Consider the following 134,168-nt stretch of genomic DNA (forward strand, 5'->3'; position numbering starts at 1 on the left):
AGGCCCATGGAATGGGTGCATCCCATCATGGTACACTTTTCCTTTTGTTATGAATGTGTGTGGGAGAAAAAAGGTCTGTGGTGGAGCTCAGCCTGGTCCATTACCTCTAGGAACCCAGCCCAGAAACAGATGTGACAGATGTGCCCTTAGCCACTAGACAGCTGCCAAAGGCAATCAAGTCTATTTAATCATCTATGAAATGCAAATCCGCTCTCCAGAGGCACACTGAAGACCTGGTGTTGGTCTTACCAGAATGTAATACAAGGAAATTTTAAAAAGCTTCAAATTCATTTGATACAGTAGTTTATTTGACTGCTTGAGTGAAATTGGGCTTTTTGGGGGTGGGGTGGGATGTATTTTATAAAGCCAAGTTTTAATCATAGTTTTCCATTTTGTTCTTTCTTCCACGTTTGTTTTTCCTCTTCACAGTGAAAAATGATTCTGAACTTAGGACTTAGGAAAAAAAGCAAAAACAGAACAAAACAAAATGATATACAGTAGTCAGTGACAATCCAGAGTAACATGGAATCTTTAAGGGTGAACATCCAGATTTTGGATCACCATCCACAACAAAGCGCAAGGACTTATCTCAAACACTACCATCCTCAAATCTATCTGTAGGACATCTTTGGATTTGAGAGGACAGCAATTCTATAGAGAAGGCAGTGCCAGAATAAGAAGCAAAACTAAGAAGATTGGGTTGAAGTAAGTATATGAATTTAACCTACTTTACTATATTGGCACATCCCTTTTTTTTTTTTTTACAGTTTTTCAATCTGATAAAAACCTCCATGCCTGGTTTTACTTCAGTGATCTCTAACATATGGTGTGTTTAGCTCAAACTTCTAAGATTTCTGCTTTTTAACATGATTTCTGTGAGAACTCAATTTTTAACGGAAATTTCTCTATTGTCATTTTAAAACCAAACTTTCCTAATGTAAGCTTTTAAAAACATGTAGCCATTTTGTTTGCAACAAGGTGCCTTAAGGAAGATCAAAAATTAGGCTGCTCTGCTTGTGGTGCTCAAAATGACACACACATCATTTGATACCACAGTTCATACAGTGGGCATGCAGTGAATAAGACTGATGTGTTCATGATTCAACTGGGAATGAGGCCAGAAAAGAGTGATGGTCATCTCAAGAAGATGATCAAAGACAGATTGTATCAAATGTGGACATTCTAAGAAATCAGGCAGCCACATCAAGGGGCAAGGTAGGACAGCAGCTGGAGGCTATGTGCCAAGCGTGAAAAGCTGTGACCGTTGAAGAGCATGCCCTATTCAAGTCTTGTTTTCTAGGGCCTGATATGGTCTCCCACTGAGAACAGGGCTAGAGAGAGGACAGAAAAAGGCCAAATGAAGGAATCCCTTAAGGAAAAGGAATGAGGAATATTTAATGTTGGCAGAAGCTTACAAAGTTAGAAATCGGGTAGGGAATATTGTTTTCCCTCCTTCTCATGAGAGTAGAATCCACTGAAATTGAGAATGGATTTAGAACAGAGAAAAGAAGGAATTTCTTCCTTCTAAAGCTGAATTGCCATCACAAGATGTGATGACAGTCACAAGGTAAGATTGGTATAAAGTGGGGAATCAGCAACTTCAGGTGAAACTTTCCTCAGATGAATGAATAAATACTACTTCCTGGTCAGAATACCACAAATTAGCCTCAAGGGGTGGTGGTGGTGGTGGTGGTGGTGGTGTCTGTAGGAGAGGGCAGCTGCAACTGCGTGATTGAAGCCTTATTCCTTTTATACATGTATTGCATGCATGAAGCACATACCAAAAGGGAAAGGCTTCAGTTGGGTAGTCGCAGTTGTTGTCCTGAGGTTTTTTGCCTCCCCCGTGCACACCCTTACCCTCACCCTGACTTTTGATTACTGCTCTCTCCACACCAGTCCTCCTCAGGGTATCTCTAAACGCGGGCTGTGGACAGATAGTCCCACTGTGGCCTGCATTCACCAGACACCTCACGTTATGGTCTCCTCCCCACTCCCCAGGTGATAAGATCTTACTTGGCATCATATAACTATTAGTCAGCAGTGCCACAGGGCACGTTAGCATAGCCCTCTCTTGCAAGGTTAGAAATAAGCATCTTCCACCATGGTTCAGAGGCAGATGTAGGAGCAGGTAATTTAGTTTCCATGGCAATGCAGTTCTGGAGCATAAGTGCAGTAGGTGGAGTTGGGGGGGGGTTGGTATATGAACAGTCGTTCTGCTGAAATCAAAATAAGATTGCCCAATTTGCAAAGCTGGGGTTATAACCTTTTAATAGAGATTTTTGTATTCAAATAGATATCCTATCAGACTTTAGATGCTAGGACAAATTTATATCCTGTAGGGTTAAAATCCACTGTAATGGTAATTTTTCTTCAGTCCCTTCTGAGTAGCAATTCATTTTGCAAACCCGGTGGACCTCTTTATCACTTCCTTTATGCATCTCCCCTTCCTATCAGTAAAGTCATGACTCACTTCTGTCCCGGGGGTTGAACCACCTATGCGTGGTTCCCAAATATGTAAATGCTTGTGAACTGATAATGTACTGCAAGGTACTGATAATGGAATTCAAATTCCAATCAAATATGGTTATGGAAAAGCTCGTTTGTTCTGTCTCTGACTTCTCCCATCAGTAAGATCAAATGTGATGGGATGTATCCAACTCTGTGAGACAATGAGAAGCCGCAGCAGTGCTACTTTTCCAGGCCTTCTGCTCACACTGAACTTGAGCCCATGCTTCCCAACCTTGGTTCATTCCAGAAATGTAGATTTCAGCTCCCAGAATTCTCAGCAACGGCCATGCTGGCTGGGAAATAATTCCAACTGAAACCCGTACGTCTGGAAGTGGATTCCCAAGGTTAGGCTATGCTGCACCACGTAGTCCGAATCTTTCATTTGTCATCTCAGTGCCTGCCTGATTATTACTTGATTATAGGTGAGCATTACATAAAAACACAACTAGTCAATGGCTGGTAGAAACTCCCTCTGGTGGTTGTGATGGAGCTCATAGGCCATCCCTGCTCATGACGGACAGGATGTAATATCTCTCGCTGCTGACTGGTATCCATAGGCCTGGTTCCAAAATTGAAAAATTATGAGAAGGAAACAGAAATCCAAGGAATTAGTGGACACTAACTGTGGATGCGTTTTCATAAAATAAAAATTTAAAAATGGCGTGTTCAACAAAATAGCTGTGAGTAAAACTACACATGAGGCAGGTTGTAACTTGAGCCCTAAAAAAAAAGAGTTTAAAAAAGAGTCTAAAAAAGCGTTTGTAACCCTTTGTGTGCTCCTACTCCTTTTGGTGAATGCTAGCTAACAAAAGAGTTTGGGCAGATTCTGCCCAAGCTCTGAATGCCACAGTTCTTTTCTTGTCCTCAGCTGGACATTTTATGACAAAGAAAAGCTTCCCCTGTAACCTCATTAGGGCCTTAAACTGATTCTAGACCACTTGACCACATGTAGTTACCAATTAATCTGAATCCAACTGATTTGCCCCAAAACTGAATCCTGAGTTCAATCTGATACAGGTCTCTGGTAAACAGTATTGAGCTTCCCACACTGGAACTGCTGACAGGTGAGACCAACAGCAGCTACCATATGAGATGATGGGGGTTTCTGTCACCTAAGCCTTCTAATTTCCCATTTACAATGATGTAGAGCCTGAAGTTAAAGTTACCAAGAATCTATGGGCACCTCTGTCACACCTGAAGAACCAGCATTTGCTCTTCCGGCCAACAGGCAAGTAAAGATATTTTGATCTATCAGAATCAGCTATTGGCTGATTTTTAACTGAAATTAAAGAAAAATTCAGCACTTGCAATTGCCGGATCCCTGCTTGAGTATACTTTCAGCAACAGCATCAATGATCTGGGTCCTTCTCTGCCGTGGCACCCGCCCTTTGGAACAATCTACCCCCGGGGGTAAGACAGGCCCCCACTCTCCCAGCCTTTCGGAAGGGAGTAAAAACTTGGTTATGCCACCTGGCCTGGGATGGGAGGGGGGACAGTTATTCATGGGGGTGGTTGGCCCCGTGAGGGTGCCAAGGTTAACATCTTCCCATCTGGAATTTTATATTGTATATTGTATTTAGGTATTTATATTGAACGATTTTAGTGATTTGCTATTTTTATCATTTGTAAGCTGCCCAGAGTCGTGGTATGTTAGATGGGCGGCAAAGAAATTTAATAAATAAATACATTGGATGAAGAACTTATCACACAGATTGGAATCCCTTTATGAAAGAGACAGTAGTAGAAGGTTGACATCACATAAATTCAATCCCTTGAGTGAATAGGCATGGGCAAAAATAGGAACATGGCCTGTATATAGAAATTGGCCCTTTAATAGACAGCACATGTGATACATTATGGTTTCTTCTTTTTTTTGAGCTTTCAGATGATTTACAGAGTGGTCTGCCTAGATTTTCTCTGTTTTTTGGCATTTTTAAAATCTTGAACAGCATATTGATTAAATTTAGTAAGGTCAACCAAAATAAATGTCTAAAGATGGACTATGCTTCCATTTGAGAGGAGAGGACCACAGTGACTTTTGAATGGCAGGCTGGGAAAATGCCATTGAAAAAAATGGGTGGAGGCAGGGGAAAAAAATAAGGTAATTTAAAGAGGTGTTGGTTCGCCCTGTCCTCAAGAAACCATCACTGGACCCTACCATTCTGGACAATTTTCGTCCAGTCTCCCACCTTCCCTTTATGGGGAAGGTGATTGAGAAAGTGGTGGCGTTGCAGCTCCAGAAGGTCCTGGATGAAACGGATTATGTGGAGCCTTTTCAGTCAGGATTCAGGCCTGGACATGGGATGGAAACAGCATCGGTTGCACTTATGGATGACCTCTGGTGGGAGCGGGATGGAGGGAGTGCATCCATCCTGGCTCTTTTTGACCTCTCAGCTGCTTTTGATACCATCGACCATGGTATCCATTTGGGTTGGCTCAGGGGAGTTGGGGGTGGGTGGCATGGTTTTACGCTGGTTTACCTCCTTCTTCCAGGGCAGGTCCCAATCAGTGTTGATAGGGGGCGAAAGATCTGGCCCACAATGGAGGCATTGTGGGGTGCCGCAGGGTTCAGTGCTCTCTCCATTCCTTTTTAACATCTACATGAAATCACTGGCTGAGACCATCTGTCACCATGGGATGAGGTGTCATCAGTACGCTGATGATACTCAACTATACATCTCCATCCTGACATAAGTGAGGCTGTGGCCACCCTCCCTCGGTACCTGGAGGCTGTGGGGGTCTGGATGGGGAAGAACAGGCTTCAGCTGAACCCTGGCAAGATGGAGTGGCTGTGGGTCAGGGGCTCCCAAGTATCCAGGATACATACCATCTTTGGTTCTGGATGGGGTTGCACTGCCCCAGACAGACCCAGTGCAGAACCTGGGGGTTCTCCTCGACTCACGGCTCCTGCTTGAAGAGCAGGTGGCAGCCATGGCCAGGAGGGCCTTTCTGCAACTTTGTGTTGTGTGCCAGTTACGCCCCTTCCTGGATCGGGAGTCCCTTCGAATGTCACTCATGCCCTGGTCACCTCCTCCATAGACTACTGCAATGCACTGTACATGGGGCTACCCTTGAAGAGTATCCAGAAGCTGCAGCTGGTCCAGAATGTGGCCACGCAGGCAGTCTTGGGAGCCCCAAGGAGGGCACATATAACACTGTTGCTGTGCGAGCTGCATTGGGTACCAGTTTGTTTCTGGGTCCAATTCAAGGTGTTGATTATCACCTTAAAGCCCTACATGGCATAGGTCCAGGCTACCTGAGGGACTGTCTCATCCCCATCACATCGACCCATCCCACCCAGTCAGGCAGAGAGGGCATATTATGGATGAGGGATTGCCAATTGACAGGGCCCAGGAAGAGGGCCTTCTCTGCCATGGCATCAGCCCTGTGGAACAACTTACCCCTGGAGGTAAGACAGGCCCCCACTCTCCTGGACTTCCAGAAGGGAGTGAAAACATGGCTATGCCACCATGCTTGGGATGGGAGGGGGATAGCCATTCTTGGGGGTGGCTGGTACAGTGAATGTGCCAAGTACAAAATTCGATTCCCATCTTGAGTTTCACATTTTATATCTGATATTTTTATATTTTTATTGCTATTTAAGTATATTTATACAGTATTGATTTTATATGATATTATTTTTTACTGACTACTATTTTATTTGTAAACTGCCCAGAGTCGTGTATGAGATGGGCAGCAGAGAAATTTGATAAATAAATTTAATGAGGATTGCTCCTTGTATTTATAATGTATACATTATTTACCTACAATTAATCTATAATTTATCCATTCTGTCATATCAAAAATTACATTTGACTGTCAACTTTCAGAAGGGACTCTAAAGGCCAAATCCCAAGACTTTGAAATGGCCCATAGACTGCAGGTTACATATCTGTGAGATGTGATCTTAGAAAAGATGAGGGAGAACCAGTGGAAGCAAGTGGCATAAAGGAGTTTCTGTTGCTTGGGAAGTCAGCTAATCTGGATCTTGCTGTAAAATAAACACTATCTGAAGAGTCAGGTGAACATCCTGGAGCTATAGACCACCTGGGTGGTCTACCTTAAGAAGTCTGCCTGGGCACGATGACCAGGGAGACTTCCTATCAACTGCAGGGAGCTGCAGCTCACGAAAGCTGATGCCTTTCAATTAAACTGGTTAGTCGGAAAAGGGGCTGCCAGAGTCCTGATGTTTTTGGTCAGCTTGGCCCTAGTTAGAGCAGAGAGATGCGCTAAATGCTTCCAAATTAGATGGTTTGTGGTGCTACCATAACCCATACTCTGGGTTGCCCCTAGATAGGAAAGAAGTATAGAACACTATTTCTTGGCTGTAATGTATTGGTCGGCCCCTTTTTGCAACCCAAATATGCCAGCCCTAATTATCGTCAGTTATTTGATGTAGGGCTGCCTCTAAAAATTATCAGGACGTTTCAGTTAGCACAAAATGTACTGGTCAGTAGGTTGCCACTGGAGGTCAGAAATGCCAAAGATACTTCAGCAATTTTGTACTAACTTCACTGCCTCTGTCTGCAGACCTGAGTCTTGTTCAAAGTACATTTAGCATTTAAGACTGTGAGCAGATTATTTAAAGGATGATATTAGCCAGTCATTCCCCCTGGGAACAGTTCATAAGGAAAGCCCTGTTCCTTTTCTCTGTGATTCAGCCATTGAAGTAAGCATGAAGGCTCTCTTTTTACCCTTAACTAATTTGCAAATCATTTGTATGCAAATAAGCCACAGTCTTATTTGGAGTGCTTTTCCTCCAGCATTGCCTCTATATTGCTGTCTTCATTTTGCTAGTGTATTTCATTTTCCTCTAACAATCTTGAATGTAGTATCTCACTCACCAGAAAGTCCCACTCAGGTTAACAGAACTTTGATCCAGGTAACCAAAGCTGAGAATTGCAACTATATCAGGCCTAACCAAAATTGTTCCATAAGAAGTTGGACTAAATAGTAGAATGACAGACAGCTAGCAAAAGGTTTTTGGAATATTAATATTTTTCTGCAAAAATAAAAAGAAGATGTTACCTATTTTCATTTTTGTCACAGGAATTTTGATACATCCATTTTCTCTAGAACAAGAGGAGGAAGCAATATAATTGATGGTGGGTAAAGTCATTTTATGATATTTCTCCTTTTGACAGAATGATTAGAATAAAATCACATTCTGTTGACAACATTCTTGGTGAGTTATGGAGTAAGAAATTTGACAAAATGCATTTTGATGATGGGATGAAATAAAGGCTTAAATGCATCTCACCCATCTGTTGCATATATTCAGAATGATGAGTGGCATGTCACAAAATTGTAAGTGAATAGCTTTTATTGAAATTGCCTAGACCTATAGGATTAAGGACATTGAAATAAAATATCTACAGTGTAGTATACTATTTTATGTAAGAATAGCCTTTTCTGACCACTGCCTTTCAGATGATCCACAGGGCCCATCATCTGTGACTGCAATTGAGTTTGGCAACGCTGGCCAGTACAATGCTGTATTTTGTATATTTATGATTGTTAACTTTATCAGTTTTACATTTTGTTCATGGCTCAGAAAACTGGTGTTATAGAATGGCCTACAAGCTGACTGAGTTTTGTCTTTCCACTTGTTAAAATAGATGGTTTGTAAAATTTAGAAGTCATAGCACTGATAATCATAAAAACAGGCAGTGACTACAGATGGATACCAGATTTGGGTGAAGCTTGTATCCCAAGATAAAGAAGGATAATTCAGAATAAATTTTCATTTATCTAGATCCATGGAAGGGTTCTAGCCTTCACAAATCTCTGGTGCAGATTTACTTCTTCAGTGTTCTGGCATTTTTCAAAAGGTACAGAGATAAATCAGAAGATAACCATTAAAAAAAATCAAACCAGTGTTGTTAACACAATATGCCATGGTGAGAAGAGACAGAGAGAAAGTATTGGAATTCTGATCAGACTAACACTGGTTGTTCCTTTCATGGAGATGAGTAAGATATTTTTTATTTTGCTATCTACTTTCTACTTTCATTGTTACGCAGTCTTATATCCTAAGTGGTTATTCAACAATTGTTCCATGAACTGCATTAGTTAGTTCACCTGGAAGGAACCTGATTTCTTTTATGGAGAAGACCAGTGTGTAATCTTCTATAATTCCACTTAACCTCTTGAAAATAAACTCAACCTCTTGTAGAAAGAGTCATACTGAGCACTCTTTCCCTTTCCACAAATATATCCAGCTCAAACTTGGAATAGGTTATCTACAGTCTAGAGCAGTGTTTCTCAACCTTGGCAGCTTTAAGATGGGTGGACTTCAACTCCCCGAATCCCCCAGTCAGCATGGCTGGCTGGGGAATTTTGAGAGCTGAAGTCTACGCATCTTAAAGTTGCCAAGGTTGAGAAACACTGCTGTAGGGGCTAATAATATCTCTAAATTTCAGCATATTCCTCACAACAAAATCATAAGTAACAAACATATTTTAAATCTGTGGAGCTCAAAATTCTTACATATGAGTATATTTCTAGTTCCTTTGAATGATATTCATTTAAGTACTATTTTGTATATTCCTTTTTGATTATATTTGCATGGTATATTTTTGGTTGTACTTCATCATATCTTCTAGTTGTTATATTTTACCAATAAATATTTAAATGTAAAAAAACCGCTGAGCTGCTGAGCTTGCTGATCAAAAGGTCGGCTGTTCGAATCCACGTGACGGGGTGAGCTCCCGTTGCTAGTCCCAGCTCCTGCCAACCTAGCAGTTTGAAAACATGCAAATGTGAGTAGATTAATAGGTACCGCTTCGGCGGGCAGGTAACGGCATTCCATGTAGTCATGCCAGCCACATGACCACGGAAGTGCCTATGGACAAACGCCGGCTCTTCGGCTTTGAAATGGAGATGAGCACCGCCCCCTAGAGTCGGACACAAACTGGACTTAATGTCAAGGGAAACCTTTACCTTTATATTTTTGGTTGTACTTCATCATGTCTTCTAGTTGTTTTATTTTACCAATAAATATTTAAATGTAAAAAAAAAACAATTATTGCAGATTACTATGAAAACTGTATCCCCTTACATTTATCCTATGTTGCCAGCAATTTGTATTTTCTCCCTGTAGACCATGAGAAAACAAGAGTTTGGTTTTTCTGAAGCTCATTATGAACCAGAGCAGGATATTTCTGGAGCTCTGGACAAGGCCCAAACTGAGCTGGAAGTCTAGTAAAACTCTGATATAATCAATGTTTTATAGTAATAGCCATGTTATGCTATTTGTTTACCTTTTATTAGTTCCCCCTCAATTAACTTGTTCAGTAATGCTGTCCATTTGTTCATCCCAGAAAATACAATACAGTGTTGTTCATTTTTAAAATTGAGATTTACTGAAATTCAGATTGGCTTATAATGCTTGCCAATAATGTAAATTCTGTAAGTTATCCTAATTGCTGATAGCTGATAGGTGGGCCTTCTACATCTATTGGGTAAGATTTAAAAGTGTTAAATTTGTTGCTAGTGACCAACTCAGCTGGAAACAAATGGTGCAAAGTGATCAGACTTTTTTTTTTAAGGTTGCTGGATACTGTATATATTTATATTTTCTGTACAGAAACTTTAAAAAGTTGTCGGGAAATTAGAAATAAGTCCTGAATTTTGTCCAGGTAGCAAGCCAGCTAACTGTATCCTCCAGAACTTCTAAAGCACTTTTTTCATTAAGACTATGCACTACTTGGGAAATTATTCAAAAAAGATTTTTTGGAGTTCCCTAAAACAGAAACTCAGTGCCTCTCTGCAACTCTTTAAAGCATCTACCTCTTTTCTCAGAATCACGTGCCAGCTGAGGGAAAAGACAGGCTGCTATGAACATTACAGAAAAATATGACTTTGGGTGAGGCAAAGCACCTTTTTTGGAACTGAATGCCAAGCTTGGCACAGCCCAAATTTCCACCCCTCATCTTTCCCTGTTACTATTCAATATGCCAAGAAATATGCCATTTCTTTCCACCCAAAGAAAGCAATATTGGGCTTCAAGTGTTTTTAAAGGGATGTTTAGTGCAGCTATTTTTTCCAGGTCATTAAACAGGGTTGATCAATCTCCCACTGGAGATCAGATTGGCCACATTATTTTATTTTCATTTATATATTTATTCTTTTTTTCATGATGCAATTTAGAGGCTTTTTTTTGATTATTGGCTTTCTGTATATGATTGGCTTTCTGTAAGCTTTTAGAAACTGGATTGTTCTGGACAGCCCCTGAAAGCTGAGAGAGCTCAGCTTTTGTTTTATTTTATTTTACGGTTTTTACTTTTACTTTTGTAATGCGGGTGTTTTGTTATTGTGCTGGTGCTTGTCATACAGCTGTTGTCCACTTTTGAGGGTTTATAGAGTGGCAAGCATGAATCAAATAAAGAAGGTGCTTTCTTAAACTTCTGCAAGCTGTTAGGGCACCCATTTTGCTTCTCTTTTTCTTTTTTATGCCTTCAAATTGGAGTCTTGGCTCCTGAGGGCTGCCCAGAGAATTCCCTGCAGTTTTCTTGGCAAGATATTCAGAAGTGGTCTGCCGGGGCCTTTTTCCTAGGACAGGGAAAACGTGGCTGGCTTGTCGTGCAGCCAGTTTCCATGCCTAAGGCAGTGTTAGAAACAGGGCTCCCAGCCACTGTTTTAACTAGTGGACCAAACTGGCTGTCATTTTGCCTCCTAACCCCCCAAGTGAAAAAGAAAATACAAAAGAGGCCCCGAGCCTTCCCCCACCCTCTTGCAGGCATCAGGCTGTACACTTTGCACCCTAGTCTGTGTTCAAAACCAGGGTTTAAAAGGCCAAAAAAGGCACCTTTCCCTTTGTCCCAAAGAAATCTACTGCAGATTTGTCTTCTTTTCAAGTTGTGGCTTCTTTTTACAATCATCATCATCATCATCAACAACAACATTACTCAATTATTATTTCCCCAGTTTTTCTCAGGAAGGAATACAACTCATTCTCACTTTGCTATATTTCAAATACTTGACATATGTGCTCCTTAACGCAATTGTTTCATCGATGTCTTATTTCTGATTGCTGCAGAAAATAATTTTCTGGTGTGGCTGCTGAAAATGACTGACTTTCGGACCATTTATTAAAAGAACAGCAGCAGTACAAAGGCAAAAACCTTTGTCTGCAATCAGCTTTAAAAACTGCATTCTAAACGTTAACTACCTTAAAATTCACCATGGCTTTCACACACAGTTCCATAGAACTGTCATCCACTTGAAGGAGAGAAGTTACAGGCAAAAAGAATTCTTGATCCCAGCCTGGGATCGACAATAATCCCAATATCCTTTTAATATCCATTACAATCAAGCTAGATATCCTCCATCATATAATTGTGCATTTGATTTTTTTTTAAAGAACTTTCCATTTGCCTCTTTTTTAGTCTTTGTCCAAACACCTTCACCCAATTCTTGAGAGGTGCAACCCATTTCATGCCAGCTGACCCATGCAAACCATGGATCCTGAAAGCAAATCTCTCTCATGAACACCATTTCCTTAGCCAGTCATTCACCTGCAGTGTTTTCCTTCCCCTTTCTGTTCCCATTCCATGGACCAGAAGGATAATCAAAGCTTGACCTGCCAGGTTCTTCAGGGTCATGATAGCTATTCTTTGTGTAGCTTCTGCCCCTTGTGAATGAGAAGAAGGGATACTGTGAGGGGTTTGGGCAGTCGTTCTGTCACATCCCTAATTTGTGCTCCTAGGAGACAACAGACTTCACAAATCAATGGATTCAGCTGGCATACAATTGCCTCTTGTAGTAAGGCGGTTACCAATTACTACACCGTTTCAGGGCAATCTTCTGAACAATATCTTCAGCACAATATCTTGCGCTTCTGCTGGAGACTCTCCCTCTATTTCTTCTGTGAGGGCCTGAAAGTGGTTTCCAGTTTTGAGATATGGAATCTTCAGTCCTGACTGTCACTTTTAGCCATTGAATTTGCTCTTCTGTGTTCTTCCCTTCCCTGCAGAGGGTTGCCTTCTTTCTTAGCTGCTGTTGCAGCCTCTCCTTTCTTTGGTCCAAAAACTTTCCATCCTCACTGAAGAGCTGAAATGTGGCCACTCCAATTGTCTTGCTTTTACCTGAAGAACTGAAAAAAAGAACAAACCCAAACAATGCAATTCCTAAAAGACTGTGGTAAGAATACAAACTGGCCACAAGCATTGCAGGTCACAACTCCATCCATTGTTTTTTCTGTTCTCTGCCTTGTCCACTTATACAGAACATTTGTTATGGACCTATTCTTTTAACCCCCTTGAACTCCTCTACCAAACTCATTAGTTCACTTGAGTTCACTTGCTAAATGAGCAGTGTGATTTGATGGCTATTGTCTTTGAATTGAAGCTAGAAAAAATCATGGAGGATTGATGTAATCTATGGGTATTCGTTAGGACAGACAAATTAAACCTTCAGCTCCAGAGAGATCATACACCTGAATACATGTTCCTACGAAGCCTGGTCCAAAATATCTGGCTACCTAAGGCTAAGTAGCTTATAGAATGCAGATCTCCTTGATGTAATGGCACATCTTACCCAAAGCCAACCAAGATTATTGTGACATCTCAGACAAAATATTCAATAATCTTCCCCGTCCTGGCACTAAAATGACAAAGAGATGTGTGATTGTAAAGATCTGATGCCTCACTCTTCCAAATAATAGGAATAACTTCACCAGGAAGCAACAACAGACAAACTCTTCTGATTTGATGGTCATTGGTCTGCCACTAAGAGAAACATGAGGCTTGATTAGGTGCATAATTGTCCTGACCCAAGAAGGCTGAATCAGCTGGGTTTTATTTCAGATATTTAAAATAAGCAACTGTCTAGATTTTTATTCAGTCTGAATTTTATATGGTCTGAACCTCCGTCTGAATTCCTGACTTAACAGAGTTACAGTATTTACTGCTGTAAATACTATGTCGGATGTATTTTAAAAAAGCATTTATCTTTTGCATTGTCCTAATCCCATTAGGAAACAAATCAGTGACATAAATGGAAGAGGTGAGTATTATATAATTAGAAAGATATTTGGTTCTAATTTAGCATCAAACCAAGCACAAAGTGTGCTGTTCTTGAAATAATCCCACATTTGCCTTGCATTAATTGTGATTGTTTGCTTGATTTCTCCTAAACCCTAAGACATCAATTAATACAAGTCTCACTAAAAATGTTATACAAGCTCTATAATTCCAAATAAAGAAAAAAAATGGAATGGTTGAAGGTTTAGATGGTTTCTGAGTCATATAATTATAAATGTGATTAGATCCCACATTTTCTTTGCTTATACCACTCCAACAGGCCTGTCCCAGCAGATATCTAAGTTGTACATATGGGATGTAAAAATAAAACACATACAGCTGAAAAAGGCAATAACATTCCTCATACAACTCAGGAATTAAACACACACAACGCTGTGTCATAAATCACAAGTTATAAACCACAATAGCTGGGTTTGCACAATATATTAAACCCAAACCAAGCAAGCTATGTAATGCATTCACACAACTCTGGGCAGGCAAGGTTGCACCTACAATATTGCCTCCACAATTAACAATGACTGGAGCATGTCCAGAGGTGAGCAACCAATATGATACTGGAAGGGATGTGGAGGGAAAAAAATAGATGGGGTGTTGTGTCTGTTTAGCCCAGGGAAGACAAGACTGTGGGGAGACATATCTTGAAGCTGCCTTGAAATATCTAAAGGGTTGTTATGCAGAAGGTGGGGCAAAATTGTTCACAGTTGTTCCAGAAGAACACAAGAAATAATGGATTTGAATGACAAGGAAGTAGATCTGGTTGGACATTAGAAAAAACATGTTTAACAATGAGCAGACTGCCTCAGGAGGTGGTGTACCCTCCTTGGCTGGAGGGGCTCAAACAGGCTTGATGTCCAACTATGGGGGATGATGTCATTGTAGGCTTGGGTGCTGGACTATGATCTCCAGTCTTTATATTCTGTGATAATTTGTGAATCTAGTTGGCATGCTGGTTTAGGACTGGCAGACAGCAGTTTTCAACAAACTTTCCCAATCTGGCACCTTTCAGATACGTTGGATTACAACTTCCAGAATTCCCAGCCAACATGCTTCAAGAGCTGGCTATGATAGGAGGTCAAGAGGTTCTGCAGGGGAAAACTTCTGGAACCGAGATCCCTCTGGTCAAACTTACTTGGTAGCCTGGGATGTGGTCCTGGGAATGAAGAGCCTCTGAGAGGGGTACATTCATGTAGACGTGCTTGCTCTTGAACTGACTTTGGAATAGAAAGGACTTGCGAGGAAATACTTGTACCAAAAGATAAACTTTCCTGCTAGGCTCATGAGGCTAGCACAGTGATCCTGATGGTTCTGCGAGTGAAGGAGGCCACCAGTTGGGGACATATAGTATATTTGCTTTAGTTTGCATGTTGATGGAATTTCCTTTTGCCATATCTTCACATCAGTCATCATTTTGTTGAAATTCTCTTTGTGATCCCTCAAGTCTCACAGTTCATCAGTCAAAGAGTTAAATAGGGAAGGAAACTTAAGCATCACCCTTGGATTTCTGCAGGTCATCAGATACCACTTTAACATTTGACTAAAAAGATTCAGAGCAAACCAGAACAAAACCCAAAGCAAAGCAAAGCACGTTGAGAATGCCACGTGCCTTCTTACTTATTGCAGAATTTGATTCATTGCTGACTTTATCCAGAAGCAATAAAATTACTGTAAGCCTCGATTTAATAGCTAAGAATGATGCAATCTGACATAAATAGATTTCTTCAATTCAGTATGTCTGCTCCCAGTTTGCTCTGTAATGCATTGAAACGTGAATACGCAGAAGAATGTGATAAAACACAGAGAGTTGTTGAAAAAGAGTAAAGAAAGCTTTGGCAACATTTATGTTTTTGCAGACATCAGCAGCAGTCAAGATCAACCGATGGTCATAACAATGAACACAGAAGTTGTGCTACCTCTTTCGGGAACAGTGCTAGCACACTAGTTACTGTGAGCCATCTAGAGTCCTAGGAGGTGGCAGAGTAAAACTTAATAAATCAACTATAGTGCTGTACTCATAACACTAATTTGTGCTATGCAGATTTTTATATCTATGCAACCACAGGCCAAGGCATTCTTTATATAAGTTCTTAATGAAGCAGCGTCCAGCAAATGACACAGATTAAAACCAAAAAACTTATTCATATATAGCAATAATAGCAGATCACTGAAATCTGTTTTCTGGATATGTGTCCGTTTCATCAACAATTAATGCAAAAAAGCTCACAGCTTTTTGACCTCTTGGGAAATTGACTGTACAGGTAGTCCTCACTCAACAACCATTCGTTTAGTGACAGTTTGGACTTACAACAGTGCTGGAAAAACTGACTTACGACTAGTACTCACACAACTGTTGCAGCATCTCTGTGGTCACGTGATCACAATTTGGGTGCTTGGCAACCGGTTCGCATTTATGACTGTCGCAGCATCCTGTGGTCATGTGATCACCATTTTCGAACTTCCCGGCTGGCTCCTGGCAAGCAAAATCAATGGGGAACCGCATGATTCGCTTAAATAACCATGTGGTTCCCTTAATGACTGCAGTGATTTGCTTAACGGCTGCCACAAAAAAGGTAATAAAATTGGGTTGGACTTGCTTAATGACCACTTCACTTAGCAAGTGGAATTCTGGTCCCAGTTGTGGTTGTTAAGCAAGGACTACCTGTATGTGTCTCTTTGTTTCATCAACAATTAATGCAAAAAACCCACAGCTTTTTGACCTCTTGAGAAATTGACTGTAGAACCATTTTGCTCATGGTACTTAACACTTCACCTTGAACTGAATGATGTGGATACTTTGTATTGCAAGATAAAATATTTCTTTTAAACTGAATTTGGGTATCAGGTTTTGCAACCAGCTGCAAGAGTGCAAGAAAATGTCCCTTGTTGTCACTCACATCACTTTCCCAGGGTCCAGGCTGAGCCATTTTATTTATTTATTTATTTATTTATTTATTTATTTATTTATTTATTTATTTATTTATATGTATTTATTTCCTATCCCGCCTTTATTATTTTTATAAATAACTCAAGGTGGGGAACATCCCTATTACTCCTTCCTCCTCCTATTTTCCCCACAACAACAACCCTGTGAGGTGGGTTGGGCTGAGAGGGAGGGACTGGCCCAAGGTCACCCAGCCGGCTTGCAGGCCTAAGGCAGGACTAGAACTCTCCTACTATGTCTGATCGGCTCTTGGACTGAGAGAGAGTGACTGGCCTGAGGTCCCCCAGCTGGCTTCCATGCCTAAGGTGGGACTAGAACTCTCAGTCACCTGGTTTCCTGCCCAGAACCTTAACCACTACGTCAAATAAAGAGATCTCTGCCAGAGCAGAGATTTCTAAGTTCTTCCTCTGCATTCCTTCCCTGGGCTGAGGGAAGCGAGCTTCTTGTTTGCTCCTGCCCCTGGGTTGGAGAGAATGCGGGAGTTGGCAGGATTTTCACCAGAAGGAACCGTGGCTCGCGTTGCATCCTTCCTGGGAAAATATCCAAGTTGGTGGCAGACGAGGACTGCACGTGCCCCCCATGGTTTACAAGAGGGGGTCAGGGGTTTTATGGGGAGGGGCTGTTGCCTTTTTAACTTTCACAAAAGCTGGGGGGCTTCTAGGGGTGCAGGATCCTTGTGGCTTCTAATTCTAGCCTTTCTCAAACTGACCAGGCGACCTGCAGCTTGAGGTCAGAAGAGCAGCACATCAAATCTTCTTTCAGCAACACAGCTAGAGGTGCTTAGAGGTGCCCCAGGCTTCTTGGGTGCATGTAGTGCACGGGAAAGAGACCCTCCCCCACTAAATACCCCGTATGGTTTATCAAATACATACAACTCTTGTCCATCCCTGGAACCAACTTGTCAGATTTTCGACTGGATTGGAAATTGGTCCCACAGGAAATCTGTTCCCCAAAGCATCCTGTAGCACAAATGGGATTCAGAAAGCTAGCCAGGAGCGAGTGGAGTGGTTAAGAGAAACAAACACCTAATTGAATAGAAGATGAAATGCGAATGCCGTATAGCTCCTGCTCTCCCAAAGGGATGCCGCCTCTCCAGACTGTCCAACCATCCTCTTGATTTGCTTTTTGAACACAATAGGCTTACCTAGCCTTTCTGAAAAGATGGGATTTCTACTGTGACCCTATGAGGGATGAGGAAGGGGCTGGGGTTGGGGCAGCTGTTTGGGAGATAGTCTGGTTTATGGCTAGCAGGTTTATGAAAAAGAACAGGAACAAGCAGAAAGTCTGCAAGGGTGGTCAAAAAAGTCAAGATGGCTGCCGAAACCCACAACTGAAGCCTTGCCCCTTTCTATATAATTGAGCAATGCATGTAAAAATGGGCAGGGCTTCGATCTGTGGTTGTGGCCACTATCTTGACTTTTTTGACCACCCCTGCAAGTACCCCTAGGAAGAAGTATAGGTTATGCCATCTTCTCAAGGCCTAAGTTAATTGCTTTACTGCAGATGATATTTCTGATTACTTTGTTTTTATGTGGATCATTGGTAAAGCAAAACTTTATTGCCTTTTTCAACTACAGGCTAGCTTTTAGGTTATATAGTTGTTGACAAATCAGATCAATGGAATCATTCACGATTCCACTTTGCTTTCATGTAAAACGTATTTCTGATCCAGAGGGGTAGAACGAGCAAGTTGCCAGGAATCTCTTTGCATTAAAAATATTTGGATAATACTAGAGATGGCAATTGGCAACCAGAACAACAGATGTCAAATGATAATAAAGGATTCATCCATAATATGTAAGTGAATGAGGCATAGCAACACCATAGCAAACAACTTGTTTATTATTTAAGCAGACAATGATTTAAATGTCTCCCTCCTTCCGAGTACTACAATGGGAATGTAAGAGATTAATAAAAAAAAAAGTACAGCAGATAATGATGAATCGGTTTCGTCCCTGTCCCATGCTTTTGATTATGTAGCTTGTCTTATAGTTCTGGTTTAATATTTCAGATTGAGTTCTGAAACAGTGCCTGTTCTGCCTCCTGTTTTTTCACCACCTGTTGACACAGTACAGTTCATATTGCCTGGGTATGAAGTCCAGCTGATATACACAGAAGGTGGACGTTTTTAGATTCCCCCTAAATTGTGGATTCAGGGGAGGGAAAGGGAGTTATTCAAAAAGACCCAAGAAGAGTTAGTGCCTCTTAGTGTAATGATTGCCTATCCTAAAACACCATCAGACTCATGAACATATCTGATTTATTAAAGAATAGTATGCAGGATCACAAAGAAAGCTGAGAATGGGAAAAAGCACGCCAAATGCAAACTAAAAAACCCTCAGTACAAATGAGATCCCTCCCCCCGTAGAATCTTCCCAGGCTCACAATCCCAGGTGCTCCTAACGGCTCCTGATGGTCCGCGGGAAAAGTCCTTGAGCCGAGCACATAACCCAAACACATTCCATTGAAACAACCACAGATACAGAGCTTGGCACAATGTTTCACAGCAGCTCCCTCCCACCATAAACGCATGTCAGCACCATGGCATGTGAAAGGTTACGATGTACAGTGCACACTGAAACAGTGAACATGACATACCGCCCCCCCCAAAAGAAAGAAAAGTCTAAGCGGCAGGCTTCAAAGGGTAAGCTAAGTGGAAACAGTTAACTAAATCAGGAGCATTAACGTGGCAAGCAGGCACCCATTCAGGATGGGGAAAGTGTTTCCAGCGAATCAGGTACTGGAGGGAGCCTCGAAGCTTGCGAGAATCAACGACCTCCTTGACTTCAAAGTGTTGTTGCCCATCAATCATGATCGGAGCAGGAGGAGGAGGTTGAGGATGCCAGTGGGAAGAGTGGTGGACAGGCTTGAGCAAGCTGCAATGGAAAACATGGTGCAATCATTTCAAATTGTGAGGCAAGTCCAACTTAACAGTAAACGGACTGACAATGCCAACAATAGGGAAAGGACCAATGAATTTGGGAGCAAGTTTCTTCGATGGTTGTGGGGACTTCATAAACTTGGTAGAGAGATAAACCTAATCCCCAATATTGAAATCATGTTGCATAGAACGGCGTTTATCAGCCTGGAATTTTTAAGCAGACTGGGCATCAGCCAAAGCCTGCTGAATTACCGGCCAGGAATCAGCCATTTGAGCAGCCCAGTCAGAGGCAGAACAGGACTGGGGAGGTGTTTGTGGCAGCTCAGGGATGGGAACAAAGTCACGACCAGAAACCACATGAAAAGGGGTATGCCCAGTGCTCTGATGGACAGCATTGTTGTAAGCCACCTCAGCAAAGGGCAACAAGTCCATCTAGTTGTCTTGATGGTAATTTATATATGCCCTTAGGAATTGTTCAAGGGTAGAGTTCAAAACCTCTGTAGATCCATCAGTCTCAGGATGCGACGATGTGGACAATGCCTGTTTGGTGCCAATCAATTTTAAAAACGATCTCCAAAACTGGGAAGTGAACTGTGTCCCGCGGTCGCTCACCAACTGGGAGGGGCTACCGTGGAGAAGCTAGATGTGGATGAGAAATAGGCGGGCCAATTGTGGGGCTGACGGGGTGGAGGCACACAGAATGAAATGGGCTTGTTTGGAGAAAAAATCCTTTACAACCCAAATGACAGTTTTTTTCTGACTGGGAGGCAGGTCCACAATAAAGTCCATAGAAATCTCCTCCCAGGGACGGGATGGGCTGGCTACTGGCTGCAGGAGCCCCTGTGGTTTCCCCCCTTTCCGCTTTGACATGGCACAAACAGGACAGGAAGCAACATAGTCTTTCACATCACGCCTTAAAGTTGGCCACCAAAATTGACGGCGAACCAATGCAAGGTTTTGACAAAACCAAAGTGTCCAGCAAGTTTATCATCATGGGAATGCTGCAAAACATCAGCTCTTAAAGTTTCAGGCACATAAAGGCGGTGTTCCACCCACGCCAGACCGTTTTCAAAAGAAACATCGTCTCTACTAGCTAGCAACCAAGTGTCAGATTTCAGCGCCTGGAGAAAGTCTTTCTGTAACTGACAAGGAACTTGCATTTTCCGTTTCCCAGATGGAGGTGGGGGTGGGGTTGTCTGCGCACGGGTCTGGCTCCGGGTGACAGCAACCAAGCCCAGTTGTGGTTCAGTGAGAACAGTCCCAACCACATCTGCCATGTGGTCAAGGTCCTGAGGTAACCATGACAAAGCATTGGCCAGAAAGTTTTTCTTTCCTGGAATAAATTTTAACTGGAAGTCAAAGCGACTGAAAAATTGAGCCCAGCGAATTTGTTTAGGACTGAGGCACCAGGGGGTGCGGAGGGCTTCTAAATTCCTGTGATCAGTCCAAACCTCGAAAGGGCATTTAGCACCTTCCAGGAGGTGACGCCAGGCTTCCAAAGCGGCTTTTACAGCAAACGCCTTTTTCCCAAACATGCCACCGGCATTCCGTTTCAGAAAATTTTCTGGACAGATAAGTGCAGGGCTTTAAGTGATTTTCAGAATCTTTCTGTAACAATATAGCCCCAATTGAGAAGTCAGAAGCATCAACCTGGACCAAAAAGGGGCAGTCAGGATCAGGGTGCTATAAAATAGGCTCAGCAGTGAAAAGGGTTTTTAACTTTTCGAATGCTGCCTGACATTCAGGTGTCCAATTCAGCACTGCCCCAGGATTTTTCACCTTGCGTGTCTCTCCCAGACCCTTGGTACGTAGTAAGTCAGTAAGGGGCAAAGCAATCTCAGCAAATCCCTGGATAAACTGTCGATAGTAATTACTGATCCCTAAAAAACTTTGTAATTGCCTCCGGGTGCGGGGGTGTTCCCAACTTAAAATCGCCTGAATTTTTTCAGGGTCCATCTCAATGCCTTTGTCAGATATCCTATAGCCTAGATAGTCAAGTTGGGTTTTGTGAAACTCACATTTGGAAAGCTTGGCATAGAGTTTGGCATCTCTAAGCTTACTTAACACCTGTTTGAGGAGGCGTTCGTGTTCCTCCTCGGTTTCAGTGTAAATGAGAACATCGTCTAAATAAACCAGGACCCCTTGACAGGTTTTTGTCAATAAAGTCCCGCAATGCCTCAAGCTCTTTCTGAGTCATTGGATAAATTTTCGGCTTGGGCAATTGAGTCAGTTTTTCGATGGGGGGGGTAGCTGATCCACTTCCATTTCCCCAAAGATGTCTGCAAAGCCTTGGTATCGATCTGGCAAGCCTTCTAAATGTGTCAAGCTAGGGCGTGGCATGGCAATTGCAGCCCTTCCAAACCCCACACGTGAAGCTCTGTTTGCTGTAGGGGCTTGGTAAAACCCATCCTTAAAAGTCAGAGTTCTGTGTTCCCAGTTTATATATGGGTTTCTATAGGTCAACCAGGGAATCCCTAGAATTACCAAGGGGTTGCCAACAGGGGCCACTACAAATTTTAAGGATTCACGGTGGCTGCCTATTTGCATCGCAACAGTTCCAGTGAAATGGGTTGCCGCCGCCCCCCCCCCCCGCCATTGAACCATCCAACTGTGTAAAGATCAAAGGCTGCTGGAGGGGAAAGCTAGGCAGGTCCAGAGCAGCAACCAGATCAGGGTGAATCAGACACCTGGAACACCCGGAGTCAACTAAAGCCCAGACCTCTGTAGTCTTTGTGCAGGAGCCCAATTTCACTTTTACTGCTAGAGTTGGACAGTCAGCACTCACCATGGCATTTTCACACCCATCCTCCTCCACCTGCCTGCAGGCGCTTTTCAAGGCAGGTGGCTGGCATTTCCCACCGGTTCCTTAGAGTCATCTTCAACCTCTCCCGAGAAGTAGGGTACTTCTTCGGTGTCGAAGAACATGACACTTAGCCTTTGAGCTAAGACAATTCTCTTGGCAATCAGCAATAGGGACAAACCTTACCAATGCCCGGGCATCTTTCTCCCACAGCACCCACTACCATGAGCCTGTTGTAATCACAAACAATAGGAGATGCGGGATCCCCACTCACAGACAACAGCTGCACTCTAGGATTAGCTTTGCACATGGCCTTCTTTGCAAGCAGAATGCCCAGCACCATTTCAGTACCCAGCTCTGAATAATTTATTTATCAATGTTGAATCTATTTCGATGACGTATGTGCTGTTTCAGAACCAGGGACATCAACACCGAGCAACAAACAATTGCAAAGAGTGGCCTTTAGTGCACAACTTGCTGGCAGGAAGTATTGTCAAAGGAAAAGACAGCTTTAACTTTGGACAGGTTGGTTTAAGAATGCAGATACACCAATTACAGTACAGTGTTCCGATTCTTGTCCGAGAGGGAATATTAAAGTAATGAAAATGACTAACTTTGCTTCTGTGGGCAATTCTTAGCAAGTTTCCTTAGAACCAAGACCCATCAGGGCGTGTTTCTCAACCTTGGCAACTTTAAAATATATGGAATATACCTATTTACCTACCTACTTACCTATTCCCACTCCCTTTTCACACTGAAGATGTTGCCCAGTCTGGCAATGAAACGTCTGCAAGAAAACAACAAGGCTCAGAGAGCACCAAGGACTCCACAATACATTAAAGCATCCGTAAACAATGCAACATTGCAGTCTTCCAAAGCCTGTTGCTCTCTTCCATGACCCCAAATGACCTGCTGAAGAGGATGGTTTCATTTGCTTCCAGAGGGATTCAAAGGAGAGGCAACTGTACAATGATCTCAGGGGGTGGCTGTTGAAAAGGAGGTGTCAGCCCCTGAGAATCCCATTCTCTGGTTTCTGCCCCTTTGGCCCATCCAGGAGTGGGCACCTGGAGGACCCATTCCCAGCCAGACTGTGCAGGGCAGGCTGATTCTTCATGGAGACAGGGGCAGCCACAGGGACTGTCAAAACAGCCAAGATGTTTGCCATGTCTGCATGATTGAAGACCCACCCCTTTTTAACATGCATCATAGATGTGGCGCGAGTTAAAAAGAGGTGCAATGGCTTCCATACATACTATGTTTGCAAGGCAAATATACATATTTAGGGTATGATTTTTAAGGGGAAAAAGAACTGACTAAAGAATTGAAATCAGAAACACACAAAAGATATACATGTCTATAAATATTGTACATTAGTTGGAGTACAACGAAGGGGAAGTTAGAAACTATTATCTATCTATAATGATTTCAGTAGTAATTCTTCATCTTCCTCTTTTTCTTCTTTGTAGTCTTAAACAACAAATAGTAGAGATTTTGGCACTTAGCTCATCAAATCCTTACTTGCCTTGTTAAAATAATTTAATGTACTTCAGTTTTTTGTGGTTAATTTGTCATCAAGCAATACACTGAGCACGAACTGTACAATCTTGATAATTCCTTTGTCCACTTACAGATTTCATTCATTCATTCATTCAATTCTTATCCCTTTATTATTTTTATAAATAACTCAAGGTGGTGAACATACTTAATACCTCCTATTTTCCCCACAACGGCTGTTATATTTCTATATCAGCTACCTTTTTACCTTTTTCTCCTTTTGCTTGCTTGTTCACTTTCTTCTCTCTCTTCTTTTTTTAATGATTAATAAATACACGTTTTAAAAAAGGAGGGAGGCTTTTATATTTAATTATTTTCTTAATTGTCATTTGAACCCCATATTTTATTCATCTAAGCTGCTTAAGAGCAATTATATAAACCAATCAGAATCCATATAGGTTTGAAGCAAAGTATTGGGGAAACGGGCCAAAGAAAGAAAAAACAATTACAACCTTTTTTCCACAACAATGAAGAATTCTTTATGCGTGTGGGTTTGAAAACTACATCTAGAAGATTTAAAATTCAGACTTTAAATGAATACAGCATATTTCAATAAGAACGAGAGGAAGGTATGTTATCCCTGATTCTTTCCCCAATGCACAGCCAATATACAGTACCATAATCTGTAAGACAATCTCTCATCGTGGGCAGCTGGCTGGTTGCCTATTAACAGAGTCTGCAGTGAGTCTGGCTAATTTCAGCCCGTGATTACTAATCGCTGAGCATCATTGTCAGCTGCTTCCCTTGACAGGATTATGCCATCTGGACCACATGGCCAATGTAGAAGAGCCTGTAAAAGGTCAAGATCGGGGGCAAAGAACTCATAGTGGGAGGTAAATGTATGTTGGAAACATGAACGCTGATTGTCATTGGAGTCTGTGTACCCACAGCTGAAGGTTCTCTCCAGAGAAAGAAGTTGGCTTGACTGTATGACTTAACCCAACATTGTTCACTCTGTGTTCCTTCTCAAGGATGCAGGTCAAAGATTATCAGGGCCCTGATCCATACAGCTCAAACACACCATGTTTTTTAAGTTGATTTGGGATATAGGCTTACATGGGATGTAAGGTCCAGTGCAACTTCTCCTCCACAGTTGAAGAAAAGATCAAAACTCCCCACAAGTTAGATGCCGCCCCCCCCCCATATGAAAGGAGGGAGAGCCACGCCAGCCTGCAGAGTTATATTAGTTTAACATTTTTACGACATAACAGTGATGAGGAACGACAGGGAGTAGTTGTGTCTTCTACAGAAGGGTGCAAGTTAAACATACATTGTTCAAAGCAATGGAACTTCTTTCTTGTGAGACTGTAGGTGCAATTAAGTTCTTACTGCGCATTGCCAATGGGAGCACATTGACTGACAGTTGCTGTGAGTGAGGACTGTCCCAGTGACTGTAATTCCAACTGCCTCAGAGGGCCCTGCAGCTATGGGAACGTGGGTCCAATCACGTCAGTGGGGCTGAAACAGCCCCAGAATGATGGCACTTTCTTTCAATTAATTTTATGGTGGAGGTACAGGCACATCAGCTGGAGGTGCTGGTAGCCAATTCTCATTTCAGCTCACATGTATCTTTCACAAGCTTTCCTCGCTTTCATCAAATCACATCATGAGCATGTTCCAGAAATCTTTTTTGCCTACCGTGTCCTTATACTGTGTCCTCATGGATCCCAGCTCCTACCTGAGGCAGCTTTAAGTCATCTTTGGCTGTACCTGGGGGAAAGTAAAGGTAAAGGTAAAGGTTTCCCTTGACGTAAAGTCCAGTCGAGTCCGACTCTAGGGGGCGGTGCTCATCTCCGTTTCAAAGCCTTGGAGCCGGCGTTGTCATAGACACTTCCGGGTCATGTGGCCAGTATGACTCACGGAACGCCGTTACCTTCCCGCCGAAGCGGTACCAATTAATCTACTCACATTTGCATGTTTTCGAACTGCTTGGTGTGCAGAAGCTGGGACGAGCAACGGGAGCTCACCCCGCCGCGCGGTTTCGAACCGCCGACCTTCCGATCGACAGCTCAGCGGTTTAACCCGCAGCGCCACCGCGTCCCTCCATCCTGGGGGAAAAGGTACAGGAAAATAAGGATTTTCCCCTTATTTCACCACAGGTTTGCCATGGATGCTATCTGAAGGGTTTCACCAGTCAAGTGATTCTGGAGATGGCAGATGCGTAGCAAAGCAGTGGGCGGCCCTGTCTTTCTCTGCCTCCTCACCGCACATCCCATCCCTATAGCCAGTCATCTCTTCTTTGGAGTGCTTCCAAAAACCATTTGAGCGTCTTCAGGAATTGTGCCCAACCAGACTATCAGCAGATAGTCAGGCATCCTTTGAACCAACCCACACAAAACACTTGCCCAAGACCAGAATGAGTTTTGACAGATGGCTAAACCTGCTAGACTAGTTATTTCTCAAAGCTTACATGCTTCCCAGTCTCAGCTTGCATTAAGGAGAGTGGCTGAGAGCTGTTTTCCCACCTGCTGGTGATATCTGTGGGAAGGAGAAAACAACCCTTGTCCTTAATGGGCCCTTTGCTAGCATCGTATCTATCACAGGATAGGGATCACCGGTGGGGTGCAACAGATCTTATTCTGGCCAGTTTTCTGTCAGCTCAAGGCCGCACGGACAGCACTTTAGCTTGGCCACAAGGAAGAACCCTGGGATGGGTAGTTCTTATAGAAAGGTCTTCTCACATCCCAGCCTCCCATAGTCCAAAGGTGAGATCTACAACCAGCACCAGCCACAGTCAGTGTGCCTCCATCCGTTCTTTTCTGCATTCTGATACATTTGGCAGCTGCTATGCAACAACATCAATGGGGAAAACAAGGATAGAGAGCTTCTCTTTTTGGGGCACCCCTTGCACAGCCTCCTGAGGTGGTCATGAAATACACTGCAGAATGTGCAACCACAACAGCAGGTAAGGCTATGCAAACTAAGGGGAGTGCCAGGGTGGCACAACAATTTGAGTGACGGGTTATGAGGGAGGATACCTTGGTCTAAAATCAAAGCTTATCTGCTTTGACCAGTTACTATCTCTAAGCCTATTTATCTCTGATGTTTGCCAGGAGAACAAATCATGCAACCTTGAGATGTCTGTAGAAAGGCCAACCTTGCTGCTGTCTAGCTTGTATGTTGTTATTTTCTATATTATTTGATTTTATTGGATATGTTTTAAATCAAATTCTATTATTTCTTTTTCACTGTGTTTATTGTAAACCACCCCAAGTTTACAAAATGTCTTTGACCACCTTCGCTAGCATGAAAACCTTTCAAAATGAACTCATCTACCCAAATATGAAAGGTCTCAGGATTCAGTTGCTCCAGTTCAAAAGCACCCTCAGCCAACCTGGCCAGTGCTGGATTGGCGCAACATTTAGTCAACAACATTTTAGGGCCACCGGTGACCCACCTCTGCTTTAGGGACACACAGTACAGCTGAAAGGGTTGCGCTTTGTTGGGGCAAATTTTATTTATTGGATTTTATCCCAAAATAAAGGGGACCAAGTCTGCTGTGTGGAACTGATAGAGAGGAATATTGGGCCAGAACAAATATGAAGCCAATTCTTTAAAAAATCCTCTATTTTATTTCAATATTATTAGACACAAGATTACCTAATATAAATGTAACATTAATATTATGTTCCCTATTTCCATCTAGTGTTACAGGATAGATTTAATACTGAAAGCAATATTGGGGTTCTCTAAAGCACAGAACTAACAGCATCACAAAAATGGGTTTTCAGAGTTAGGAAATCAGTGCTTTTAAAGCAGCCAGGAGATCACCTTATCCTTAATTACTATACTCATCAATATGTACTTGTGCATAGATTTAAATTCAGCTATTCAGGAGAAATTTATCAGGGCAAATTACAGAGGTATATACTGACATAGTACTAGACAACATTTCAACAAGAAAAAAATATATAATTTATGTTAAGGTTTCCCTACTAACAGATTAAGCTACTTTTATACCTAATCATTTGGCTGGGTGAAAAGGTTGCAAGTGATTGTCTCCTCTCACGTGCTTCATGCAAAATAGCCTGGGGGGAGGACCTGCCCGGACTTGTCTTCTCACTTCTTTTTTTTCTCTCTGCTGGAAATGTAGCTCAGCAAGGCTTGCTCCATACGGAGCTAAGTACTTTAAATGTTTTGCTTTTGTTTTTGTTTTCTGTAAATAAATTAGTTTTATAGAAATGCTTGGTGTGTGACTTTTTTGACCTCTCCTGGGCTAAAGGCTTTCCCAGCATTCTGCAACAATTTATACTTGTTCCTACTCTTGAAAGATGAAGCTGCCAAGGACTTTTGCAGATAGGAATCCGAAGCCTTATCAAGCTTGAAAAGTATTGTTTTATAGCTCCTTCCTTGCCCCAGTTTTGCCTTGATTTTGATTAATTACATGCCATCAGGTTAGTGTTGTCAGTTAGCAACATAGATACGTTTTCTCCATGACGATCTGCCCCAACCTGGTCCTTCAGGCCTTCCAACAGTGCCCCCATCGCCATTGTAACTTGGTCTATCCACATTGCTGCTGGTTGTCCTCTTGTCCTCTTTCCTTCTACCATTCTAAGGTGGGTTCAGTGATTTCCAGAAGTAAATTCGCTCAATTGGAAGTACTTTATGGTGTTGGAAGGTACATTTCTCCTGGAAGACAGATCTTCCACAAAACTCCACCTTAATTAACTTACTACAGTATAACTAAGACTAGGAATTTACTTTCAAGATTCTGTATTTATCCCAGATTAGCATTAAAGAGAAAGTTGTGTTAGTCCTTCTTCTTTGGGCTTGCCATAGGCAGGTATTAACAGCTGCACAGAGTCTTGGATACCAGAGTCCAACAGACACGAACCAAAGCGCAAAGGGCTTCTTTTACACCTCTGAGCTGCAGAAAAGGTGATGCTCCTTCAATAGCCCTGGGATGCGAGTTCTGTCTGGGGACTGAGGCTTGCAATCACTGCAAGCAAAACAGAAGCATTGGAAGTTCAGCCCAGTTTGACCTGGATCAAAACGCCAGCTGACTGCATCTCAGCTTATTCTGGCCACTGAGCTTATTGAAGCTTCCGATGTCAACACTGATCGCAGATGCCTTCCATGAGAGGAGGAAGAGGTTTTTTCTGGCAGAAATAGTCAAATAGGCGAGATCCCAGTGAAGTGCGTGGAGAGAAAAACAACTACAAATAAGCAGGGCAGAGGGTGTGCAAAAGACAATGTTAGTGCCCTCCTCCATTTCTGCGTTGCAGTTTTAAGTCACTGTCCCACCAATTTTTACACACACTCACACAGCCATCCAATTCTGCACATACTGCAGATCTACACCACTGTATCTAATTTTGGCCCAAAGATGCAGACCTGTTTGCAAAGACAGGTGGGGCAGGTAAGAAAATGTTGCAGGGTGGAGTGTTCCTGCTTTGGAGTTCCAGCCACCAAGTTGTTTAGCTCCTTATTTTCAGGCTGTTCTTGCAACAAGTCTGCAACAAGTTGCTCAAATGGTATTAGCTTATTACAGACAATTGTGCATTTAGGGTTCGTCACCATAAACGTGTTCCAGAGAGCTTTTCCCACCCCACTGCAGTAATGTTTCAAAAGTCAACGGTTGATGGGGAAAAGACCACTGCACAGGTTCTTCTGGTGCCACAGGAAAGGCCAACCTGGGTCAGCAGGCTGCAAGCACTTTTAAAAGCACACCAGATGCTTGCCTATTCCCCAAATGGCTGCCACAGTGCAGGTGACCAATCCAAAGCCTCTACTTACTGTACATCAAAGCACCATGCCTAGCAGCTTTCCACATCCCACTCTTTTTGTGAGCAGTTTGTCTCTCTTCCAAACAAAATGGTAAGTTACAAATGTTGTTAAGAAAAAAAAAAGGGGGGGGGGTCAGAGCTGTACTTAAGGAGGAAGATAGTAGAGGCTGATGCTTTGTTTCCCATTTATTTTAAATTAAATAAATTTAATTTCCCGTCTATTTAAATTAATTAATTTTAAAGTGTCAGGAGGGTGGTTGCTGAGAGATGTGGCCCCACTGCCTCCCCTGCCATGCAGGGATCACCTGAAATTTCTTGTCATTCAACTTTCCTTGCATTGACTATTGTGGGGAAAGCAAAAGACAGCGACCATTGTGCTCCTCTTCATTTCTTGAGATGGTAAATGGTCACGTACTCCTTTCTATTACTCAGCATGGGAGAAAATGATCCATAGAAGAATGCTGATTCTGCTCACCTCTTTTTACTTAAATTTCCAGCATCCTTTGGGGAAAGACTTTTTCAAAAATCTTTTGACAAACTCCACTAAATGTTTCCTATTATAGACTTCTTAAACATTCTCAAATAACTTCTGGACAATACTGAGATAGGAGGATTTATTTTGGCACAAATCATGTTGATTCTTATTCACCGTAGCTATTGTTTATGTGTGTCAACATTTTACATTCACTTACGTTTTCTACTTTTAAAATCAAAATGAATGTAATTTTCCCAATCTTTTTTAAAACATGGATCTTAAGTTAGTTGCTTTTAAGGCCTCAGATAATCAAAACAAAATAATCTTCTCAGATTATCAGCAATGTTACTGTTGAGTTAAATCTGACATCGTTTCTTCTACGTGATCAATTTCCCTAAATCAATGTACACAATGTTTGAACCATGATCTTCAGAGATAACTGTCCAATAATGGCAGAAAATCATAGTTTTTGATCTTGATCTCCCTAGACCACAATTGGCTAAGCACAGTTTTGCAACCAATGTGCCGCTGGGGGTGCTACAAGGCAATGAGTGTTTGACAAAATGTTTCACCAAAGTGCTTTGTCCATGGCTGTGATTTTAGCTTGATTCAGATTCAGCCTGCAACGGGCTAGATCAATTTCAATTTGCTTTATCCAGGTACCTTGCACTGAACTTTCCATCCATGAGGTCATCTTCTCCAGAATACCTGTACTGGTAGCAAATTAGATCCATTCTGCAAAGTGCCACTGTTTTTGTATTTCATTGGCTACTTTTGGCTGGCTGCAACACTCCTGATGGATGGTTTCATTTCTTAGGTGGTACATCAATGTGATGCTAAGAATCCTATTGCAGACAAAGCATTTGGAAAGTTTCAATTTTTAGAGTGCTGGCTGCAGGAGTGTCCATGGCTCAGCCCCATGTAGTAACACTGGGTAGTATCAGTGGCTGAAACCTTCCCATTTAGGTGTATATAGGGATGTTAGGCTTTCGCCATAAGCAACAGATGAGTGAACCAAATGCTGCAGTGGTGGCACCTATGTTCACTTCAGATGTTGAAGCAACCTTCTTTTCATTAGTTCATTGGGGTGCCTAAGTTCTGCAAAGGTTCTGCAAAGGGTTATCAGGTTCTTGGTGGTTATATAGTTGGTGCAAATATTTCCATTGGTTCAAACATTCAGCGCTGGAATGTACTATGGGTCCTGCAAATGTTACCATTGGTGCTATTTGTGACCTTCAGGATGGCACAATGCAGTATAGAGAGTCTGGTATTCTCATCAGGGTACAGCATCCTGCAATTCTGCAGCAATATTTCCCCAGTACTAACTGTCTTTGTTCCAAGTTCAGATCATGATGCATGACATGGTGAAATTCTTCATCTTAGGATGCATCAACTGTAGTACATCTCTTTCTTTGGTCAATCATGCCCAAGCATTCATCTAACCTAGTTTTCTATGCTGACACTCCTGACCGCCAGTCAATAAGATAGTGGGTTCTAGTCCCACCTTAGGCACAAAGCCAGCAGGGTGACCTTGGGCCAGTCACTCACTCTTAGCCCTTGGAAGTAGGCAGGGTAAGCCACGTCCAAAATCTTGCCAAGAAAACTGCAGGGACTTGTCCAGGCAGTCACCAGGAGTAAAAAAAAAAACTGACTTGAAGGCACACATCTCTCTTTCTCTTGTAATACCACTATCTTAGGATAGCAACTGTCACATGCAGTCACAGCAGCCTTACTTCTTGGCAAGTCTCTTTGATCTACAGAGTTCTGCTGTCTGTTGTTGAATCTTTATCACACACCTCTGTTTTGGACTCGGTTGGACTTCAGAGTCTGACAGGCCATCAGTGGGTGCAGGCAAGTCACTATGATGGCTTGCCAAACTGCCCCAACCAGAGTGGAGTCATTGGCTCACCATTGTCCCCAGATGCCCCTGGCTGTACTTCTTTCCCATCCTCCTCATGAAGGACATGTCCAGCAGGGCCGTAATACCCAGGTTAATTTACAGGACAAAGAGACTTGACACATTTGCTTTCAGTTTTAGCAAAATGGTATGAAGCCTCAATATTTCTGGTTCTGCAAGCATTGCAAAGCAGTTGGAATTGTTGCTTGAAGACAGGGTTGGCCAGTTGAGACCATTCTCTTTTTTCCAGTTTCAAAATGTTTATTTCCAATCTATCTGTAGAGGTCTAACCCCTGGCCTTGAACAGGTTTGAAGGACACAAACCCAACTGCAGGAAAGTGAAGGGCACAGCCAAAGGTCTTGCTAAGGGCAGAAGCCTCTGAACTGTCAATGACATCTGTGCTCTGTGGCCTCACAGATGACCCTGCTGTCCCCACTGTCATGAGCCCTTGATTCAATGACCACCAGGGTTCCTGGGCATCTGTCATCCTGGCAACACTTGCCCACTTCATTGATTTTGTGGCCATTGCTTTGTTCTCAATAGAGCTCAGCAAGGAGTGTTCTCCCTTCTCCTTTGGTTCTGCCTGTCTCTGCACCTCTTTCCCATCAGAGTCAATCACACTTCACAGCATATGAAGGGGTAGTATTGGGCTCTACTTCATTTATCTGGAGACTGAGTTGTTGGAATACAAGTGTAATGCAGTTTGATTACTTGTGCACACATGAGATGAGACATACTTGGCACTGAAGTTTTCAGTCATGATCCAGGAAGCTGGTCCACCTGCTTTTCAGCCAGCCTCAGGTGACAATGGGAATGCCTTACCACCAGCAGTGTGATGTGTCCATGGGGAGCATCATTGTGGTCTTCCTCCATTTTGTTTATACATAGTCCACAGCCTTGCCATTCTCATCCTCAGCAATGCAAGAGAATGGAGTTCATGATAGAACTAATATTTCATCTGATAATATAGAAGTAGTATTCCAATATTTCATCCCTGGCAAGCAAAGGAGGTGCATTCTTACATGTTCATCAGGTCTCCGGACCACACACTTGGTAGCTACAATCATCAAGGTATGTCAATCTCGAAAAAGGTCATGAGTAGTTGGGAAAAAAAAGATGTCTGTCTCCAGGTGAAACCATTCTCTATGGTGTGAGAGTAGAGCTGCAGAGTCACACATGCCAGATAATGAGTAAGCAGGATTATACATTTAACGCATGTAACCAGTGAAGCCTTTTCTGAATTTTTTATGCAATGTTTAACTTCAGACAATAATCATATGAATTTTGAGTATTTTTTTTCTGATGGATCAATGAAAAAAAGCAAAATCTATGAAGTGTTTAGCCTAGATTCTGCTTGCAGATGGAGAGCACAAGGGAATAAATGAGACACCAGGGGTGGAGCTGGACTGAGAACACATCGTTTCATGGACAAAGACACCGCAGCTGAGCTGACCATTTCCAAAACCTGAGAGGCAGATGCTAACATATGATTTACACATTTTTAGAGCGCTTCCTCCAGGTGGTCTATAAAGCATCATAAATTACAATTACAACAGCGCAAAATCAGACTCCTTCAAAGATCATTCAGCCAAGAAAAGCCGGGATGAAGAGAATGACCGGACTGCCGCTGGCGAGCTGGTCTGGCGTCCCGGTCCCAAGCCTTGGGCCACCCACGTTCCAACGGCAACCCTGGGCCGTGCTCAGCTAACGGGCAGCCAGCCGAAGGGGCCACGGCCAGGGGACCCACCCGGCAACTTGGCCGCCGCGTTCCGGCCAGCTGTCCTTTCCAGGCCACGCGCAAGGGTGCTGGGCCAGGGAGAGGTCAGGCTGGCGAGGCCACCCGGGCGCGCCCGAGGCAGCCACGGCTCTCCTGGCAGCCGGGAGACCAGCCGAAGCTGCCAGGCCGTCTCCGGGGGCCCCGGGGACGGCGGGGGGTCGGGGAGGCCCCGGGGCGCCCTGCCTGTTTTCCTGGGGGCCCAAACAGGGAGCCCCCACCCAGGGCGGGGCCACACGGGGCTTTGCAGCAGCCCGCACCGGGCCCAGGGGCGGGGCAGGCCCCCCCAGCCTCTCCGGGGAGGCCAAGCGACGCCCCCCGGCAGGACGCGCCCGTCCCGCGGCTGCTTCGCGGCTCCGGCGCCGCCTCTGGGCGGGGCGGGGCTCCGAGGTGTCGCCGCGTGACGACAGTTCCGGGGTTCTTAAGCGGGCGGCCGGCGCCGGCGCCGCCGACTCGGGCGCTCACAGGGCAGCGAGAGAGGCCGGGCGGGCGCCGCAGCCGCGCCTTGCAGGTCCTTCGCCGGTCCGGGCGCGCGCGGCGGATGTAGGGCGGCGGCGGGGGTCGGGCTGCGGCGCCCCTCGCCTCTCCGCCGCGGGAAAGCAGCGCGGGCGGTTGCGCGCGGCCCACTCGCCCGCCCGCCCTTGCGCCGCCGGGCCATGAGCCGCCAACCGCCGGGGCCCGGGGGCTGAGCGGCAGCGAGCGGCGTCGCCTTCGCCGGAGCGGCCTTTGTGCCCGAGCCGAGCCGAGCCGAGCCTAGCGCCGGCCGGCCGGCCGGACAGCCTCCCTCCTCTCACCGAGCCCGGAGACCGCCGAGCGCCCCGCCCGAGGCCCCCCGCCGCCGCCGCCGGGCTGGCTGAGCGAGGCCGGCGCGGCGCGGTGTGAGCGGTTCGGGCGGACCCCCATGCGGGGCGCGCCGCCTCCGCGCCGCCCCGCCCGCTGACGCGGCCCGTCCCCATGGAGTCCCCCCCCAACGGCGGCGGCCACTTGCTGGGCGGGACGGGCAGCCTCCTACCCGGCGGCGGGCGCGACCCCGGCTTCGGCGGCCTGCCCAGCCCCGACCTGCCCGGTTCGCACCACGGAGGCGGCCCGGCGGCGGCGCCCTCCCCCCCGCCGCCGCTGCCAGGCTTCGGCGCGGCGTGGTCGGTGCAGGCGGCCTCCCCCCCGCCGGCCGCCGCCGCCCTGGCCCCGCCGCCCAGCCCGGAGGCCTCGGACGGCGGCGGGGGCGGCTTCTACGCGCCCGGCGGCGGCGGCCTCCCGTCCTCGCTGGGCCCCGCGTTCCTGCAGAGCTTCTCGGCCGCCGCGGCCGCCGCGCCCCCCACCGCCGGGCCCTTCGGCGGCCCCTTCTCGCCCGCCCCGCCGATGCCCCTCCCGCCGCCGCCGCCCCCGGCCAGCCGCCGCTCCCCGGCCAGCCCGCAGCAGCACCAGGCGGCGGTGGCGGCCGCGGCCGCGGCTTTCCTGCAGCAGAGGAACTCCTACAACCATCACCAGGTGGGTCCGGGCGGGGACGCCCTCTGGGGGCGCAGGGTCGGGGCCGGGCGGCGAAGGGGTCCCAGCCGCCGCGGGCGGAATGCGGGCCGGAGAGCTTTGCTCCCGCGAACGGGCGAGACTCGGGCCTGCCCCGCCTTTGCCCCGCAGGTTGGGCGGAAGGAGGGAGAGGCGCCCTTGTCGCTCCCCGGTCTGGGGTGAGCCCGCTTCGGAGGAAGAGGCGTCCCGCCCAGGGGCTTCCTTTGTTTGACAGGCTGGATGCGCCAGTTCGCTGCTGGCACTGGGCGCCTTGGCGGGTGGGGTGCCCTGCCCCGCTTGCCCCCTCCAGCCCGGTGCCCGGGCAGCGGCATCGCTGTGGCTTTTCCAACAGAGTCGTAGCCTCTCTTGATGGGTGGAGCGGGAGTTTGAAATAATCCTTCAAATTCCAACATGGCATTCACAGCACTTTTAAATATTTATTTGCGGTACATTATCCAGCAAAAAGGAGAGTTTTTCTCTCTTCATTGGCAGTTAGGTGCAGACAGCCCTCCTTAAGAGGTTTGCCTAGTAACTGCGCTGCAGATATTTTCTGGACCAGGTCAAATTATTTTTTTCTGTTTTACTGTCATGGTTGTACTGGGATAGAATTAGCTGGGCATCACCCCAGAAGATCTTATGAAGAAAACACGATACAGAATTAAACAAACAAATAAATAAAGGTCATTCTGAATTTCTTTGCATTGATTGTGGGTATTAGTAACTTCTTCCTGGCATGTGTGCATGGTGTAAAAACAACACACAAGATGTGTGTGTATCACAGATGGCTCTCAATGTTATATATGTGGTGCTTAATGCTGAAAGGGTTTTCCTTGGAATTTATTAATGTGCAAAGTGGTCCTACAGAATTAGATTATTACAATATATTGCTGGTTTTCGTTCACACCCAGGTGTTAATTCATAGTAGGAACAGGTGTTGAAAATGTCTTGAGCATCTGATTTGCTCTCTTCTCAAATTTGTTGATCTGGATATTTTTGCTGTATTTTGCTCTGTTAAGATACAGCCTCTTATAGAGTCATCTGACTATTGGTGTGCTTACACAGCAGTAGCATAGATAGGTTTTATTTGGATTTTGGCAATGGCTGAGTGGCTTGGAAGATGCTGGCCATCATGGGATCATGTACTAATATTGCAACGTAGGATGGCAGTTTGAGCTGGGGATCCACCAAAGGTTATCCAGTACATTGTTAAATGAAAGAACTTGCTTGGTGATGGTGGTGATGGCTACCAATTTAGATGGTTTTAAGGCAGCCTCGTGTGGCGCAGAGTGGTAGGTGGCAGTATTGCAACCGAAAAAACTCCCCACGACCCAAGTTCGATCCCAGCAGAGGCTCAGGTCGACTCAGCCTTCCATCCTTCCGAGGTCGGTAAAAGGAGCACCCAGCTTGCTGGGGAAGGTGATGACTGGGGAAGGCAATAGCAAACCGCCCCGCTCTATAGTCTGCCAAGAGAACGTCGCGAAAGTGGTGTCCCTCCAAAGGGTCAGACATGACTCGGTGCTTGCACAGGGGACCTTTCACCTTTCAAGGCAGCTGGACAGATTCATGAAGGACCGCTGTCTGCGGCTGCTGGTCTTAAAATGTCTGCTGCTACATCTGGAAGGACAAGTTGCATTATTTGAACAGAGCTGGAATAGCTGGGGGAAAAGGCCCCTGCTTTTCTCCCACAAGCATTCTGTTGGCCAGAAGGCTGGCTCAGATGGCCATTGGCCTGATCCAGCAGGGCCCTTCTTGGGCTTCAGTTACTTCCCTGGGTAAGTGCTGAGCGTTGCCACACTGGAAGTTTCATTTGCTATCCTTTCAGTTGTATTCAGTTGTAGATTGCGAGGTCAGTGGTGCCAGGAACTGCATCCTGCACTAAAATTTAGCAGTTTTTGACCCTTGTTTTGTCAAGAGCTTGGAACCAGGAAATTTGAATTGACATCAGGGGTAGAACAAAATTTGACAGGCTGACTGCCATCGCAGTTCATCTCTGAATGCACCCCTTAAAAGAAGCTTATATTTTATTTCTATTTTCCAATGCTGGATTGCCTGCTTAAGGAATCATGGATGTCACAAGAGGCTTTGAGTTGTCTCATCATGCTGCAGGTGGGACTTCATAGTTGACTAGAAGGGAGCCATTTAAGAATTGTTTTGCTACATCCTGGCAGTTAAATAAGCCCAAAGCTTTTATTTATTCTTCTGCAACAGATTAGTTTTATTTTCAGTGGTCCAAGAAACAATCTGCTGTGTTCCACGTGTCTTCAAATATTATTTATTCCTTTATGCTTGTATTCTGGTGTGAATGTTTTTCCCTTTAGTCTTATGACTGATCTCTTAACAAAGTTCCTTTATGTGAAGTTTTCCTGCTGAGCTAGTTTTTCCTTGAAATGAGAGGCCCGAGAGACCTCAGCTGACCCTGTTTTTCTAAGGACCCAAAGGTCCATGGAACGAAAGCTAGACTGGACACAGATGTGTCACCCTGTTGATAATGTGGGGTCTAATGATGATTTGTGTGCAGAGTCAGCTGAGAAGCATTGCGAACACAAAACTCACCTGGCCTAACAATAATCTGGGTTACTTGAGAGGATTACAGAAGCAATTTCCCTTTCTAATAGAAGTAATTTTACTTTTTGGGGTTTTTTGGCCACAAAGTGAAAGAGGCCTTTTGTCTTCTAAGTTTTTGTAATATGTAAATGACAATGCCCAGAGTTGTCTGGAGTTGGGCGTTTTTTAAAATCTATATTAATAAAATAGATAAATAGTTGGCTGAAGTATCAGTCTGATAAAGCAGCGAATATTAAAAACTTAAAATAGTTGTTAAAGTAGTGTGGAAGTTCTATCAAAGTGGTTGAATTTTAAACAAAATTCCTTGTATTATGTGCTATTTTAACATGCATAATACCTATTCTTTGAAAATATCCTATACTTGAATTAAAGACCATTCTTGAGAGTTATTTAATTCACATAAATACTAGAATTGCTTAAAGGAATATCTTAGGATTTGTTCTGAAAGCCATATATTAATTGATCATATTGTGGACGCATTTTACTTCAGTCTTTTTTTTTAATAAGAATTTTATTAAGTTTGAAACGAAGATAACTACAAAAAAGCAAAAAATTACCAAAAAAAAGAAAAAAACCTAAAAGAGTGTAAAACAGAAGAAAAAAGAATTTTGAAGATTACATAAAGAGGTGACTTCAACTTTCAACAACAAGAATATACAGCAATCATTTTAGTCTGAAATAAAATATTGCACCATCATTCAGTGTGTGTGTGTGTACTTCCATTTTATCTTTTGCCCCTTTTCTCCTACTGTGTCAGTCGAAAAGTACTTTAGCACTAAAATGCTTTCATAGTTTTTTATCTTCCATTATTTATGTACCTCTTTTTGTTTTATGAAAATCTTAAATATGTCTAACAAGCTTGTGAGGAAAACTACTCATTTGATTGGCCTGGATTTCTTCCAAGTAACTGCAGTAAAGAGAAAAACATTTGACAAAGTGGAATACTTGGATATTTTTCTTTTTAGATATTTGGTATGTTGTGGTATTTGGGCTAAGAAATATTAGCCTCCAGCAATGGCACTACTTAGGAGTAAGTCCCATGGAAACTCTTGTCTTGTGCCACCTAGTTATCTAGCTAGTTTTGGTTAGTATCAAAGTAAAGGATAATGCATATCTTGGAAAATTAATATTTTCCCCTCACAAACCTGATGCATTTGTTTTATCTCAGTCCATTCATACTGGGTTAAGCATTCTGCTTAATAAAATGTTAAAAGGAACTCATTTATCGCCTGTTTGACCAGCCAAATGCTTGTGTTGGTATAATGGCCATGAAATGTTGCCCTTGATTCTGAAGAATTAAGGGTTGGTATAGAAAAGCAAAACTCTTACGTTTTACTCTGTAACATGCTGCCTAGTACTTCCTTTGCTGTTATATTGTGGCTAGAGATGGACTGGCTGCTTTTTTCCAGGCACGTCAGAATTTTAAGTAATGCTATTTTTTCCCTCCCCATCAGCCTCTTCTGAAGCCATCACCTTGGAGCAATCTTCAGAGTGGTGGGTGGAGCCCAGGGAATATATCCTGGGGAGGCATACACGGCCGAGACCATCGTAGAAATGGAAATATGGGAATACCGGGGACGGCGAACCAGGTCTCTCCCTTGAAGAAGCCATTTTCTGGTAATGTCATCGCGCCCCCTAAGTTTTCTCGTTCTGCTTCATCCTTGACTCCAAAACCATGGACTGGGGATAATGTTTTCAGAACAGACAACAACAGTAACCCGCTTTTGCCCTTACAGGTAAGCATGGTATTGACCTACAGCTTTGAATCCTGTTTAATTTTAACACAGGATGGCTTAGCGCTATTTTGATTGAGCAAAATAGCTGATTATTTTTTCTCATTGAAGTTACTTTGCATAAGGTAACTTCATTGGTTATCTTACTTTGTATGGGTTTAGATTTAAATTAAATTTAAGAAAGTATTTCCTCGGTCACTAAAGTTAAAGACTTTAAAAAGTCTGCTGCCTGCTTATTATGTGTTGCTTTCCAGGTCCCCTTGTGCCAGTGCTGTAGTTGCTAGAACTGGGGTGAAAGCAGGCTGAGAAGGAAAGGAAGTACATCTATGGATGAATGAATATGCACAGATGTAACTTCATTTCACCCTCTCTGTGTCTGAGAGATTTTGATGCATTATTTTAATCAAATGAGAATTCACATCACCCTGCAGGCAAATTCTGCACGTGGATGGTATTCAATGGAGTCAAAGCATTGCATCACCCTGTTCTTCACTCATATTGCTATTGTTGACGTGGAATTCAAAAATACCTTTTTCCAGCATACCTTTATCCTATTATTTATTTCATTAGAAATACGCTCTATTTTTCCTCTTCCATTTCCCCTCTTCCACTTTACAGTGCTGAAATGAGGATCAGCTTGAGAGATATCAAAACATCCTTTGAACTTAGAGCTGGTGGATTAACAATCAATTCCAAGACCGAAAATGTTCCTTATTTCTATAAATGGAGCAATACAAACGTATTGAATGCACTTAGGGTTGTATATATTGCAGCCAAGACTGGAGTTAAAGTGCAGTGAAGGGCTTTTCAAAACAGTCCTTCAGGCAAAAGTATTTTCATGCATTTTACATGAAGACGTCAAATAGAAATTGTAACGGAGCCCCCAGGAAGCAGAACCAATGGTCAGGTGTGTAGTCCAGTCTGAAAAAAGTCTTTCTGTGACTTCACACTCTATAAATTAAGCAGATTATGTTGAAGTAAAGAGGGATTTCATGGTATCTTTGGATCAAAGATAGAAGAAAGGAAGTTCTATGTGACTTCAGTTCTGCCATGAGCATATTGTTGTGCTCTGTATTAATTGGCAACATTCATGCACAGCAGTAATTGCACAAAAAATGCAAACAAAAGGGCAGACATGCTATAGAAAATAACGCCGTTAATCTGTTTTGTTACTGCCTCAGATTGTGGAGCTCATGGTTAGGTATACTTTTTAAAAATAAAAATGGTTAAAATCATACAGAGTTCCCCCAATTTTGCTGGATTTAAGATGGAAATGTCAAATGTCACATGATAGCTTTTGGGGATGAAATGGCTGAAATCTTAAGAAAATCAGCATCACTGATATATTAGCCATTTTTAAAGTTACAGTGCACTAGCATCTCATCCTCAGCACTGGGCCTCTTGCAAACTATGTGGATTTTAGGAATGCTTAAAATATTATTGTTGCTTACCTTTCTTTTTTAATGAGTATGGAAATTTGATTGGCACAGAAATGTTATATGTACAGCTGAGAGAGAGGACTGTGTCCCTGTGCAAAATTTGGGGGCTTTTAAGAATGTTGGTAGTGTTTCCATTTCACGGTTTGTATTTACTGCTTTCTGACTACAAGCTGAAATACAATCTCTACATTTGGAAAATATTTTTAAACAGATTTTTGGTCAGTGGGACTATATTGTGTGTGTTGTGGAACTTCATCAGAAATTGGACAACTGATTAGATTAATATTGCTGTTGAAAGCAAATGCATTTCTGGGCACTGAAAAGACAACATTTTACTGCTATGAAAACTTTGATTTTGCTTCTTTGGCTACATAGTTTTATGGTGTATAAAGTGTAGCTTTATGGAATGTATTAATGCAAGATATCTTCCCACCTCATATTCATAGTATTTTATACAGATTTTGAAATTTATTTAATAGAAATTTAAAGGAACAATATTATCACAGCTGCAACTGTGCTATTAACCATAGCACATATGATAAAGTATTACTGTGAGTAATGCTTGAAAATATTAGCCAGAAATTAAAGTATCCTAATCTCAAATATATGCCTTTTCTAGAGATACAGTACATTTATATAATTCTATATTCATTTATTTTGCTTGTATGCCCTCAATTACCAGAGGCTCTGGGTGTCAACATGAAATAAAAATAGAATTATCCCCAAATCCCAAGCATATACAAAGATGACAAAAGGCAAAAAACCAGAAAATGCAGGTGTCATATACAGGTGACCCCCACCTTCAATTACAACACACCCTCCTCCTGGGCAAGACAGAACAGGTAAGTCTTCATCGTTTTCCAGAAGCCCAAGAGGGGTGAAGCTGACTGACTCTCTGCTGGGAGAGGTTCCAAAGGCAAGGGGTGCAGCTACTAAAAACTCCCACTTCCAAGGCCCTGTTAGGTGGCGGTCTTGCAGGGGCAAGATATGGAGGGAGTTGATCCTCTTTGATCTGGTTGGCTAGGCAGATGAATATGGGAGATGGTGGTCCAAGATATGTGGACTTCGACTCTCAGAATTCCCTAGTCAACCACGCTGGCTGGGAAATGCTGGGAGTTGAAGTCCACACATCTTAAGGTTGCTGAGGTTGAGAAACACTGCCTTAGATTATCTTAGATGCCTTAGATGACCAGGTCCAGAGCCGTATAGGGCCTTAAAGGGTCACCAACACTTTGAATCACATCTAGAAGCCAACTGGCAACCAAAGATTTTTTTTTGCTACGGTAAGGCTTCTGAAACTTTCCTAAAAAAGGAAGATTGGAGATGGGTCTGAAACAGTCCAAAGCAGTTGGATCAAGCAAAAGAGTAGGGAGTAGAGTAGGGAGCATACCACATCCTCTTTCCGAGGGGAGGAAATACCCCACATTGATAACTGCTCATATCCAACCTGCTGCTGTCTCATGGCATGGGGACTTAACCAGGCATGAGAAGTAGGGATCCAACTATGCAGGGGTGGAACTAACGCTTAAGCGGGGCCCTATCCACTTCCTTGAGACTCGCAGACCCCAAATGATGCCAGATCACTGACAAGGGCTCACTGTCCTCCTTTGACGCTGTCTAGCTAGAGTCCAGCTCTCTTGATCTTGGACAGTTTTGTCTGCCAAAGTTGCAAGAATTCTTCAAATACACATTGAATAAACCTACAATTTATGTAATGCTAATGTATAGCACTCTTTGCAATAGGTCATATGCCTTATTAATGTCCTTTTATGAAACATACTCCGTTTTACTGTTCTTAAGGTCAAATTACACATGAAGCAGGGAGTCTGGCTGGATTTCCTGAATTTCTTAAAAGCCTATTTTTGCTAAAAACAGCAGAGGAATTGATTTGGGCAAAGGGACCAGTTAAGCTGCTATACCTATTCCCCAGTGCAAATCATAAAGATGGGCAGCTGCTGCTTCCTTGGAGGAGAAAACAGAGAAGCATCAGTTATGCTTAAATGTTCCTTCTGGTTAAGAGTAGTTTCAGATATGTGAGCCTAAACTTGGCCCCAGCCTTTCATATTTGATACAGAAGTCTTCTAATAAAAGAATCTTAGGAGATGCATTGCACAGGATTAGGTGTCTGCCTTTTGAGTTGGAACATGTTTGTTGAATCCAGTACTTGCGCTTGTGTGTTTCCAATTTCTAATATCACAAATATTACTAATACCACAAATAATCGCAAAAAAAAAATCACACAGATCTTATATTTTCTGTGGGTTTCTAGTGTCACATCCATGTGCTACAAGTGAAGAATTGAAGGATGGGCACAGACCAGCTAAATTTCAACTATTATAAGTGTCAGTTTTTTATATGCATTATGTACAGTGTTTTATATGCAGGATTTGTACTGTTTCCTGCATGGAAATCACATCAAGTGAGGAATTTTGCAACATGTCAACTTACCAGTTGGGATTTGTCCAGCATATTCAAGTGGAGTTAAATAGTTTAAACTTAAGGATCAACTGACAGACCATGATATTGTTAACTTCTGTGAATTGAGCAGGCCTATTCACCGTCCTTGCCACCCTTATTTCCACTCTGCTCAAACCCTCAACTTTCATAGATAATTGGTTTGTCTTCCTGTCTTGTTTTCAGCATCTGCTACACATTTGATGTCCCTAGATGTTCATATATCCCTAGCGTAATGTATAAATCACAGAGTTCCCTTTCATGGGTTTCAGCAAAGATCTCTATACTACTTGGGTCCAAAGAAGAGTTGCTAGTGACCTATCAAACTTTGTGAAATGGGTATCAGAGGTCATTACTTTATCTTACCAGTTGGCAAACCATCCATCTCAAGAAGGTTGCTCTCTATTTCTTTTAGTAAGCTGCTCTATTCCTGAACTAATATGAGCTCACTGTAAAATAGCCCCAGCCTTCTTTCTCCATATTCTGTCCTACTCAAGTTTCCCTACTGAGGTTCCTGCCTTGGTAGATGTTCTTGGATTGTTACAGACTCATAGAAATGTATTCTTGACGGCTATGGCAGTCTATGGGGAAATGAAGGCAAACATGAAACTGCTCCAAGAACTTGAACTTGGGAGAGTGCTTCCTGCCAAAATACCTTCCTCAGTCCCAGAAGAGACTGCAGGCACTGTACCCATATGTGTGAATGCATAGATGACTCGCTCAAATTGCTTACCAGTAAGCAGATTGTTCAGCGTAAGCATCAGGATAAATGGTTACTTTCTAGTGGAGTTGTAAGGATCTCTTCACTATCACCCACCCACACACGGCTGCCCATCTCACAAGAAGTGACTGGGTAGCATACAGCAAAAAATATATGTCAAAAACAGTTTTAGTGATGCATATTTTTTTAAACAGGTTAGCAGTTTCATATTATTTTAGAACCTGAATATAAACATAAATAGATCCTTCATTTGGAATTATAACCTTGATGTGATGGGTGGGCTCGGGAACCCAGATGACCTCAGTGGGAGTGGGAGCTTGCTTGCTCCAAAGCTCAAAGGGAAGGGCTGAAGCTGAGCATTGTCCACAAAAGGAATGAGAGCAGGTGGGGCTTAGCAGGCTTGAGGAAAGCCAACCCAGGAAAAGAACTCTAAAATCGAATTGGAAAAAGGCAATAGCAAATCACTTCTGCACCGTTGTCAAGAAAACCATGTGGACATGGACATTTAGATGAGTGGAAATGAAGGACACTGAAGGATGAGTGAATAAGCGTACTTAGGTGGACTGAAATGGACCCCTTAGGGGATTGTGTGATACACTGTTCAGAGTATGAGACCATATGAAGGAACTGAGAGACGATACTCAAAAGCTCACTGTTAAGTATGTGCTTAGCTATTATCTAATAAAGGACATCCACTAATTTTAATAGGCTGAGAGTCACATAGAGATATACAGTATATATACTGTATACATACGTACGTACATACAGCAGGAGATGCTGTATTAGAGTTTTGGGAAAAGTATTATTTGCTTAGGGACGTGGTGGCGCTGCGGGTTAAACCGCTGAGCTTGCCGATTGGAAGGTCGGCGGTTTGAATCCGCATGACGGGGTGAGCTCCCGTTGCTAGTCCCAGCTCCTGCCAACCTAGCAGTTCGAAAACATGCCATTGTGAGTAGGTTAATAGGTACCGCTTCGGTGGGCAGGTAACGACATTCCGTTTAGTCAGGCCGGCCACATAACCACGGAAGTGTCTACGGACAAACGCCGGCTCTTCGGCTTTGAAACGGAGATGAGCACCGCCCCCTAGAGTCAGACACGACTGGACTTAATGTCAAGGGAAACCTTTACCTTTACTATTATTTGCTTATTGCCAACACCTGCTTTAGATAACATAACATAAATGCAGATTACGCTTGCAGGAAGAAAACAAACCTAGTTCATAATAGGAAACAGAAAATGAAGATGTACAATCCAGTCAGGCTTAGGGCAGTTTCTGGTGCTAATGGTGGGGCAGGCCATGAATTATTGGTATTGGATATACAGGTTGTCTTAGAAGATTAAGAGTATCGGCAAGATTTGACTTGGAGAACATACAGTCAGAATTTAGGAGCAGATTCAGAACACTTCATTCATTTATGTAAAAGAACTGGAGAAGAGCCAAGACACATCATGACGGCAAAAATGAGGAAAAAATCTCAAGATTTCAAAGAGGAAAGAAGTGGTTTTCTGAATGTCTTGTCATGGTTGTCAAGGAAAGATATGAAAGCATTAGGTAAGAAGAACTGACCACAGTCAAGCAGAAAAGAACAAAGACATCTCTACCAAGAATGTCGAGAAAGAGGAAAATAAGAAAAAACAGGTTTTATTAAGTTTAGAGAAATCACAGAAAATTTTCAGCTGAAGTATGACTATTGAAGAATGAACATGGAAAAGTTGTAAGAGAAGCAGATGAGCTTAAGAAAGATGGAAAGACCATAATGAAACGCTTTACTAACAAAATTAGAATAACAGAATCATTTGCTAATATATTTAAGAACAGATTTCGCTGGAAAATTAGGTCAAACAAGAAATGGAACCCCTGTCAAGTAGGAAAGCACCACAAGCAGATGAAAATATCCATTTGATTGGTTAAGACAGCAGGAGAAGAGGCAGTTAGAAATGTTAAGGGCAATATGCCAACAAAAAATGAAAAGACTATAGCCTGGAGATTGGACAAATCTCCAAACAGGAGATGCAAGAGAATATGCAAATTACTGAACTGATACTCTAATTTCTCCTGAGAGCAAAGAGTTGATTGAGATCTTCTATGGAAAAAGCGAGCCTGTGTGTGAGAACAGGCAGAGGGAGACAAGATTAGATACTAGTACAAAGTAAGGGAGGCTGGAAGTAATATAGTAAATGAGGGCATGACATAGATAAAATTGGTATCTCTCCAATCTGAAAACGTAAGGAAGGTGGACTGTATGTACTATTTTAAGAGAATGTGATGAATCTTGCCTTTGCTTTATTAACTACAGCAAGACCTTTGGTTGTGTATATCATGCCAGAATGCAGAATAAAAGGCTAATAGATGTGTCAGAACATTTCATTGTTCTTCTGAGGAACTTTTACAATGAACAAGGAAGTTACCGTACGAGAAATGAGTTCAGAATGAGGCCAGATTAAATATATCTTGTGTATCTTTAACCTGTACAGTGAATAAATTATAACAATGTCAAGAGATGAATTAAAATGTTGAGGTTATAAGTAACCACTTGAGATATGCAAATGACACTGTGTAATCTGAAAGTAGACTTACGGAAGAGTTCATTATGAAAATAAGGAAAGTAAAAATTGATTAATATTCAGTATTAAGGCAAAGGAAATACAACACGGCATGAACTCACAGTTGATAGAGAAGTAAAAGTGATTGTTTTACTTTCTTAGAGGCAAGAGTAAAAATGGACACATGTTGGAGAAGTAGAGATTAGTCAGAAGCATGAAGGATAAGGGTGTTTCTAGCTCAGAACTCTTAAAATAGTATTATTTTCCAGTAGTGATTCATGACTGTGAATCCTGGAAAGTGAAAGAATAAGATAGACGTCTTTGAATTATGGATTTGGAGATAATTACTAAGAGTATAAAGGATTGCAAAAAGAACCACCAATCCTGGTTTCAAATAAAGATTGATCGGCATGTGATGTGGGTGGTGATGGACTAGAAAAAAATAAGTATGCTTGGCAAGGTTGAGGGAGCAGCAGGAAGGACCACTGTGGTAGAAGGGCAGAATTGGAGATACTACTGGAATCACCCTTTAAGAGCTATGGATTATATTTGGGATACAGGGCAAGGTGGCATATATTTGTCCATACAGCTACCAGGAATTAAGCTTGATTCAACTAATTACATATGGTCAGGTCCACCAATTTCAAAATTAATTTTGAGGCAAGTGTTCAGAAATGCACAATCTGAAATTTGGTACTACAGAAGAAAAATGTGTAATTTGGTTAATATATGTTACACATAATAAGTAAAAAGATATATGCCTCCTTGATTCTTTTTAAAATGTTGAATCATCCCAATAAATAATCTCTTGAAGTAATGCAAGGTTATTCCGTAGTAAGGTCTGTCTTGTGCTTGATTTACTTATGGATGAGAGAGCTGATCTGATTGCATTACCAAAACCTGTGTGGGCAAGCGGGGAGGGGAGGTTTCCCCTCCAAGAAGCGGGTTTTGTGTGTGGTGCCAGTCATGAATCCAGAGCAAGGGCCGGATGTTGTCACCTGACAGAATCTGGTGGCTGTGGGATGAAGTCATTCAGATCCATTCAGTGTAGGGCTCTGGCTTTGCAGCTCCCATGGAGTTGAGTGGCATGGTCCTGCTTGGTTTTCTGGGAAGAGTTTAAACCTGTTAGTACCGAGGAAGAGAACAGGGTCCATGGAGGAGGTAGCAGGCTGCCCTCTCCTCCAAAGGCTATTGCTGGATTCAGCAGATTTGGGAATTTCCGTCCAGTCTTTAAGCTTCCTTTCTTAGAGAAGGTTATTGAGAAGGCGGTAGGCTTGCTACCAGAGGACCTTGAAAGAAGTACATTATGTATACCCTTTTCGGTCAGGTTTCAGCCCAAGTTATAGTACTGTGAAGGCATTTGTTGCACTTGTTTGGGGTGGAAGTGATACATCCATCCTAGCCCTCCTTAATCTCTCTTCAGTAGCATCAATCAGGGTATCCTTCTGGACTGGATTAGGAGCTTGGAAATAGGGGGCATGATATTGCAGTAGTTACAATTCCTCTTCCAAGGCCAGTTCCAGGCCGTGATGGTGGTGGTTCAGCCCTAAATCTCTCCGTCGCAGGGTGCTACAGGGCTTGACTCTTTCTCCACTCGTTTTAACATTTACGTGAAACTGTTGGGTGAGGTCATTCGTCAGTGCAGGGTTAAATTCCTTCAGTATGCTGATGATGCTCAACTCTAAATCTCTGCCCTGGGCCATCCAAGTGATGCTGTTCCAAATGCAGACTAGTTAATAACGATCATATTTCCAATAGCTGCATGTGGTTGCGAAACTCGGACTTTGAGGAAGGCAGGTAGGAGAAAGAGAGGTGCATTCGAATTGTGGCGCTCGAGATGATCACTGCACATCTCATGGACAATGAAGATTACCAACAAGGAAGTCCTAGACAGAGTCAAACCAAAAACATCCCTGAGGCCAAGATCACCAAATAAAAACTGACATACTTCGGTCATGCAAGCCGACTCACACGAAAAGACAATTACGCTGGGATTGGTTAGCGGTAAAAGAAGAAGGGGCCACCCTAGGACTCACTGGCTTGGCACCATCAGAAGGGACGCTGGAATGACTTCGAAGGAACTAAAGGAAGCTGTAAGAGATAGAAAGGCACGGAGAGCATCGATCCACAAAGCGACCGAGAGTCGGACACGGCTGAACGGATAGACCAGAGCCATGGGGGGTCTGGATGGGAAGAGCAGGCTAAAGTGACTGGGTGTGGGATTTAGTCCAGTCTCAATCCCAGGCAAGAGATGAGGAATTTACAGATGATATTAAGATATATTTGATGTCATGAAAAGCTAAGATGAAATTATTTTGATAACAGGCAACGTTAAGGGGCTGTAGTGATAAATCTACAGTTGTCCTATCCAATTGTCTTACCAAATTTTGTACTGTTTTTAAATTGGGATAATGATCAATGTGAGGCATAGTCCCTGAAAAATTTAAAAATCATGGAATCTGAATTTGAAAAATGGAATGCGTATCATAATTTATCATCAGAAGTAATGTATTTTTGTGAGTGAAGATACAAATTTCAGCTAGGAAGTAATTTAAAATTGTCATTGTTTTGCTAAGATAATGACAACTATAAAGATCTTGTCATTATACAAAACATCGTTAACTATAAGCCAAGAATGCATCGTCCTTTGAGAAAAAACAGATTGTGAGAGAACCATCAGGTTCCACTTCTTTGATTTCAGATCATATCAACTTCCCAAGGAGATACATGCCACCAACTCTTCATCCTTGTATAGTTCTGTATTTCATTTGATACGAACTTTTCTAATTGCAAAAGTAGCTTTTACATAGTTCTTTTCTTATTGGCAAGAGCAGCCTGGGCCGGCGGCCCTCATGACTTCCTGATTGGACTACTGCAGTGTACTCCTTATGGGGCTACCCTTGAAGAGCATTTTAAAGCTTCAGCTGGTGCAAAATGTGGTGCAGGCAGTTAATGGCATCAGTTATTTGGCGCATGTGACACCGCTGCTCCACGAGATGTATTGTTTCCCAGTGTGTTTTGACATGCAATTCAAGGTGCTGGTAGTTACTTTTACAGCCTGCCATGGCTTGGGGGCGGTTTACTTAGGAACCGTCTCTCTCTGGTTACGTGTACCTGTCCTGTCTGGCAGGAGGGGTGTGTTGTGGGTACCATTGGCCAAGGAGCATCTGCTGGTGGGGCCCAGGAGAGTCTTTTCTGCCAGGGCCCCCATCCTCTGGAACATCTTCCCTCTGGAGATCAGGTTGGCCCTGACTCTGCTGGTCTTTCACAAGGCCTTGAAGACCCGGTTCTGTACTGGGGCCCTGGGGGGTGACAAGCCTGTTTCCTGGCTCTGGTGGGGGCTTTTTACAACTCTCCCGCTGCTGCGTGTTTTGTTCATTTTATTTGTATTTGTACTGTGTGTATTTTTATTTATTTCAATGTTTTGAGCTGCCCAGAGTCACATGCGTGAGATGGGTGGCTATATTAATTGATTAAATAAATAAACCTCTCAGGCTCAAGTCATCTATTTCTGGGATACAGTGATAGAGGTGACTTCTCAGAAAAATGATGAACAGGAATCTTTTCTCAGTAATTTGTTAAAAGTTTGTATTGGGAACACTTTAGTAACTATATCTCAGACTAATAATAATAATAATCTTGAAGTTTTCTTCTGCTAGGTGTATACCCAGGAATTCCTATATATAATTTTCTAATATTTTCCCTTCCTTTTTTGTCCAACACCACATAGAAACAATTTCAGATAAAAATAATTTGCAAGTGTGTGCAGGTCTCAATTATTTTGCTGTTTATGGAATATTGCCAATTTGCTGGCTGAACAAAAATAAAATAGAATATAAATTAGCTTTACTCTCTACAGCAGCCTTTCTCAAATGGGGTTCCATGAAAGGTCGTGATAGAAAAATAAACATTTTTTTTTAAAACTTTGCACAATGCTAGCTGTAGATACAATAATTTTGATACGGGGTTCCCTGAGATGTGAAAATTATTTCCAGGGTTCCTCTGGTAAAAAGTTTGAGAAAGGCTGCTCTACAGAACACATTGAGAATTCATTTTGTGAATTAAATATACTCATCAGAAAGTCACTTTGGTCAGAATGATGTGCTCACATCTATGCCTGGGATGCAGCATGATTGACTGCTGAACCAGTTGTTATTTAAACCTTTGCAGCTATATTCCTAAATAATCCCTAAATAAGATGCGCTGGTTTACGTGAAGGCTGTTGTAGAAGTGAAGAGTATTGATAGTATGATCTTCTGCGTGTTTTAGACTCTTGGTTTTTCGTGCTTAGAATACTCAACGTGCCTTTTATTATTCTTTGACCACTCCCTGGCCGGCTGTTATATAAATGTATATAAGTTTTTTCAGAACTACTTCTTCGTTATTTGTAAAATGTGAATGGCAGCATGGTTGAAATAATGAGGACTTTCTTGGTCTTGAAGATTTGATAGAAATACCATTCTGCCAAGCCACAGGAATGAATCCTCAGCTTGCTACTATAAGGAAGGAAGAACTATTTAGAGCGTTTAGGTAAAAGTAAAGGTTTCCCTTGACGTAAAGTCCAGTCGTGTCCGACTCTAGGGGGCGGTGCTCATCTCCGTTTCTAAGCCTTGGAGCCGGCGTTGTCATAGACACTTCCGGGTCATGTGGCCAGCATGACTCACGGAACGCTGTTACCTTCCCGCCGAAGCGGTACCAATTAATCTACTCACATTTGCATGTTTTCGAACTGCTTGGTGCGCAGGAGCTGGGACGAGCAACGGGAGCTCACCCCACCGCGCGGTTTCGAACCGCCGACCTTCCGATCGACAGCTCAGCGGTTTAACCCGCAGCGCCACCGCGTCCCTCTAGAGCGTTTAACTTAAAGTCAAAATATTTTCACGTTCTAAACTGGTCAGAGTAATGCATAGCATGTATATCTGGCTTATAATGAGTTAATAAAAGGTATGTTATATTAATTTGCATTCAGTGTAATTAGGTCTGTAGCTCATAATATATATGAGGAGGGTTAACAGCAAAATTAAGACTTGCTTTATTTAATTACATGTTTTCTTCAACAAATCAAAGCATGATTTGAAAATCATATTTATGAAATGTCTTTCAATATATCAAAACATGATTACAGTGTACTGTTGGCTTCCTGGTGTTGCTTACATTTTAAAGAAAAAAATACACATCTTAGTATTTGAAATGCATAAGCATTGCACTGAACTTACTTCCCTTGGTTTTATCTTAAGAAATAATGTCTATATAAATTTTAAGGAAAGCAATATAGTAAGTTCCAGTATATCTTCAGCACACATTCTATCAGATCTTCAAGACCAAGAAAGTCCTCATTATTTCAACCATGCTGCCATTCACATTTTACAAATAATATGCAAGAAGTTCTGAAAAAACTTATATGCATTTATATAACAACCTACCAGGGAGTAGTCAAAGAATGTATTCCTTTTTACTCCTCTGCTGCAATAGCCCGCTTTTTGTTTCTTGAGCAATAAAGTGATAAATCCAGTAGAGAAAGATACTAGGAACAGGGTTCAAAGCAGCACCCGACACTGTGGGAACAGGCCTTTATAAGCCAACATCAAGAATTGCATGTAGGTGAGTGAGAGGGTACAAAATGAAGCAAAGCCTGTGACTAACCCAGTTATTTACACTCCTGAGAAACTTGAGCATTGCACCTCTTCTTACAAAATTGGGAAATAATTTTTTATTGCATTACATAGCTTGAACCTGCATAGGTAACACAAAATAATACCAAGTGAGTTCGTTTTCACAACCTTGATTTGCTTGGTTTTTAATTACAGGTGTCTTTTTCCCTCTGGCTGGTTCATTGTCCTTACATTTTATTTGTATTTTTTTATTTATCAAATTTATCACCGCCCATCTCCCCAGAAAAGGGACTCTGGGCGGTTTACAATTTGAGCCCAGCCATAGATAGATATGGGAAGTACCATGTACAATACTTCTTTTCTGTAGTAAAATGTCAAAGTAGATAACCTTCATGTTCAGTTCAGCAGATTTCTCAAGGCTGAATAACTATTAGAATGTGTGACAGAGAAAATATAGAAATTCTACCTGGAGAGAGATTTTCCCAGGTACAGCATCTGGAAAAATGGGTATCTAATAGTCCTTCAATCTGTGTCATACTATTTTTATTTTAGGGTGAAGTCAAGTTACAGATGGGAGTGAAGTGCTTTATTTTGCTTCTCAAATTGCTTCACCTGAAAAAATATTTGCTTACAAAAGGACAAAGTGCTGGAACAGTCTACAGATCTATGAAGCTTAAGCTCACCAAGAAATGTAGGAGAATTAGAATGAACAATTTGTTCATTCTCTTCTACCATTCACCAAAAAGCACCGCATCCAAGCTTGCTTTGGAAGAGAGATGCCTCAGTGGGAGCATCCATAATATAATAATCATTGCTTGTTCAGTGAGGAGCTCTTGGAAATCAGGAATACTTCAGTGCTATAAAGGATGGGATGGTGTGGCCTGGGTATTGGAAGAGGGGTTACAGTTACCCCTCTGTCACAATCACATCACCATTTGCTGAATTTTCAACTCATTCATAGGGGTGGCCCTGGAGACTTGGGGAATATGATGGATTCTAGAATTCTGCGGGCAATTGTGATGAAGGGTTTAAGGGAGTGCTGTGAAAGATTTGTGAGTTGTGATCACTCATTGTCCTGCCAAATGAATGCTTTTTTTTAATGCTATCCATGCTTAGGTGTTCCTGACGATACTCTAGTGTTAGAGAACTTTCATTTGGTGAGCTCTGAGGACAAGGGCAAAATCCTTATAGCTGTTCAGTTTTTCCCATACCTTGTTAAGCTTATTTGATGGGGATATACCAAGTAGATTTAACGAGTAGTGGGCATTTCTTTGTGTCACTGCCCTTAAAAGAACAAGAGGATGTTGTCAAATGCTGCCCAGTGTCCCTGTTTTGAGCAAAGCATTTGGGAGAGGGGAATTCTGTGCAGCTGCAGACATTCTTGGAGGATGCCAGTTTATTCAGCCCCATTCAGTCTGTGTTTAGGCCTGGTTTCAGGACTGAATTGGCCATGATTGTCCTTGTCTTTCTCCTGCAGGAACTTGGGTTATCTGTCAGTCGCTTTGGATGCCATTGATCATGATATTCTCAAGGACAGGCTTCCGAAGTTGAGACAGGGATACTTCTACCGTGTGTAGGAGCAGTCTTAGAGAGAACTATTGGCTCCAGAGGAAGGCAAAACGTTTTGGGCTCAAAAATGACCATGGATTGGGTTGTTCCAACCTTATTAGAAGCATTCTGATATTGAAACAGTTATTCTGCGCTTACCTTACCTTAATGGGTCCATGGTCAGATGTATATTACTTGTAAGGCCAAAATGGTGTGTTCTGGCTTCAGAACTCTTCTAATAAGGTGTGATGGTTGCCTTATTCAGAAAAAACACAGACTCACCAGCCAGGGCTAAGGATATCCGGTTTATTAAGAATAGAATGCAGACACGGAGAAAGATGGGAATGAGCACATGGCGTGCAAGGTAGCCGGTAAATACCCGCGGTGCGGACCTGATCCTTTCCCACCCCCCATTGTCCCAAAGTCCTGACCGACGGTGAACCTGGAGTCTCGATGGGCGATCGGGACGATTCCGAAGTCTCGATGGGCAGTCGGGGATTAGTGCTGATTACCTCTGTCCTCTTCCTGTGTCCGGAGCAGGTGTGTCCCCCGTGGTAATGCAGAGATGTCACGGAGATAGGATGATGGCTTCCCGGGTCAGGGCAAAGGTATGGCTCCTTTGTCCTTTATCTGTATTGTCTTTCAGTGCTTATGGGATTAGCACTGATTCTTTCCTCCCCCCTCCCCTTCATCGGAAAGGCATGTTCCCCGTTGTGATGTATGTATACATCGCAACGGGGGACATGACATACTGCCTCCCCAAAAACTTTAAGGCGCCGGTTTGGAAGGATACTCTGCATGGAAGCGTGTGACTAGCCGTTGCGCTGAGACATCCCGGGCATGCACCCACTCAGGGTGGGGGAAATGTCTCCAGCGGACCAGGTACTGAAGGGTGCCCCGTAGCCTTCAGGAATCTAGAACCTCCTTTATTTCAAAGTGCTGCTGCCCATCGATCATGATGGGAGGAGGCGAGGGGGTTTCGTTATGCCACTTTGAGGAGGTAGCCGGTTTCAGTAAGGCACAATGGAACACCGGCTGTATGCGTTTCAAGTTGTGTGGCAATTCTAACTTAAAAGTTACCGGGTTAATTATTTCCACTATTGGAAAAGGGCCAATGAACTTGGGGGCTAACTTCTTTGAGGGCTGTGGAGACTTAATGAATTTAGTGGAGAGGTAGACCTTATCTCCCACTTCGAAGTGTGGCTGCCAGCCCTGTGGTTGTCCGCATAATGCTTGTAGGTTGCTTGGGCTTCGGAGAGAGCCAGCTGAATGATTGGCCAAACGTTGGCTAGCTGAGCAGTCCAGTCATCTGGGGAACAAGGGGTAGCTGGCTGTGGCAACTCTGGGATTGGGACGAAGCCTCGTCCATAGACTACCCAGAAGGGGGTGTGGCCGTGCTCTGGTGCACTGCATTGTTGTATGCCACCTCAGCAAAGGGGAGTAAGTCTACCCAATTATCTTGCTGGTAGCTTATGAAGGAGCGCAAAAATTGCTCCAGGGTGGAGTTAAGGATTTCCGTAGAGCCGTCCGTGTGGGGGTGCCAAGCAGTGGACAATGCCTGCTTGGTGCCAATCAACTTCAAAAATGCTTTCCAGAATTGTGAAGTAAATTGTGTACCCCTATCTGTGACCAAGCGGGAGGGGGTACCGTGTAATTTGTAAATGTGATTTAAAAAGAGGCGTGCCAGCTGTTGAGCGGAGGGAATGGAGGCGCATGGAATAAAATGGGCCTGTTTCGAAAAGTAGTCCTTAACCACCCAGATGACCGTTTTCCGCTGGCTGGGTGGCAAGTCTACAATGAAATCCATCGAGATTTCCTCCCAAGGGCGGGAGGGGCTTGCCACCGGCTGCAATAGTCCCTGGGGCTTACCCACTTTTCGCTTGGCCATAGCACATGTAGGGCAAGCAGCAACATAATCTTTTACATCCCTCCTAAGTGTAGGCCACCAGAATTGTCGCCTTACCAGATGTAATGTTTTTACAAAGCCAAAGTGCCCTGCCATTTTGTCATCGTGAGAACGTCTCAGAACCTCTGCTCGCAATTGCTCCGGCACGTACAGGCTATTTTGTTTCCAGGCCAAATCATTTTCAAAAGAAACATTGTTTTTATTGGTTTGCAACCATGTATCTGTTTTTAAGGCTTGTACGAACTGCTGTTGCAATTGTGATGAAATTGACATGCGTCTCCCTCCCCTTGCGGGCGGTTGTGCCGGAGTACGCTGAGTTCCAGTTTGGCTGCGCGTGACAGCTTTGCAACCCAGCTGTGTGTTGGTCCACGCAGTACCTATAATGTCTGATGCCTGACTGGCATCCTGGGGCCACCTAGAGAGAGCGTCAGCTAAGAAGTTCTTTCTTCCCGGTATGAACTTCAGCTGTAAATTAAAACTGCTGAAAAATTGAGCCCAGCGAACCTGCTTGGGGCTAAGGCGTTTCGGGGTACTGAGCGCTTCCAGGTTTTTGTGGTCCGTCTAGACCTCAAAGGGGCAAGTGGCCCCTTCCAGGAGGTGTCACCATGCCTCTAAGGCAGCTTTGACGGCAAAAGCCTCTTTCTCCCATACATGCCATCTCCGTTCTGTTTCAGAGAACTTGCGGGAGAGGTACGCGCAGGGCTTCAGCTGATCATTTGGATGCCGCTGAAGCAAGAGCGCCCCAATTGAGAAATCGGAGGCATCTACTTGGACTACAAAGGGCTTGGTGGGGTCGGGGTGTTGTAGAACCGGTTCGGCTGTGAACAGGCTTTTGAGATGATCAAAAGCCCTTTGGCATTCAGGTGTCCAGTTAAGTAGCGCTCCCGGGTTTCGTGCCTTGCGCGTGTCTCCCAAACCCTTGGTGCGGAGTAAATTAGGGGCAAAACGATTTCCGCTAGTCCCGTGATGAACCCCCTGTAAAAATTAGAAAATCCCAGAAAACTTTGTAGTTGCCTCCTAGTGCGCGGGCGCTCCCATGCCAGGATGGCCTGGACTTTCCCAGGGTCCATTTCGATGCCCCTCTCAGAGATTCTGTAACCCAGATAATCTAGCTGAGATGTATGAAACTTGCACTTAGAAAGCTTGGCAAATAGCTCGGCTTTGCGGAGTTTCCTGAGCACCTGCTAAACCAAGCGTTTGTGCTCCTCTTCAGTCTCAGAATATATCAATACATCGTCTAAATACACAAGGACCCCCTTGAACAAGTGTTCATGCAAAACCTCGTTGATCAATTGCATAAATACCCCTGGTGCCCCTGCCAAACCAAACGGTAATACTTTATATTGGAATGATCCCAGTGGGCAATTGAAAGCTGTCTTCCACTCCTCCCCCTCCCGTATGCGTATGCAGAAATAGGCTTCTCACAAGTCCAGTTTAGAGAATATTTTCCCCTTTGCCAGATGTGCTAATATGTCTTTGATTAGGGGCAAGGAATATTTGTTTGATATGGAAACTGAATTCAATCCGCAGTCCATACAGAGTCTTAATGTCCCATCCTTTTTTTCTCTGAACAACACGGGCTCCAACTGGCAAGTTTGCAGGCTCGATGAAGCCTCGTGCTAAGTTCTTGTCCACAAACTCCCACAATGCTGCCAGTTCTTTCTGGGTCATTGCATAAATTTTTGGCTTTGGCAAGGGTGTGTTGGGGACCAGTTCTATCGCACAGTCAGTCTTTCTGTGGGGTGGGAGTTTGTCTGCTTTGTTCTCCCCGAACACATCTGCAAACTCAGTGTACTTACCCGGCAAGTCTTCCAGGGCCGCTGCAGCCAGATGTGTGGTTGTAGACGCCGCCCTCCCCACTGCAGCACGGGGAATTCGGTCCCCTGTAGGTGCTTGGTAGAAGCCGTCTGCAAACGTAATCGTCCTGGTTTCCCAATTTATGTATGGGTTCCTTCGTACCAGCCACGGAATGCCTAAGATGATTAAAGGGTGGCCCACTGGTGCCACAACAAATTTCAGTCTCTCCCGGTGGCCGCCTAACTGCAGCGCCACTTCTCCGATGAATTGGGTGACCGGGCCTCCTCCCGCTGCCGAACCGTCCAATTGCATGAACACTATGTGGTGCTGAAGTGGAAAGCAAGGGAGATTTAAATCGGCAACCACGTCCGGGTACATTAGGCACCTAGAACAGCCCAAGTCTATTAGGGCCCAGACTTCAACTGACTTCTCAGTGGAACCTAACTTTTACGTACAGGGTGGGACAGTTGGCACTCACCCCGACGTCGCTGCGCCCATTCTCCTCCTCCGCCTGCCCTCTGGCGCTTCTCAGGGCAGGTGGTTGGCGTTTCCCGCCGGTTCTTCCTGGTCGTTCTCTTCCTCTTCACTGGAGTAAGGTAGTTCTTTTGCTCCGATCTCTCCCCTGGCCGCTGGCATCTTTTTGGGCCCTACGGGTGGTTTGCCCGGCATTTTTCCTGGCCTGTCAACTACCTTTGTTTTAGGGCACGTCGCCGCTTTGTGGTCCTCTTTCCCGCATCGAAGGCACTGCCCCTTGGCGAACCGTCGCTCCCTCTCCTCTCTCCAGGGTTGGGATGTTGGCCTCACCGGTCCTGCAGCGGTTCGGGGTCCCTTTACCGTCGCTGCTTGTTGCGCCGCCCTCTTGGCTTGTAGGAAGGTTTCCTGGGCATTTTCCGCCTTACCGGCCAGCAGTATCCACTCGTGTAGAGTGTTTGGGTCGTCTCTGCATAACGCCCACCTCAGAACGTCCAAGTTCAGGCCCTCTTTGAAACGTTCAATTAGGGTAGACTGCGACCAGTCCACCATCTTTCCAGCCAGTGCTTTAAACTCAATGGCATAATCTGCTACAGATCGTTGCCCTTGGCTGATTCCCCTTAGGGATCTCTTCACTCTCTCCTTTTCTAAGGGGTCTCTGAAGTGCAGATTTAGTGCCCAGAGGAACTTGTCGAATTCATCAAGCTCTGGGGCTTCTGCCTGGCATAGCTGCACATACCAGTCAGCCGCCCTTCCTTTAAGTTTGTTAGCAATGGTGTTAATTTTGCCCTTTTCTGAGCGGAAATATGGCCCAAATTCTTCCATGTAGTTCTTGGCATTTGTTAGGAAAAAGGATAAAGTTGCTGGGTCCCCGTCGAATTTGACCCCGAAGTCTTTCACCCCCGCTCCTGGTGGGCTCCAAACCACATCTGGTCGTATTGACGTACCTCGGGCTGCTGGGGTTCTCCGGTCTCGGTGTGGGGATTCCCCAAGCCGGACTCTGGGCGGCGTTGCCTCAGTTTCGTGCCGGCTCCAGCCTCTTCCCAGCGGTCACGTCTCCAGGGTGGGAGGGGGGGAAGATGACCTCCTGGCGGATTCCGCGAGGTGAACTCTGCCCGGTGCTGCCTCAGCCTCCTGCCATCTCCTTCCTCTCCCCGGCTGTCGCGTCTCAGGGGTGGGAGGGGGGGTGATGAACTTCTGGTACCTGGTTCCACCTCACCCCTTCCTCGGGATTCCCACGCCACCGACCATCTCAGGAACAGCTGTTCAATTGACTCCAGCCTCGCCTCCATTATCCTCAGCCTCTCAACTGTCTGGGAGCCTTCCTCGGTTCGTCCGATCTGGCGCCTTCCCTTGGCTCCTGCGATCGTCGAGGACAGCAGGTCCCGTGGTTTCCTAGACGCCCCGAGCGTCCCTGGCAGGGATCCCGGCATCTCGTCCAGGGTGACCCACTCACCCTGCGACCCTCTGGTGGCTTCAGGTGTCCTGCTCCTTCTGGCCTCCTCCGAGCTTGATCTCGAACCCTCCTGGATTTCGTACCATCTGGGAATAGTGTTCTCACCGATCGCCCGTGCCGTGGAGTCGGGTGCCCCGTCGCCGGTCCTCTGGTAGCCACCTCTTCGTGGGTTGAGTCTTTCCATCGCCAGCTTTGATCCCTCACAGATGAAATCTGGAATGGTGCTAGCGGAAAATTTTTTTTTGATTCCCGTCTTTATGTGATGGTTGCCTTATTCAGAAAAAGCACAGACTCACCAGCCAGGGCTAAGAATATCCAGTTTATTAAGAATAGAATGCAGACACGGAGAAAGACGGGAATGAGCACATGGCGTGCGAGGTAGCCGGTAAATACCCGCGGTGCGGACCTGATCCTTCCCCACCCCCATTGTCCCAAAAGTCCTGACCGACGGTGAACCCGGAGTCTCGATGGGCGATCGGGGCGATTCCGGAGTCTCAATGGGTGATCAGGGGGATTAGCGCTGATTACCTCTGTCCTCTTCCTGTGTCCGGAGCAGGTGTGTCCCCCGTGGTAATGCAGAGATGTCAGGGAGATAGGATGATGGCTTCCCGGGTCAGGGCAAAGGTATGGCTCCTTTGTCCTTTATCTGTATTGTCTTTCAGTGCTTATGGGATTAGCACTGATTCTTTCCTCCCCACTCCCCTTCACCGGAAAGGCATGTTCCCCGCTGTGATGTATGTATACATCGCAACGGGGGACATGACATAAGGTCATTGTAGCCTAATCCAATATCATGACAGCTATTCTGAGGTCAAAATGAAAGTTTCAAGATCAGAACGTTTCAACGTCTGAGACTGATGGAGCTTCTGTACCACAGCAGATGTGTTTTGAGATTCCCCAGTGTTACACAACTTCTGTATGAAGCAGCTGGAAACAGGAGTTCTGCAGGCAGGGTTAGCAATCCACTGATAATACTCCACGGTGCTGCTGCTTAACTGCTGGATCAGGAGAGGCATGCTGTGAGCCAGTGCCTGGATCCAGTGAAGGAATAGATGGGAACCAAGAAAGGGAGATGGAATTCACGCAAATTCCATCATCCCTTATGGGGAGATGATTTCCAGTATGGGGTGTTGTCTTTTGTAAATGAAGTTGAGTGTTGTTGAAGAGAACTTGGGGAGTGTCCTTGGGACGTCACTATCATTGGAGCTCCAAGTCCCTCCTTGGCCGGGAGCATCTAGCTTCTTGCTGGCTTTGGATGGTATGGTCCCCTTGGTAAGAAGCTGCAGCATATGTTGTGCCTCAGTTGAAGCAGCTGCACTGTTGCTGGTTACTACTGAGTCAAGTTCTAGCTTTTGCTTTTGACATACAAATCCCTGAATATCTGGGGACTGGGATCCCTGATACACCATCTTCTCTGTTACAGATCTGGCTAGTCCCTCAGACTGGGGGAGGCTGTACTGCATGTGGTGAGAATCACAGCATGCCTGTGGGGACCTCTGTCCTCTGGGCCCATGGCTGATTTCTCCCCTCCCTGCACAAAGGCTGGTTGAGTGGGCCCCTTGTTCCTCTTTTCCCTCTGTGTATACATTCAGTAGAGACCCAGGTGGCATGATGGTTGGGGTTTTAGATCAGGTTCTAGTCCTCCCTCAGCTGTGGAAGCTGCCTGGGTGACTTTGGGCCAGTCCTTCCCTCTCAGCCCAAGGGCCAATGTGGGGTAGTGGTGATGGTGCTGGACTAAGAGTGGGAAGACCCACTTTCAAGTATCCCCTTGGCCACAGAAGTACCCTGGGACTTTGGGCCAGTCCCCTTCTCTCGGGTTATTGTGAGGGAAAAAACAGGAAGTGGAAGGGCTGCATATGCCATCTTGAATTCCTAAATGAGAGGCAGGATAGAAGTCTAATGTATAAACAATTATTCTTTAATAATGTTTTATATTGATTTAGCTTTTGTTACTGTATTTCGTACTTGGCAGACAACTTTGAAATATGGTTGCATTGGAAGCAATATAAAATATGGTGAATAAAATAATAGATTTTCCTCGGTAGGTTGAATTCCTCCTGACTATCATAAAAGCATATTTATTATAAAGATAATATTCCTGATTATCATAAAAGCATGTTTTTAAAAAGGACTCTGAAAAAAAATCACCAAATTTGTGGTATGGAAGATAAAACTTTTCCCTACAGCTGAAGCATGATATATGTAGTTACTGTAAAAATAGGAAATTACGAAGCTGAAAGAACATAACATTTTTTTTCCTTTTGAAGAGCACTAACGCTAACATAGGATTTGTTCTCTTCTAGGATCGGAACAGAATGTATGACACATTGAATATGCATTCACTGGAAAATTCCCTTATTGACATAATGAGAGCTGAGCATGATCCTCTTAAAGGTATGTGGGCTAATGCTTCACTCTACAGCACCGTTCATGCTGCAGTGTTTGAAAATAACAACAGACAAGGGAATTAAAAAGTTTCTTTCTCTCTCTCTCTCTCACACACACACACACACACACACACACACATACACGCACAGACTAAATAAAAGAAGGTGGCCAGAGATTATTGTCAGATTCTTGCTAGGAAAACTTCTGATGGGACCTTTGCTCTCAACACCACAGAGAAAAGTGGACATGTGCATTAGAAAACCCTGCAGTCAATTCAAATTAGATTTTGTAAAAGAAGAATTAAGGCTGAATTACAGCTGCCTTGTTCAGAAAACGGTAAATTGAGAGCCAGTATTTCACTAAAGCTACTGGTTCCTGTAGCAAAATGTTCCCAGTAATGTTCATAATACTGCTTTTTTTTCCTGACCGTTTTTAAAAGAATTCATTAATGTTTGTCATTGGTAGAGCCAGCCTTTTCCTTGTAAGTATGCCAAGTTGAACCCTCTTCTCAACTTGACCCTAACACTTTAAGTAATTAGGTGACAAGCTTGTCTCCAGTTGAGGCTGTAATTCAACCACACAACATGTAAATAAGAACAGATGTAAACAGTATTAGTCACAAGGCAAAAAAGTTGTCTTGGTGACAAACTTTGTAGGTGGCTAAAACAAAATTGCCGACAAGCTCAAACTTCCTAGAAATAAATCCTTGAGATTTCACACTACTGGCAGTTTTATTTGCTAACATAGCATGAAGCATAACACTTCCCAGGATACATGTTGATTAAATACCAAATGTATCAAAACATCCTCTTTTGTTAATTTTTGGTACGGTAGCCATCACATCTTACAGTACCTGCTAAGAAGTAGTTTAGTGGGATTCTGCCCAGGATTACACCCTAAAAACCTCTATTAAACTACAGTCTGAAACACATCTGCTGGGGGAGAAGGCTCCTTGAGCTGAAGGGATCATAGTTCTGAGCAAATATTTACATAACTCTGCTGTTAACTTAATTCAAATCAGGCTTTTAAAGAAGAGGAAGCGTCATTAACTTGTAAAAACATTGATTTACCAAGGATTTTTATTTTTTTTTATTTATTTGTATCTCAAATTGAGTCACCGCCCATTTCACTCGTTTCCAACAAGGATATATGTTCGTTATACATTAAACATTTAAAGTATATTTAAAATGTGCAGCTAAAATTTGGTAAACCTGATTTCTTGCCTGTCAGTTTTACGTCAATTTTTTCATGATTTTTTCATGATTTAGAATAAAGCTGAACAGAATGATAGGGCTGAGAAATAACCGTCTCTGTCTTTGCCTGATTTTCTATTAGTTAAAGCCGTAATATGTACAGTATTGGTTGAGAATGTAACTTTATATTAGTGGCCTCTGGAATGAAAAATGTATCTTGGGGTATCCATTATTGAATACGTTAGCAGCAGCTTAATTTTTTATTTGACCCAGTGCCTAATAAATTTGGAAAGTTCTTTTAATATATTTTATTCACAATGATTAGAATAACTTACTTCGTGTGAAAATCACTGCTGGAGAACTGATACTTCAGCATCTTGGTAATTAGCAAAATCTAAAGAGGGCTTAGTTTTGTTGGGCTGTTTTGTTTTGATGGGAAAGGCAGAAAGTAGAACAAGCCAGGTAGTAAAACTAGGAGGGAGCAGTGCAGAAGTGGGCTAATTCAGGGGTTATACAGAATTGTGCCATTTTGGTACTGTTGCTGTGTTGCATCAGGTCTTGAGATGGCACAGTGCTTGCCTGATCAAAAACCTAAAAGCAAAACAGTCACTGAATTGGAGCCTCTTGCTCTATAATCTGAAATAAAGATGTGAGCTGTACTTCATCAAGCTTAATTGAGTGATTTCACTGTCTAATTTTAACATATTACAAGACACAGCATTTCAAGAGTTGCTTCTTTAAAAGAAAGGGAGAAAAAACTATAGAAGTGTGTAAATTGTTAAGTAGTCTCAAAATAAGGAGGATTAATTTTCTGTTTTGGAAAAGGCCTGTTTTGTTCAACAGTATTTACTGTATTCAGTTGATATCAAACTAATACACCCAATCCTGCATGTCAGGAGCTTTCAATATTAGTAGTAATTTTGAAGACAGAATAACTTCAGTAAAAGCTGAAGTATGTTGTTACATATGTGAGGATTATAAAGGATTTAGTTTTAAAAAGACAGTCTTCATATTGTGAACAAAGCTGCTATTATGTTATTTGGAACATAAATTTATTGAGTAAGCTATAAAATATTTTGCTACACAGTTCTAAATATTTACAGCTAAATTAACAGGAACTTGTCTTTTTTTATCTTAGCATCTGCTAATCTAGCATCTCAAAATATAAATAAAAATAACATCTGTTAGATTAAATGTTATATCGTTCACAGTGCAGCTTTAAAAACAACCCTGATATTACAGCCCCTTGATATTTCTGTAGGGCTTCTTTATTCGGTAAAATTAAAGTTTTCATAACGAAAAAGAAGACTTAGAATAATGACAGCTATTTTTGGATATTTTAGAACAAGGAGGGCTTTATCCTCTTGAGGCTGATCTCAAAGCACACTGTATGTCTTATGACCCAAGGATTAAGGAGAAGTTTCTTCACTTAACTTGGAGTTAAGTCAGGCATGTCAGCTAATGAAGTTTTATTCCTGAACAGAAGAGAGTTACCATATGTATTTAAATGTCTAGTTATTTCCCACTCTTTGATTATTTAATTATAACTCCTTCATCTATTCGTTTTTAGGTCGTTTAAATTACCCACATCCAGGAACTGACAATCTTCTAATGTTAAATGGTAAGATTTAGTCTTCTGTTTTATTTATCTGTTATCCAGTTGAATTGGAAATTCTGTTTTTAAAATGTACAATTGCATTCTCTATCAGTGTGCAAAGTACAACTTTCTTCAGAGAACCATGGCCATCTCCAATTTAAAGATTAGTAACATCTATGCTGACAAAATTTTGATGTATAGCTCTATTGTTATTTTGTATTTGATTTCCATCTCAGTTCTTCTGCTTTTTATAAACGTCTGAAGATGAGGATAAGACAGGCTGGTATCAGTATATAACAATTTTTCTTGACCTATAAAATCTAATACAGCTTTTTTCAGCCTCATGCCCCTGTAGATGTGATGAGAACACTAGATATAGAACATGGATACTAATACGTTGATTTATGGGACTGGAATTAATTTCTTTTAATTCTGCCATCCCCTGAATTTTGCTTACTGTCATGTGATTGCAGTCTTAGCATCATAAATCTGTCACTCTTACCTAAGAGTAGCATACTGAACTCCGTGGGACTTAACATGGCTTGGCCCAAATTTGTGATCTGATTTCATGATTATGCCAAAGTTACGAGGAATAGCTTTACATTTAACTGAGTTCAATACAAGGACTTTAAGCTACCTCTGCTTCCCTCCTAGTTGGACAGGGTCGACAGCAACCCAGTATTAAACATGCTGAAAAAATAAACAACTTTCTGTTCCTCGTCCACTTGCTACAATCGGCATTTCTTTTTTTCTCCCTGCTTTAAATGGATGGAAGTTTCCATCTGAGTATATTTGAGGGTGTTTGCTAGGCTACCTTTGGTGCTCGTCCTGTTGCTTCCCTTTGAGTTTCTCACACCAACTCAGGAAAAAGTACTCAGTATGTGTAGGGGGAAAAAGGACACTGACTGGCTTCGTGTATCTGCTAGACTGAAGAGTGCATAGGACTTGCTAGAATGGGGCCCTTTTTCTTCTGGGACCATAGGTTGATCCACAGAGCACTGAATATTTTCCAGAGAGGGAGGAATAGGCCCACTGTATGTGCCACTGGCAGTGCTGAATGGTTTTAATCATGTTAGTGAACTGGGGGAGGGATTATAGGTTAAAGATGTTGCTTGCAAGCTCAGCATCATGGTGGATTCACCAGGATCCCTGGGAAAAGCTGTATTGGGTTATAAGATATTTGGGAGCTGGGTGGTGGTGTGCCAGCATTCACTGGATTATGCTTGATTATTGTCAAGCATTTGAGGCAGGCATTTAGATTTCTGGAAAGATCTTTATTGCTAGTAGGGTAGTGTAACAGAATCTTGAAAGCCTGTCAAAGTAATTCTCCAGCTCAACTTATACCTAGCATAATTAAGGCAGAGTTAATCTGAGCCTCTTTCTCATGTTTTTCCTTTCCTTGGACTAAGGAATCTTATCTGTAATGGTCTAATGCCCTCCTGTAATGATCTTGGTCCTTCCTCCATGTTCTCAGGATATGTTAAGCGTTCCATCACAGTTATGTTGAACAGGGATTTCTAAAGCAGGTTCCTTGCCTTCTGGCAAGTGTTCCATTATTTCACAAGCTTTCTATTAGTCCACTATAAAGTAGATATAATGTGGTCCTTGGCATGTTTGTGCATTGTATTTATAAATTACATTCCACATTTATAGTATTTATGAATCTTTTTGCTATTTGAAATTCTGTGAAGTCCTTGGGATACAATCACTCGTTCAGCAATCATTCAAAGTTACGACAGCGGGGGGAATGAGGGGGACTTCCAACCTGTTCTTGGAGTTCCGGCCATCATGGTGTCCCTGCAGTCACATAATTGCGATTCAGGTGCTTGGCAACTGGCTTGCAATTATGATGGTTGCAGTGTCCCACGGTCATGTGATCACCATTTGAACTAAGTAGAGAAAGAGAGATCAGATTGCAGCGTTACTTGGCTTCATACCAAGAGCTGATATTAACAATTTTTGTCTCTTAAACTGTTGTGATGCCAACATCCAGAGAGTGCAGGTTGTGATCAGCCAGAACAATCTTGCAAGTACTCCAACAATACAGCTCTGTATATACAAATTATTCAATATAACTAATTTCCAGATAAGTGTGTATTGGATCGTATTACTAATCTGTTGTAGGTATTCAACCATTTGAAAAAACAGTCTCATAAAAAATAAGATTTTCTGATTTTTTTTTTAATCTCTTGACACTGAATGTTATCAGAACTTCACGTGGAGCCTACTGATACATAGAGGGATCAATGGATGGATGGATGGATAGATCAATAATACTGGAGCTTATTTCATTTATTTCATAAGCAAGATCATTCAGCACATGATTTGCCAGTGTGAAAAGTAACTGCCACCCTAGTTCATTCTGTTGACTTAAACAGGGTCGCTTGTGTGATTACATCATTACACAGGTCTGATTTGGGCTGGCCCTCCTACACAGAATCCGTTGCCTTCACCCCAGTGAAGTTCTCAGCACATAGATTCTGTGCTACGTTTTTCTCAGTAGAAGCTCCTGAATGCCCCCATAAAGAGTTATTGATGATTATCAATCTGGAAAATATAACTGAACTGTTTCTAAAGCCCTGAGGCTCTACTGTTCCACAGTCAAGAGAAAATCAAGAAATGGAGGTTTGAGACAATACTGAATCTTCACAAGAATGGCATTCTTGTCAAAATTATTTCAAGAGAAAAGCATAAATTCTCTCAGGAAGTCACAGAGAATTCCAAAACAACATCCAGGGATTTGCAGGCCTCTTGTGTTGGCTAAAATTGGTGTTTATGCCTCCATCATCAGAAAAGCATTGGATAAAAATAGGATTTATGAAAAAGTAGAAAAGTGGACGCTGTTGCTTACTAAGAAGAACATTGTTGCTTGTCAAAAGTTTTCCAAAAAAAAGTTCCACTTCTGGGGGACTATTTTATGGATGGATGAGTCAAGTGGAACTTTCCAGGCTCTGTGGTTGTCTGTCACTATGTGTGGTGGAAACCAAAGACTGCACAAGTATCTTTCATTATTTATTAACCATGGAAGTGGCAGCGTCATGTTTGGGGTTGCTTTGTTGCTTTAGGATCTGGAGGACTTGCCATCATAGAAAGGAACTTGAATTCCAAAGCTGAAGCATTCTCTTTCAGGTCTGCTTGTATGCTTGGGATCTTGAAGCAAGAAAAGTATCCTAACCGTACAAGCAGACCTGAAAGAGAATGAAGATCAAATTCAGTATTTTGGAACGGCTAAGTTGAAATGTGGATGTCAATCCTGCAGAAGCGTGGCATAACCTGAAACAAGCATTTCATGCTAGAAAATCTCAAACATTGCTGAGTGCAAGTAGTTCACCGTGGAGGAATTGCCTAAAATTTCTACACAGCAACTGAAGAAACTGATCACCAATTACAGAAAATGTTTGGTTGCGGTTACTGAAGCTAAAGGTGATGGATTTAAAGGAGTAATTACTTTTTCACATGGCATATCCCATATTTAAAGATTTTGCTCATAAAATAAATGAAGCATGGACCAAAATGTGATTTTAAATAAATGTTCACTCAGACTCCCTTTACGTGCCACTAGGACTCACACAAAGGTCTGATAGCATTTGTGGCAAAGATGCGCAAAAATTGAGAATGTTTGGGGGGTGGCTTTTTCACAGACCGTATACTACTATTCAAATTTATAAGATGGATTAATAGAGCTAGAGCTGTAGATAGCTAAGTTTTAGAAGCTTATAACATTGCCTTTTCCTTGGTCATTGGTCCATTTTTGATACCCACATAATCCTAGGGATATAAAATGGCCAACAGAGTAGCATAGTAGGATCTGGCTACTGTCACGTTTTTGCCCAGAAATATACAGTCTGCTCACAACAGGGCTTGTATGGGTGGTTTGGTCAACATTCACCTTTTGAGTGACAAGGCAGCTTTACAGATGATTTGTGAATTTGCCACAAAATGTTGCCAAGCAAGTCAGTAAATATTTCAGAGAGATTGCAGTTGACCCATGATGGAATGTAAAGGGATTCCTTCCTTATTTTTCAATTTGTGTTCCACGTGGGTCTTTCACACTTGGTGGTCAGACTTGTGATGATATACATTTACTTCAGGTTTTCTAACTAGGAGCTGATTTTACAAGTATTTTATCAAACCATTCTGATGAGTTCAGTTACAAGGCATGGCAAAGCCCTGTCTGTCTTCCTAACCCTGTCAATTGCTATTTTTCCTCCCACTGCCTGCTCTGAAGACACTTTTTTGTACAGTCAATGGCTGTTGTACAGAATGTGTTTCAGAACACAATATTGTAGCTATTTTTGATAGGAATTCTAGGTCAGGGCCCAGATAGATGGAAGGACATTGTCTACTTTCTTTTTATTTTGATTATTATATAGAACTATAAAATGCTGAGCAAAAATATAAGGGTTTTTTGATGTCTAATTTGTTTTCTTCATTTTACTTGAAAGTGATTATCATTTTAAAAAAATCCAATAGGAGAAAGCATATTATTTCTTATTTTTAAAGAATAAATACTGTAGCAACTCAGATAGTTTAAACAATATGAATATGCACTGTATTAGTTGATATGGTAGGCAGAGGATATATTTGTGCCAAAGATACAAATGTATTTCCATACATGGAAATGACAGCCATGGTAATTGGATGTTTTACTTTTCTGATGATACTTTGGATGTGTCAGATGCACACTTTTCTAATCTATTAATGTACTTTATATCAAGTATTCCTTTCATTCTCAAGGAAATGCCATAATGGTGTGAGGTGGTTGGTCACTGCGATGGTAAGATGTGGCCTGGCCAAAATCACACCAGGCTAAACTCTTGAGTGTGGGGCTGCTGTTAAAAAAGAAATGGAAGCTTCCATGGGCACAGAATTCAGGTGCTAGAATTTTAGATGGTTTCTCCACATTACACCAGTTCTGAAGGAATTATCGTGGTCCCCAATTTGTTACAGAACTCAATTCAAAGTACTGGTGACCACATTTAACCTTAAAGTAACGATGAAAAGGCATATTGTATCTGCATCAGCCTGTCCCCAAATTAAGATACTCAGGATATTTTTCTCTTGAATTATGTCCCTGGGAGAAGTCTGTGTTTCATTTACAAAAGCAAAGGTCTTACATTAAACAAAATAAAATACTGTTAACTGTTTTCATATATTGTTCAGTTTTGAACTGTGCTAAAATTCTTGTGGATGAAAGAGTGGGCTGGACTTTTCAATAAATAAAAGTATTCAGTAACTTCTGATCATAAACAAACTTTTCTCAGAAAGTTTTCAGCCCTTCAAGAAATGTCAGTGATCCTTGCTGTCTTTGAAAAGTATTTATTTTGCCCTTCTTGGGATAGTGTTACCTAAACGATCCCACCTAACTTTCAAACAGACATCCATCCAGGTGCTAATAAAACCATGAGCAAACTTTAGAAGCACAGCCTGGGAGGGGGACCCATTCATGAACAGTTGAGATGACAGAATATCTTGCCAGGTAGACATAAGGGCGTCCAGTACAAACTGTGATGATACAAACATGCCAAAACGTGCAGCATCATAACTCAAAGCCCAAAGCCCATAATTGCATCCTGCCATCAGATGCCAGTATATAAGTTACATGGCTTATTTACTGACTTGTGTTTCATTATTTGTCCTGTCTCCACAGAGATGTCTGTAGGTAGAATGAGGGAAAGAATTAATTTTAAAAACATACCACCAACTGTTGCTTAACTTATGGTACAGTTTGATTTCTGGCTTTAAACCTTTGCTGCACTGAAACAGGTGAAGAATAAGTCACGATTCTAGCTCTGATTATAATAACAAGCCATTCTTAAAGCAAGACCATATTTGTAAACAACTAACCAAGGCTTTTTTGTTTTTCTTGAAAATTAAATCATAGCTTATTTCCTAGAGAAGGTTCAAATAAATAGAAACTGCATTTAATCAATGACACCCTGACTTAGCCTTGTGGCTAATGTGTCCTAGAAATCATCGTTTTTTTCTTAATATTATCTTGGGACAGTTCATGGGTATGTTTCTGTAGATTCAAAGAGGAGCATGCTGCATTGTTGAAACATTTTGTAAATGAATTTCTAAAGTTGATTAGCCAGTTTTCAAATCAATATAAAAAGCAAACCAAATTGTGAAATCAAAAACACGTGTATAAATATGGATTGCGACTGCTTTCAAGTTGACATATCCAGTTCAGACTTTATATCTATCTTGGTAAAGAAAGCTTTCATTGTTGTTTAGTTCAGCAATGCTAAAGGCATTTAGAGAAAATTAAATCATTTTTAAAAATGCATTATGGCAGAATGCATTACTGCATTACTACAAAAAAGGTTTACCCATGAAAAGATTGAAATATGAATAGCTCTGACATTTTGGAGGCCTGTTAGTGGTATGATTTCTGATAATTAAAGGGAAGATGGTAAGCAAAGACAATGTCCCTATCTGAATCGATGGGATATCACTGTTAGGGGTAGCAGGCAATTAATTTATTCATTTTTTCCCTCAAAGAAAATATAGTTCTTACATTAATTTGGTAGATAAGACCACCCCATAGACGAGATAAGCAGTTGGTTAAATGCTCTGCAGTCCACCCAGAGATGCTGGAAATGGACTTAAGGTAGAAGTCTGAAAGAGAGATTCTTCACTTGGCAGACCTATTATTCACTGAATCCATTGTTCCCCCTTCCCCTCCCCAAAAAGGCTGAACTGACAAAAGGTAGGATTTCAAAAAATACTTTTGCTTTTCCTACCCAGCAACTGGAAATACACATTAGTCTTGGGGGAGTTAAAAATCATGCTAAATGGTCTCAACCCACTCTGAGTTTGGGCTTTGAAAAGTTCCTTCTAGCTTGAAACTAGAGTATGAAAGAAGGACTGTCTTCACCTGTTTCTACCCAGAATCATCCCTGGCCTACAGGGAAAGCTGTTTCGTGAACACCCATTGATTATAGCAGTGTTTTTCAACTTCGGCAACTTTAAAATGTGCAGCATAAGTGGGAGACTGACCAGGGCTAGAATTATCATCAGTCCTAGGCTGGAAAGAGTCTTAACATCTGAACGAAGAGGTGAATGGCTATTTATGGCCAGAGAAAACACCCCCAAACAGACATGCAGCTAGATAGGTAAACTGCCACATCAGCTCCCATAAATTCCATGTGGGTGCATCAGAGGCATCCTGTTAAGTTTTGGTGTGAGGCTGAAGATTTCTCTTCCTTCCTCTGCAACTCTGATCTATGATAAATACCTTTTTGTTGTAGTCCAAAGCCTTTGAATTAATTTTCTTCCAGCTGTTTTCATGACCATAGAAGATCATGCATTGCCTCTGTTAAGTACAAAATGTCCCAAGAGCAGAACATTTCAGTTTCATTCATTTTTGCTTGTGTTACGAAGGATCAAAGCACTATCTATTAACAGCAAACTGTCCATTTTATATAATTTCCATTAGATCCGAAAGCCAAAGTGCAAAACTCAAGCTTTCAAATGTTTCCATGACTAATGTCTAAGTGTAAAAATGAAACAGTTTTAATGAAATAACTTCAAGGCATTTCCGTAAATAAATGGAATATATCACTAATGCTTCGTGTACTTTCGTAAAATAAAACAACTGTTTCCCATTTGTAGCAATGTTACAGAGTGAATTTATCTGATCTAAACTCAAATCTTTTACATAATTTCCATGAGGACATAAATAATTCTTTAACATCTTAACAATCAATTTGTCCTTTGTTTACATGCAGCAAGGAGTTATGGACGAAGACGAGGTAATTTTCTTCTGTTTGCTATAATACATGTAAATGCCATTTGGGACTGAAGCAGATAAAAATGACTTTTCAATATTAATTATTTTGAAGGTACCAAAAGTAAATCAGAAATTGATTTGTAATTACTTGCTCCGCTCATTTCATATTACTTCAGCAAACATTTTCACATTTTTTTTATTGTTGATTTTTGTGATGTATTAAAGGAATTGTAAGGAATGGTTTCTCAAGAGGATTCTAAAATACGTTTTTTCCCTAACCCCCAAAGCTTTTTCATTTATTTACCAGGATTCATATAAACTGCCCAGAGTCCCTTGTTTGGGGGAGATGGGCGGTAATTAAATTTGAATAATAAATAAAGAGTTTATAAACAGTAAAACTGTTACTATTAGTCTGACCCCACTGCTAGATATGATAGGGCAAGGTTTCTCAACCTTAGCAACTTTAAGATGTGTGGACTTCAGCTCCCAAAAAGCCCCAGCCAGCATACTGGCTAGGGAATTCTGGGAGTTGAAGTCCACACATCTGAAAGTTGCCAACATTAAAAAACACTGTGATAGGGAGTGTGTTTGGATTTAAATGTTTAAAACCTTTAGTTTAATGGTCGTCTTAACGGGACAGAGATGCTTCATAGTCAAATGCCTGGATTATATAGGAAAAACGCTGGGTGGCTAGTGAATACAAGGAAAGAAATCCATAATGATTGGATTTGGATTCCATTTGGTTAATCATCTGAAAATTGGAAGCTGTGGTCCTCAGGGATTTGTAGATTTGGAACTACCATCAGTTTGATTTTTTTCAAGACTACATAATTTAAGGTAAGGTATGACACTTCATGATAAGGAGGTAGCCCTTGTTTTTATTTAAATCTGATTTGTCCTAAACATTAAAACAAAATGCCCTATACCCTGAAGGACTAAGCATAGTTGTGCACGTTTTCTACCTGGCCCGTTTGGAAAGTCGCTGGTGGACTGCACCAAAAGATGATACAACTCTGGCCATTTTCATTTTGCAAAATATTTTTTCCCAAGTCCTCCTGAAGCTAAGATGGCAGTTAGCTGAAGTATAAAGGAACAGAAGAAAAAAATTAAGATTGCAATATGTTCTGCTGCATCTGTAATGCAGGCCTAAAAGTGGAATGCCAAATGTGACTGTCCATGCTCAGTTCTTGGGTAAGACTAGATTTTTCTCCTAACACAGGAGGGTGGCTATTGGTCTGTCTGGAAGACTGCCCTGCTGGTCGACCTATCCTCACTTGGGCTCTTCCCTTCTCATTTACTCTGTTCTTAATGAGCAGGCCAGTGCAATTCTTAGTGTCTAATGAGCGTAGAGCATGACCCTGACCTAGGAATGACTCATAAGGCGCACAGTAATGCTGGTTGCACGTGCTTCGTAGCTAGAGGCCCCTGACCACAGAAGGGCCTTCGCTCTGACTTGCTCCAGTCTGCTCCCTTTGGCTGGGTTCAGAGGTAGATACAGGGAGGCGCCCTCCTTCCCACAAGGTCCCCGTGATGGCAGGCAAGTCAAGCATATGCTCCTCTTAATTTTCCAAAGGCAGCTGCAATACTCTTCCTCTCCAACAGAGCAACAGGTCAGGCTGTTTGATCCTACTACTCTCCAACGCCTATCTACACATAGCCCAGAATGCAAGTTCTTCCTGGCATCGTACAGAACCTATTGGGTCTTGGCTACCAGCTAAGACCCACCAGGCTCGACAGTGCTCATGTCTTCACTACTATATTGTAGTGTTTAGTCTCCATTTATTCAGGTTTAACGCTTGCAGCAGTTTATTTTTTTCAACATTTTAGAAAACACACTAATCTCCCTATATGATGTGACGTGCTTGAGTGCTAATTACATTTTATTAGTTAACTCTATAGCTTTTTGTTTTACGGGAGACTTAGCTCTTTTCTTTTTAAACCCTGTAGTCACTTTAGTTTTTAGTCACATACTACTTACGTTATACTTAATTATGTAGCATCTGTTTTTACTTTATCCTGGTCAAAGACCAAAGATACTGTATTGTCGTGAGAGCTATCGTTAGGCAAAAATAGAAGTCAGTAGAACAAAATTAGGTGCCATTTTTCCTTGGCTGAAAGGCATTAGAATCATAGAGTTGGAAGGGAAGATCCATGAGCATGACATCTGCTCTCCTCCAGCCTTCTGGGATTTCTTTCCTTCTGGATACCCAAAGATTCTCCATCATAGCTCCCTCACTCTGGAATGGTTTTTCCGAGGATCAAAGTCCAGGTAGACGTCTTGCTGCCAAGGTCCAGGAAGGCCTTTCCACAGAGCCTTCAGAGGAGAAGGTGCCAGGGAATGGGAGGCGACCGTTGCGAGGATGGTCTGGGTGGTGCCTGGTTGTAGTTGGATGATGTGATGCTGTTCATAAGTGTGAGATTGGCATTTGGGTTTATTTAAATTACACAATTGACTACAAAATACAAATGGTGCATGATATTTGTTATGTTATATCTCCTTTATCAATATTGTTGAAATGAAGATCAGATATATGTATGTTGAAATACATTGAAAAAGTCAAATGTTTCAGTGGGATGTACTTTTTCACATGACTATGAAACTGAACACATTCTTCCTATAGCAGTCCCAGAGAGGCCAAATCAGAATGAAACTCACCCATGTTTTTGCAGTTAATTTCTCTCCTACTTTCAAACCTGCTTTTTGTTTTAGGAAGGTGACGTCAGTGGGTCGTCATTTGACAATTTGTGGACTTGAAACAGATTTGAATGAAGACTACTTGACCCATAGACCCATTTTCCCTCCTTTTCTTCCCCAGGTCGTTCTTCCCTCTTTCCCATAGATGATGGCTTACTAGATGATGGTCATAGCGACCAAGTTGGTGTATTGAATTCACCTGCCTGTTATCCTGCTCATCAAAATGGGGAACGGATAGAACGTTTCTCTCGGAAGGTGTTTGTTGGTGGTCTTCCTCCGGACATCGATGAGGGTGAGTTGCCTGACGTGTGGTAGGCTAGTTAGGACCATCACAATTGTCTATGGAGACAAAGTAAATCATTTAGGAATTGAGATTGCAGAAAGTCTCACTGAACTCTGAGATTTACTGCTGAATAAATGTGCATAGGTTTCAACTGAGAGTTGAGAAAAAAATTAGCTATATGCGATTCAATAAGCTCTGGTAAATCCTATAGAAATAAAGACTGGATCGTGCAAGAACATACGTGACACAAATTTTGCAGTGCTGAGAAAAGCACTCATGATTTTATTTCCGTTATTGGGTGAAGCTTCCAAAATGCAGACGCTATACTCAGTTGTCAAACTCCTTTTAGAAGTTTTGGATAAATTGCTTTCTATAGTAGTTCACCCTCAGATTGTTTTTTGGGATGAATGAGAAAAGATCTGAAATGAGAGAGAAATTCTCTGAAAAGCAAGATATGGTGAAACTGCCCTGGAGGCAGAGCACCACTAGTTAAAGAAAGGAAGTGGAAAAAGAGAATCCAGAAAGATTGGAGGACCAGTCACTGACAAGAATTTATTTGCCAGAAAACTTGGCCAATCAGTAAGGTACATAAATTCAGGTTAACCTGGTAGCTGTTGGAGAAATTGTGGAAGTTAAGAAGTTAGGACTTAGTGAGCTTTCAGAAGATTGGATACTATTTATTGGTGACCACAGTAGCCTTGCTAAGCTCTTTTGGTAGGAAATAAAACTGAGTAATATATTTCATTGTATAACTGTGCTGTTCCTTCTCTGTCATTTTCATGTTTCATGATAGCTTAAAAAGAATTATTTCTTACAATTGTGCTTTCCTTATGTCACAAGTAGCTCAGCCAGGAACCCATCTAAACCTTGGAAAAAAGATAGTTACCCATCACTCCTAAGTGTTTTATTTGAGTGCCTGAAAAAGGGCTCATAAAACAGGATCAGTTAGGTTTAAATAAAAGTTGTTTATAACAGATTATTAAGATTCTGAATGGCTAGAAGTAACTTACATTTTCATCTTTTAAGTTCGAGAGGCCCACAGAATTTAAAAATGGAACCAGACTGAAACAAGATGCAGCTTTTCAGCTTTCTCTTCACAAGGCTTAACATTTTAGCAGAGAAGACACACAGCAAGCCTAGAATATGATGATCTTTGCAGTAGAGCAAAAAACACAAACTGCTGGAGTGCCTGTGGACTCCTTGATAGCCTTGGATGATGCTCAGGCCAAAAAGCTGCTGCTGCAAAGATTGAGTGACACTGAATATCAATCTGAAGTCAGCTTAGTCTCTCAGAGCTCTAGGATAGATACAGATACAGGTTCTGGGCATCAGCAAATTTCTAGTACACTCTCGCTTCCTCTAAGTTGAGGAAAGGATTTTTCAGGGCTAGGCACAGTGTGATCCCATTGGAGCTTCTGTGCGGCAGGTACAACAACATACCTGTACCGCAGTGTACATGCCCTTGTGACTCGGGAAGTCAAGACCACCTGATGTGTTTTCCTTTACTGCAGTTTCTAGAAGGACCTTCAAAACAACATTGCAACTCCCCTTGTGCTGGGGAGAATGGGTGACTTCTATACCTACTACCTCCTTTCAGACTCAGACCATGACATCACCCTAAACTGCAGCAGTTAAAACTAGGCAACGGTTAACTGCAGACTCAACTTGATAACTCAAAGTCCATGGACCATTTTAGTTTTCTTTCCCTTCTCTTTCTCTCTCTCCTCCTCTTACATAGTTCTAAATTATTGTTATAATAAACAACAAAGTAGGTACGAAGTAAGCACCATCAATTATACTCCAAGTATTCTAGGTAGAATTTTATTATTTTAGTGTATACTGCATTTTATCACTACATTTTTCTTATCTGTTTTAATCTGTTTTATCTGTTTCACCGCATTTTTATTTAAATGCTTTAATATATTAGTATTTTAATACTTCCCTGGACTGTCATTCAGCAATATAGCATTGTACTTACTTAACAGTTAAGCATGTCTTGAAATTCCTACTACATACTTTAAATAAGGTCTCCTGCTCTTACTTGCTGTTTTTGCTTTACTCCTTTTTCTCCTCTCTTTCGTATAAATTGCACACCTAAAATTTTAAAATATTATTAAAATACTAAAAATCTTAAAATATGATTGCTGAATTGTACCTGCGTCTGGTCATTGAGTATAGTAAAGGGTTTGATTTGGTTTGATATTTGAAATTCCTGAACTCAAGAGCATCATTGCAAATATGAGCTTGGTACTCAACCTTTTTGGAGACCATTTTTTTTTATTAATGATACAGAGGTGGAGAACATGAAAAACCAAATTCAAAGTGTTTCCTTCACACAGTATTCTATGAATATGTAACAAGAATGCTTGTAAAACCCATGTGTTTTTTGAGATATCTGGGAGATATTTTATCAGCATTGTATGTATATATAAATATGTGTGCATGTGTGTGTATGTATGTATATAGGTAAACAAACGGGAGAACGTATATGTCAGATCCCCCTGATCAAAGGTTTTACAGAATCCCTTATCGGAGCATCTACCATCATTTCCTTCTCCAAGGAATGGATTCTGTGTTGCCAGATGGGAGGGGGTGTGAAGTTGGAGTGTGCAGTGGTTTATTATGGCTATGGAGGACATCAAGGACACGGAGTTGAGATATGCCAGGAATACCATCTGGATGGGAGGGGGGGTGACATGGTTTCATGGGAAGGGGACTAACTAAGGGAATGTAGTTTTAAGATAGGTTTGAGTGGGAAATCTTTATTTGCAGCTTGCCTTCTGTACTGTTCATTACGCTTCATTAAAACAGTTAAAGGAATCCCAGCCTTCTGACTGTGATTGTGTGAATGCTCGAATGATCAGGTGCTGACATTAAGCTGCAAATCCATCTTTTCAACAACTCTTCCTGAGCAAGTAATCAACTGAGAATTGACGAACCATGCCTAAACACGGAAAATCCCAGGCTAAGCAGCCATCACCTTTACTGTCATTGGAGAGGACAGTGCTGTATGCCAAAGTGGAAGAAGAAAAAGTTGAGATGGAGGAGAGCTTAGGGAGCGGGGACAGCGAGTGCGAGATGGAACCCCGGCTCAACACTACGGAGTTAGAAAGTGCCCTCCGTTCCCTCAATTTCGTGAGAGAGCCTCAGACGCCAAGCGTTATCATAGAAGAACCACAGATGGATCCTTCCCAGCCTGGTGCCAGAGAGGAAGAGGGAAGAGCCCCTCCACCCATGGAGGCACAAGTAAGGGTGCAGAGTCTGGGGTCGCATGGGACCATACCAGACCCCAATGGAACTCTGCAAGAAATGCGGAGCCTGGAGGCAAGGATGTCTGCTATGGAAGTGGTGTTGCAGCAGGTATCAAGAACCCTGGAGACCATGGCATACCACTTGGCAGAAATCTCAACTCAGCTATCCAGAGTGGCGTCACCAGACTCAAGAGGAAGACGGTGTACCCTAACTCCAACCCAGGATTTCGAATCCCCAGTGAGGTGCCGGCGGAGTGGAGACCACCCAGAGAGCCAAGGTGACTGGGGGAGAGCTCTGCCAAGTGGGGCGACACCTGATGTGACCCTGAAGGATATACAAGTTAAGTTCGATGGAGACCCATGACAGTTGGCGTTCTTCTTGACCAACGTGTCCATATACATGGAGGAATATGGGTCTTGCTTTCCCACTGAGTACAAGAAAGTGAGCCAGGTAGGCACCAGGCTCTGGGGACCTGCGGCAGAGTGGTTTGTGCAACTGCACGATGCCATGGCCCCGGAGCTGAACAGCCTGCGTGACTTCATGAGGGCACTTAGAGACCGGTTCAAGGACCCACTCAACAAGATGAGCTTGAAGACAGGTATCCAGCAACTTAGGCAAGGGGGAAGGACCGTGGTGGAGTATGCCATGGAGTTCAAAGCTCTTGCTGGAAAAGTTATAGACTGGTTGGAAACCAGTAAGATTGATTACTTCAAAGGGGGCTTGTAGCCAGAAATCCTGAGATGGGCGCACTGCCGCAGAGAAGCCCCACTTTGAGAGAATGGACCTGCCTAGCAGGGGAGGTGAATACGCAATACCAATTCCGTCAGCAACTCCGAGCGCAAACTCTTCCGTGACAAGGAGGACCAGAAAGACCAGCCAGGGAAAAGAGGCAGCTGTTTCAAATGCGGGAACGACACCCACAGAGCAGCAGAATGCCCACGCGGAGAGTCAGATGCACCGAAAGGAGCAACCAAACTGGTTAAAACCCCGCCAACTAGACGCAAGTCAGCCACTGCAACGGCACTAGCCTGAAAGGATCCAGAGGTGAAGTCGCTGATTGACCCCAGTGAAGACTCCGAACAGGGGGAACTGGAGCCGGCAGGAAACAAATTTCACCTGTTCTGAATCACGCCTGCGAGCAGGTGGAAACTCCAGGGCGCAACATGCCTACTTCGGAGATAGACGACAAAGAAGACCCTTTGGTGAGTGATGATTGCCCCACCTTGCTGGTGAAAGTAGAACTAAAAAACTTAAGAACCTGGCACAAAGCCAATCTGACAGCTATGTTAGACTCAGGGTGCACAAAATGCTTGATACACCCCGCCCTAATTGACACGCTGAGCCTTAAAACCAAAAGACTTAAAAATCTAATTATTTTCACCCAGATGGACGGTTCAGTTGCCCATGGGGGTCCCGTGGAATTCCGGACTGAGGAATTTGGCCATGAGGTTGGGGGGGCATAAAGAAACCTTGCAATTTATTGTAGTCCCTGTTGCCAACTATTCTGTCATCCTGGGACTCCCGTGGCTAAAGAGTAGAAAGCCACAAATGGACTGGGACTCAGGTGCTTTATTGTTTAAAAATGGGGCTGGCAACCTCTTTACTACAATCTGGGCGGAATGTAGCCGGCACCCTCCTCAACCACACCCCTGCGGCAGAACCTGTGGCACAGCCCGACATTCCACCTGAGTATATAGACTTTCTTGATGTGTTCGATGAGAACGAGTGTGACCAATTGCCTCCTCACAGAAAGACTGACTGTGCCATTGAAATTGACCCAAAGGCTAAACTACCTAAGCCAAAAATGTATGCTATGTCAGAAACCAAGAAACAGGTTCTCAGGGAATTCATTGACAAAAACTTAGTGGGTTCATTGAGCCTGCCAATTCACCTTTGGCAGCCCAGGTGCTCTTCCAGGCAAAAAAAGATGGCTCTCTGAGACTCTGCACGGATTACTGTGGAATAAATGCCATCTCAATAAACAATCAATACCCTCTCCCCTTAATGAAAGACATGCTATCACACCTATTGAAGGGAAAAGTATTCACCAAACTTGACCTCAGAGAAGCTTTAGAATTCGAATTCGGGAGGGGGATGAATGGAAAACAGCATTTAACTGCCCTCTAGGTTCCTATCAATACAAAGTCCTCCCATTTGGGTTAGCGGGGGGCCCTGGAGTGTTTATGCAATATATCAATGAGGTCCTCCATGAACATTTGTACAAGGGGGTCCTAGTTTACTTGGATGACATTTTAATCTATTCTGACAACTTCAAAGACCACATTCAGCTTGTCAAGAAAGTCTTGCGCCAACTAAGAGATGCTAAGCTGTATGCCAAGCTCTCTAAATGCGAGTTCCACAAGTCCCAGCTGGACTATTTGGGCTATCGTATTTCTTCCAAGGGGGTCGAAATGGATCCTGCCAAAGTACAAGACATCATGGGGTGGGAACCCCCTCGCACCAGGCGTCAACTTCAAAGTTTTCTAGGCTTCGCGAATTTCTATAGAAATTTTATCTCCCAATTTGCTCAAATTGCTTTGCCTGTAACTGACTTGTTGAAAACTAGAGGGAGGGGGGAAACCCGAAAAGTTACCTCCCCAGGGGCTAGACTTGCCTGGACTTCTGATTGTCAAGCCGTGTCATGTTCTCATTCTAATGTCTGGTTAACATTGTAACGTTTCACATGTCATTCTCTGTTCCGTGTTCCTTCACCCGGGGTTTTTCCATTCTTTCGCCCTCCATTGTTTTGAGGGCTTGGAATGCATGTTTGGGTTTGCGCTCCTGTTCAAGGTTACTTTCCCAGGCGCGTCTAACGGCTTCCAGCACCTGGGAGGGGGAGCGTCCTGACGGGCGACGGGGCGGGACCTGCTTACAAGCAAGGCTTTTAAGTTTGTATTTGGCGCGCTTTTGCTCATTCTCAGCTTTCTCTGTATTTGCATACTATTCCTTTAATAAATCAGTTATCTTTAAGCCCGAGCTTGTGAGACTGAGTATTTGGGTTTAGGCAATCATTACATAAAGCTGAGAATCATTTCATCCATTTTCCGCTAGCCCCATCCAATCATTGGATAAGAGGGAACGCTAGCGATGACAGAACCTCAACTTCGCGCAAGTGAGGGAAGCGAAGAAGAGCGGGAGGCGGCCAAAAGCCGGCCAGTGCTAACTTCGAGAGCGCAAAGAGCAGCACGTCGGGAGTTGCGAGATATCCAATTGGATGAGCTGCTGATATCCATGCAGGAGAGTCTCAGGAGTGATCATAGAACCGTTATGGAAAGAACACAGGGGAGGGGGTCTCCACAATTGACCTGGGAGCACGAAGTCCCCTTGTCACCGAGGGTGGTGGTAACCAACCAACCCTCGGAGGAGCCAGTCACTCCGGCCCGAATGAGGGCATTAGAAGATAAAATGGAGTTAATAGTGACGATCCTTAAGGATCTACCCAAAGAGGATCTACCCAGAGAGGCAGAGCCCACCCCGGAGGATTGGGAGGAAGAGCCGTCACAGTACCCCAGGCATAGTACCATGTCGACCCGGGGGAGAAGCAAGACTCGATCAGCCCGTCAAGGGGGGGAGCGAGAGGCAAGACCTCCTAGGGATCGACCACCCATGGGGGCTCGGCGCACGCTGACATTCGCGGCACCGCCACAGCCAGCTGAGCCGGCAAGAACCTTCCCACCATTTGGAGTGAAGTTCGATGGGGATCCCACAACGCTCTCCTTCTTTATTACTAATGCCAAGCACTATATAGAAGATTGGGGCAGTTTTGGTTCAAAAAGATGAAACAGGTTTCCCCTGCCCCTGCGCGTACCTCTCATGCAAATTTTCTGACTCTGAGTGCAACTGGCCCATTTGGGAAAAAGAAGCTTTTGCTGTAAACACTGCTCTCACACATTGGAGGCATTTGCTAGAGGGTGCTCGTTATCCCTTTGAGGTTTGGACTGATCACAAAAACATCCAAGCTTTACAAACCCCCAGGAAATTGAATGGCAAACAAATTCGTTGGGCTCAATTTTTTAGCCGTTTTAATTTTACCCTAAATTTCCTTCCTGGCAAGAGGAATTTTCTTGCTGATGCACTTTCTCGTCTCCCGCAATATCACACTGCCCAAACTCAAATTGTAGACATGGTTTTCTCTCAGAAGCCGCTTGAAATGGCTTGCGTAACGCGCAAACAAGCAGTAGCTGGGAAAGTGAAAGTGCAGGCTGACCTAAAAGAGGAACTGCTTCAGGCACTCCCATTAATGATCCCTGGCTACAAAGTTGTTGCTGTTTATTCGTTTAGTCGCTTCCGACTCTTCGTGACTTCATGGACCAGCCCATGCCAGAGCTTCCCGTCGGTCGTCAACACCCCCAGCTCCCCCAGGGACGAGTCCGTCACCTCTAGAATATCATCCATCCACCTTGCCCTTGGTCGGCCCCTCTTCCTTTTGCCCTCCACTCCCTCTAGCATCAGCATCTTCTCCAGGGTGTCCTGTCTTCTCATTATGTGGCCAAAGTATTTCAGTTTTGCCTTTAATATCATTCCCTCCAGTGAGCAGTCTGGCTTTATTTCCTGGAGGATGGACTGGTTTGATCTTCTTGCAGTCCAAGGCACTCTCAGAATTTTCCTCCAACACCACAGTTCCAAAGCATCGATCTTCCTTCTCTCAGCCTTCCTTATAGTCCAGCTCTCGCAGCCATATGTTACTACGGGGAACACCATTGCTTTAACTATGCGGACATTTGTTGTCAGTGTGATGTCTCTGCTCTTAACCATCTTATCGAGATTGGTCATTGCTCTTCTCCCAAGGATTAAGCATCTTCTGATTTCCTGACTGCAGTCAGCATCTGCAGTAATCTTTGCACCTAGAAATACAAAGCCTTTCACTGCTTTGCATACAGCATGCATTACCTTGACAGCATCATCTTGCAAGATTTTGAACAGTTCAGCTGGGATGCCATCATCTCCTGCTGCCTTATTAGCAATGCTTCTTAAGGGCCATTCAACCTCACTCTTTAGGATGTCTGGCTCTAGCTCACTGACCACACCGTCAAAGCTATCCCCGATATTGTTCTCCTTCCTATACAGGTCTTCCGTATATTCTTGCCACCTTTTCTTGATCTCTTCTTCTGTTAGGTTCTTGCCATCTTTGTTTTTGATCATACCCATTTTGGCCTGGAATTTACCTCCAATGGTTCTAATTTTCTGGAAGAAGTCTCTTGTCCTTCCTATTGTCTTCTTCCACTTCCGCGCATTGCTTGTTTAAAAATAATTCCTTATCTCTTCTGGCTAACCTCTGGAATTTTGCATTTAATTGGGCATATCTCCCCCTATCACTGTTGCCTTTTGCTTTCCTTCTTTCTTGGGCTACTTCTAGTGTCTCAGCAGACAGCCATTTTGCCTTCTTGGTTTTCTCTTTCTTTGGGCTGTATTTCGTTGCCGCCTCCTGAACAATGTTGCGAACTTCTGTCCGTAGTTCTTCTGGGACCCTATCTACTAAGTCCAGTCCCTTAAACCTATTCACCTCCACTGCATATTCCTTAGGAATAATAGTGAGCTCATATCTAGCTGATCTGTGGGTCTTCCCTAATCACTTTAGTCTGATCCTAAATTGTGCAATAAGAAGTTCGTGATCTGAACTACAGTCAGCTCCAGGTCTTGTTTTTACCGACTGTATAGATGTCCGCCACCTTTGGCTGCAAAGGATGTAGTTAATCTGATTTCGGTGTTGCCCATATGGTGAAGTCCATGTATAAAGCCGTCTCTTAGGTTGCTGGAAGAGAGTGTTTGTTATACACATTGAGTTGTCTTGGCAAAATTCTATCAGCCTATGTCCTGCTTCGTTTTGTTCTCCCAGGCCATGCTTACCTGTAATTACAGGTGTCATTTGACTGCCCACCTTAGCATTCCAGTCTCCCATGATGAAAATAACATCTCTTTTAGGCGTGTTGTCCAGTAGGTGCTGCAGATCCTCATAGAACTGCTCTACTTCAGCTTCTTCAGCATCTGTGGTTGGGGCGTATATTTGGATCACTGTGATGTTAGATGGCTTGCCCTGAATTCAAATTGAGATCATTCTATCGTTTTTTGGATTGGATTGGCTACAAAGTAACAAAGCCCAATTAACTGAAATTGACAACGTCTGGTATTGTAACAGCAAAATGAGTCTGAGTCATGCCTGAGTCTCTTCACCGTTCCCATGATATTAAATCTGCAGGTCATTTTGCCCTCGCAAAAACTCTCCACTTGGTGAGGTGCCAATTTTGGTGGCCCTCCCTTCGTGCTGATGTACAGTCCTACGTCACCTCATGCCATGTCTGTGCCCAGGCGAAGAGGAAGGGGGGGAAACCGCAAGGACTTTTACAGTCCGTCGCCTCCCCCAAGGCTCCATGGAAAGAAATGGCCATGGATTTTATTGTGGATTTACCTGAGAGTAAAAACAAGACTGTTATTTGGACTGTAATTGATTTGTTTTCCAAGCAGGCTCATTTTATACCTTGCGCTAAAATCCTAACTGCTCAGCAATTAGCCAAGCTATTTCTCATGCATATCTATAAAATTCATGGGTGTCCCACGCGTGTAATTTCTGATAGAGGCGTCCAATTTACTTCCAAATTTTGGCGGGCATTTTTGAAATTAATTGGTGTCGAGCCATCTGCAGACGGATGGAGCGACTGAACGGGCTCGGTCTACTCTAGAGCAATTCTTACGCTGTTACATTAGCTTCCAACAGGACGATTGGGTGGACCTCCTCACTTTTGCTGAGGTTGCTTATAATAATACAGTTTACCAAAGCGCTGGGTTTTCCCCTTTTCATATTGTTTATGGCCAGGACTTTGTTCCAATACCTGAACCTCAATTGCAATCCTTGCCTGACTTCTCAGTAGACTGGGCTGCACAGATTGCCACTAACTGTCTGGTCATCCGCCAGGTGTTAAATCACACCCATGAAACTCAGAAGAAGTTTGCTGACCGTCACAGGCGCCCAGAGTGGAAACTTAAAGTGGGCCATCTTGTTTATCTCTCTACCAAATTTTTATGCTCCCAACAACCCTCAAAGAGCTTGTCCCCAAGTTTGTTGGACCTTTCTCTATCACAAAAATTATTAATCCTGTGACTGTTCAATTACAATTACCCCCCACCCTCAAAAGGCTTCACCCTGTTTTTCATTGCAGCTTGCTTAAACCTGCACCAAACCGTTCTAAGTGGCACCAGCCTGCAGCAACCCCTCCACCCATCATGGTCGATGGCCATCAGCATTTTGAAGTTAAAGACATTCTGGACTCTTGTTTTTTTCACAAATCTTTACAGTACTTGATTCAATGGAAGCGTTTTTCAGATCCTGAGTGGGTTAATGCATGTCATGTTAATGCTCCTATTTTAACCAGAAAGTTTCATGCAAAGTATCCTTCTAAGCCCTCTCCTTACTAAACTCATTGCTTAATTTCATGTGATATCTGATCATTTTTTTTAGTCTTTCTTGGGGGGGCAGTATGTCAGATCCCCCCAATCAAAGGTTTTACAAAACCCCTTATCGGAGCATCTGCCATCATTTCCTTCTCCAAGGAATGGACTCTGTGTCGCCAGGTGGGAGGGAGTGTGAAGTTGGAGTGTGAAGTGGTTTATTATGGCTATGGAGAACATCAAGGACACGGGGTTGAGATATGCCAGGAATACCATCTTGATGGGAGGAGAGGTGACATGGTTTCATGGGAAAGGGGACTAAATAAGGGAATGTGGCTTTAAGTTAGGTTTGAGCAGGAACTCTTTATTCGCAGCTTGCCTTCTGTACTGTTCATTACGCTTCATTAAAACAGTTAAAGGAATCCCAGCCTCCTGACTGATTGTGTGAATGCTTGAATGATTAGGTGCTGACAGTACAGAATAGCTGAAGAGAGGCACTCTAGCATAATTATGTGACTTTCAGAAAAATTGAGGGAAAAGGCAGTTGTGGCTTTTGTGCTCAAGACAGACCCCAGAAGATGCTTGGCCTCTGGCCTCTGCTGGGGACCAGGTGGGAGGGGGGGGGCATCATGATCAAATCTCTCTATACAGATGGACTAGATTAGTCCCATAGACCAGGTCTTCCCATCTCTGAACTATAACAACAAGGAAAGTGCTTTAGAAGTAGATGTGAAAAACTCTGAGACAAGAACTGCAAGCTGGAACAATAACTGCATTTCCCCCCAATCTTTTAGACGAAATAACTGCCAGCTTCCGAAGATTTGGACCTCTGGTGGTTGACTGGCCTCACAAAGCAGAAAGCAAATCCTACTTTCCACCTAAAGGTATTGTTTGGAAATTGTTTCAGAGCTACTTCAGATACCCTTTTTTCCTCACAGGTATGTACGAAGATCTGCCATGGGGGCTGCTGCAGCACTTTCCGCCTCTAGTAGTAGAAAGAGAAAAATGCCAGTAAAGGCTGTAGAAAAGATTGCTGGTCACAGCCATTTGTACAGCCAATTACTATCTGTAATTTCACACCCTGTATAATAGCTTGGATGAAATAAGTGGTCTGTGAAATGAGCCTCAGAAAGGACACTGTTTCTTTATATCAGAGGGGATCAACAGCAAAAATATTTCCGAAGGATTGCAAAACTGAAGGAAGTGGAAACAATTCATGCGTAAATTTTCTCTCTAAACTTTTACCATCAACACGGTTGTTCAATAAAAGCCAGGTTCCTCCTCATGCAATTATACAGTTTTTAACTGACATCTCAAGATTGACTGTGCATCAAGTCTTGCAGTGTGATGGTTATTATTTAGAATCACAGAATGATGAATTCTACATTTCTGAGATTCTAAAATCCATTAGCTCAATTTTTCAGGGTAGAGAAGTGTCTTGCCTATATTATTTAGAGTCTTTATGGCAGCTGGTCCTTTTTTTCTTCTAGATATCACCATCAAATGAGTGCCACAACATTATATGGAAAATTTTGGAAGTTCTGAAGGAAAAATTGAGAACCACCAGGGGAACCCCCATGGTGGTGGTAGTGGTTTTCCCCTCTACTGAAATTTAGCAGACAGCTGGTCTCTCTTCCCTCCTGAAGAACTTTCAGGCAGCCTTAGTCGGTTATGGGGATTTTTCTCCATCTTGTTTTTTCTCTTTCTAAAGGAGAGAAGATAAGCCTTTGTTTTCTACTGATATATATCTCTCAGCTTCAGTTTGGTTATTTCATTTATATACTGTCAAAAATATTCAATTCATGGTAACTTCCTTATACATCTCTGAATTGGTTTGTTTGCTGTTCCCACTTGCTTGAATTCAAACAAGTATACATCAGATGCCAGTCTCTGACATTTCTGATGCTCACCCGTTTCTGTCACCACTTCCCTTTCTGTTTCTCCCCCTTCCTTTTAAAAGTGTGTTTTTTCTAATAAAATACAAGCATTGGAGTTATAAAAGAGGAGGACTGCTCTGTGCCTAGTCTGAGAGAGAGGAATTAAGGGTTTCTATTAAAAGAGGGTTATGAAATTGACTAGAGGGGTGGCATTCTCGGGGGAAATTAATGGAACCCAGCCTAGCTTGTAGTAAGCTTAGCTGTAATCCTTTGGCCCTGTGCTGCAGGCAGCTTTAAAAATGTTAAAAATAAATGAGGAATACTGAAATGATGGATTACTCAGCTAACTGGTTTTTAAAGATGCACTTGTCTATTGTTACTGAGAGCATGGAACTAAGAAGCTGCGAGTTGACAAAATCTGAGCAACGGGGAGCAAGCAAGCAAGGGGTGGTTTCAAAACTTGGCAGAAGAGCAGGGTGGAGCAAGGAAAGGGCAGGGTGTTGGCTGCTTCAGAGGATTGAAGGGAGGGGATTGGTGGTGACCACAAGGGAAGGCAAAACAGAAGGGACTGTGAACTGAAGGAATAATGTCCTTGATTCCCCTCTTGTTTTCCCTGCAGCCCTGATTTCCCATGAAAATCAGCTGCTGAGAGTTGGGAGACCTTTCAGAAGAGCTTGAAAGATGGGGAGAATTGCCAGGGTGCTCGCTCTGCTATGGCCACCATGCAGAGTATCCTGATTAGAATTCTCCTGAGAGAGATTTCACAGGCAGGAAGAACAGCAACAATAAGAAGCGTCAAATAAAAACAGTAATAATGCAATAATGAAATCACTAAAAGACCAGATTAAAATGAGATGAAAGGCATTATTCAAAAAAAATCCTTATCCAAACAGCAGTTTTTGCTGCCTTACATCTTAAATTGTAAGACCGTGTCACTTAAGAACTGACTGAGGAAATTTGAGATTATTTGTGAATGTCCTCTTTGATAGCTAACTAGGAAGAAAGCTGGGAATGTGCAGCAGATTATTTATGGGCATGGAAACTACATCCTTAAATCATAAGCTTTGGTTATTTGAATCAAGGGCAAAAAACTTCTTAATTAATACATATTGTTTTAAATGTACAATGTTTCTCCAGGTGTAGACAGGAAAATGTTGAGACATGATGGGAGGAGTCGTCTGTGTAGAGGTGAAAGATAGGTTAGAAATTCTCATTATTTGCCAGAAACTCATAACTCTCTGTTCTTTCTCTTCTCACATGATTATGAATTGTGATAGAGATCAACCACTAAACACAGCAGCATTTACTTTGCATAAATATTATATATATATATATATATATATGTTGAATTTATATCACCGCCCATCTCCCCCAACGGGGGACTCTGGGCGGTTTACAGTAAAAGATAATAAGAATGTATAAAGCTAAAATTACAATCTAGGAATATAAGTAGAATAAATAGATATAAATCCCAAGAGGAACTGGAATCCCAATCAGTAGGGGGTTCTATGGTGCCAACCATCCCCAGGTGGAGCTATTACCTTTCCCATCCCAAGCAAGGCAGCAGAACCAGGTCTTCAAATTCTTCTGGAAGGTCGGGAGCGAGGAAACCCGTCTCAGTTCCGGGGGCAAGATGTTCCAAAGGGCGGGCGCCACTGCAGAGGAGGCATGCCTCCTGGAACCCGCTAGATGGAATTCCTTTACCGAAGGGGTCCGTAGCATGCCCCCTCTGCCTGACCAGGTGGGGCGGGTCGATGTTATGGGGATGAGACGGTCTCTCAGGTAAAGATGCGTAAGAATGTAAGACTGCATTTCTCATGCATGTGCTTTGAAATCGCTCAAGATCTGCCTTTTTAGATTAAGTCCAAAGGGAGTCAAAAGGCATGCACATCACTTTCAGCTGTTGCAGTTCTCACTTTGAAGAAACAGTTTGGAAGAAAAAGGATTTGGCTGTGATAATGCAGTGTTCTAGCTTGGTCAAGAAACTGACTAGGAAATGAAGGGTGGGAGAAGAGCAAGCGTGTGAATTTCTCAAAATCTTTAGGACCAAAGCTGCTTAGAGCTATCACTCAAAATGCCTCCTGCAATTACTTCGTCTTTCCCTTCCGAATTTCTGATAAGGAAGAAAAAGATGATTTTCTTAACCAATCCCTTGGCCCAGTGAAGCCAAAGTTTCTCATAAAATGTCAAATACCATATTTTATAGTTCTGCATCTCATACATGTATATCTCTCAAAAGCATGTTTTTCTCACAGTGTTGAGATTTATAATAATTTGAGACCAGAAAAAAGCCATAAAGAACATGACAAAGTCATATGAGTCAAAGACCCCTTGAGTTTCATATAACTACAGTGACCGTATGTCCTTTATTATAAAGGACAGTCCTTTATTTCAGAAAGCTGTTGTTTAGATTTATTTATTTTTCAGAAACTCACTTTTGTCCTTTATTTTAGATATTTAATTTTTACTGTACAAATGGTACCCCTTAATGCACAGTCAGATTGCAGAAACTGTTTTTAATGCTTGCTTCTTACAACTTCATAGCTTTTTATGCTTTTTAGATATTTTTATTAGAATATGTGTTTTTGTAAAGTTTTTCTTGGTTTTGTTCTTGAATTTTCCCTTGTAAAGCAAAGTTATAAACATAAACAATTGATTTTTTTTTTTTAATCTTTATGAACCTCTTTCAGATTTGCCCCTTTTTCTGGTGTCCTTTATTTTTTCAAAGAAAATATGGTCACCGTACCTGCAACCCCAGCTCAGAAAATTTGATGCCCATCCTTTTTCAAAACATTCTTTGGGGAATCCAGAAAAAAACAAAACTTTTAAATCAGATATTGCTGTGTTTTCGATTTGATTTGGAAGAGGAGCTTTAGAATAGGCAAGAGCGCAAATGCAGCACTTGTTTACAACTCATTAAAATAGTCACATCTTTTTCCCTCTTCCATTTCTGTAAGCAAAGAAGTGGTTGATAGTGCACCCAAGCAATCTGAAATTCTCTTTTGCCAAGGGGGGGGGGGGGTTGAAAAAACATTAACTATATTTTAGCCTTTCTCTCTTCCCCTCCTCCTCGTCCCTTGATATCCAGGTTATGCATTCCTCCTTTTCCAAGAGGAGAGCTCTGTCCAAGCCCTGATTGATGCTTGCCTTGAAGAAGATGGAAAGCTTTATTTGTGTGTTTCCAGCCCTACTATCAAGGATAAACCTGTAAGTTTTTTTTTTAAAGCTAAAGATTTATAGGATCGGAAGAGAAACCTATTTTTAAAAAACCTTCAGAACAAGCTGTAATAGATCTGAATATTGTTTCTAAGAGGATCTTGATGAAAACAGCTTAACAGGAAACTTAAATTTAGGATCAAAACAGATGTGATTCTAAAATGAGTGAACTCATTTCATTTGTCCTAATGAATAAAATGGGAAGAGATTAAGCAGAATTGTTCCTACAAGAAAGGGAGCTAATCCCCCACCCCACCCCACTCCACCCCCAAAAATCCTCAAAATTGCTTTTATCCCAGATTTGACAGTGAGCATGTGATAACTTTAGAGCATAGTTCATGGTTACCCTTCTGTTACAGGTTGAAGGGTTCACTGGCATCTTACACGGAGTCATAATGGCAGTGCCCCACAAATGCACATAGCATCATGCAACTGCTTTGTTTTAATAGGTTCAGATCCGTCCCTGGAACTTAAGTGATAGTGACTTTGTAATGGATGGTTCACAGCCTCTGGATCCTCGAAAAACCATTTTTGTTGGTGGTGTTCCCAGGCCGCTACGAGCTGGTAAGTATTGAACTGAGGTGTCCCAATCCTCCAAATTCACAAACCACACTCTGTGCCCACCCCCACCCCCCCCAAACCAATGTTTTTACTGGGGCTAGGGCTGGGAAAAAATAAACATACTTTCACAAATTTCCCCAAGAATTCAGCTGTTGCGAGCCTAAACATAAATTGCAATATATGTTTGATCAAGGGCAGCAGAATAATTGATTGGCTTATAGCAGCATGTGTGTATTAATGAAGTCAAGATGGCAGTACAAAAGCAGTGGCTTATTGAGTTAAACAAAAACGGTCTTTTCTAAGAAAACGTTCTGTTGAGAGTACTTTTCTGTAGGTGTTACCTAATGGGTTTGCTTCCTTGCATTTTCACTGTCCCCCTAGTGCAGTGATAGTGACTTTGTCTCAGCCTTAGCAACTTTAAGATGTCTGGACTTTAACTCCCAGAATTCCAAAGCAGTGGGAGAACCCTGCAGTCAGACAAATCGGCAAAACCTTTTCATTGGAGACAAATAGCAAATCAACCAAATTCAAAACTACACCCCTCAGTAGGAAGGATACACCTGCCCACTCCACACAACCCATGAACTCTGGGTTCCAACTTTGAGATGACCTTTCTCACCCCCAACATCACGCTCAACCCAGGTCTTCAGTAGCAGCTGCAGGAGATCTCAAGCCCGCCAATGGTCTGTCCAGACAAAGCGGGAGCAAATTCTGACAGTGATCCAGTGCACACACCATGAAAGTCCTGCCAGCCCACACTCCCATTTCACCTAGACAACAGTCTGTGCAGGAAGCCACGAGCGGGTTCTGGCAGCAAACCTGTCCTCTGTTCAAGCTGCCCAGAACTTGAGACCATCCCCAGATTTGGTCATCAACCCCCTGTGGGTCGTAATCCACAGTTTGAGAAGCCCTGTCCTAAAGATAAATAATAATTGAAATACATAGAGATCATGGGACACACACCTTACATCCACATATTTAACAGTAAAGGATGCTGTGCTGCAGCTAAAAAGGCAGGATATCCCTTTAAAACTTAGAGATACAACAAGAGAGATTAGAATAAGAAGAGATTGCAATAACAACAGAGAGTGAAGTAAAGCTTGGAGATACAACAGAGATTTTACCAGATATTTTCTATCATGTATGAAACATATTCTGTATTAGACATGTGCTGGCGTCTAGTTCATTATTACCTGGACATACAGAAGTGGAAATCGAAGCACTTTCCTATGCAGACCATGATGTAATAATTACAGAATTGCACACAGGAATCACCAGGTCAAAAAGGCAGACTGAATGTCCTGTTGTAACTACAAGAAGATACTACGTTGAAGCACCATTCTGAGTTAAAGAGCTCCTTCCATACTAATTCCTGATGTTTCTTTATTCACTGTTCGGGAATCCGGCAGAGTCTTTATTAGAGGACTATTCATTTCTTGGCAGTGAATAAAAAGAAAAATATTCAAAAACAGAAAGATATATTGTTGAATGACTTGTAGCAAATAGATTCAAGACATCAGCAGAATCCAGTGCTGGATATAAATCAGTAGGTTAAGGTAATTCGTAATGACCTAGATCTTTTGGAAGTAATTGAGTCTTATAAGAAGATGGATTTTGTTAAGCAAAAGTACTTTGAGGAAAGTCATAAATGGTTGGCCCATCAGCTGAGAGAAGAAGAGAAAGGAACTATCACTTCAATTTGGGATGGAAAGAAGTCTCTCTCAACTTCAGAGGAGCTGACGAATCCATTTGTCAAATAGTATTCTAGCTACATGGAAAATGGGTATCGCACTTGGAGAAGATTACAGAGGACTCAGTATTCACAGTGAATAAGAAGCCAAGATAATTGTAAATGGATTTCTATGACAAAAATAGATGATTATAAAAGGAATAAGAAGAGGTTGCCCCTTCTCCCCTTTTCTGTTTTTATTGGCATTAGAACCACTGGCAAGGGAAATACAGCAAAGAAGCAAAATTCAGGAAATCAAACTGGCAAATCATGATTTTAATTTAAATTATATGCCGATGATGTTGTACTCATAGTTACTCATCCACAGGAGTCTTTAGAACAGATGGAACAGATCAATAAAGGCATAGATGATCATATGGAATCTATCTGAAAAGAAAATGCAACATTAGCAACAAACAGCAGTGTTTAATATCAGTGTCCAGCCAGTCAAGTTCCTGGAAAATAATTGTTCACTGATCTGAAAAAATAACAGTGGTAGATATTTTAAGATACAAAAGCTAATGCTCTCTTGGCTGGGAAGAATATCAACAATAAAAATGATTATCTTATCAAGGATTATTTTTTTTATTCCAAATTATCACAATAAGAATTGAGACATTGAATGAATGGCAAAGACAAATAACTAATTTAATTTGCTTAAATAAAGGACTGAAGATCAAACTTAGTATTCTACAAGTCGCAAAACAATGAGGTGGATTAGCAGCACCAAATTTTAAATTAGACTCTCAAATTGGTTGACTTGGATTATAGATTGGATTATAACACTGTAGAATTGGATTACTTCTATGGAAGGAGCAGGATTCCTAGAAGGTCTGCAGAAATATCTTAGGTCTGGTACAAATACAACTGTCCAGTGCCTACAAAATCATTTAATTATAGATAGCTTATTAAAAGTACTATATTGGACAAATACATAAAAAAGGACAACCCCAGGCTTATCACCTCTGGCCTCAGTGTTAAAGTATTTATTTTTTATGAAGGTGAATATCCTAAAAAAATTGATCAGTGGAGAAATAACAATTTATATAGATGACAAGTGCTAAATAAAAGAAAGATCAGATTTTTCAAGAATGTTTCCTTGGAACGGTTAGAAAAGCCTAATAATATTCACAAATTTAGTATCTGTTTTCCAGTGATCTTCCTCTCATTGCATTATCAATTGTTGTCGCTGATTTTACAGACTTCACAGTTTTGTTCTACAGAAATTACAATAACAGGATGGACTACTCAGAGAGCTGATCAAATTTGAAATGTATATAACACAAAACCCAGAACATCTGTTAGGGCAATGAGTTGCTACTGAAATGTGACTCAGAAACTGAACAAGTCTGATTGCATTATTATAAATTGATGCAGGATTTAAAAAGGACAATTGATAATGCAATGAGGGGAACATCACTGGAAAACAGATACCAAATTTGTGAATATTATGCTCAGAGAAAACAGGTACAAGATGTTTTTTCAATGGTATATTACTTCAGTATTGATTTTCAAAATAGATGATGCACATTCAAAAGCCTGATAGAAATGTAAAATATAAAATCATTACATTTTCTTCATGTATAATGGCAATGTCACAAAGCCCAGCCATTCTGGATGATGATTCATCGTAGAACAAAACACATTTTAAATACAGATTTTCCTTTCCTGCCAGCTGTTTTGTATTGAGCATTACTGAACCTTATATTTATACACAGTATATATATATGAGTTCTTCAGCAAAGGATCGTTACCTTGTCGTGGTGCTGGAGCTTGAGCACCTCAATGATGCCATGAGCTCAACCGTGAAGGGCCACCCAAGACGGGAAGGTCATGACAGAGGTCAGACTAAATGCGATCCCTGGGGAAGGTAATGGCAACCCACCCCAGTATTCTTGCCATGAAAACTAAATGGATCAGTACAACCAGAGAGATGTCGGTATACCATCGGAAGATGAGACCCCCAGGTCGGAAGATGGTCAAAATGCTACTGGGGAGGAACAGAGGATGAGTTCAACTAGCCCCAGACGTGATGACGCAGCTAGCTCAAAGCCGAAAGGACGGCTAGCGGCCAACGGTGCTGGTGATGAACAGCGAATCCGATGTTCTAAGGATCAACACACCATTGGAACCTGGAATGTAAGATCTATGAGCCAGGGCAATTTGGATGTGGTTCTTGGTGAGATGTCAAGATTAAAGATAGACATTCTGGGCATCAGTGAACTGAAACAGACTGGAATGGGCCACTTCACATCAAATGACCACCAGATCTTCTACTGTGGACAAGAGGACCACAGAAGAAATGGAGTAGCCTTCATAATTAATAGTAAAGTGGCTAAAGCAGTGCTTGGATACAATCCCAAAAACGACAGAATGATCTCAATTTGAATTCAGGGCAAGCCATCTAACATCACAGTGATCCAAATATACGCCCCAACCACAGATGCTGAAGAAGCTGAAGTAGAGCAGTTCTATGAGGATCTGCAGCACCTACTGGACAAAACGCCTAAAAGAGATGTAATTTTCATCATGGGAGACTGGAATGCTAAGGTGGGCAGTCAAATGACACCTGGAATTACAGGTATGCATGGCCTGGGTGAACAAAATGAAGCAGGACATAGGCTGATAGAATTTTGCCAAGACAACTCACCCTGCATAACAAACACTCTCTTCCAGCAACCTAAGAGACGGCTTTATACATGGACTTCCCCAGATGGACAACACCGAAACCAGACTGACTACATCCTTTGCAGCCAAAGGTGGCGGACATCTATACAGTCGGTAAAAACAAGACCTGGAGCTGACTGTAGTTCAGATCACGAACTTCTTCTTGCACAATTTAGGATCAGACTAAAGAGATTAGGGAAGACCCACAGATCAGCTAGATATGAGCTCACTAATATTCCTAAGGAATATGCAGTGGAGGTGAAGAATAGATTTAAGGGATTGGACTTAGTAGATAGGGTCCCGGAAGAACTCTGGACAGAAGTTGGCAGCATTGTTCAGGAGGCGGCAACAAAATACAGCCCAAAGAAAGAGAAAACCAAGAAGGCAAAATGGCTGTCTGCTGAGACACTAGAAGTAGCCCAAGAAAGAAGGAAAGCAAAAGGCAAAAGTGATAGGGAGAGATATGCCCAATTAAATGCAAAATTCCAGAGGTTAGCCAGAAGAGTTAAGGAATTATTTTTAAACAAGCAGTGTGCGGAAGTGGAAGAAGACAATAGAATAGGAAGGACAAGAGACCTCTTCCAGAAAATTAGGAACATCGGAGGTAAATTCCAGGCCAAAATGGGTATGATCAAAAACAAAGATGGCAAGGACCTAACAAGAAGAAGAGATCAAGAAAAGGTGGCAAGAATATACGGAAGACCTGTATAGGAAGGAGAACAATATTGGGGATAGCTTTGACGGTGTGGTCAGTGAGCTAGAGCCAGACATCCTGAAGAGTGAGGTTGAGTGGGCCTTAAGAAGCATTGCTAAAAACAAGGCAGCAGGAGACGACGGCATCCCAGCTGAACTGTTCAAAATCTTGCAAGATGATGCTGTCAAAGTAATGCATGCTGTATGCCAGCAAATTTGGAAAACACAAGAATGGCCATCAGACTGGAAAAAATCAACTTATATCCCCATACCAAAAAAGGGAAACACTAAAGAATGTTCAAACTATCGAACAGTGGCACTCATTTCACATGCCAGTAAGGTAATGCTCAAGATCCTGCAAGGTAGACTTCAGCAATTCATGGAGCGAGAATTGCCAGATATACAAGCTGGGTTTAGAAAAGGCAGAGGAACTAGAGACCAAATTGCCAATATCCGCTGGATAATGGAAAAAGCCAGAGAGTTTCAGAAAAGCATCTATTTCTGTTTTATTGACTATTCTAAAGCCTTTGACTGTGTGGACCATAACAAATTGTGGCAAGTTCTTAGTGGTATGGGGATACCAAGTCATCTTGTCTGCCTCCTGAAGAATCTGTATAACGACCAAGTAGCAACAGTAAGAACAGACCACGGAACAACGGACTGGTTTAAGATTGGGAAAGGAGTATGGCAGGGCTGTATACTCTCACCCTACCTATTCAACTTGTACGCAGAACACATCATGCGACAAGCTGGGCTTGAGGAATCCAAGGCTGGGGTTAAAATCGCTGGAAGAAACATTAACAATCTCAGATATGCAGATGATACCACTTTGATGGCTGAAAGAGAAGAGGAACTGAGGAGCCTTATGATGAAGGTGAAAGAAGAAAGTGCAAAAGCTGGCTTGCAGCTAAACCTCAAAAAAACCAAGATTATGGCAACCAGCTTGACTGATAACTGGCAAATAGAGGGAGAAAATGTAGAAGCAGTGAAAGACTTTGTATTTCTAGGTGCGAAGATTACTGCAGATGCTGACTGCAGTCAGGAAATCAGAAGTCGCTTAATCCTTGGGAGAAGAGCAATGACCAATCTTGATAAAATAGTTAAGAGCAGAGACATCACGCTGACAACAAAGGTCCGCACAGTTAAAGCAATGGTGTTCCCCGTAGTAACATATGGCTGCGAGAGCTGGACCATAAGAAAGGCTGAGAGAAGGAAGATCGATGCTTTTGAACTGTGGTGTTGGAGGAAAATTCTGAGAGTGCCTTGGACTGCAAGAAGATCGAACCAGTCCATCCTCCAGGAAATAAAGCCAGACTGCTCACTGGAGGGAATGATATTAAAGGCAAAACTGAAATACTTTGGCCACATAATGAGAAGACAGGACACCCTGGAGAAGATGCTGATGCTAGGGAAAGTGGAGGGCAAAAGGAAGAAGGGCCGACCAAGGGCAAGATGGATGGATGATATTCTAGAGGTGACAGACTCGTCCCTGGGGGAACTGGGGGTGTTGACGACCGACAGGAAGCTCTGGCGTGGGCTGGTCCATGAAGTCACGAAGAGTCAGAAGCAACTAAATGAATTGCACACTTTTGAACTTACTGATCAAGAGCTTACCTCCACAAAAAGAAATTCTTGGTCCCTATTTTAACCATCAAGACATTCAGGGTCAGAATGGTTTGAGGTGCCAGAATCCAAAAGTGGACATCCAGCCAAGGAGTGATTTGTTTTGTTTTGTTTTGTTCTTATTTTGGTTGCTCACACACTTAGTCCATTCAGTTTCTAAATCTTTTGTCTTTGAAGACAAAGGTTCTGCATTGCTTTCTGTTTAATCGATTTATAGCTGGAAGCCAGTATAGATCCATTCTCTTTTAGCTACTTGCTGAAACTTCAGCTGACCTTTCCTTCAAGGTGTCACAGACCGTGTGTTGGCACTATTCAAATTATTTTGTTAAAAATAAGTGACTGCCTTCTGCTACTGTGGCTTCAGCTGAACTATAACCAGACTTTACCCTCAAAACAGAAAACACAATTCCACCAAAATTTCCAGGTCACTGTTCCTCTCAGCCTGAACGAACACTCACCCCAGGAAACGCTCAGCCTCCTCCTTCAGACTGCAGGGTCCGGACCCCCACAAGCAAAGGGTAAATATCCTCTGCCTCTCTTAGCTGGCTTTGGGATATTTGTAGCCCAGATCTGTAGGGCAAATAAAAATGATATCTGAAAGGACTATTTCTGCCTAGGCATTGGTTGGCAATAATTTCTGAACGTGTCATAGGGATGCTAGGGAGAGTGGAGGGCAAAAGGAAGAGGGGCCGACCAAGGGCAAGGTGGATGGATGATATTCTAGAGGTGACGGACTCGTCCCTGGGGGAGCTGGGGGTATTGATGACCGACAGGAAACTCTGGCGTGGGCTGGTCCATGAAGTCACGAAGAGTCGGAAGCGACTAAACGAATAAACAGCAAATATATATGAGTTAGCTTTATACGTGGTAAAAACTGCTATGATACTTTATACTTCCCATTAGAAATAACACTCAATTTCTACATTAGAGGACCAGGAGACCAAGCTCGGAGAATACAGATGAATACAAAAAAACTATTCATATTTTAAAAATAAGTCTGATACAAACTTTAACTTGGAAACATCTATTGGTACCCAGGAAGTGGGGTTTGTCTGTCACAGCACCTGTCCTCTGGAATGAGATGCCCCTTGATATCTGTGTGGCTTCCATCCCGATAGTGTTCTGGAAGGTGTTGAAGACCTAACCAGGAGTTGGCTCAGGGTGGTTGGGGGCCCTGTCAGATATGTTGGGGGGGGGGGGGGTTGGTGTTTCTGTTAGCTGGACTTGCAGTCTGTTCTTGTTTGTTATTCCCTTTCTTATCACTTTGTTATTCTATTTTATTTTTGTATTTTGTTTGGTTTTATTGTATATACAGTACACCGGTTAGCTGGGACTTGGGTGGTGCCTAAATTGAACAAATTAAATTAATTTTATAAATAAAAGAAATATAAAAGAGAAATATACAGAGACCTTTTTATATTCAAATTATAGCAGGGTAATCTGATTTCGGAGAATATCATGTTTAAAAATAAATCACTTGTGCTATCCAGAGCTTCTTTGGATGTATCCAAATGCCAAAACTAACACTAACCCTGCTGTCTGTGGGAAGAGTCCTGGAAACTTGTATGATTGGATTTACATCTATAGTTGTAAAGAAGAGTCCTGGGAGGGGGAGGGTTATTCAGAAAGATGGAGTACAAGTAAATGTTACATATCACAGCCATTAAAAATCTCAACCTGACAACTGAAATACCTCCTTGAGTAAGAAGAAAAAAATACTGCCTTAAGAAGTAGAGGAAGTTCTGTGTTAAAGGTAGAAGGAAAAGGGATGTCCTCATGAGTCTCCATCAAATGGTGGGGACGTTTCTTCCCAAATCTTAAAGAGTGGGCTGGCTGGTGTGGGAGATGATTCCTTGGGGCTAAGCCATTTAGGATTTCAAAGATAAACACCAGAAATCTGAATTATATTTGACAACGGATTAGTGACCTTGCAGCAGTTTTAAAAGGAGCGTAATACTGTATGGTCTATCTAGTACACTGTCCAACGCATTCTGGATTAGTTGTACTTTCAAGAGATTCTTGAAGACACTCACAGTTCACCTTCGACTAACTTTCCTTTCTCCCATCCCTCCTAGAAACCAACACTTGTGTTACTCCTTCTGTTCCTCTGCAGAAGTATTTTTTTAAAAATGGTAGCAATGTCTGATCAATTAGGGTTCTGAGTTGATCACGTTCATAGAATCTGTTCTGGTATTGTTCTGTTTTTCCATTTGAACCCATGTCTGGAGCCATCATAGATTTTGTGTCTCTGATGAATTTCTAGAACACACTTACAAACCTACCTCTCCAGATCTGTTTATTGCATTGGCCTTTGCCTTAAACCCAATTTAATACCCTTGTTTAGGTATCAAGCCAAAAACCTGTGGCACCACACCTTGTTTGATCAAGAACATCTAAAAGTCTCCATTTCCATCTGCACATTGTCCTTTGTGCAATGCTGTTATGCCATTGAACACATCTACTAGGGAGGGGTCAAAAAAGTCAAGCAGGTGGCTGTGACCATAGGATCAAAGCCCTGCCCCTTTTAATGGGTCTTCCATGGCTGCAACTGCCATCTTAACTTTTCTTGAAAGCCCCCCCACCCCATATCCTGATTCCCTTCCCCTAGCCCTTACTTAATGCTCCATTTTGGTGTACAGCAAAGCAAAGGATTCTGTCACTGATTATCCATTGCGTTGTAGATTGTATTTTATATTGCATACAGTATTACCCATGATAACTTTCCAAGTGGTTTTTCTATTTCAAATTCATTGATTTATTTAAAGATGCTTTAGCGAGCGTGTTCTGTTGCTTTGCAGTGGAATTGGCTATGATAATGGACCGTCTCTATGGTGGAGTGTGTTACGCAGGAATTGACACCGATCCTGAACTAAAATATCCCAAAGGTGCTGGGCGAGTGGCTTTTTCCAATCAACAGAGCTACATTGCTGCCATTAGTGCTCGGTTTGTTCAGCTTCAACATGGTGATATTGATAAACGAGTAAGTTTGCAGAGAATGATTACGCTTGCATCGTTTGCTTTTCACCAGTTGCATAACATGATCGTTGATGAAATTGATTATTCGTAGCATATGTTTCTTTTTTTTTATAAGAGCACACTGGCTATGAGGAAGGAAGCGTAAGAATTAGTGTGAGAGTGGGGAGGGATAGACGTACCACCTAGACCTCCAGCCAGTCGCCATGAAGGAAAAACTAATGTGTAGGTGGATGTTCATCATAACTCGTTTCTTAATATCTATACTTAATAGAGTTCTTTGAAGGACTGTATAGATCAGGGTTTCTGAGCTAGGGTTCCGTGGCACCCTAGGGTTCTGCGAGAGGTCACTGGGGTTCCTGGGAGATAATGATTTATTTTTAAAAGTTATTTCAAATTTGGGCAACTTCACATGAAAGAAGTAAGTTTCGTTCTTCATTTTTGGTTTAAGAACACTGTTAATGCATCTATGCAGGCCTACCCAGGAAATGAATATAATAATTTGGTGACTTCTGGCCTATATTCGAGCCTGAATGGGCAGGGGTTACCCGAGGCATGAGAAATATTTCAAGGGTTTCTCCAGGGTCAAAAGGTTGAGAAAGGCTGGTAGAGGTGTAATACTGTATATAATGTTAAATAATGTAAGCAGGAGTTTTTCCTTGCTTGTGCTGATATCATAACACTAACTCTATACGGTGCAGTTTTCTTTTCCTACTTAACCTATTTCTGGTGACCAGTTCTGGAAATATGTCTTCTGAAGTATTTTTGGGGAGATGGGGGGGTTGTTTTGTTTTAATATGTTTCTGAAATGTATTATTACAATAAGTAGCTGTTAATTCGTTAGATGCCACCAAATTGGACTCAATTCTGGGGGACCCCAGGGATAAATTCTCACGTGCTGATTGTCTCCAGCAGTAACTTGGAGGTCTTCCAAGGACACAATTTCTTTAATTAGAAATAGGATTACTAGTTAAAATAGCAGTAATAGTTGCTGCCTTGCTATCTTAATTCTTTATTTTCAGCTCTGTAACAATTGTGAATCCTGTTTGCAAAAAGAGGAATGAGGGACAGGATGAATAGGAATTTTTTGCTTGCTACTTCTGATCAAAAGGTTCAGATCTTATAACAAACTTGTTGTTCTACTATTTTATACCAGCGTGTATTTACTATATAGTATTATTAGGGAGTATAACTCTGTAGCGTTTCTTAACTGATGTGGAATTTGCTCATGGGATAGTCCGATGTATTATCCAGGAGGAGGAGAAAACAATATTCCATAGTCCAAATATTCAGTATTAATGCTTCTTTTCTTTTTCTGTGTGCCTGTTTTTTAAACAGGTGGAGGTAAAGCCATATGTGTTGGATGACCAGATGTGTGATGAATGCCAGGGTGCACGATGTGGTGGAAAGTTTGCTCCCTTTTTTTGTGCCAATGTTACTTGCCTGCAGTATTACTGTGAGTTTTGCTGGGCAAATATCCACTCTCGGGCGGGACGTGAATTCCATAAGCCATTGGTTAAGGAGGGGGCGGACCGGCCACGGCAGATCCACTTCCGCTGGAACTGAGGTGGGAGGGAGGGAGGGAGGCTTCCTCAGCTTGAAGATACTGACATGCAGAAGAAATAAGTGCATTCTTCTGCTTCTCACCCCAGCTCTCTTAGACATGCATCTTTTCAGCAGCCAAAATACTACAAAGCCTCTTGTTTTTTCACCAAAACCCTACATCTCAGGCTTACTAATTTTTGTGATATTTTCATGTTAAAATAATAATAATAAAAAGTTTTTTTGTATTTTCTCCAACTTATTTTTATATGTAGAATTAAAACTAGATGAGAGAATGTTTTTTGCATAGGGGCACACTGTCTGCTGCTATAGTTAGTGGGTGAAGCGTGCACTTATTTCTAAACATGGGTTTTTAACTTCAAGATCTGCCCCACTAATTTACCAAAGGTAGCAAAAATAGAGAAGATGGAATATGTCTGCTACAAAAAGCTTATTTTTTATCGTCGTTGCTATTTTCAGTGTATACATCACTTAAAAAAAAATAGGGTTGGTTTTTTGCTCTCCATTTTGACTTGCAAGAAATAATACCTCAAGATAATCTGATTTATTAGCTATTTTTAAACATTTATAATCACAAGCTGTATTAGCTTTGCTGCTATATAGGTGTTGTATGTAATGCCACCTATAAATACGGGATGGAAACATTTTAAGATATTCTGCATTACCCATTAAAATGCAGGCAGCACAATATGGCACAAACTGCCATAGCTTTAGAATGTGAAAATTGCATGTTTACTTACCTGTATACAGCATACGCATGCACTAGATTTAACAAGAGATAAGTTATTGCCAATTTTTTAAAATAAGGCTCTGAAATCTAGATAGCATGAGCACACTGCAAAATTTGTAACAAAGGAGACTTGCATGCATTATTGTGACTCAAGTTTTTTTTTCCTAAAAATGTCCTACATGTATACAATATGCAAATTAGTTTTAGATTAGAAAGTGCAGCCATTTTGTGACCAGGTTGGTGGTGGAATTCAATTTTTACAGACTGGATGTAATGTTGTAATTGGTGTGGTGTGTGGTTCTAATTCCTGTGGAGTAATATAGCATAGACACAAGTTTGAGTAAAACATTAGAATATTTTATTACTTATTTCAGCCCCATTGATTGTTCATGGTTAAAACTTCCTCTCCAAACCAAAGATGGGGAAGCCCACTGCTAACCAGTCACCAAATGGGAAAGTACTGAGAAATGAGCACTAAAACATGCTGATACCAAGAAAATGCTTTACTAATAAAAATCTAAATAAAGTCAAAATGGAGATGGTATAATATTTCTACAGCTAGTTGCAGAAGGTAAATCTTGCCTTTAAGACAACAGTGAAATCTGGCTTAAATTGTCTGTGCTGGCTTGACCTCAGTACGCTTGACAGCATATTGATCAAAATGGCATCCCTGTTGCACGAAATCCAGTTTGTTGACTGACAGTCAAGCATAGATTTTAATCCGGATGAAGCAGTTTCAAGTAACGGCATTGCTTTGGGTGGTGTAAATCAAGCAAACAAAACATTTTCTCGATCCTAAGTGCAGGAATTTCACTAGCAGTGTTTCTGTCCATCTCGGAACATGTCAGTCTGTTCCAGTGGAAGAGCTACTCTCCGGTTTAAGCACCCAGTACAAGCAAGGCCAGAATTGCAGCCCTTTCCGCAGAGAGACGTTAACCAGGGTTGTGCTGTTGCCAAACCCTCGGGGACAATCCTTTATCCTTTACGGAAGCGTAGTTTGCTCTTCAGTTGGTTGCTTAGTGAGCTGCTTGTACTGCTCAGTGTATGTTTTGTTGTGATTGTGGTTCAGGTTTTTAAAGTTTTAAAGTTGATGCTGTTTTAAAAAAAGCTTTTTAACTGATTTATTTATCAATGTATTCTATTTGTTACTTAACCATGATCCTCCAGACTTTTTGGAGTATTCTTTTCTAACCTTAAGCCCTGCTAAACCTTGATCCATTTTTGACATTTGTTATGCACTATTTTTATATCTCTGTAAGAGATTTTTTTCCAACTAGTCAGCTATTTTGAGGCACAGTTTTTTTGACTGATGACATCTCCTTTGCTATACCTCAATTTTTGGAATTAAAAAGAAAAATCAGTAGTTTTGCAATGTTAATTATTTAAATATAATTTAATTCTGCAGATGTTTTTAACTTTATTTTCGTATTTCTTGCTTGAAGTTTAAAATTGAAGCGCCTTTATATGTTTTAAATAATGAAATTAATACCGAAAAATAGTACACAATTGAAATAATTGGAGATGTTGAAAAAGCCTTTTTTTCCCCTTCTCCCCTACAATAAAGCTGTCAAAAAGGTGGTGTTACCCGTTATTTGAGATGGGTAAACTAATCAAAATATCAAGCTATGCTTGTCACTTCATTTCTGGAGCTATTAACGCTAATAGCTACTTTAACTTACATCTCCTTTTTCTTTTTTTGGTCCTTAATCCATGAATTTGGGGTGTAATCCAGTGGAAGGATCCCCTGCATTGACACCTTTTGAAACAAAGCAGTTGATCCATCAGCCTCCCTTCCTCTGTTAGAGGAGAGGTGGGACATTCGGATGTTGTACGTAACTCCTGCTGCTTAATAGAGGGGCTTTCTGCTGGATTGGACCCCTGTTTTCTCCAGTGTTCAACACTGTGTTGCTTTCGTTTTATAAATCATATTTATTTTACTATTTTTGTAGAAGATCGTTAATTTTATTGTATTTTTGTATTTTTAAAGCTTCTTTACTTTTGTTATCCCAGATGTGCATATTGCTGTTCAAATGTATGACTGTGGAAGGAAAAAAAATACTTTAAAAAGTCTACACTTTTTGTTAAGAAGGAAACATTTAGCAGTTATATATTTGTGTATGGAAAACACTTGATCCTTAATTCCCTGTTTGCATCTGGCTGCCCAAGGCCTCTCCTCAAAGATGCTACAAAACTTGAATTATAACACATTTTGGAAGGCTGACTAACCTCGATTCTGTGTTGTGATGTGCAATACTGTTTCTAATGTTTGTATAAAAAGAATAACCGTGTAAACCTTTTTAATGCAAATTTTATTTTTTCATTGCATCTTTTGCAAATTTTATCCACAGTGTCATTTTTTACTGTCAGAAAAAGAAAACCCCTTTTGTCATTGCAACTATTTTTTAAAATTCAGAAATCTTTGTACTGATGTAAATGATTGTAGTTATTTTGGATAGTGTTTTGCTAACAAAGGGAGAGACTTTTTTCATGCATATTTCTATTTTGTTGTCATTTTGGGTTTTGTTTCTTTGTTTTAAATAGCAAAAGTACTTGGAATAATTTTTCATATTCTTGTCATTAATATTATTTTGTATTTTTATGTGGAAATATATAATTTTATGACGCTAATTGCTAAAAGTTTATTTTATGTTGAATTATTTTTGGAGCTGAAATCTTTGTAATATTAAAAGCAACTAGTTTCTAAATTCAAGTTTCTGTAAAGAATCGCACAAGTGGTTTACGGAGTGTTTGGATGTAATTATAAATTGTTCTTTGATATGCAAATTAATATCTTCTGTTAAGTTTATTTTGTATTTGTAATGGGGTATTAGAATCATTTTCTTTTCCTGAAGAAAAAAACATGCTTTTTATGGACACAGGGAAGCAACGCACCAACATGGCCTCCGCAATGCTGTGCCCTTCAGATAGAATTAGGAAGTGCGGTTTCCAGAATTTCCAGCCCTGCAACTTTGGTGGTGCAAGGCTGGAGTTATGGGAGTTGATCCCGCACACCTGAAGGGTGCCAGTGGAAGGTAGTTGCCCCCAGCACTGCTGCGACACCCGCATGGAGATCAGGGGAGCATCAGGATTCCCCCGCAGAGAAGCGAATTCCCAGCAGCAGGGGGTTGGGAGGAATGCTACCCTTCAGCTTAAAACCTTTCCGTTCATTTTACTGTTATCTTCCAGGTGTCTAAATCTCCAGTCTGTCTGTTGTACTGGTAATTTAACTCTGTAATGGAATAGTTTGCTGCCAACTATTTATATGATAAGTCATTTTTAAATATTTGTAATATTGTTGACTGACTAATAAACTTAAGTTATTGGCATATTTTTCCTCAGAAGTCTTATCACTCTGTACCTGCATCATGAAGAAAAATTAAGAAACTGTTCATTTAAGTGGAGTGTCTTTCCTACAAGTTTCATTGCCTTCACATGTAAAAGCATCCCCTCTTATTCCCCTGTACTAGTTGAAGATCTGGGAAACCTCCTTTTTAAACCTGCATTTAAATGCTTTTTCAGCCAGTTATTTCCAATTCCTTTGTGTGTGAATCCCTTGAATTCTCATTGTGTCACACGCTTTTGTATGGTTTTGCATATAAGGTTGGTACGCAGCTGGAGGTAAATCTACATGATTAAATTCTAATTTAAGTCTAAAGGAATATATTTCATGTGCCTAAAATAATGAGACAAACCACTTTACCTCAGCCCATCCTTCCATTATTTTCACAGGACACTTTTAACTGCTCCAAGTTCTTAGATAATCCCAAGAATTTCTGGAAGAAAACTGACAGACAATCCCAGTTGTTGCTAAGAAGATTTCATGGGTGAATCCATGAAGTCATCATGCCTTAAGCATAGTTTGAAGACAACTTGACCTTTAAAGTTTAAAGTAGGCAAATATTAATAGGGCAAATAAACCCTGATTAAAGAGTTGTTGCATTTATTTTAGGTATGAGGTGGTTGAGATCTTGTCTTACATTGTATGATCATATGCCTAAGGATCTGCACCATTATTAGGTTCATGTCCATTACATCTCTAGGGAGGCATCAAATAAGAACCATCTACACTGGGTTTTTTTGGGCAGCCGGGTGCAGAAGCTGTGGAAGGATGGAGAGCTCGAACAGAAAACAACAGTGGCATCTAATGGCACCACAGAGCAAGATGATTTTAAAAAAAAACTCTTACTAATGATGAAAAAGTCTTCCATCCGCTATCATTTCTTTTTCCAGGCTGGCAAGCTCATTGGCACGACTGAACTGAAGGGTAGCGTTGGGCTTTTCTGGAAATGAAGTGTTCTTTACTTGTTCATGCAACACACATGCTGAGAATTGTGTTACCCCTTTTGAGTAGGTCATAATACTGATGGTAAAGATGGTACTTTTCTTACAGGCAGGTGGAGCTTTACTCACCATTGCGGACACCCTCTTGACTTTTTTACCACACCCTGTGGACATCCTTGGATTACTGGTTAGATTAACGAGAGTGAGAATTAAGGAAAAATAAAGGTGTAGGTTGAAGTGAGAGGATCCCATGAGAAACACACAAATCAGATTTTAATAAGGCAGAAACGAACCCAAGTTGGCCAGCCACTTCTACCAGTATCAGCCTGTCACAGCTCCTTCCCCCCCTCGGTTTGCTCTGTGTTTAAGATGCGGCAAAGTCAGTGCATAGACTTTGAATCGTGTTTGAATTTCTCTGAAGCAATTCAAAGAAGTGTGATGCACTTGGATGTCTTGTATCGATATGAAGATACAATTCAGAGGTGATTTAAATGGATCTGCGCTATATTGCCTCTTAGAAGCTTTGTAAAATGTTAGGATTTTGCATTGAGCGCTTTAGGACCAGATGGTTAGGCAGGCGCAGTTACGAGGAGGCTGCGGAGCCCCTACTGTCAGCTGCTAAATTGCTGTTTGTCCCAAACAGGCCCTCCTGAATTGCTTTTAAATGAACTTTTAAAGCCTTGAATTGCTGGAACTGATTTACAGGCTTTAAAGTCTGAAAAACTAATAATGAAGTTGCAAGTTTTGAGCAGCGCTGTCAGTAAAGCAAAAGGTGATTTTCGCTTATTGAACAAAGCCGATGTCCTGTTTATATAGAGGCCACTCCTTGCAAATGCAGCTGCTCTGAACCCCCCCCCCCCAAGTTGGGATTTCTGCAGCTGTCTTGCCGTCCTTATAGTAGCCCCAGTTTAAAATTCTCGGTTTTTGGATCCTTGGCTGTGATTCCTTCAGAAAAAAAAGCTGTCCCCTTTACTTGCAAGCACCCACTTGTTCTATTTCCTGCCCCCGCCCATGAAGCTATCTAGAGAAAGAGGTGCAAGCAGGCTGGCCGCCTCCTACAACTGGCAGGAGAAGCAGGAACGGCCCTCCAGCAATAGTCGGATAAAATGTTTGCATGCATGACTGCAATGGAGTCCCACCTCTCGAACAACCGGGCTCCCTCCTTACCTATGCCTCATCTAACTCGAGTTCCGGTTGTTGTTCAGAGACGCAGGGAACTGTATTTCTACCGGACTTGTAGGGTCTCTGTTAGGGCAAACAAATTAGAGGCCCGTTCCCCGCCCTGTTCCCACAGATGTTATGCGCCTTTTTAAACCCTCCAGAAATACTTCCAACATCAGGAGCACCACTAGGTCTCGTGGTCCCCGGGTCTGGAAGAGCCAGAGTTCTTGGCTGCTGCTGTGGCTTTATGTGAAGGTGAGAGTGTATTACGGAGATCGCAGGCGAGGAAGGCGGGGGCGCCTTCCAGGGGGAGAAATGCACTCACAGGGTGGAGGACCTTGGGCGCCCGGCCAAGAAGGTCAGGCAGGACCCGCCTTAGAGTTTCGGAGGTTCTTCCCTCGGAGCCTGCTAGTTTTGCTCAGGTGGCAAGATTAGAAACAGTAACGCCTAGAGCTTCACGCCTGGCTCAGTGTAGTTCCTTAACCCTGACAGAACGGCTGGTTTCCAGTCCGCAAAATGTTCAGCAGTGTTCACCCACCACGGTCTGTCAATGGGAGGTTAGACCGTCTTTTCCTTACTGTCAGACAGGATCCCCTGAGGTGTGTGTGTGTGTGTGGTGTGTGTGTGGGGGGGGGTGTTGTTTGGCTGTATGGACATTTTGCTTTAAACATCTACCCTGATTGCAGAACACCCTGGTTCCCTCAATATTTACCATTCCAAATGTACTTCTACATCATCCTGACTATTACTATTAGTGTGATGTGAAAGGTGAAAGGCCCCCGGGCAAGCACTGAGTCACATCTGGCCCTTTGGGGGGACGCTGCTTCCGTGACATTTTCTCGGCAGACTATAGAGCGGAGTGGCTTGCCATTGCCTTCCCCAGTCGTCACCTTCCCCAGCAAGCTGGGTGCTCATTTTACCAACCTTGGAAGGATGGAGGGCTGAGTCGACCTGAGCCGGCTACCCGAGAGAGAATCCAGCTTCCGCTGAGATCGAACTCGGGTCGCGGGGAGAGTTTCAGCTGCAATGCTGCTGCCTGCCACTCTGCGCCACATGAGGCTCTCAAAAGGTGAAAGGTCCCCTGTGCAAGCACTGAGTCATGTCTGGCCCTTTGGGTGGACGCAGCTTTCGCGATGTTTTCTTGGCAGACTATAGAGCGGAGTGGTTTGCCGTTGCCTTCCCCAGTCGTCACCTTCCCCAGCAAGCCGGGTGCTCCTTTTACCGACCTCGGAAGGATGGAAGGCTGAGTCGACCTGAGCCGGCTGCCCGAGAGAGAATCCAGCTTCCGCTGAGATCGAACTCGGGTCGTGGGGAGAGTTTCGGGTGCAATGCTGCCGCCTGCCACTCTGTGCCACACAAGACTTTTATTACTATTAGTAGTAGTTGTAATAGTATTTTCAGCAACATGTTAGGCAGACATTGGAACTAGATTCTAACCCTAACTGCACACTTGCATAATACCCATGCAGAGGCTGTAGAAATTACGTTATGGCAGGGAGATTTGCTGAGTGGCCATGGCTCCCTTGTAATGAAGCGTAAGTATTTCAGAGGTGCATGCAATAGTTACCATTTTCCTGACTTTTGAGATCAGGATTAATTATCCCGCAAAGCATAATATCACATGCTGGTTTTGGCTTACAGAAATGCATCAAATGTAGTGAATATCTCTGGAAGCCAAATTACATTTAAGACAGAAAAAATGAGAATCATCCTGTTAGATCTCAGAAGCTGAGAAATATCCCTCTGTGTTCAGAATCAGTGTCTGTAACCTGAACATCACTCTTCAGGCATATCTTGGTTAGGCTGCAAAACTAACCCAGTAACATCTGAACCATGTCTGAGCGTGTAATGGAAGCAGCTCCAGTTAGTTGTTGCTCTAATCTAATCATGTGAGAGTGCATCAGCATGAAGAAAGACCATAAATGAGCTTATTTCAATATTACTCAGTTTGTTCAAGATATAGAATGCCTTCCCTAAGGGCAACAACTTGGTGTCTTCATGTTATTTGGCCAGCATAGAACTCAAACTTCCGTGTTTTAAAAAATGTTTTCCTGCTGACTGAGCAGCAGGTCTGGCTCATGAGGTGATCTAAGAAAAAATTGTTTGCTGTTATACTTAGAGATTTTTAATAGTTTTTCACGTTATTTGCATTTCACAGTTTGCTTTGTTCTACTATATGCATTGTGATCTTGGTAGAATTTGTTCACTGCCTCTGGTACTTTTAGGCTAGGTGTTCTCTTTAAAATTATCATCTGTTTGTACTGCTCTTGAAATATGATGTTGCCTATTGACTCAACTGATATAAAACTAGAAATTAAGGATCTTGGGGTACCTGGAACTTGGGCTACTATACCAAGTCTGTGCAGAATGTCACCTTGCTTAGCAGCAGGGTCAGGAGTTGAGTCTTGAGACTCAGTATGTGCCCAGTATTTTCCTTCCTTGAGATGTGTTATTCTGGAGACAAGACCGTTCAGCGGTCCCTCGTGTGCAGTATTTCTCCCAGAGATCCCAGAAAGGGGCAGATTGTTTTTTCTTTCATTGATCAGGAACCCAAAATGATACCCACCACAGTATTACCCTGGGTCAAATTATCCTCTGAGACTGAGGACATTTCCTATCTCCTCTTTGGACTTCTCTGTGGGGAAATGTTCCTGCACACTCCCAAAGAATTCCAAGCGTTGGTAAAGCAGGATGTTTCCTTGATTATTTCTAATTACGGCTTGCTTTTCTGTGAAAGGTCCCCTGTGCAAGCACTGAGTCACGTCTGGCCCTTTGGGGGGATGCTGCTTTCGCGACGTTCTCTTGGCAGACTATAGAGCGGGGCGGTTTGCCATTGCCTTCCCCAGTCGTCACCTTCCCCAGCCAGCCGGGTGCTCATTTTACCGACCTCGGAAGGATGGGAGGCCGAGTCGACTGAGCCGGCTACCCGAGAGAGAATCCAGCTTCCGCTGAGATCGAACTCGGGTTGTGGGGAGAGTTTTTTCGGTTGCAATACTGCCGCCTGCCACTCTGTGCCACACAAGACTTTTATTACTATTAGTAGTAGTAGTAATAGTATTTTCAGCAACGTGTTAGGCAGACATTGGAACTAGATTCATCTGTTTTGCATGAGTGACCATCCTGAGGTACCATAATGTCGTAGAAGGGAAATAAATAGATCAGGATGTCCACTTACAACATACAAGATAAAGCCCTCATATTTGCAGAGTTGCTTAAGCATGCCATTTACACACCCTGCTCCATCTACGAAGAACAAGATCCAGAGGTAGATGCTGGGAAAGGCCACTTCGTAGACTTGGTTTTAGAGAGGAAACGATTTGCTTTTCACAAAAGTTGTAATTAGCAACTGAAAAATCATCTCGTAAAACAGAATGTTTAGTTCCCTGTCCTATGTTTGTGTTTGATCAATTGGTTGCTACTGAACTGGAGCTTCAGACATCTGTGAAAGGTATTTCCCCATCTCTATTTTTAGGTTAAATCAGTGGTGCAAAGATGTGTGTGTTGGGGGAAGATTAGTTCCTACCGATCCTTCCCTCGCTCCATCGGGAATAGTCAGCTTTCCCTTCCTGTTCCCAGTCATTGTTTTTGCCATCTGCTTATTCACTGTTTTCATCTTACAATTTCTGTGGCTTCTTCCTGGATGGGGACAGCCATGATATAATGCAGTTGCTGGGGACAATGCGTCAATATTAAAGGAAAAACTTTCAGGATTCAATTCAATGGGTGGAATGATATTAAAAAAAAAAACCCACAACAAACCGTTATTGAGTTCAATGACCAGAACTAATAATATCTCCATGATACGGAACCAATAACATAACAACACCGTGGTTCAGAGATCAACTGAATCTGTTCAGAAAGAAAGCGTTTTCCTTTTTCCAAGCAATAATTGGAAAATACCCTCAAAGAAAGGTTCTTGCAGTCAAACATGTTCATGAAAACAATGAACTTTGTTCAGCCTTAATTACTTTTCAGTTCACAGAAAGGATTCTATATTTTTATTGCCATAGTAGTGGCATTGATTTGGAGTCATATTTTTCCCCTATCAAGTTTATAACCCTTTCCCCACACCACTTGCTTCAAATTTGTATTAAGCTATGCTTGGCTGTTTCCATGAAATAAAAATAGCCACCCCACGCAGGCGAGTCTGCAGGGGGTGGTCAAAAAAATCAAGATGGCAGCCACAATGGTGCAATCAGTATGATGCACATAAAAAGCCAAGCTTTGCACAGTTTCAGCCACCATCTTGACTTTTTTGACCATTCCCTGTGGACCATCTTGACATCTTTTGTGATGGGGGAGCCACAAGAATCCAGACTGGGTACTTGCCTTCTGGCTACGGCTGCAGCTTTATTGTATCATAACTGCCTGTATTTGTTACAGCAGATTTACAGAAAAAAAACAATATCCCCTTCTCTGTTACCAAATGTCATATGCTGGTTACTTACCCAGTAATTCAAGGTGCTTTTCAGAATAATAGCACGTACTAATTAAATATACATATCTAAGCCCCATTCAGGCATTCAACTAAACGCTTGAAGCGGGGCAACGGGGTGCATCAGGCCACCCCAGTCCAACCTTCACACATCCAGGCATTAGACCTGAAGGGGAGTTTTTCTTTGCTGTGTTTGATTCAGGACCCAAACAAACATGGGTCATAAATGACACTGATTACTGATAGTTCTATTCTCATTCATGGGAATGTGAGAAAGTTCTCCTCAGACCTGTAGTTAAAAGGCTCAAGGGGCAAGTTGAGCTTCCTGTTTGCCCTCTTTTCTTGCCACTTTGATGAGAAAAGGTCCTGTGCCCAAGCAGTTAACAATGAATATTTCCCAATGGGAAGGAAAATAGGAGAAACGTTTTGTGCTGTGTAATACCAGCCACTATGATTTGTAAACCATGGTTTATAACAGCAACTTGTGCAAACTGAGCTAGGCTTCCAGGTGAGCATTAAAATGTTGCCTTAACTTTAAGGAGTGGCTTTCCTACTGCAGTGGCATAAGTGTGAAAGAAGTGGGCCTTCTTTAATAAACAACAAAGAGCTGCTTCACTCGTGGTGGTCAAAAGACTTCTGAATCATTTTTGAAGTTTGTGCAGCCCTGTGGTCAGCATCTGTTATGGTTCAACATGAGAACCCAGGCATTCAGCTGAAAATCTGGTCCTGCTATGGAGCATCTAAAACCTTCTTTCACCAATACTCTTTCATGCTTCTCATATGATTCAGAACTCTGAATTTCCAAAGTTCCATCCCCATCTTAGCTCGTGAAGGTTAGGGTGCTTAGGGAAGCAGCAGGGAAATTTTCGAACTCAAATAAGCAGAAAGAATTAAAATGGGTTTCTAAAGCTGGGGCATTTATTGCATGTGAGCTTTATTTCTGCAGCCACCAAGTCTGCTCTGAAATCTGTCTTAGCCCCATCATGGGGAAAAGACTATGCATGGCATTTTGCTAAGGAAGATCAATGTTGTGGCGTCCTTGGTGCTCTCTGAGCCTTGTTTTCTTGCAGACGTTTCATTGCCAGACTAGGCAACATCTTCAGTGCAAAGAGGAAGCGGGCCTTGCTCTCCATCTTCACACTGAAGATGTTGCCATCTTCACTCCCTCCTCGCACTGAAGATGTTGCCTAGTCTGGCAATGAAACGTCTGCAAGAAAACAACCAGGCTCAGAGAGCACCAAGGACTCCACAGTTCAACCCTGGGCTACAAATATTTGCTTCGGTTAAGATCAATGTTATCCAGATGGTGATACTAGGCAGACTTCAAAAAACATCATTATTCTTCTGCAGCCAATGTCATTCTAAAGACCAAGATGAAACCACCAAAAAATAAATTTTATCTAAATAAAAAAAATTAAAAATTCCTATCTCCACTCATGCTTCCCAAACCCAGGAAGCTGAAATACAAAATCAGGCTCAGTTTTGGTTTTCTTTTTCAGCTTCTATTAACAGATCCAAAAGAGTCTCGTGTGGTGCAGTGGTAGGCGGCAGTATTGCAACTGAAAACTCTCCCCACAACCCGAGTTTGATCCCAGCAGAAGCTGGATTCTCTCTTGGGTAGCTGGCTCAGGTCAACTCAGCCTTCCATCCTTCCAAGGTTGGTAAAATGAGCACCCGGTTGGCTGGGGAAGGTGACGACTGGGGAAGGCAGTGGCAAACCACCCCGCTCTATAGTCTGCCAAGAGAACATCGCGAAAGTGACGTCCCCCCAAAGGGTCAGACATGACTTGGTGCTTGCACAGGGGACCTTTCACCACCATTAACACATCTAGGCAGAGACATTCAAGAAGTCCAACTTTTCCAGTTGTTTCAAATTATGCCTTATGCCTAAGGCAATGTTCTTTCCCCAACTGTGCCTTTTATAAATAATAAGCAGTGTTTTGAATGGCAAAGCAGTTACCCACTGTACATAATGCAAATGTGCACATGCTTATATGCACATGCTCATTTACACACACACACACAAACATTCATGCTTCATTTAGGATTAATCCTTGAGACAACTTTAATAACGTAACCTACTTCGTTCTCATACATACTCTTTACCCTTATTTTGGCCATTCATCCCCATCTGTTAAAATTGCCCCTGTACCTATTGAGTAAAAAAAAACCCTCACTTGTTTTCAACTTCAAGAAGAAGTAGAAGAAAGAAGGACTTCTAGAATCCTAGAGATGGAAGGAGCCACGCAGGCCCTCCACTGCAGGAATCCAAATTAAAATGTTTTCCGTAGATGGCGGTCTGCCCCTTTGAGTAAGTCTAGTAAAACAAAAGTGGCCACCTCTCTGCTTAGAGGCCATAGGCCGAATTGTTCTTTTCACCGAGAAAAAAACAGGTGCATCAGGAGGGAGAAAAGAAAAGGTAAGGCTTGAGAAGGGAAGGTCTCAAAAGCAGAATAAGGTAAAGATTGGGGTAGAAGCTACAAGGCTGGGAAGCAGCAGCAGCAGGAGAGCACATCCAAGAGGAGAAACAAGCAGGAAGGAAGCTGCAGCAAGATGGAATTGGGGTGGGGAGATGGGAAAAGGGGAGCTGCAAGCAGAAATGGGGGCTGTAAATGGGGGTTGCAAACAAACATTGTGGAAGATGCAGAGACAAAGGGAAGCTGCGCAAGTGTCTCAGCTTGTAACCAGCTGGGAACTAGAGTCAATCTGAATGTGAATTTCTGAAGCTCTCTTCCGTTAACGTGGGATGCAGGGCTCCTTCCATTTCTAATCACCATCAGATTACTGACATACTTAATTTTTATTTTTACAAAACAAACGGCTGGAGACAGTCCTAAAACTTTGAAACACTTATAAATCACCTTAAGTTTGTTTCCACAGTTCCGTTACCTTGTTGGGTTTGCTTCTCAGTATTTAAAGTGTCCTATTTGTCTATTACAAACGTGTTAAGCTCCTAAAGGTAACCCTTTACTTCATGGGTATTAAATTGAACTTGAATGAAATTAAAATGTAGTTTCTTATTTTATGATCACCAGGATGTTCACCAAATGAATAGTAGACCAATAAAGTTCCACTCTGACAGCATGACAAGTTTTTCTAATTGACCAGCAGAACAGCATATTTGGAATAAAGGACTTTGGCAGAATTTTTCTAGTAGTTCTCTGAATGATGATGGTGTTGGAGGTCCCAGCAAATCAGCACTCACGTGGATGAATTTGTTCTAGGATGCAATTCTCTATGTGCTTCTGGAGGAGGCTGTTTGTTGTCCCTCCCACATTCCTTAGTCCTACCATCTGAGAAGGAAGCATGCTGCTGCTACTCCTTCCATCTGGGGGCCATGCATGGGCCTAGAGTCAGGAGGTTCCCCCTTTCTGCATGCAGCCTTTAGCAGCAATAAGGGCTAAGGGTTAATTCAGTTTAGGGAAAGAAACAAAGAAGAACAAGAATCATTTTTCCTGAATGGATGTAACTGGACCAAATAAGCGAATAAGACTTTTTTTTGCTTACTTTTGAGCCTACTTTGTCTAAGTGTGTAATTCTTTATGTTTGGGTGGGCTAAGTGTGTAAGATCAATAACCTATTGTAATGGTTGCCTAATCCCAAATACTCAGTCTCACAAGCTCGGGCTTAAAGACAACTGATTTATTAAAGGAATAGTATGCAAATACAGAGAAAGTTGAGAATGAGCCAAAGTGCGCGAAATACAAACTAAATACCCTCGCTTCAAACCCAATCCCACCCCTCACCCCACCATAGTAACCACCCCCTCCCAGGTGTTGGCAACCGTCACACATCGGCCTGGGAAAGCAACCTTGAATACATGTCATAACCCAAACATACATTCCTGCAGAACAGCAAGGAGATTACAGCCTGGCACGGCTGAAATTCCCCTCCCCGCAAATGACAGACACGGAACAGGAAAGTGACATGTGAAACGTTACGATGTATTCAAACCATTGGAACGATGAACATGACATATCGCCCCCCTTAAAGAAACTAAACTAAGCAGCAGGTTCATGCGGCTAGGCAGAATAAAGACGGGCGAAGTGATTTTACAGTGTGGGACACGCATCAGCAACTATACATAGGAAGACACGCATCAAAGAATCCACATGTGAAACGCTCCCATTCATCTCTTAATAAAATCTAAGCATTGGCATGAAACTATTTGCGATGCATATATTAGCATTGAAAATTGCGATCATGACAAAACGCAAGGAACAGGTTACAGAGGTTAAACAGCATATAAATGCAAAAGGCTAAACAGCATAATAATGCTAAAGCAAACCACAGAGCCCCGCTCCTCCACTCAGTCCGGAGGGACATGCTTCCAGCAAACAAAGCCCTGAAGCCCACCCCTATCTCACCCGAAATCCAGGATTTCTCGCTGGTCGCCCGCCTCGCCCGGTGGGTCCACCTCCTTTGCCCTCAGTGCGATGAATGCGTTGCCTTCTTCCTCGGACCCCAAGGCGGGCTGTCTCACCTTGGCCTCTCCGCTGCATCCCGCCTGGCTGCCGCCGCTCTCCACGCAGCCCAGGCCCCTCGGGCCTGCACCCTTCTTGGCGCTGACGCAGGCGGGAACGATGGCTCTCTCCCGCCGCGGTTGCATCCCCTGGAGCAGCGCCATCTCCAGCCACAGGAAGTTCCTCATCTGGTCCCGCTGCGCCTCCGAGCGCTCGTACTGCAGCTCGGCTTCGGTCAGCAGGAACACCCACCACTCCGACGAAAATGCCAACGTGCCGCCCTCCTTCTCCGGAACCATGCAGCCACGCCGCGTCCCAGCCCAGGCTATCCAGGATGCCAGCCACTCCGGGGACCACACCGGGGCGCCGCTCTCCACCTCCAAACCCATCCCCGACTCCGGAACATCGCTACCAGCCACCGCGCTGAGGTCGCTCCCCCGCGACTCTGCCCGTTGCGGCCCAACCCGCCGATCAGCGAATTCCACCTCCGGAAACGTGGGGTATTGGGGTCTCCAGGTGGCATGAGCTAGCCCCGGCCGAGCTTCCGCCACGCCGTCCCCGCTGGAGCGCTGTTGGGCCCCGATTCCTCCATCCATTGTTAAAGTCATCGCTAGCTCTCCCCTTCACCAAAGGCTTGGATGGGGGCTAGCGGAAAATTTCATTATGATTCTCAGCTTTATGTAATGGTTGCCTAATCCCAAATACTCAGTCTCACAAGCTCAGGCTTAAAGATAACTGATTTATTAAAGGAATAGTATGCAAATACAGAGAAAGCTGAGCATGAGCCAAAGCGCGCGAAATACAAACTAAATACCCTTGCTTCAAACCCAATACCGCCCCTCACCCCACCATAGTAACCACCCCCTCCCAGGTGTTGGCAACCGTCACACATCGGCCTGGGAAAGTAACCTTGAATACATGTCATAACCCAAATATACATTCCTGCAGAACAGCAAGGAGATTACAGCCTGGCACGGCTGAAATTCCCCTCCCCGCAAATGACAGACACAGAACAGGAAAGTGACATGTGAAATGTTACGATGTATTCAAACCATTGGAACGATGAACATGACACCTATATTTCTCTAACAAGCTCATTAATGCTATTGTAGATAACATTCTTTTCTGTGTGCATCTTTTCACTGTTTTAAGCTCTGCTCCATTCAGTGGTCCTAGCTGTCCTAGCTTCAGATGGGAAGGCTGGGTCTTGAAAACAGCTTGCCATTAATTGTCCATCTTGCTGTTCCAGAGCATCTTATGTGGAATTAACCTGACAAATATTAAAGGATGCTCACACAGGGTTTGTTGCTATCCAAAAGCCAAGTACTCAGATTCAGTCAACAACAAAACCCAGAAACCGAAGTCCCTCTTCTTCTGTTTGTTCAAAAAGGTAGTATTTCATGATGCCCTGAAGTAAGATTATACTTATTATACTTTGCTAGCTCTCAGAATTTCTGGAGGTTGAATGAGGCTTGGGGTGCCAGATCCTGAAGTGACAGGGCTGTTGCATCTAAGCCAACTGGCATTTTGCCTTAAATGATGGTGATATCCCTCAATTCAGCCTATTGCCTTTGTCTATAGGAGAATGCGATTGTGGAAATGATTTTGGACTGCTCCTATTGACAATGTCCCTTCCTAGGGGTATTTTGTTCAGTGTTGTTTGTTCAAAGTATGATAGTCTGTTGGGAAAACAGAAATAGCCATCTAATGGTAGCATAGTCCAGCCCATGTTTTGCTATCTCCTCAACTAGAATCTCACTGGAGACTTGGCTGAATGCTTTGTGGAAGACAAGGTACACTATGTCCACTGCATTCCCACAGTCAACTAAAGTGGTTGCTACAATAATAAAGGAGATCAGATTAGTTTTGTTGGAAGGAAATTTTGGTCTGGATTTCTCTGACGAATGAACTTGGAGTCAGGATCAGTTTCCAGGAAGAGTTTATTACAGTCAGCTGAGCAGGAATGTGTGTTAGACGAAGAGTTTGGTGACCTTTTATACACTTTTGCATGTACATGAGCATTACTACCCTTTTTACAACCCTTTGGAATGTTTCTTTGGAATGTTTTGTATATATTTTTTTACCTTATATAGATAGTTATCCCTTCTTTCTAAGCCCACTCTTTTTAAGCCTTGCTGCATAAATCTCTCTCTCTCTTTGACCTAATGGAGATTTCTGTGCAAGTGTATGTACAAAAGCCCATGGCATTTAGCATTTAGCAGATTTTAAAATTTCCTCCTTCAGTTTGGAATGATTTATTCTTGGTAAACACAGGCTGGCTCCTGCCAACCAGTGTGTTCTTCCCTAAATGCTACAAACTGACTGCTTAGTAATCTGTGCCAAAATGTTGCCCGGATCAATGTCAAGCTGTCCCTGACTGTAGTTACTCAGGTCTCCCCCCACCCCACTTTGAAGATAGGAATAACATTTGCATTTCCTCAGTCCTTTGACACTACACTCATCTTCCAAGACTTCTCAAACATCACAGAAAGGGGCTTCAGGATAACATCTGCAAGCTCCTTCAAGATATTTGGATGTAATGAGTCTGGCCTGAACACTTAAACTGACCGTCTCTACCTATCTTGGGCTGCCACTTTCTTCTTGCATCCCAACCATACTCCCATCCAGTCAGGTTTCTGTTTTCCATCTAGCATGCTGAGCTCCTGAACCATTAGGTCTGTAGAACTCTTATTCAATCCATTCAGGCAGGTTCAAAAAAAACAGACACTAAACCCTTTCTCATGCAAAGCTGAATGAAATTTGCTGAAATTTCTTCATCCATTCCTGATTTCATTTTGCACATCACCAAAGGTTAACCTAAGTAGATACTATCCTTCTCAAACATGCTCCAGTCTGGTCCAGTTTGGCAGGGTACCGCTTCTTCAGTATCTTATCCTTTCAAAAAGCACTCCCAACTTTCATCCCAGCAATCAAATCTTCAATGTAGTTAGTATTATTCTTTTCTCCCTTAAAACCTGGTAGGGAAGTAAAAATATGGAAAGAAAACTATGAATAGGAGAACTAAACTTCAGTCCCTTACTTTGCTTGGCCAGTCAGAATGGTTTGAGTGTGAAAATTGCATGCCACATATGCCATCTCCTTGACAATGAAAAGACTAATTGAAACAGACTGGAGCTGGAATTGGGTCGAGAAGTGGGTAGCCGTCATTCTTACTATATATATATTTCCAGAAGAACATCATCATGATTTCTGGCTACGTTTAGAGCAGCCTTCCTACTCTGATGTTCTCAAGATAAGTTGGACCTTTTGGAAGATGTTTCAAGGCCATCTGGGAGCTTCGTCTGAAAAGACTTAATATTGTTACGAATTCTGTCACCTTTCTCAAAATCCCTACCAGTGATAGGTGCGCAGACTGATTTATGAGAATGCTGGTGCTCCACGGAGATGCATCACCATGCTAATTAGCCTTAAACTTTATTGAATTCTGGAGCATGGCTCTGTACATCTTGGTGTGTCTTATAAAAGTACCATTAGAGGGCAGTCGTATGCAGACAACGGATCTTTACTTGCAGATCAAGATTCCCAGGCAGCATTTTGCCTCCTTAAAAGGTTAGTCATTATTTATGCACAAAATAAGCACACATGCCAGCGTTGCGTGGCAATTGCACACAGTGATTTCAACTACGAAATTCAGAATGTTACAAATAGACTTTAACATACTTTGCTTCTTCGTTTATTTTTTGCTTACATTTATAGATGACTCATCCTTCTGGTCACTAAACTGTAGCCACTCCTGGAGTGTTAAAATATGTGACTCTTCATCTGTAAGGTGCCCCAAGTCCACGTGCAGTTTTCAGTGCAATAAGGTCTCCTACAAATTAAGCTTGACTCTGACGTGCAGAGTTTTCTCGGCCACAGTAGAGAAGTGGGTTGTCATTCCTTTCTTTTCTCTTCCTGGTCCACCCTACCGGTTAGTATTCTCTCACATTCTCCCTTCCAAGTACAAGCCAGCTTCACTCTTAGCTTCACTGAGCTAAGGCTCAGAACTACTATGTACCACTGAGGCTGTACCCAGTTACCCTTTTTGAAAATGTACTCCATCCTTTGGCCTTCTGTCTTGAGAAGCCCAGGTGGAAAAAGAAGATTTTCTTCCCTCATTTCCACGATGTTGTCATTGACCCCGATACAAGGATTAGTGCCAAAAGTAGCTGGTTTTGTGCACTGATCTGACATCATGTGGAGTGTTCCTGCTAAAACCAAGCTGTCATCCATCTCTGCCACTTGATTCAGGATTTCCTGAGCAGTGATGCCTTTCTGTTTGTGAGTCTCTTTCCAAAGACATCTGTGATGTGACTTATTCCCTTCCTCTGCCATCACTCAGCCTGAGACAGGCTGAGGTCCTTTGGTTGGCTGTTGAAGGTCATATCAGCCCAGTTCAAGACACGAAGCCTGAAGGTGGGTTTAGAAATTAGCACTTCCATTTCTTGCTCAATCCCCAATCAACTGGTCATTTTGCTTTCCAGCCAGTTGACACTTCAGGATCTTTAGCTATTCCCAGTCTCTGATTCTGGTGACCAAACCAGCATTTAGAAATAGTGGGAGTTTTGGGGGGCAGAAATCAGTAAGCCTACATCTTTCAACTTGTTACCCATAGTTTCTTCAGATTGGCCTGATATCCCAATTTTATCCCTTGCCCCCATAACGCTGATTGCCTCACCCAGTCCATGATTTACATAAGTTTATCCTGCTTTTTTCTGAACTGCAAAACACTAGCCTGCTGCTAAATACCAAGGGTAGTGAAGATTATCCGGACAATTAATAATTTTACCAACAGCTCTTTCTATCATCACAGTGAGGGCTGTGTTTCACTAAAGATAAAGATGACTAGTGTGGAAAAGAAATTTTCGTCCAGGCATCACGCATATGGGAGAATTGCTGCAAGTGAGGTTTCAACATATATTCTACCCACTCTGATTTTTAAAATGTGTCTATTGCCTAACTACAATTCTAAGCGGTGCGTAAATAATTGCATATAACAATTACTTTTCTTAAAGAAAAATCTCAGTTTGGGAGCAGCTCCTGCAGGGACTGGGTTCAGGTGATGCACTGAGCCACAAATGAACTATGTACATTTTATTCTTATGCTGTATGAACCTGGCCCATCTCACTGTATTGAACCAATGCTTGTGGGGGAAAAAAATCCACATTCCAGCATTTGATTGTAGATACCGCTTCTCCATCATATTCTATTTTAACCAACCAATCTCCAATACTTTATCCTCCATCATAAGCAACAAGATGGATATCAGGTGTCAGCTTCATCACTTATGACAGACAGCCAACATTCAAATCATCTGATTTCTTCTCCATGCCTCTGTAATGTTGCCAGTGATATCTGTGGGTTGGATGTTGTTTACATGTGCATAAACATTTCCCAGCTGTGGTAGCCTAGATTGTAACTATCTCAAATTTTTGGATGGGTCTTTCCTTACCTATATTATTGAGTGATGTCTACTTCTACTTTAAAAGCTTGTTTGGCCTCCATTTCTGATACTATCTAATTCTAGGATTTCATATGACATTCGGACTGCCAATCACACCAATAAACGGTGTTAATTGTTACCCAACAGTTCTGACCTTGTAGATGCAGTTTCTGGTGGAGCTCATTCTCAGTCTCCTTTCTAGCTCTATCTTGTTGCTCTAGGAATCATCTTTATACTCTCTATTGTCCCTGGAAGGAAGTATCTCCAGTCAATCAACTGTAGTCAAAGAGGGCTCTGACCAGCATAGTAGAACTGTTAGGTGTTGGGAAGATATAGGTTCATGATAAGAAGCTGAACAAAGAACATGGTCAGTTGATCCAGTTCTATAGTCAGCTCAACTCCCCAAACAACAGGTAAGCACCAGGAAATTTCCTCCTAGGCAGATCCAGCTGTCTAACAATTTTTGTACAGTCTTCTGCGTTCTTGAAAGCCTTGCAACTTAATACTATGTTTGCGATTATGCCTCTTGCCTTCTGTCTGATGAGATTCCTGACCTCTAGATTGTTGATGATCATAACCACTGTGGATTGGGTGACTTAAACCATTTCTAAATCAAATTCATCCTCTCTAACTGCCTGTTGCTAGGCCCCAAGGAAAACATATCTTAGTGCAAAATGTTGCACATTTTAGTACAAAATGTTTTCAAATGTCTGATGGGATGCAAACAGCAGATTGAAACGGGTGGCATTTCCCAGGGAGAAAAGATTAGATCCTTGCACTGTATCCAAACTCAGATCAAGGCTCACCACATAGCACAGTTTCTTCCAAAAGAAGAGAACAATTCCAAGCCCCAGACTTAATTAATGTTCTTCCTAGTTATCACACTGTATCATCTGCCTTTCTGAGCATGACCATCTAGAAATCAATTCATTTCACCGTCTGCAGTACTGTAATTCACTGTCTTCCTCCGCATAACAAGGCACCACGCTGCACTATAAAAATGCAGCAATGAAAATGGAAAACTCCTAAACTCAGCTGGGGGGGGGGGCAGGGAATGGGTCTAGCTATCTCCAGGCATGAATTTGCTAGGAACAATTTTTTAGCAGAAACTATGACTACTGCAGTTCTATTCCTTTATTTCAAAGACCATTTTTCTTGCTTATTCAGAAGCAGCTGCTAGAAAATGATATCTTACACAAAACCCAACATTATGTAATGACATAGCCATTTGTGTTGGAAGAGCACTGCTTTGCATCATGGATCCCTTGCATTTTTGATCTACCCTATTGGAAAAGATCTAACGCCTTTGAGGAGTAATGGTGCTCAGCTAAGGTACAATCAAGTTTGGTTAACAAAAGGGTCTGGAATTCCAAATGCCCATCTTGAGAGAAGATCAGTGAAACCATCTCATGGCTCTGCTTCCTTTCTCTCGTCCCCTGGACAAAGACCTGAGAGGGAAGATTTGAACAAGTTCTTCCAGCTGTTGCTCACAACTTGGCATCCAACAAACTGTGCCATGGGAATTTTGTAATTGAAATTTCTAGGAGCTTTTTCACATTATAAAAAGCATAGACCCAACATGGTTTGCATCCCCTCACTATGGGCTCAGTCCAAACTGCCCTGAAAGCAACAATTAACTGTAGAGAGCTTTAAAGGGGGTAATGATGGGGGACTAATTAACCCAACATCTTCAGAGAAATAGACTCTGCCAAGCAGGGCCCTTCAGGACATTCCTGACTTTGACTTGCTGACAACTCTCTCTTCTTCAGAGGGTGGAGGAAGGCACAAGAGGATCAGTTATTCTTGACCAGATACTAACCAACAGGGAAGATTAACTGCAAAGTAGAAATGCAAGAACTTAAGGAACATGATTCCACAATGCTGCAGTTCTTGATTTTAAGGGAAACCAAAGTGGAGGGTAGTCAAACACATCCCTTGGACTTAAAAAAACAAAGAAACTAGGTTTTATTAAATTCAAAGCAGTATTAAGTAGGATGTTATGGTAGGAGAACAAGTATGAAAAGGTACCCCAAATGGGTGGGAAAGTATTCTTAAAGAAGGAAATACTAAAAACACAATTGCAGGCAATTTAGTGAATAAAAAGAATGGAACACATCAAAAGAAGTCAATAAGACTACAAAACGATTTAATGGAGATCTGAAAATGAAACAAAACTGACAAACAAAGGCAGGTAGGAGATGGAAGGAGGGCCACATCATCCACTGGTGCTGACAGCAAAGAGCCACCTCTTCCCCTTCCCCTGCCACCTCACTCACCCCAGGCAGCTGATCCTGCAGCTGATGCAGGTGGGGAGGGAGGGTGAGTTATGACGGATGGCTAAATGTGCCAGTCTAGCCATCTGTTGCAACCATCACAGAATGCTGTCATTAGCAGAGGACTGGGGAAGGACAGCTTTTCTACATGGGAATTGGACAGCCAGCTCTCCTGCAAACCAAATCGCAGGCAACTGAGACTGGCAATGGGACAGCAGTGTCTATGTCGGTTTAGTCTTCTGCTGGCTCACGCCCAGGAGCAGTGCAGCTCAACTGAGCTCTGGAGAGGAGTTCCAGGGCTACCAGCTCTGTGCTGTAAAAATCCAGATGACCACCAGAGTTAGTAGGACAAAATTACCAAATTCTTACTGGCAGCTATTGACACCACAAGGAAGCTTAAGGTGTCCTAATCTTGGAACGATGTCACAAGGAAGCCCTTTTATTCTTTTATCTTAATTTTATTTTTATTTTATCTAATTTGCTTTGCTTTGTTTTATTACATTCTCTTTTGTTTACTTATTATACTTGTGAATTTTAAATGGCAGGTGATTTTATTGCTCTTATTGCTTTTATAAATCATTTTAGTGCTGTAGCTACTTCGCTTGTCATTGACCATAAATAAATAAATATGATGTAAACCAGAGTTAGCATTTTCTATATCTGTTTGCTCCCATTTATTGGTTGCCTGGAGTTTTGCAGAACAAATATGATAGCCCTAACCACTAAAGCCAGTACCCAGGAAGATTCTACAGTAGATCATAAAGACATTGATATACAAGCAGCTTGAAAAACAACGCAATAATTATCAGAAAAAAGCATGAATTTGCCAAGATCGAGTCTTGCTAGACTAATTTTATCTGTTGCTTAATCTGGTAACTTCTTTAAGAGATTGTGGGGATGCTCTAGGTATAATGAATCTTGATTTCAGCAGGCATTTGACAGAGTACTCTATGGCCTTCTGACTAGCAGTTAAGTGTGAGCTGGATGAGATGATAATTAGATGGATACTTAGGTGGTTTGAGAATCATACTCAGAATGCTCATCAATAGTTCCCCATAAGCTGGAGAGTTGGGGTTGAGTCAAGTGGGGTACCACAAATTTCAGTCCAGTGACCTCTTCAATATTTTTATTAATTATTTGAAGATTTTTTTATTGATTACATGCCATCAAGTAATTGTTGGCTCTTAGGAACTACATAGATAGATTTTCTCCATGATGATCTGTCCCTAACCTGGTCTTTCAGCCCTTCCAATGGGGCCCCCATTGCTGCTGTAACTGATCTATCCACCCTTCTTCTGGTCGTCCTCTTCTTCTTTCCTTTAACCTTTCCCTGCATTACAGCTGTCTCCAGAGAATTTGAGGAAGAGGTATAGAGAACATTTATCGTATTCTGAGATGACACGGCAATTGGTGGGGATAGCCTACGTGCTAGAAAATAGAAATAAATTTCAAAATGATCTTGATAGATTAGAGAAAGTTCTGAAAGTATCAGAATGTCAGGGAAACAGGCAAAGAACCATGCTGAGCCGAAATTCCAACTCCAACTTTATTGGTCTTGCCATGAAACAGAATCTTGCCAGACTAAAGGTTCTCTAACTGACCTATGAGTAAACATTCAGCAATGGCTCTAAGGCGGAGTTACCTTGAACTTCTTTAGTTTCCCACCATCAGAACTAGGACTGTGCAATCTTTTATCTCTCTGGAATATGCCCCCTCCATCTTGGGAAGGAGCACCAGCTCTGAAATCCACCACATCACCCCCCCCCACCTTTTCAGGAATACATTCCACCACACAGAATTAAATTTAGTAGAAACAAATGCAGAATTCTTCACTTAGGAAAGAAAACTCAAGCTTGGGATGTAATGTTATTTAGGAACATATCTTTGAATAGCAGATGATTGCAAACTAAATATGAATCATCATTGCATTGTGTCTGCAAGGAAGCACGTGCAATTTTAAACTGCAGTAAATCACAGGAAGTAATCTTTTGACTGTATTCTGTGTTGGACATGTCCTCCTTCCAATGTTGTGTCCAATTCTAGGCAGCACACTTGAAGAAGGATTCTGAGAAACTGGAACACATTCAGAGATAGGCAATGAACATGATCAGAGGACCAGAGACTAGTGCCTTTGAAGAGAGATTGAAGGAGCTGGGTGTCATGAGTAAGGATGGCGAGCAGGGGGCTCCCACCCAGACTGTCAAGCGCATGCGTAGCACTGAGGAACTGTTCAGACATTCAAAGAGACACAGATTGGGCCCGCCTTAACCCTTGGGGGTTATATGTCTGGGTTTTTCCCACGCTTCTTCAGTTTGTTAGGATTCTTGTTAAGTACTAGTAATAAATATTAGAGACCAGTTCATTGTCTCAGTGTGTTTCCTGGTAGTTAGGACACTGGGTATGTCAAGCCTTGAGAAAGGATGACTAAGAAGGGGATATGACAGCTAACTAAATACTGTTCCTGAAAGAAGGTCACCAATGGAGTCTGCAAAACAAACAAAAACAGAAAACAGAAACCTTGAAATGAAAGCACGTGTGCAGTGACATCATCAAGTAAATGCGATTACATACTCGCATCCAATCATGCAAGTATGCAATTTGTGCCACTTCTGGGATGATGACTTCAGGCATGTTTTGCCATTCCGAGACATGGATGGATGTCACATAGGAAAAGATTAAGACCTATCCTCTCTCAGGATGTGGATTTGTAGATTTAAGGCCCAGGGAGACTGGTTCCACATGAATGTTAGGGACAACTTCCCAACAGTAGGAAAGAATGACCTGGAGAGGTGGTGGGCTTCCCTTCGCAGGATGCCTTCAACAGCCATCTTTAAGTGGGATTTCTGCACTGAACAGGAGGATGGATTCCATGGTCTGAGCCCCCCACCCAACGCTAAGTCCAAGATGCTATGATTTCATAATGACTAATATTGTGCCAATATGTGATTTCTTGAAAAGTTTCCATGCTAAAAAAGCTTTTTTGGGAGGATTTTTCCCCCTTTTAACTTTATTTTTACAATGCTTTTTTCACATTTTCCTTATCTAAAAAAGGCTGCAAAGGACAAATTTCCTAATGCTGTCTTTCCCTGGATTTAATTGAAGCGTGAGAGACCCCAGAGAATAACAGTTGCTGAAGAGAAGTTTCCACAATGAAAGAGAGACATTTGTGGGCACGTCTCAGCCACTTTTAACTCAACCAAGTGCAAAATCCCCTTTCCCAACCATGAAAATTTCCCCAACTATTCTCCTTTAAATGGAATTTTGAAACAATGTTATTGTCCATCAAATGCTGATTTTTTTTCACACACCACTAGAAATAATTATACCTTTCCTTAGCACACCATTTCTGTATTTCCTTGATCTCACCCAATAGTTTCCTGGATATTTGCAGCCCAGATACAGTCACCCAAATCACTCAGTGACATTGACCACCAGGAGGCACCACATGACCTGGCTCATCCTTCTTGGGACTCATCAGATGCGGATAGCATAGCGTGCCCTCTGGCTTTCATCAAATGCATTCCTTTACAGCAGTGTTTCTCAGCCTCGGCAACTTTAAGATCTGTGGACTTCAACTCCATGCTGGCTGGGGAATTCTGGGAACTGAAGTCCACACTTCTTACAGTTGCTAAGTTTACATCATCGTTTCCTTTCATTTTTTGTTTGTTGCGTCCTATTAGCGGATCATAGCTGTTGGGTTCTGTGAATCACGTGGAACAAAGCACTTTAATGTAGAAATTATGCCAAGTTTGAACCAGCAACAGAATGATCCAGAATGAAAACAAAATGTGTGGATTTCTTGGAAGCTGTAATCTGAGATTCAAAATGCAAATATGTTCAGTTTAGCTAGAATAGTGGAGAGAGAGGGAATCACAGATGCAAACATCAAAAGCTGAACTATATCTAAGTTCCAAATATATTTTCTGTGTTGTGCATGCAAAACACAAACTTTTCAGGGCTATCACTTGGACTGGGATTAAGTGCTGCAGCCTTGATTAGAACCCACTGAATTTCAGAGCATCTTGAGAAAAGAAGCATGAGAAAGTCTAACAAAGAACATCCTAAGACAGCCCACAGCTGTTCTCCACATGAACAGAGACTGCATTTCTAATTTTCAGCTTCCATTGCATCTGTACAGACTTGTCCATACAGTTGATGTAAGTAGTAGGAAGACGAGACTGACAGCAGAAGAGGGGTGAGTACAAGAAGTGATGGGGGCTAGTTTGCAAACCCCTGGTAACTGAAGACTCTCCCATCTGCTCTGATTTAAATGCCACCATGGCAGAAGTTTTAGAAGACATCTTGGTAAAATTTTTGGACACCCCAGGGGTGTTTCCTGATGTTATTGATAGTTTCGAGTTTATACATCACAGAAAGAATCTTTATATAAATTGGATCTCATGCTTTCCCAAGTGCTTGAAGTAGCACAACAAAATACCCTAACATTTTGCTGTTTGGGGTAAAAGTTAGGGAGGTGAGGCTCCATTCCAGTCCTGCAAATTTTGCAGAGTGATGCGTTTCAGATGAGCCTGTTGACTTCTTTGCCTCCCTGATGGCTCTTGGGAACTGCAGATGGCCCATCGATTATAAGCATTCACTCTGCAAGATTTGTGTACTGTTTTTAAATGTATTTAAAATGTAAATTAATCTTGTAAAAAATTACCCAAATGTTTGTAAAAGTTACAAAAATAAAATTAAATACATTTTGTAAAAATGTACCAGCCAGTTTTCTTTTGTTTGTTCAACGTTTAAAACCTTTTCAAGAACACAACCCCCTAAATTATATTCGATTTCATTTGAAACAAAAAAGGCTGCACAGAAGAGACATTGGAAAAGCTGTTCCGTTCCAGCTTTCACGAACTGCTGATGGGACTGCAGTTCCTCCTGTCAAAGATGCCTTTGGAGTCAACGAGGCAACTGACAGTGTGATCTTCTCACACTGACTCCTTGGGAGACGAGGTCCCCTCCTTAACTCAGAACAACTTTGATTACATGATTGATCTTCAGATACCCTTTGCATTTAATCCCGTTCCTTCTCACTGGTCCCTGAGCAGATCAGTTCTTTCCCCGTTTTCCTAAAAAAAGCCTCTAATATTTGTGGTTCTGGGGCATACACCTTCATACTTTCTCTCCAACAATTTCCCCTGGCTCTCTTGCATACATTTCTCAAGCTGATCCCGCAGATCCTGTCAGGTTCTCTTTTAAAACTTTTCATTCGTCTGCTTTCTGGAAAAAAAGCGGGTGGGTTTGTGTGTGTTATATCGGCTTTATTCTTCCTCCTCCCCTCCCCTCCACAAATATTCTCAGTCTGACAGTCTTAAATCCCTGTTTGTTCACCAATCTCACGCTAGGATCAAACATCATTCTGAAATATTTTTCCACTGCTCTTATCCCCCCCTCCAGCGGCATCAGTGTCAGACTCCGTGCCAGAATAATGACCTGCCCATGATGATGTCAACCTGCAAATACTGTTATAACATAGCAGACATCCTGATGCAAGTCATAACATTTGCAGAATATTCTCACATGCATTTCATCATCCCTCTCCCCACTCCCCATATAACCCTGCTCCCCATTTCTCACAGTATTTCTGGCTGGCATTGGCCTCCCTCTTCCTCCCTGTCCTATGGCTCCATCCATTCCAACCTCTGACAGGAGCAAGATCCTTTTCAACAACTCTTGATGCTCCTGAGTAGTTGTTTCTTTGGGGCTTGGAAGAGCAATGGTCCTTCTGAGCTTCCCAGAAGGTGAACTGCAAAAGGTGGCCCTGGTGGAGTATTACCGAACACCATGCCCTTCAGTTTACATGACAATCCACAGGTGCTGTTCTGCACCTCATGCTGCTGAACATCTCCATGAAACTGTCAGCAGAAGAGGCCTTCTGGAGATTTAGACTTCAGTGTTCGCCCCTCCCCACCCCCCCATGCTGATTGTCAGTTATGGTCTTGAGGAAGAGTTCACAGGACCAAATATGGGTAGGCCAATCGCTGGCACACAGGTGCTCTGTCAGCTTCTGGAAAGATATGGAACCCTTTTACAGTGTGACTATAAAGGCAAATGCTCAGCATGTTTCTCCTTAGCACATGGGGTTCATTGATTGTGAAGATATTTATGGAAGGATATGGACCCTTTCTAGGTACAGGCTGAAGGACAGTGGTTTTGGGTGAGGCTCAACCTCTCCCATTTCTACTTCAGGCATCAGAGTATCAAAAGAAAGGTTGTGGCTGTATCAATCCATTGACTATATGCCTCTTTATCAACAGAAACAAAAATTTTAAAAAAACAGCTGCGCATATCCTAAAAGTGTGACTCAGTGATAAACACATTCTTATCGCTGTTCTAAGAATCTCCATGTTGACCTCAGAGATTTCCACACTGCTGCTTCAAGAACATGACAGCGAACACTCAACTCTAGCTGTCCTTTCCATCTTAAGTCAGCAATGGGTTAGGTATAAACCAATAAACAGAAGCTTGACCTATTCAAGATGCACGTGCTCTTGATCAGAAGAGCTCTTGAACTGGCCACGCAGATACACATTTCTCTTGAAGAATCAGGTCCATTACTTGGTTTTGCACCTGAATGCCCAAATAATGGGCATTCAGGTGCAAAAGAGATTGCTGGCTATTTCCTTTAGAGCCTGAATGACTTAGAACAGGATACTTAGAGGCCATCTCTTAAGGAAAAGAGGTAACCACTCTCCCAGCTTTTCTGGAGAGAACCTATTGTACAGTCCATGGACATGATTTCTCCATGGAAATTTTGATAGACTCCATCTCTAAAGGCCATCTGTTTCAGCCCAAGAAACCTTCCTTGTTCTAGCAAGACTTTAGTCTATTTGATGGGTTGGGGATAAAGCTGTGCCTTCTTGCCTATTTTCCTTCCTCATTTGAGTCATACTATTGCTGGGATTGTTATTAATATTATCTTCTTGGGTTCATAGATGATATCTTTTATTAAATTATACTTTGGGAGGGTCTTTTTTGGAGAGGGGAGACTGCCGCACATTGAGCCAAGGAAAGAAGACAGGATCATTTTAACTAATTTAGAATAGTGTATTTTATGAGCATTTGTTGCTTTTTACCTCATTAAATATCTGGTGGAAAGGGGTGGTAAGGAGATAGTGACCCATCCAGGAAACCAAGTGAATTCAATGGGTCCAGGGTGAAGAGAGCAACCTGTGCTATAACCTGAGAAGGAGGCTGCCATAGACCCAGCAAAGAAACTGAAGAATAAGGGGACCCAGCGATATAGTTGGCTGTGGAGAAGGTACAGACTCTCCATATAAAGGGACAAGTGAAGACTGGCAGGAGGCCATAGAGGGTGGTTTGCCATCCAGGAATCCTGAAAGCTTAGCTGGAACATAAAGCAGAACTACAAATACTTGGCAGCAGTTCTCAACAGCCAGCTGGGATTCTCGATTTGGACAGGGCAGATGTCTTCATTTATAAGAATGCCACAGAGGAAGGGTGAGCTGCACAGACAGTATGATTGGATCCCCCAATGCCTCTTTAAGACCCTAAAAGGAAATGGTGGAAGGGTCTGAAGGGTCTCCTTGAAGTAATGCTGGAGAAGGCAGGTAATCCTCATGTCTATGAATCCAGAATTCTAGTTTGTACTTTTTCAGCTCAGCTGAGTCTCTTTTACTGCACTCCAGCAAAAGCCCAGAAGTAAAGCTGAGATTCTCAAGTCATGAGAAGCCTCTTCCTGAATTGTGCCCAAGGCCACCTAGTCCAGCAATTTCACAGGTAGAAGTTTTGATTTAGTGGATGGTCTTCAGCTAGGACTTCAGGCTGTCAGATGGAGCCTGTCCAGGAGGTGGCATCAGCCTGTCCAAACCTTCACTCAGTTGACCCCCAAGAATGAGATCCTATAGTTCCACAACTGTATACTTTATTATTCTGCAATGTCTTAATCTGTCAGCCTTACCAGGTAGACCAGATAGGAAACATGACCAGATGAGCTAATTCCAGTTTATTGTAAGGCTACATTAACAGACTCTTGCAAATCTAAAAGTACAATTCTCCTCCCTCTTTTTACCGCCTGATCAATTAGGCAGATCCTTCCTAATTTCTTTCTTTGACCGTTAAGCAGCTGTGGGCTCCTCCTCCTTTATCTGATAGTTCCCTAGGCAGCACCTCTTCCCCTGTCCCTCAAGGTCATTCCCACATACCATTACATAATCATGTGAGACTTGTGACTGAGATTTCCCTGGTACTTAACCCTATCAGGTTTTGACTACCTGGCTGCTGACTGCCTGAAGCTTGTCTGCGACTTCACAAGCCCTTGAAAATTAATCCCCTTGTTCCTCTTTGCATTAAAACCTTGGCCATTTACAATATGGAGGAGCAGGAAGTGCCCTGAGAAACTTCTACGGATCTGCTTGAGAAGACCTGCCCAGGTGAATCAGCCAAGTGGTGCTATGATGTGGAAGGAGCGAAGTTGATGCTCCCCTCCAATCAGTTACCATGTTCTTGGTTGAAATGGTCCAATGGAAATGATGACCTATCACACTTTAAAGCTATAAAGCTAAGGTCTTGGACAGCCGTGAACTCGTGCCCGTGGCTGAGCTTCATGCACAGGTTCCGTCCTGGTCCCGCCCAGTTC

General features: G+C 42.6%; 1 protein-coding gene across 3 annotated transcripts; it reads left to right on the forward strand.

Annotated features, from left to right (window-relative positions):
* The first annotated feature begins 34,449 nt into the window (after window positions 1-34,449).
* Window positions 34,450-106,832, forward strand: CPEB2 (cytoplasmic polyadenylation element binding protein 2). Of its 3 annotated transcripts, XM_063310616.1 has the most exons (12): window positions 34,450-35,087; window positions 39,122-39,403; window positions 61,652-61,742; window positions 64,500-64,550; window positions 72,260-72,283; window positions 75,078-75,248; window positions 86,669-86,758; window positions 90,840-90,958; window positions 91,417-91,531; window positions 101,039-101,220; window positions 102,552-102,669; window positions 103,881-106,832. In XM_063310616.1, the coding sequence occupies exons 1-12, from the start codon at window positions 34,554-34,556 to the stop codon at window positions 103,901-103,903; spliced, it is 1,800 nt and encodes a 599-aa protein (XP_063166686.1). In that variant the 5' UTR covers window positions 34,450-34,553; the 3' UTR covers window positions 103,904-106,832. The 3 variants fall into 3 exon arrangements, with proteins under 3 accessions (XP_063166686.1, XP_063166684.1, XP_063166685.1); XM_063310614.1 differs by having other exon boundaries at window positions 102,552-106,832; XM_063310615.1 differs by lacking the exon at window positions 72,260-72,283 and having other exon boundaries at window positions 102,552-106,832.
* The last annotated feature ends 27,336 nt before the right edge of the window (window positions 106,833-134,168 follow it).

Source organism: Candoia aspera, chromosome 8, assembly GCF_035149785.1.
Source record: "Candoia aspera isolate rCanAsp1 chromosome 8, rCanAsp1.hap2, whole genome shotgun sequence".
Lineage (NCBI taxonomy): Eukaryota > Metazoa > Chordata > Lepidosauria > Squamata > Boidae > Candoia > Candoia aspera.

Excerpts from the sequence above, each read along its gene's own strand:
- CPEB2 (XM_063310614.1), top strand. The coding sequence starts at position 34,554 with ATGGAGTCCCCCCCCAACGGCGGCGGCCACTTGCTGGGCGGGACGGGC. Across the intron at positions 39,404-61,651 it reads ACCCGCTTTTGCCCTTACAG|GATCGGAACAGAATGTATGA; the intron begins GTAAGCATGGTA and ends GTTCTCTTCTAG. Across the intron at positions 86,759-90,839 it reads ATCCTACTTTCCACCTAAAG|GTTATGCATTCCTCCTTTTC; the intron begins GTATTGTTTGGA and ends CTTGATATCCAG.